Source organism: Barbus barbus (genome assembly GCF_936440315.1).
Source record: "Barbus barbus genome assembly, chromosome: 34".
In the NCBI taxonomy this organism is placed as follows: Eukaryota; Metazoa; Chordata; class Actinopteri; order Cypriniformes; family Cyprinidae; genus Barbus; species Barbus barbus.
Window position 1 is genome coordinate 15567628 of NC_136762.1, and position 130727 is coordinate 15698354.

The 130727-nt window shown below is 38.0% G+C and overlaps 5 protein-coding genes across 13 annotated transcripts; 2 read left to right on the top strand and 3 right to left on the bottom strand.

Annotated features, from left to right (window-relative positions):
- The first annotated feature begins 6270 nt into the window (after window positions 1-6270).
- On the top strand, window positions 6271-8543 carry LOC306854268 (calcineurin B homologous protein 1-like). 2 transcript variants are annotated; one of them, XM_079392142.1, is made up of 6 exons: window positions 6271-6512; window positions 6948-7069; window positions 7650-7774; window positions 8072-8133; window positions 8213-8330; window positions 8419-8543. In XM_079392142.1, exons 2-6 carry the CDS (start codon window positions 6975-6977, stop codon window positions 8439-8441), a joined length of 423 nt encoding a protein of 140 aa, XP_079248268.1. In that variant the 5' UTR covers window positions 6271-6512; window positions 6948-6974; the 3' UTR covers window positions 8442-8543. The 2 variants fall into 2 exon arrangements, with proteins under 2 accessions (XP_079248268.1, XP_079248267.1); XM_079392141.1 differs by having other exon boundaries at window positions 8213-8496.
- Window positions 8359-27711, top strand: LOC306854266 (ribonuclease T2-like). Of its 2 annotated transcripts, XM_079392138.1 has the most exons (12): window positions 8359-8614; window positions 11540-11616; window positions 19934-20005; window positions 21726-21819; window positions 22517-22574; window positions 22762-22829; window positions 22967-23024; window positions 26041-26108; window positions 26438-26551; window positions 26629-26677; window positions 26773-26847; window positions 27419-27711. In XM_079392138.1, exons 3-12 carry the CDS (start codon window positions 19996-19998, stop codon window positions 27608-27610), a joined length of 786 nt encoding a protein of 261 aa, XP_079248264.1. In that variant the 5' UTR covers window positions 8359-8614; window positions 11540-11616; window positions 19934-19995; the 3' UTR covers window positions 27611-27711. The 2 variants fall into 2 exon arrangements, with proteins under 2 accessions (XP_079248264.1, XP_079248265.1); XM_079392139.1 differs by lacking the exons at window positions 8359-8614; window positions 11540-11616; window positions 19934-20005; ... (1 more) ...; window positions 22517-22574; window positions 26041-26108 and having other exon boundaries at window positions 22584-22829.
- On the bottom strand, window positions 10756-19093 carry LOC306854269 (cytochrome c oxidase subunit 7A2, mitochondrial-like). Its single transcript, XM_079392143.1, has 4 exons — window positions 18979-19093; window positions 16101-16187; window positions 11675-11759; window positions 10756-11573 (listed from the first exon to the last, which is right to left on the bottom strand). Exons 1-4 carry the CDS (start codon window positions 18991-18993, stop codon window positions 11515-11517), a joined length of 246 nt encoding a protein of 81 aa, XP_079248269.1. The 5' UTR covers window positions 18994-19093; the 3' UTR covers window positions 10756-11514.
- On the bottom strand, window positions 27652-69710 carry LOC306854265 (transcription elongation factor SPT5). 7 transcript variants are annotated; one of them, XM_079392133.1, is made up of 32 exons: window positions 69644-69710; window positions 69104-69421; window positions 68961-69005; window positions 53952-54077; window positions 47122-47243; window positions 46858-47014; window positions 46551-46616; window positions 44924-44993; window positions 44771-44839; window positions 44561-44626; window positions 44432-44462; window positions 44279-44347; window positions 43758-44009; window positions 43505-43594; window positions 42883-42953; window positions 42697-42802; window positions 42512-42605; window positions 42268-42404; window positions 41886-42041; window positions 41651-41797; window positions 40643-40789; window positions 40435-40560; window positions 40264-40348; window positions 39907-40011; window positions 39582-39684; window positions 37526-37653; window positions 37341-37446; window positions 37106-37264; window positions 36859-37027; window positions 33803-34006; window positions 33470-33565; window positions 27652-28461 (listed from the first exon to the last, which is right to left on the bottom strand). In XM_079392133.1, exons 5-32 carry the CDS (start codon window positions 47200-47202, stop codon window positions 28321-28323), a joined length of 3231 nt encoding a protein of 1076 aa, XP_079248259.1. In that variant the 5' UTR covers window positions 47203-47243; window positions 53952-54077; window positions 68961-69005; window positions 69104-69421; window positions 69644-69710; the 3' UTR covers window positions 27652-28320. The 7 variants fall into 7 exon arrangements, with proteins under 7 accessions (XP_079248259.1, XP_079248263.1, XP_079248257.1 ...); XM_079392137.1 differs by having other exon boundaries at window positions 45541-46616; XM_079392131.1 differs by lacking the exons at window positions 53952-54077; window positions 68961-69005; window positions 69104-69421; window positions 69644-69710 and adding an exon at window positions 47703-47783.
- Window positions 69711-74436: 4726 nt separating this feature from the next.
- On the bottom strand, window positions 74437-121123 carry LOC306854507 (pleckstrin homology domain-containing family G member 2-like). The gene is made up of 19 exons (XM_079392601.1): window positions 120600-121123; window positions 107891-107968; window positions 103553-103959; window positions 89994-90094; window positions 85252-85318; window positions 84073-84119; window positions 82781-82931; window positions 82454-82585; window positions 82166-82348; window positions 81936-82028; window positions 81737-81823; window positions 81564-81597; window positions 81377-81469; window positions 81187-81285; window positions 80908-80952; window positions 80245-80487; window positions 78519-80043; window positions 77364-78426; window positions 74437-77224 (listed from the first exon to the last, which is right to left on the bottom strand). The coding sequence occupies exons 2-16, from the start codon at window positions 107937-107939 to the stop codon at window positions 80477-80479; spliced, it is 1599 nt and encodes a 532-aa protein (XP_079248727.1). The 5' UTR covers window positions 107940-107968; window positions 120600-121123; the 3' UTR covers window positions 74437-77224; window positions 77364-78426; window positions 78519-80043; window positions 80245-80476.
- Window positions 121124-130727: the final 9604 nt, after the last annotated feature.

Sequence of the window (130727 nt, forward strand, 5' to 3'; positions counted from 1 at the left end):
CAACAGGTTCACCTTCTACACCTGAAATTCCCTTTAAGAGCAGCATAGAATAGATTGGATCTAATTCTAAAAGTACCATCACATTTAGAGGTTTTTATTGTGTTGCTTGGAATATCCCAAGAAAACAAAAACATTTGTTCAAAACAAGAGACTTTTGACCATCATTTCTGCATTCCAACAAACAAGGGTCAAAGTGTACCCACCATAAAAACCAGAACAAAATTAGTCTGATAGACAGGAAATACTTTCCCTGTTGGCCTGGTGTCTTTAACATGCTTAACATGCTTTTCACATCCTTTTGGGTTGATAATTCACTAAAATGGGAATCTTGAGAGTTGATAGGCACACGTTTTCTTACTTTCCTTTCTCTGTATTTATTGTGTATTTATCATCTACCATATATAACGATAATGACCTTTGTGGTGTAAACTCAAAAGGAAGACATGTTTAGCATCTATCAATCATCCAAACTGGTTTCATTTCCATGCTCTGTGGTAAAAACAGAAAGAGGTGTGGGTTACAGGAATCAAACTGAATGGAAAGAACAGAAGAGTTTTCACCAGGTAAACTGCTGAAGGCTTTCCCTTCATTCCAAACAATGGCTGATTCTTTGTGAAGTTAGATGGAAGGTTTCATTTCATGTGTTGTGGGCTGCAGCAGGTCTGAGTTCATCAAGGCCATTGTGAGTTAATGTAAGGATCTGCTTTCATGAGACAAATCCTAATGAGTCACACACTGAGTGAGTTATTTACTATGTTTGAATGACTCACATGTCTGCTAAAAGGTAAATAATGTAATGCCGTTGAATGTTTGACAGTTTAAGGACTGAGGCATCTTGAAAAAAAGTTGGGGTTAAATAATACTTTGTGTTCAGTAATACCTTGTTTTCCTAACTACAGTATGCAAGTATTTTTAATCATACACAATAACTATTTTTCTACCAACTGTTAAACCAGCCAAATATCACAGTGGTACACATTAGTAGTTAAAGTCCACAGGAATTTGTATAAACAATATTCCTTTATTTGTGCAAAACACATTTGACAATTGCCATAGTTGCCACATTTGACCATAATTGCTGCATACATATAAAGGTTTAAAAATCCAATTTAATATTATAAATAATTATTATTATTTAGAATTATAAACAAATTTAAAAGAGGAAAATAGAGACAAATAAAAAAATAAAAATAAAATAATAATAATTACATTTTCATGCCTACATTTGGGATATATGTATTACATTTTTTTTTTTTTTTTGTAAATACAATAATATGAGGATATACACTGAACAAAAAGGCTAGTTAAGTTCAAACAGTTACAAGAAATGGCGAATTAAGAATTAAACATGATATTTTGAGGTAAAAAAAATTAAAATAGTATTTTCTTGTAAAATGTACTTTTTTTTACAGTATAGAAGAGAAAGCACATAATATTTAATGACCTGGGATTTAATCAATGATTTATATCTGCCCATATTTTCCCAAATTCATGAGACATATTCCTAGGACTTTCCTGTTATTATAATGACTCTTTGCATGACAAAAAGCAAGCGTTTGACGAACCATTTCAAATTCAAAACAGTTAGTGATGTGGTGCGTCAGGATTAATGTTAACAAAGTATGTTAGTTTGAGGGCATTGCTTTTCTTTCAGATATATATCTGGAACAAACAGTCGCTGAGCAATGCAGACATCCTGGAAGCACTGTGTAGGTGTTACCATCATTTTGTAAGAATACAAGTTTGGTGTATATAGTATATGGCACAAGAGTTGAGTATAAAATACATGGATTTCAAAGGAATGTACAGATTGATTTTTCATTAATGCCATTAAATTAATATGTTTGTGATGAGTAAATGTGGAGTGAGTTTGCAAATATAAAGATGACAAAAGACAAATACATATACAGAGTGAGTCAGAGTGGTCAGATGAGGTCTTAATGTGGGAATTTCCAGAGGTGGACTCTTCTGCTCCCCAATGGTTTGTGCTTTGAGAATAAACAGCAAACATGAAGAAATCGGTAACAATTATTTACACGTTTTACAACTTAATTCTTAAGGTGATAAAGACAATAACAGATACAACGTAAAAATAATTTGTAAATAAAGATTACTGAAGTAGGTTTCACAAGAAAACAATAAAAAATACTATTTCTCTTTCTGCTTCAAAACTTCACACAATTCAATGTGTTACTTGCTGTTTCTTTGAAACCATTCATAAAAATTACAAGCAGTTTCTGAGTTATAATAGTTTATGCAACACATTTCGACTATACATTGTCAAGGTGACAGGAATATAGATTTACATGCATGTACAGAACAATCTAAAACATGTTTTACACATGAATAACGTATTCTTTCAGTACCTGCATCAGTTGTCTATGATTAAGGTGTGGATTTATTATAAAAGTGCTTTTCTTTGTCTCTTTTTATATCCTTTTTTTTTTTTTTTGGTCTCTTTTTATATCATGAGGAAACTTATTTGAAATGTGGCATAAAATGCCAATGGATCATTGAGCAAATTATCTCAGTAGGTATGAAGAATTAAAGCACACTGCATTCAGACAATTTGGGTTGTGCAAAGTGTGTACACCTGTGAACCCCGAAGGAGGCAGCAGCGAGACGGTTTTATGCCATGTTTTGTGTCTTTCCTTTTGAAACTGTTGTCTTTGAATTTCCCCACAGGCTTTTTCTTTGTAGGAATGTGCAACCATTTATAGTCATGCTTTTCTCGATTACACCACAGAACAATGACATTGACTTGGGAAACCATGACTGTTGCACTGTTAGTAACAATCTGCTGATTATGGTAAGCGTGAATAGATGCCGTAAGTAATTACACTTAAAGATCTTTGGGTACATGCCAGTGAGTCTCAAGGTGCTTTACCTTTTTTTTTTTTTTTGGTTTGTGACATCATAGACGTTTCCCTGTCCAGCCTGTGTGTTTACAAGCCACTTGGCAATCGACCAACCTTTAATTTTACACATTTAATTCATATGATTTAAACACAGGACTTTTAATAAACCATCAACCATAATGGTTTACAAGAATGTTTTAACTTGTTTTCAAGGACTGTTTTGTCATTATAACTATGTTAACTTGCAAATATACTGAAAATATGATGTGCAAATGGAGTATATGCATGTGTCCTCATCGTGAAAATATGCAAAAACATCATGAAATTCCCCACATCTCCATGCAGCGTAATATCCCAAGCACAAACTGGTCAGTTGACATTTTATTGGCATGCTGTCTATCTCGACATGTGAACTTGAAATTAATTTTTAGTGTAAGATCCCCAGGACTTTTGCTTCAGCCATCTGCTACTGATGCAGTTGGAACGCAACATGAAATGTCATTGTTTGGTATCTTTTATTTTTGTATCATTGAGATACTATTATAGTTTTTATTCATAGTTTAAATGAGGTTTTGTGTGTGTTTTTATCATTTTTAAATGTCTATATAGTTTTTATTAATTTTTATTTTTATTTTTAGATTTAATTTATATAATTTATGTAGTATTTATTATATGCATTATGCATTTATATGTATATGTAATGTAGAGAAATTATGTAATTTACAGTTATCTTTGTACATCAAGTCAAGCTAAAAGAAAAAGAGAGATTTTTTTCTTGGTAGCTAACTGTGATTAAATAAGTTTTTATTTTAAATGTTGTATTATATTTCAGTTTTTTTTTTTCAAGTTTATGGGTTTAGTTTAATAACTCTGTTAAATTCCTATTAGAAAAAATTCCAGCAGACAGTTAAAGTATGTGTATTTAAAGGGGATTAAATGAGGTCTCTAATCACATATAACTGGTGATAATAATAGCTTCCAACGGGAATGTATTCTTAATTAAGCCCACCAAGGATGAATGGTATGTTCAGTTCACAGACAACTTCACAATTTTAAAACTGCATTTTACCTGATGCAAGGCAATAAAGACCTTTTAATAGAACATATAAGGAGTGGACAAATGTAATAAAATTAATGGCTTTTAAATGAATAAAGTTACATTGCAGCAGAACAAAGATCAAATAAAAATGCATTGTGAACATTTCAGAGCCATAGCAACTTTAAATGTGTTCTTTTAAGACCTCACAACTAGCCTTGTTTTTTCAAAAACCATGTCAAAGCTCATTATTAAGCATGCAACGAAAAGCATGCCAAGAGATATAAAAATGTCTCTCTCATTCTGAGATTGCTATAAAGTATTAGTAAATAGATTGCTTCAAAAAACTTTCGTCAGGGCAAAGCTTCTCTATAGTATTTGAATTTGAGGACATAATTGTGTGCATTACTGCCAGAATTTCTTTCTTTCTTTTTCTTTCAGATCAGACCCCAGATATATTTCTAGTTCATGAGACATGAGGAAAGCTGCAAAGCCTGTGTAATCAAGACAAACACGTTACATTTTTTAAACATCCTGACCTACCTGGAAGTGAATATATTTCTAGGCTTGTGTTACAGTAACCAGCACAAAATGTGTTAAATATCTGAGGCTATGGATGATTTGATTTGCCAAATACCATAGTTCTTTGCCAATTTTTTTCAGAGGTGTCAGAGTTTCCTGTCCACACATGCCATTCCTTCAAAGCATGTACGTGGAGATTTTAGAAGCATGTGAATCTGGCAAGTTAAATAGTTAAATAGTACACTGTAAAAAAAATCCGTAAAATTTACGGTAAAAAAACTGGCAGCTGTGGTTACCAGAATTCTACGGTAAAAAATACGGTAGCAACGTTTTAGGTTTTACGGTTTTAACTTAAATTTACAGTTAAATACCGTAATTTCTTTAACTGATATAATCTTAATATACCAATCTATTAAAGTAATGAAATCTGTTTTGTTCCTTTGAAATACACTGATATCCACCAAATGCAGGTGATGATGAGAGTCACATGATGAGCCAAAGCACATTACAAGCAACTTTTAAACAATAGAATATACAGAAGGTGCACAGTTTCATTCACACAAGCACTAAACACCATCATGGTGAGACTCATTAAACTGAAATATGCTATAAACATTCATTTAACAACATTAGATGTAACATACAACCCTAATAAACATAACCGATAAGAAAAAACTAAGAAGAAACATAGTTATTTCAAAGAAAAAAACGTCAAATTCAAACAGAATTTGAAATGGAATGCAGGGAATTCTGGGAACGTCAGTTTACGGTAAATTTTACAGGAACTTTCCGTTAACCATGTAACAGGTTTTTACCGTAGCATTTTCACAGTTTTTTACCGTTAAAATCACGATCATTTTTACAGTGTAGGCCTATTTTAGTTACTATTTTGATACTTTTATCTACCAGCAAGTGATTTTTAATTTAGTATTTCAAAAAGATTAGATGATTTTTGGATTTCCCCCAGCAATTTGCTTTTAAAGTAACTACTCAGCAACAGACCCCAAGCTCTAAAACCAGCAGTCACACTTTAAAGTCGTGACGTATTGTCAAGTATGGTGACCCATACTCGAAATTGGTGCTCTGCGTTTAACCCATCCAAGTGCACACACACAGCAGTGAGTAGTGAACAAATGCACACACACACACACACACACACCGTGAACACACACCTGGAGCAGTGGGCAGCCATGCTGCGGCGCCCGGGGAGCAATTGGGGGTTCGGTGCCTTGCTCAAGGGCACCTCAGTCGTGGTATTGAGGGTGGAGAGAGCGCTGTACATTCACTCCCCCCACCTACAATCCCTGCCGGCCGGGGACTCGAACCCGCAACCTTTCGATTACGAGTCCGACTCTCTAACCTAATTAGGCCACGACTTCCCCAAATGTCCCTTTCCTATGTCAGAGTTGCTTCAATAAGATAAATAGCATTTCATTTTATGCTGCACGTCATCACGTTGTATCCGAAATAGCGCAAACGGATATTAAACACTCATTTATGTAGACACATTTAGCTGTTTATTACGTTTTTTAGTTTTATTTTTAAGAGTTTTTGTTCTTCGTGTGCCCAAATTCAGTTGAATGATTTAGTTCTGAAACACAGATTAATCTAAAATTAATTTTCTTGCCTATAAAACTGTACAAAATTATCTTGCCTGATAAAACATATTCATGCAATCACGTGATACATACATTTCCAGTTCGTTTTATTTTTAACAATTGGAAATTAGTCCATTACGGCTCATTACAAGTAGGACGTTCGAAGTGATTCAGTTCAATTCATAAATGAATCATTCACCCGCTCAGACGGAGTCATTAAAAAAGATTCGACTCAAAAGAATCAGATTTCATTCGTGTAGTGGGCGGTGTAAGCTGTGGAAACAAAACGTGTATTATTCAACACAAGAAAAAGCAACGGCCTATGCGAACATTTATCAGCGTTTAAAATCAGATTTCATATTTTTTTTTGCTCCCAGGTTTTCTGGATATGGGCTAAATGTTTGAAAGCTGTCGATATATAACTGTATAAAATGGGTTCGACGAACTCCACCCTATTAAAAATCCCAAACGTCGAGGTGTTGATGCAAGAGACGGGCTGTGAGTGACATTGTGTTTTGTTACTGGCTTGTTGTTGTTGTCGCGATTGAACGAGTAAACAACGATATAGAATAACATTTTCTCGCACATTTGTTGCCGTTTTTACTTGTAACTCTCAGGCGTATGGTCACTAAGATAAAAGTATCGAGTACAAATTCGGTTTGCATGAACTAAAACTGTCCTAGATTGACAGTGAAAGGTGTTGTTTCGTTTGTGAGAATTTACTTTCCAGTTACAAACCAATGTTACTCAAATTTATTGCACAAAAAAATGTACATGTTGAAGAATTTAAAAATAAAAATGCACTAATTAATTTAAATGAAGCTGGTTGCAGAGGAGAATTGATTATGGTCCACTTGAACTCGTTTGTTGAGTCATGATTCTGCAGGGCTTCAGTGAAACATTTTCATTATTAATGTGATTTCTCCTTTCCAGTCTCGCCTGCCCACATTATTCACCTCCATGATCGCTTCAAAGCTCTGGATAAAGAAGGACGAGGTCATCTCTGGTGAGACTGATGTCTTATCCATGATGAGAGCGATGTATTTTGTAATTACGTAAGTATTAACCCATGCATCTTGTCTCATTCTCATAGTCCCCAGGATTTTGGAGCCATAAAGGAGTTGGCAATGAACCCCATAGGAGACAGAATAATAGGTGCCTTCTCCCCAGGGCAATGAATCTTGCTTGGCATGAGCTACAAACTTTAGGAGAGTGAAAATAATTGATGTTCAGTAATTGAAGTCTTGAATATTGGATTCTAACATAAAACTCTTTAGCAAGTCCTGAACAGTCTGTTTAATGTTTTTCTATGCCAATATATATATATATATATATATATATATATATATATATATATATATATATATATATATATATATATATATATATATATATATATATATATATATATATAGATAACCTCACCCCTAAATGACTCATAAAAACTACAATGGTGGTTAGCCGATTCGCATTTAGGTCAAACACTCTTTCCAGTCTAAGTTAGTGGTTTTTGACAATTATAAGCTGCACAATGATCAGGAAATTACATTTCTCAAAAAGGTCTTTCTCGGTAACCAAAATCAAAAACAACCAACCATTGTGTCTTGACGTCATAAATAATAATGTTAATCTCAGGAAGGAAACGGTGGACTTCCACACTTTTGTGAAAATCCTGGCTCATTTCCGGCCCGTTGACAAGGACCGACCCAAAGAGCCCAATTCTCCTGAACCCACCAATAGCAGGAGCAACAAACTCAAATGTATGTTTGCTTTTGCTTTTACTCTGTAGATAGACTGTAGACTGTAGATAAACCACATCCAGTCAGTAATAGAATGGGCGATGTTACTTTAGTGATAATTTACATTCAGACAGCCATTATCACAGAATAAAGGACACCCTGAAAGGGTTTATTTCATGATAATGACCTACTGACTGAACAATATCCTGCATATTATACTGCTATTCGCCAAATAAATAAATAAATGGGCATGAGATATTGATTTGAGTTGAAATTACCTTGTTCCTTTAAATCTCGCCTGGTTCTTCATTCCTGTAGTTGCATTTCAGTTGTATGACCAAGACAAGGATGGCAAGATTTCCAGAGATGAGCTTTTAAAGGTCACTTTCTTCTTCATTCATGTTTTCAGCTGTTTTCTCACACGCTGAATAAGACTGACAGCAGGCTGATCACTGACAGGTTCTCCGGGCCATGCTGGGGATGCAGGTGACAGAGGAGCAGCTGGAGAGCATAGCAGACCGTACTATACAGGAAGCAGATCTAGACCGTGATGACGCAATATCTTTTGATGAGTTCTGTAAGGTATCACCTAAAATTCTGCATTCATGATGTTTGATAAAAGCACGTTATAATGTTGATGGAATATGACTGCTAACCTGTTTTAGTCTCTGGAGAAGGTCAACATTGACCACAAGATGAGCATTCGCTTCTTGCGCTAGACTAGAGCATCATGGGAAAGCTGATACACCAACCTTATACGCCTCTATCTCCAAGCCTCAGAAAATGGAAGGGATGTCCGAAATGCCAAGGACAGTATGATGGGATCAATGTTTGTCTGTCTAACAGGAATTTAATACACTGGTAATGTCTGCATAACTGCACATTATATAAACTGCATAAATAATATAAAGTTTACCAAAGTAGTGTTGGGTCAGGAAGATTTTTATTCAGCCAGGATGCCTTAAATTAATCTAAACTGACAGCAAAGACAATAATTATGTTACAAAAGATTTGTGTTTCAAATGAATTGAACCTTCTTTTCAGCAAAGAATAATGAAAGCTGTCATTAATGAATTAATGATTATTATTATTGCTGATAATAATAAGAAATGATTCTTGAGTATCATATCTGCATTTTAGAATGAATTATGAAGGATCATGTGACACTGAAAATGGCTGCTGAAAATTTGGCTATCACAGGAATTTTAAAATGTATTCAAATGAAAACAGTTATTTTAAATTATAATATTTCACATTATTACTGTTTTAGTTTTAATTAAAGAAATGCATCCTCGTTGAACAGAAGATATTAAAATCTTGCCGACCCATGTAGATTTTTGCATTCTGTTTCTTGATAATGAATGAATTTTACTGAATTGATTGGTTAATTTTGTATATAATTATAATTAGCTGGAAAGAGGTTGTAATAATGTTCAGAATGCAAAGTGTTGAATTGTCATATGTCACCATGCAGGTGCATCTCAAAAAATTAGAATATCGTGAAAAAGTAAATTTTTTCATTGTAACTTATTTCAAAAAGTGAAACTTTCATATATTATGGATTCATTACATGTAAAGTAAAACATTTCATAAGTTTTTTGTTTTAATTTTGATGATTAGAGCTTACAGCTCATGAAAGTCAAAAATCAGTATCAAAATATTAGAATATTTACATTTGAGTTTCAATTAATGACCATCCCTACAGTAGAAATTCTGGGTATCTCTTGTTCTTTGAAACCACAATAATGGGGAAGACTGCTGACTTGGCAATGATCCAGAAGACGAACATTGACGCCCTGAACAAAGAGGGTAAGTCACAGAGGGTCATTACTGAAAGGTGTGGCTGTTTACAGAGTGCTCTATCAAAGCATATTAAATGCAAAGTTGACTGGAAGAATTTGGGTAAGAAAAGGTGCACAAGCAACAGGGATGACTGCAAGCTTGAGAATACTGTCAAGCAAAGCTGATTCAAACACTTGTGAGAGCTTCACAAGGAGTGGACTGAAGCGCATCAAGAGTCACCACGCTCAGACGTCTTCAGGAAAAGAGCTACCAAGCCACTTCTGAACCAGAGACAACGTCAGAAGCATCTTACCTGGGCTGTGGAGAAAAAGAACTGGACTGTTGCTCAGTGGTCCAACGTCCTCTTTTCAGATAAAAGTAAATTTTGCATTTCAATTGGAAATCAACGTCTGGAGGAAGACTGGAGAGGCACAGAACCCAAGCTGCTTGAAGTCCAGTGTGAAGTTTCTGAAGTCAGTGATGATTTGGGGTGCCGTGACGTCTGCTGGTGTTGGTCCATTGTGTTTTATCAAGTCCAGAGTCAATGCAGCCGTCTACCAGGAGATTTTCGAGCACTTTATGCTTCCATCTACTGACGAGCTTTATGGAGATGCTGATTTCCTTTTCCAGCAGGACTTTAGCACCTGGCCACACTGCCAAAACCACTTGCAAGTGGTTTGCTGACCATGATATTACAGTGCTTGATTGGCCAGCTAACATGCCTGACCTGAACCCCATATGAAATCTATGGGATATTTTCAAGATAAAAGATGAGAAACAGTCGATTCAACAATACAGACGAGCTGAAGGCTCAGTAGTGCCTCAGCAGACCCACAGGCTGATCGCTTCCATGCCATTCCTCACTGATGCTGGAGTTTGTGCTAAAGGAGCCCCGACCAAGTATTGAGTGCAGAAATGAACATACTTTAAAGAACTTTTCTGTTTTGCAAATCCTTTTTTTGATTGATCTTAGGAAATATTCTAATATTTTGAGATACTGGATTTTTGACTTTCATCAGCTGTAAGGTTTAATCATCAAAATTAAAACAAAAAAACTTGTGAAATGTTTTACTTTACATGTAATGAATCTAGACTATATGAAACTTTACATTTTTGAAATGTTACAATAAAAAAATTAACCTTTTCACAATATTTTAATTTTAATTTCTCCTAATGGTTGTTTGTTTTTTCCTCTCTGTGAAGTGTGACAATCTCAAGATAAGATTTCCCGAGTTTATTAGATGTGTACACTTTCATCTCTGTAGAGTTTGTTTTAGCATCTCAGTTGCATGATGCTTTCCTTAGATTTTTCTTAATGTATGTAAATTTATCCCGAATCCTGATAAAAACTGTTTTTTTTTCTGTCATTTACATCTAAAAAAATATTTTTTTTTCAATTCAGCAATGCTTCATGCAATTTTACCTTCAAGTGAGAAGAATGGCTATCTCACTGTACTGCACTTATGCATGCTGTACCAAAACCACTAAAAAAGGGCTTTTTTCATCTTTGTATGAAATGTAACTGACTTTTAAAAATGAAATTAAATAATTTTGCACAATAATCAAAGTATTGTTTTGGTATCTTTTTGTACCAAAGTTTTTAAAAATTGTTGGCTCAAGACCAATTCGATAAGCAGTTTTTGTTTCAGTTTGAAATGTATTAAGCAGCAAGATCACAAATCATTTTTGAATGCATTTGAGCAACCTATAAATTATGTTATGCTGTAGGCACTAGGTGGCACCAAAAGCGTATTGTTGATTCATTTCAGTCATACACTACCATTCAAAAGTTTTAAGTTAGTAAGATTTTGGATGACGTTAATACTTTTATTGAGCCAGGATGCATTAAATTGATCAAAAGTTACAGTAAAGACGTAAACAGTAAAGATTTAATGTATTCGTGTTTCATATATGTGTTTTATTGTTTAAGGTTTTTGAAATGAAATAGATTTGTACAGCATCATGCAGTTTTAAAGTTATCATGCTTTGCTTTTCGGCATACAGGCCAACAGCAACCAGTAAAAGGAAAAGCCGGTGCCTAAAGAGAGCCACAAAGAGAGAGAAGACTTCTTTTAATACTGGTATGTACATTTTATAAACCTTAATGAAAAAAAAAGATTGGCCAGAAGGGTTTAGTACCTGCTAATGTGATGGTCATGGTCAAACGGTACAGAAGGACATCAGTGGAGCCTCCTTTAATGTGGACTGGCAGACCGTTATCCTCCTGTAAGTGTAGATAAATAAAAGGAGATGTTATTCCTGCAATATATGGCCACAATGCAACATAAAATTTGTATAGTTGTATTAACTTAAAAGTTGTTTTTGTTGTGTGAAAGTAATCTTTGCAGATACAATATAATGTTTCTTCATATAAGATTCACAAAGAATAACATTATTAATAATTAATCGTTCTTTATTGATTTATTTGATTAATTAGTTTTATAATAAATAATATATATTTATAAGTTATTTATTCTAAACTAGTAATAACTTATTTATTTATTTATTTATTTAGTCATTTAGCAGACGCTTTTATCCAAAGCGACTTACAAATGAGGACATAAGAAGCAATCAAAACCAACAAAAGAGCAACAACGTGCAAGTGCTATTACAAGTCTTGGTTAGCCTAACGCAGTACAGATAATTATTATTATTATTGTTGTTATTTTTTAATAAAAAGACATAGATAAAATACAATTAGAATAGATAGTGCTAGAGTTAGAGGGTCAAGTAAAGATGGAACAGATGAGTTTTTAGCCGTTTCTTGAAGATGGGTAAGGATTCGGCTGCTCGGATCGAGTTGGGCAGGTCATTCCACCAGATGGGAACAGTTAATGAAAAAGTCCTTGAAAGTGTTTTTCTGTGTTTTTGGGATGGTACAATAATTCGTTGTTCACTTGAAGAACGCAAGCTTCTAGAGGGCACATAAGTCTGAAGTAAAGAATTTAGGTAAAGGGGTGCAGAGCCAGTGGTGGTTCTGTAGGCAAACATTAATGCCTTGAATTTAATGCGAGCAGCTATTGGTAGCCAGTGCAAATTGATGAACAGAGGCGTGACGTGCGTTCTTTTCGGCTCATTAAAGATTAATCTTGCAGCGGCATTTTGGATTAATTGTAGAGGTTTAATAGAATTGGCTGGAAGACCTGCCAAGAGAGCATTGCAATAGTCAAGTCTGGACAGAACAAGAGCCTGAACAAGGAGTTGCGTTGCATGTTCCGAGAGAAAGGGCCTGATCTTCTTAATATTATATAATGCAAATCTGCAGGACCGGGCAGTTTTAACAATGTGGTCTGAGAAATTCAGCTTATCATCAATCACAACTCCAAGGTTTCTGGCTGTTTTTGAAGGAGTTATGGTAGATGAGCCTAACTGGAAGCTGAGATTGTGATGAAGCGATGGGTTAGCTGAAATTACAAGCAGTTCTGTCTTAGCTAGGTTGAGTTGAAGGTGATGGTCCATCATCCAGCAAGAAATGTCTGATAGACACGCTGAGATGCGAGCAGCTATCGTCGGATCATCAGGATGGAATGAGAGGTAGAGTTGAGTGTCATCAGCATAGCAGTGATATGAAAAGCCATGTTTCTGAATGACAGAACCTAGTGATGCCATGTAGACAGAAAAGAGAAGTGGTCCAAGAACTGAGCCCTGAGGCACCCCAGTAGCTAGATGTTGCGACTTGGATACCTCACCTCTCCAAGATACTTTGAAGGACCTATCAGAGAGGTAAGACTCAAACCACTGGAGTGCGGTTCCTGAGAAGCCCTTTCTCAATAGGGTTGACAAGAGGATCTGATGGTTGACTGTATCAAAAGCAGCAGACAAATCTAGCAAGATGAGTAATGAAGATTTGTCAGCCGCTCTTGCAAGTCTTAGGGCTTCAACAACAGAAAGCAAGGCAGTTTCGGTCGAATGTCCACTTCTGAAGCCAGATTGGTTACTGTCCAGGAGGTTGTTCTGTGTGAGAAAGACAGAGACTTGGTTGAACACAACTCGTTCAAGTGTTTTTGCAATGAAAGGAAGAAGGGAAACCGGTCTATAGTTCCCAAAAAGAGTTGGGTTAAGAGTGGGTTTTTTAAGAAGTGGAGTTATACGAGCCTGTTTAAATGCAGAGGGAAAAATTCCAGTGTGAAGGGATGTGTTAACGATGTGAGTGAGTGCAGGTACGACTGCAGGTGAAATGGCTTGAAGGAGATGAGATGGAATAGGATCAAGCGGACAGGTAGTAGGATGACTGGAAAGGATGAGTTTAGAGACTTCTGCCTCAGAGAGTGGAGAGAAGGATGTGAACGAGTGTATGTTTGCTGGTAAGATATGTTTGATAGATTGTGGTGTGGAAAATTGTGCAGTGAGGTTTGTAATTTTATTAATGAAGAATGTGGCAAAGTCATCAGCTGTTAGAGATGATGAAGGAGGGGGAGGAGGAGGACAAAGGAGGGAGGAAAATGTTTTAAATAGCATGCGAGAGTTAGGTGAGTTGTTAATTTTGTCATGATAGTATGTCCTTTTAGCAGTGGAAACATTAGCAGAGAAGTCAGAGAGGAGTGATCGATATAAATTAAGGTCAGTAGGATTTTGTGATTTGCGCCATACCCTTTCTGCAGCCCTGAGTTTAGAACGATGTTTTTGGAGAACATCAGATAGCCAAGGGGCAGAAGGGGTACTACGGGCTGGCTTGGATGAAAAGGGGCAGAAAGTATCTAAACAAGACGTCAGAGTGGAACAGAAAGTATCAGTAGCACTGTTAGCATCAAGAGAGGATAACTGTTTATGGGGAGGAAGCGAAGATGAAACCATAGCAGATAGCCGGGAGGGTGAGAGTGAACGCAAGTTACGTCGAAAATTGACATGTGGAGGGATATGTGATGTGTCAGGAATCATGTTGAGGTTAAGAGTAAGGAGGAAGTGATCTGAGGTGTGCAGTGGAGTAACCAGCACATTATCAGTGGAGCAGTGCCGTGTGTAAATAAGGTCCAGTTGGTTCCCTGATTTGTGAGTAGCCGTAGTTAGCACTCTCTTGAGATCAAAAGACGCAAGCAGAGTGTGGAAGTCTGCAGCCTGAGGTTTATCTAGGTGGATGTTGAAGTCTCCAAGTAAGACAAAGGGAGTACCATCCTGAGGAAAGGTTGAGAGCAATAAATCTAATTCTTCCACAAAATTACCTAGTGATCCTGGAGGACGATAAACAACTACAAAATGGATTTTTAGAGGGTAGGTAATAGTAACCGAATGTGATTCAAAAGAGTTGTTGATACTCAGAGATGGTAAAGGAGTAAATGTCCAATTATTAGAGATGAGCAGACCAGTACCTCCACCTCTTCCAGTCAAACGGGGGGTGTGGGAAAAGGAGAAATTATTGGAGAGTGCTGCAGGTGTAACATTGTCCTCTGGTTTGATCCAGGTCTCTGTCAGGGCCAAGAGGTTTAACGTTGAATGACTAGTAATGGAAGTAATGAAATCAGCTTTGTTGACAGCAGACTGACAATTCCAGAGACCAATAGAAAAAGAAAATAATGTATTAGCAGACATAGGCAAAGTGCGCAGGTTGATAGGATTGCGCCGTCTACAGTGTGTGATGCGTGGTTTGCGAGTGGTAGTGATGGTAGTGATCTGGAAACACATAGTAAGAATAGGCTATATAAACTGAAACAGAAGTGAAACAAGTAGTAGGAATGATGATAATTAAAAATCGATACTTATGTCCTCTTCCGATGTCCCTGTCCGGTGGAGTCGCACGGTAGAGTCGATGGTCTTTACACTCTTCGGGCTTTACACGAGGGCTGCCGCGACCGCTGCCGCGGTATAATAACCTTTTTTTTTATACCCGTCAAACAAATCACTATTACAATTCAGCTGGACCCACTTTCCTGTTTATCACTAAAAATGGCCAAGCAAGTGCAGACACTGACAAGATATGCGATACAATACGAGACCAAACGCGATTTCAGCAACTCTCAACACAGTAAACAAAGCGTTTCCTAGCAACGGCAAATGCGCTATACACTAAGACAAGTAAATACACTTACGAACTGTTTTTAACTTCCGCTGATAGACTGCTTCTCTTAAAGATTATTTCTTTACACTGTCTTCAGCTGGCGCTTGGACCCACTTTCCTGTTTATCACTAAAAATGGCCAAGCAAGTGCAGACACTGACAAGATATGCGATACAATACGAGACCAAACGCCAAACTTATAAAGGTCGTATATATTATTTATTATACAGTGATTAGCAATTAATATGATAATATATTCTTAATTAATAATTTATTTATTTTACATGGTAACCAGTTTCGATTTCTGTTGTCTTTTTTGTACATAACTTACAACGGAAGTCAATGAGAACTGAAACTGGTTGGTTACCAGTATTTAAAATGTCTTCTTTTATGTTTCCGCAGTGGAAAGTAAGTCATACACACTGTAAAAAATTTTTTTTAAAAGTTTTAAATAAAGATTATCGAGTGAATGATCAATTATATTTAACCCCTGAAATGTGCAAATATAAATCAGAGCACAGTACACACGTCATCTAAACAGATTAATACATTTTCAGTCTGAAATTCTTCTTACCAGGAAAACCTTCTGTTTGTCAGGCACCTTGTTTTTCATTTGCCGGACCGTTGTGCTGAAAGCCCTTGAGGCTAGCCGGGGAACACTCTGAAATAACCAAAGTTTCATTCAGTGATGTTCAGTCATGTCTATTAAACATTCATTCTATAAACAAACAATTGCAAATGTGCTAAAACAGGCTAGTTCCATGCTAAAATATCTTAGCCGCATTCTAAAATGGAAGCTAAAACATGGTAGCAGCATGCTAACAAAATGCTAAAACATGCTAGAATCACATTAAAAATAGCAACAAAAAATGCAAGTGATGTGCTAAAACATGCTAGCAACATGTTTGTAGCTTCTAAAACATCTGTCGCACACATGGCTTTTACCATTAAAGGGGTCCTATTATGCTTTTTCACTTTTTGAATTTTAGCCAGTGTGTAGTGTGTATGTTTGGGCATAAAAAGATCTACAAAGTTACAAATCTCAAAGTCACTTCAAAGGGAGATATTTAGTTTTTAAACAATCCCTTTTCAAGAACTACAACGAACGGCTCGTTTGGACTACAAAGTTGTTTTCCTGTATTTGTGACATCACAAATATAAATCCCGCCTATTGAAATTCGAATGGTTGGTGGGTGGGGAGAATTGGTTGAGCACTGCAAGTGTCAAAATCGAAAGCGTGCGGGTGTTTTTATATCACTGTATTTCTGATGGAAACCGACTGTTTTCAGAAAATTATGGAAATCATTTTCATCTGACCTGTAATGTCTGATAAAGCAGCATTTGTGAGCAGAGCTCTGCTTTGTGTACAGCCTTACACAAAGTAGAGATCGAAATCTCGATTTCTACTCCAACAGTGCCTCCCGCTGGCAGAGAATTAATTTGCATATATATGCCGCCACAAATAGAGTAAGTCTGTGGGACTATGGTATAAATAAATTCAACTGTATAACAGTTTCACTGCAATTCATGTTATAATATTAGAATTTAAGAACAATAAACATAATACATATTACCGTTGTACTTATCTGTACATAGTCAATGCAGTTATTTTTAAGCTGTTGTTGACATCCTATCTAAAACGTGATTTATCCAAAAATAAAAACGTTGTGTATATATATATATATATATATATATATATATATATATATATATATATATATATATATATATATATATATATATATATATATATATATATATATATATATATATATAACGTTACCACTTTAATATGTCTTGCAATATCCGTTCGTGCAAAGGTTCTGCGCGATCCTCTTGTTCAGTATTCTCGGGGTCTGAATTGACATAGATATAATTTGTCTATGTGAATTGATATGGCTTGCTGCTTTGTCAAGGGGCGGGACAGTACTGAAACACCGGCTACGCTGTTCGCCAATCACAACGCACTGGGACAGCTAACCAATCACAACACATTTTGTTTTTTGGAAGGCGGACCTTCATCAAACCCGGAACTAATCGAGTCCTTTGTGCCAGGCTGGGGGAGGAGTGTCTCGCTGCAGCCCTCAAGATCCAGGGGGCTTGGTTGGATCCAGATCCAACTCCTCCCACCTTACATATACCTAAACCTACCCATCTCCACCCCCTGATCCGTAAACCCACCCATCTCCACCCCTAAACCTACCAATCTCCACCCCTAGATGTGGATCCAATCACGCCCCCTGGATCTTGTGGGCTGCAGCGATCCCTACTTGGGCTGGGGAGAAAGGTATTGTAATAATTTTAGGCTTTTTTAGGCTTTCCTGTAGCTCAAATAGTAGAGCATGGCGCTAGCAACGCCAAGGTCATGGGTTCGATTCCCAGGGAAAGCAAGAGCTGATAAAATGTAAAAACTGTAACTTGAATGCAATGTAAGTCGCTTTGGATAAAAGCGTCTGCTAAATGCATAAATGTAAATGTAATGTAAATTATGAGAAAAATAATGCCATCACCAAGCATGAGAGCATGTTTTAGTACACCCCCAAAACAAAATCAAGACTTTGTAAAAGAGCATAATAGGACCCCTTTTAAATTAATGTCAGTTTTGTTTGTATTTCTCATTAGATTAGGAAATTGAAATATCAACCTAAGTCAGGGTTAAGTATATTTTTGGGACTCACAGACCACAAATAGAAGACTAACTCCACACCTGAATATTTTGATTATCTTTGCTATATTTCAAGTAAGTTAAGTAGAAGAAAACATGTGAAAGGAATGTAACATTTTATGGTTCTGAAGGTCAACCCAGCTCATGTGGTGCAGAAATAAGTTGTGGTTTTAGCCAATTGCTGCTCACCAGCACCTGGAGCAAACCAATCAGATCGTAATACACACTGGTGGGTTGGGCTAAGAACGTCCCGCCCTTTTTACTTCACTCTCCACCAGTGTGTGTGTGTGTGTTTTCTGCATGTAGGCATGCTAAATGTGGAGAGGCTAATGGTGACATGACCTCCTCAGTGTCCATTTAACAAACAGTTGTGTCCATTTCATATTAAAAACGCATTCAACTCAAGAAATTTACAAGCAAACCTCTGACTGTTTGATTCCCTGTAGAGTACTAAAAATGATTTCTGATTAGGTTTTTTAAAACAGAGTTTCTGTATCAGATGACAGTGTTTTCTTTAGAGGTCATTTAAGGCAGTCAGTCATTCAAAACCCACAGCAGCTATCAGTGTTTCAAACTTAACAACAACCAAATTTGAAATCTGTTCACATCAAATACAAGATTACCATCTAATAACCAGCTTTCCCAAGCAATGTTTGCAGTACGATAGAGTATTGTGGCACAGTTCCTGTTTCATAAGTATTTTAGGAGTAGATTCTTCCTGATAACACATCTACAGCTGTTATATCACAGACTATGGAAGAATAAAGAAGAACAGCAGTGGATTTACCAGTAAATGCCTCATGTCCAACGCTGCTATCTGTTGAGCTTGTTGATTCTTGCCTAGTCGGGGCCCTTACAAGGACACACACACATATTGTAGAGCTTTTGAACCAGAGCCAGGCAGTCAGGAGGGGAAAGATCTCTCTGAACAGCCAAGCTCACAGCTTGTCATTTTTCAAATTTACTAAGCATATTGTAATGTTTGTCTTTGAAGCATAATACCGTAAAATGTCTTAAACTATACTTGTATTTTGTCATGAATAGAGCCTGTTCAAAGGTCACTGCTAACACCTAAAGTTAAAAATTATTTACTATCGACACAATTCATAACTGTCCCGAATTCTGACATTCTCAAGAATGTGGGTCATAGTTTCTACAACAGATAAATCTTTCTTACAATATTAACAAAGACAAATAAGCATTTAAATTAATTAGTGACAAAAATAACTTTTTTTTTAATTAAATCTGTGTTCTATAGCATTTGATTGGTTAACATCTTTCAAAGGCAATTTTAAGTGACATTTTGCTTTGTGAAGTAATATATAACACGTTATGTAACATTCCACTGTGTGCATATTTAATAAAAAACATGTTTAGTTCAAGGTAATTATTTTTTCAAAGTTGGCTAAACAATATAAAATGATTGTTTTGTTTTATTTGATTAAAAGAAATGAGCCATTTCAGCCTGTTCACCCTTAAGTGGGTTACAGAACATTGTCTTTTTTTCATATATGGAGCTAAAACTACGGCATTAAAGGGTACTGTATTATTTAAAGGGTACTGTATTATCATTAACATCTTGCATGTTACATAATTTTTCAATTGCCACAATTATTTAAGACTGCACAGGTGGTTTTCACATTCTCCCCAGTCTCTTCCTAATCATAATGCATGGCAGGATCACTTCCTTTTTCTCAGGCATGTAAATAAAGAACATTCACTATGTTTCCCTTCTGCATTAGACCCGGGGAAAGGAAACTGATGCTGACACTCTGTCACTGGAGCTCAGAACTAGAGGATCAACATGAGCTACGGTAATTATTTATATAATTCTAGTTATATATACACAGGTCCTTCTCAAAAAATTTGCATATTGTGATAAAGTTCATTATTTTCTGTAATGTACTGATAAACATTATACTTTCATATATTTTAGATTCATTACAACACAACTGAAGTAGGTCAAGCCTTTTATTGTTTTAATATTGATGATTTTGGCATACAGCTCATGAAAACCCAAAATTCCTATCTCAAAAAATTAGCATATTTCATCCGACCAATAAAAGAAAAGTGTTTTTAATACAAAAAAAAAAGTCAACCTTCAAATAATTATGTTCAGTTATGCACTCAATACTTGGTCGGGAATCCTTTTGCAGAAATGACTGCTTCAATGCGGTGTGGCATGGAGGCAATCAGCCTGTGGCACTGCTGAGGTGTTATGGAGGCCCAGGATGCTTCGATAGCGGCCTTAAGCTCATCCAGAGTGTTGGGTCTTGCGTCTCAACTTTCTCTTCACAATATCCCACAGATTCTCTATGGGGTTCAGGTCAGGAGAGTTGGCAGGCCAATTGAGCACAGTAATACCATGGTCAGTAAACCATTTACCAGTGGTTTTGGCACTGTGAGCAGGTGCTAGGTCGTGCTGAAAAATGAAATCTTCATCTCCATAAAGCTTTTCAGCAGATGGAAGCATGAAGTGCTCCAAAATCTCCTGATAGCTAGCTGCATTGACCCTGCCCTTGATAAAACACAGTGGACCAACACCAGCATCACTGACTGTGGGTACTTGACACTGGACTTCAGGCATTTCCCTCTCCCCAGTCTTCCTCCAGACTCTGGCACCTTGATTTCCGAATGACATGCAAAATTTGCTTTCATCCGAAAAAAGTACTTTAGACCACTGAGCAACAGTCCAGTGCTGCTTCTCTGTAGCCCAGGTCAGGCGCTTCTGCCGCTGTTTCTGGTTCAAAAGTGGCTTGACCTGGGGAATGCGGCACCTGTAGCCCATTTCCTGCACACACCTGTACACGGTGGCTCTGGATGTTTCTACTCCAGACTCAGTCCACTGCTTCCGCAGGTCCCCCAAGGTCTGGAATCGGTCCTTCTCCACAATCTTCCTCAGGGTCCGGTCACCTCTTCTCGTTGTGCTGCGTTTTCTGCCACACTTTTTCCTTCCCACAGACTTCCCACTGAGGTGCCTTGATACAGCACTCTGGGAACAGCCTATTCGTTCAGAAATTTCTTTCTGTGTCTTACCCTCTTGCTTGAGGGTGTCAATGATGGCCTTCTGGACAGCAGTCAGGTCGGCAGTCTTACCCATGATTGCGGTTTTGAGTAATGAACCAGGCTGGGAGTTTTTAAAAGCCTCAGGAATCTTTTGCAGGTGTTTAGAGTTAATTAGTTGATTCAGATGATTAGGTTAATAGCTCGTTTAGAGAACCTTTTCATGATATGCTAATTTTTTGAGATAGGAATTTTGGGTTTTCATGAGCTGTATGCCAAAATGATCAATATTAAAACAATAAAAGGCTTGAACTACTTCAGTTGTGTTGTAATGAATCTAAAATATATGAAAGTCTAATGTTTATCAGTACATTACAGAAAATAATGAACTTTATCACAATATGCTAATGTTTTGAGAAGGACCTGTATATATACACATTTCCAAGAGCTATATAGAACCTAATTTCTGAAGTCATACTGCAGTTGTTTTGAATTCATAGATTTTGCTTTAATTGTGCTGTGTTGTTTCAGATAAGCACATCCTCTGGGCCTGCACTGCTGCTCTGCTCACTGGTTGGGTCCTCACGTATGATAATGGAAACTGTTCTGGAGCTGTCACGAGGCAGTAAGACACAATCATTCAAATATTCTTTAATTAATAAATCACCATAAGTTATTGACTAGCAGAGACCAGCAGTATTTTATCTCAATATTTAAAGGAATAGTTCACCCCAAAATGAAAATTTGGTGAATTTATTTAATTCATTGTAACAGATTTGGGAAAATTTAGCATTACATTTTAGCATTATCACTTGCTCACCAATGAATCCTCTGCAGTGAATGGGTGCCGTCAGAATGAGAGTCCAAACAGCTGATAAAACATTACAGTAATCAGCAAGACTCCATCAATTAATATCTTGTGAAGTGAAAAGCCGCATATTTATAATAAACAAATCTATCATTTAAGACGTTTTAGCATTTTAAACTACGCTTGTGAAAAAAATACCAGTCTATAATTCACAATAAAGCTTCCTCCTTTAAAAAGTCCTTCTCCTGTTGTCCTTTCACATCAAAATCCACTGATATATTTATTTACAGCTGTTCTGTGAGAAGTGATTCAATGCTAAATTTTTCCAGACCTTTTCAGATGAAGAAACACTATTTCATTTTTGGGTGAACTATTGCTTTAAATACTGCAAATGAACACAATTAAATAGACAATAAAAGAATGTAATTAAACAGAAATGCAGGGCTGCACAGAATTTGAATAAGAGATAGGTACAGCAAATAGAAAGAAAAAGAACTGTTTTTTTCATTTTCAGCTCATGCAACTGGACTTGTATGTATCTCACTCTTCAATGGCCTGGGAGTTTCTGTATAGTATGTCTTTATATTCTAGATATTACAACAGTGCTAGTAAACTTTACACAAGACTCTATTGCAGTCTGTCTTATATGAAGCAATTGATATTGATATCAGTGCTTCATTTAAAACAAGTTGTGATCTCTGTCTTTCATATTACTTCTGCTTTACATGACCAGTCTTCTTTTTTCCTGTCCTCCCACAGGGTATTAACAACAAAACCAATTGCAAAATACCACAGACTGTTCAAAACTGGACCATCCATGGCCTATGGTGAGTAATTCAATGGCTGTTGTTCCCATTCCCGCTCATCTGAAAACTAACACTCTGTATTTTTGATTGGTCTTTCTTTTATTATTTCTAACATTATTGTTAATTTCTTTATTTTGAAATTTTCAAATGAAATTTAGGCCTATACGTACTGGGCACTGCTGTGACTGTTGGCCGATATATCATTCGCATCTTCAGGTAAAAAATCTTCATGCATCCACTGTTTGTTTGTTTGTATTGTTGTTTATGTGTTTAATATAATAGGCAACATGGCGGCGCGCACAGACGCAGCGGCTTCTCTCTCTCCTGACTGAACGGTATTTTCGTGTTTTTTGTCTTGTAAGTCGCACTGTTTTTGTGCATCTTCATCACGTCTAAGTTACCTGTCTTTAAGCGCGCATACAGTCGTGAGTTTCTGCTCGATGTCGGCAGAATCACATTTTTAGAGTTAAACTCCGCGCACGCCGAAGAGCTGCGGGACCTCGGTCTGCTCCGACAGCCTACTCCATCACCGACCCCCACTACTGCATCTCGCCCACAGCGGAGGCGCTACAAGCGGCGTGAGAGGAAGCAGAAGAGTGGTAAGCGCGGAGGTTTCCGAGCTAGGCTAGCGGCCAACCTACACAAGCCAGCTATCCCCACCATCATACTGGCGAACGTACGCTCTTTGGAAAATAAACTGGACTACATCTGACTACTTCGCTCTACTCAGAGGACTGTAAGAGACTGTTGTGTTTTTGTGTTTACGGAAACATGGCTTAACAACAGCGTACCGGACTGCGCCATACAGCTCGACCAGCTAACATGCTATCGAGCTGACAGAGCTCTCGTCGAGGGAGGTAAGATCCGCGGCGGCGGGCTTTGTGTTTACATCAATGATGCATGGTGCCGCGACGCTGTTGTGGTCTGCAAACACTGCTCACCCTTGGTGGAGTTTATGATTATTAAGTGCCGGCCGTTCTATCTACCGAGGGAATATACAGCTATACTTCTCGTTGCTGTATACATCCCTACCAGCTCCAACAACAACAACAGGAGTGAGGCACTAAATGATCTGTACCAGCACACCAGTGAGCAGCAGACAGCCCATCCAGATGCTTTTCTCATCCTGGCTGGGGATTTCAATCACGCAGACTTAAAGAGTGTGTTCACAAAAATACATCAACACACAGACTTTCCAACAAGGGGAAAAAATACTCTGGACTTTGTTTACACCACCCAGAGAGGAGCTTACAAGGCCCTCCACCTCGGAGCCTCAGAGCACATCACTGTCATGCTAATGCATGCATACAGACCGCTCGTTAAAGCCATCAAACCAATACACAAACAGATACAAGTGTGGCCGGAAGGGTCGTCAGAGGCACTTCAAGACTGTTTTGACTCCAAGAGTACTCAGAGACTGTCACTGCCTACATTACCAAGTGCATTGATGATGTAACGGTCACAAAGTCTATCGCTGTCAGGGCCAACCAGAAGCCGTGGATGACAGGGGAGGTCTACAGACTTCTGAAGGCTCGGAACGCTGCCTTTAGAGCTGGAGATGAGGAGGGCCTGAAGACAGCTAGGGCCAACCTTTCCCGCGGCATCAGAGAAACCACGAGACAGTACTCCAGGAGGATAGCCCATCGTTTCAGTGACAGCAGAGACACTCGGAGCCTGTGGCAGGGGATACAGACCATTACGGACTACAAACCCCCACCACAGACCTGTGACAGCACCATCCCCCTGCTGAATGAGCTGAATGCCTTCTTTGCTCGCTTTGAGGCACAAAACAGCACAACTGCACAGAAGACTACACCTCCTCCCGGCGTCGAGGTGATGACGCTGTCCCCGGACAGTGTGAGGAGGTCCCTCAGCAGGATCAATGCACGCAAAGCTCCGGGTCCTGACAACATTCCTGGGCGTGTACTGAGAGACTGTGCAGTGGAACTCACTGATGTCTTCACAGACATTTTCAACATCTTGCTAAATCAGGCCGTTGTCCCCACATGCTTCAAAGCTACCACCATCATTCCAGTCCCGAAGAAGTCATCTCCATCCTGCTTCAATGACTACCGTCCAATAGCACTCACTCCTATTCTTATGAAGTGCTTTGAACGGCTAGTCATGCACCACATCAAGTCTGAATGTGGAGAAGACGAAGGAGATTGTTGTTGACTTCAGGAGAGTACACACTCAGCATGCCCCTCTGATCATCAACGGTGCGACTGTGGACAGAGTGAGCAGCACCAAGTTCCTGGGTGTGCACATCACTGAGGACCTCTCCTGGACTAACAACACTGTAGCACTGGCCAAGAAAGCACAGCAGCATCTCTACTTCCTGTGCAAACTTAGAAGAGCCAGAGCCCCGGCCCCCATCATGTGCACCTTCTACAGAGGCACCATCGAGAGCATCCTGACTAGCTGCATCATTGTGTGGTATGGCGCTTGCAACGCATCCTGCCGCAAGTCACTTCAACGCATAGTGAGAGCAGCTGAGAAGATCGTTGGTGTCTCTCTCCCCTCCCTCCAGGACATTTACAGCACCCGTCTCACCCGCAAAGCCCTCCGCATTGCAGGTGATTCCACCCACCCGACACACAGCTTCTTCAGTCTGCTGCCATCAGGGAGGAGACTGCGGAGGAGCACCTGTCACTTGTGCAGAATTGGACTGATCACTACCTCATTGGATAGTCTGATAAAAAGACTGCTCTCGTCACTTTAACAGACTGATAAGCTCTTCTTGCACTACGCATATCTGCAGTTTTGTTTTATTTAACTGGTTTGCACTATCTATTCTGCCATGTGCCTTATGCCACTTTATCTCTTTTTTTTTTCTACAATGTCCTCAGACTGTTAAGCTCCTCTTGCACTATATATATACACTCTATACATATACACAGTTTTGTTTTATTTAACTGGTTTGCACTCTATCTGCCATGTGCCTTATGCCACTTTATCTATCTCTTTCTTTATTTTTCTTCAATGTCCTCCTTTGTATATCTGTATAGTTGTATGTACATATGTTTAAACTGTATTTATCTGTATTTGAACGTCTACTGTCAGTGTCTTAAATGTTAACTGTATGCACCAAGGGTCTGAGAGTAACGCAATTTCAATTCTCTGTATGTATGTGCCGTACATGTGGAAGAATTGACAATAAAGCAGACTTGACTTAATTGATTGACTGACGGATTAAAATACTAATCATAAAATGTAACATGTTTATGTTCAGGAAATTGAGCCTGAACTCACTCAGCTGTGGCCATCGTTAATAAAAGGAAAGCACTTCTTCAACTTCTGGTAAACACAAACTATGATATTTTGTGATTAAATGTCTCACCACCTGAAACATAATAATGACACATAATGACAATAACAGTTTCCATAATAAAGGTGGTCACATTTACCAAAATCCAGTCATTCCAGTAGAAATCCGCACGAACAAGGGTTTAGCGTGACTGTGAAAAAGTATACACATTGAATACTATACATAATTGACAAAAGGCACTTATGAGAAAGTGTATGAATTATACAAAACAGAATGAAAATAGAGCACTTTAAACAATGTCTGGTAGTAGCTCAGACATATTTTTCACTGCTAAGAAGCTTGATTTGATTTGGTTTGGCAGGAGGGAGGAATGGATTAAACATGGGACGTGTGCAGGCTGTGAGGAGAGCATGGGTTCACCACTTCTTTATTTCCAGGCCGCAGTCAAGCTCCGGAAACTCTTTGACATTGATAAGTGGGTGTTACTAGCACATATACCATGATATTATCTTATCATGAGCTCATCTGTTAATTTCTGCTAATTTTTTGTAGCATCTTGGAAAGCTCTGGAATCAAAACCTCATGTGATGTGTCATACAAGGTAAGTTTATTGGACTGGCTATGTATCATAATGTCTTGGATTTAATACATTTGAGAAGCAACAGTTCATCAATCTTAACATCATGTTATCTGCAGCATGACGACATACGCAGTGTTCTGACCCCGCTGCTGGGACAAAACTATGATTTGCAATGTGTCACGGACAGCAAGGTGAGAGAATTCAATGTTAAATTATATTTACTATATTCAATCAAGAATATAAAGAAATACAAGGTTTAATGGTGATCGTCAACTGAAGGATCCCGACATCCCTAAGTGTAGGCCTAAAAACACATTTGTACATTGCTTCCTGTCCAGCAGATGGCACTAGATAATAAATAATATTCATATTTTGGGAATATGAATTAGCCTTTTTTTGAATGTGATTGGCATGACACCTGCCTCTTGTGAGTTGTCTTCGTGTTAAAACAACACCACGCATGTGGTCTGATTCACAAACAATGAACAGTGACTCTCATGAGTCGGTGCTTATAATGAATAGTTCAAAAGACAAGTTATGATTCAGCTGTAAAACACTGTATAAATTTAACGTATTCTCCGAGAGGTTCTTTCTTATGGTAGCAAAAAATTGCATTATACCGGAAATATACTCAGATAAACTAGGACTGCAATATCTGTAGGCTATTAATACCCAGCTTAATAATAAATTATAAGAAATAAAGTAATTAGCCTACAATCAAATCTAAACCCAAAAGCATAAATGTTATCTCTTAATTTTTAGGGTCGTGAAGCATGGATCCAGCTGAAGATTCATCTCTTCAGGAACCAAACCCTTGGATGCCCCAAACAAGAACAAGAGCAAAAGTTTGATGGATTTTCTTGGACTAACAGCACAGGACATCCCTGTCCAAAGAACACCACCATCTTTTACGTTCCAATTAACTACGAAAATCCTCATGTACCCTGTAACTAAGAAGCTGAAGCTATACTTTCACTGCTTTCATGTTTGACTATCCTTTTCCAGTTGACGCATATGATGCATATATGTTTGAATAAAACTGTTATATAAATCCTAAAGTATTTAACCTTGGGGCATTTTTTTCCCATTAGTGAGCCGATTTAAAAAAAAAAAAATGAAATATGCAAATCACAGGGGTTAAAGGGATTTGAAAGACCTTTAATGCACTCACAATATGCACCAATTGTTAGTGACATTAAAGGTTCAGAATGAAATGGACCATGATGTGGAATAAACGTTTGTGGTGCAGAGTGGTTTTTCTCATCTGCTGAAGCTCAAATCACTCGAAAGTGAATAAAAAAATTGGAATTCCTCTTTATGGTCGATGTTCTAAACACCGACAGGCAATAAAAGGTTTAAAACGAACAGCCATCAGCTATTACATATTTCATGCAAACTCAGGATGGATGGATTGGAGGACTCATGGTTCACATTTTATTTGACATGGAATCAGTTTGCCAAAAAGTATGTTTCTCACCACAGAAGAAACAGAAAATAGACTATCCACTAAAATCTTCAAGTAAAAAAACAAACAAACAAGTATAAAAGGCCAGTTACTTCACAATGTAGATGGTGAACAGAAGAAAAAACAAAGCTCACTGAAAGTGACTAATCTGCAGCATCTGCATTCAAATAGCAAAATGTGTTTAAAAGCGTGGTGTTCTTCACAGTTCCAATTTCCCAAGAAAGCGGAGATTGAGAATCTTTAGTTGCTCATCCAGCTCCATTCTAACAATGCCGTCTTCACCATCAATACTGAGCAGGACTCCTGTGGCCTCCCTGTCCTCTCCCAGAATCACCTTCACCTGAATAACCACATTCACATTTATTCATGTTGAAGAAACATTTTCCAAATTTGTTGTTATAACACAAGTGACACATAATAACTGGGTTCTGAAGCTGGATATGGGACGTCTGAATCAGTGGGAGGAGCTGCTGGCTTATATCTATGTGATATTCTGTCTCTGCTTTTGCACCCATTCATTTCCTAAACTCCTCATAGCTCATCCATATACATGCATACAGTGCCCTCCAAAAGTATTGGAACAGTAAGGCCAATTCCTTTATTTTTGCTGTAGACTGTTAACATTTGGGTTTGACATCAAAAGATGAATATGAGATGAGAGATTAACATTTCAGCTTTTATTTACATGTATTTTCATCTGGATCTGATACACAACTTAGAAGATAGCACCTTTTGTTTGAACCCACCCATTTTTCATGTTACCAAAAGTATTGGAACATGTGACTGACAGCTGTGTTTTGTTGCCCTTGTGTGTCGTATTAATTGACAATTCGAACAATAAATAGCACTGAATGTCTGCGCTCAGTTTCAGATCCGTGCAGACTGCATTTATAGACGTGTAACCAACATGAAAACCAGAGAGGTGTCTATGGGTGAAAAACAAGCAATTGTGAATCTGAGAAGATGAAAAAAAATCAATCAAATCATTGCACAAACACTGGCAATAGCAAGTACAACCATTTGGAATCTCCTGAGGAAGAAAGAAACCACTGGTGTACTAAGTAACACCTCAAACGGGTAGATCATGGAAAACATCTGCAGTTGATGACAGAAACATTGTGACAGCTGTAAAGAAAGACCCTAAAACAACTGTTAGTGACATCAGCAACAACCTCCAGAGGGCAGGAGTGAAGTTATCACAATCTACTGTTCACAGAAGACTTCATGAACAAAAGTACAGAGGCTACACCAGAAGATTCAAACCACTCATTAGCAAGAAGAATAGGAGACAAGCCTAAAAAATTCTGGGACAAGGTTTTATGGACCAAAGTGATGGAAAGTCTAAAGTTTAGAGAAAGAAAGGATCTGCTCATGATCCCAAACATACAAGCTCATCTGAAACACATTGTACACAGGTGTACATTATAGTACACATTACACAAGTAATGTAATGGCTTTTCATCGCTTCTTCTGGGACAGGCTCATTAATCTTCATTAATGATGTAACATGATGGCAGCAGCAAAATTAACTCAGAAGTCTGCAGAAATATTTTGTCTGACAATTTACAGAAAGATGCAACCAAACTGATCGGGAGATCCTTCATCATGCAGCAAGATAATGACCCAAAACATAGTGCCAAAACAACAAAGGAGTTCATCAGGGGCAAGAAGTGGAAGGTTTTAGACTCGCCAAGTCAATCTCCACTCTTAAACCCTGTAGAGTACGCATTTTACCTGCTAAAGAAGAGGCTGGAGGGAGTAACCCCCCAAAACTGAAAGCGGTGAAAGCCTGGAAAAGCATCACAAAAGAAGAATGCAAATGTTTGGTGATGTCAGTGGGTCACAGGCTTGATGCAATTATTGAAAGCAAAGGATTTGCAACTAAATATTAAGTCTTTTTCACTTTAATCTATGTTAATTCTATCTGTTCCAATACTTTTGGTAACATGAAAAAAGGGTCGGTTCAAACAAAAGGTGCTATCTTCTAAGTTGTATATCAGATCCAGATTAATCCAGGTGATATATGAAAATAATATTCACTTTTTCATAAAAGCATGAAACTTGGTACACTTGAATAATTTGCGGCTCTAAACATTTTCAGAAATGGAGCCATAGCAAAAACACCTCGAGGTTGCCATGGCGACCATTTTACTTTCTGCAATAACCAAATTGTGTATTTTGTGTCATATTTCCTGAACCAAACATGATAACACAGAAAAGGTGATGTCTATCCCTGTTTTGATGGGCAAGGATTACAATGATACCATATACAGCAACTTAAACTGTTCAGGTGAAGAGTTAATTGTGAAATCAGCAATGTGAGAAGGAAATAACAGTATCTGATCATCACAGTATCACAGCATTTACAAAAGTCCATATTATGACAATTCATTTTTTCTTTCTTTGATAATTAACTAATATTTTATAACACATTAAAAGATTGTTTTCAAGACTACTATCATATATTTCAGAGATATATAAAAAAACATCTCAGGTAAGTGTATTTTTTCTTACCTCTCAGGCATAGTCAGGTAGGCAGTAGTATGTTTCCAATACTTTCTTGTTCACTCTCAACAACGCTCTAACATCAGTTGGGTATGGGATTAAATTAGTGTTGCTGTCACATAACGTGTTGGGTGTTCTGTTCATTACTGCAATTGTGGGAAGATCATTTCACCAACCAGGAAAGGTGAACGAAAATGCCTCTCTGTGATGTTACAACAAGGCATCAGTTACTTACAGATCTCAGGCTTCTGGAGGGGATGTAGCGTCGTAAGAGTGAGGAGGAAGCATAGGGTGCTGACCGTATGGCTGTTCTGTATGCAAACATCAATGTCTTGAACTTGATACGAGCCGCAACCGGTGCCCAATGCAGGGAGATAAAGAGAGGTGTGAAGTGGGCTCTTTTGGGCTCATGGAAGACCAGTCGTGCCGCTGCATTCTGAATCATTTGTCGAGGTTTGACTGCCCATGATGGAAGCCAGAAGAGCATTGCAATAGTCCAGCCTAGAAATGACAAGGGCATGGGCAAGAAGTTGTGCAGCATGCTCTGTTTGGAAGGGCCTGATCCTCCTGATGTTGTGCAATGCAAACCTGCAAGATCGAGCTGTCTTTACAATATGGTCATTGAAGGTCAGCTGGTCACCAAAGAATAATTTTTGATGAACCTAGCAGGATGATGAAATCATGCTGTAGAGTCGGAGTGGCGGGGAAAACGAGAAGCTCAGTCTTTGCCAGGTTGAGCTGCAGGTGATGTTTCTTCATCCATGCTGAGATGTTTGCCAGGCAGCCTGAGATCCATGCAGCTACTATTTGATTGTCTGGTTAAAATGAATGATAGAGCTGTGTGTCATCAGCATAGCAATGGTAGGAGAAACCATGTGCTTGTACAATGGGTCCCAGTGATGTAGTGTATATGGTGAAGAAGAGGGGTCCAATAACCGATCCCCGAGGAAACCCTGTGGCCAGTTGATGTTCTTTGGATAGCTCTCCTCCCCAGGAAACCCTGAAAGACCTACCTGTGAGACAGGATTCAAACCAGTGGAGTGCAGATCTGGTGATGGTAGACAGCATAATCTGATGATTCACAGTGTCAAAAGTGGCAGATAGATCCAGCAGAATAAGAATTGATGATTTGGAATCAGCTTTCACTATCTGCAGGGCTACAGTGACCGACAGCAAAGCAGTCTCAGTTGAATGGCCTTTGCTGAAACCTGATTGGTTAAAGTTCAGTTGGTCATTCTGTGAAAGAAATAATGTAACTGTGTCTATAAAGGTGTGAACCAAATGATCCATTCCATGACAATAACAGCATTCCTCTGGAATGTGTTGTAGATTGCAGGATCTCCAGCGGAAAGGTCCTAACAGTGTGGTTTCTAGCCCTTTTGCCTTCAGGTATAAAATTATATCCCACAGACAGAACTTTGGGAGAAGCTAAGATTCATACAAGGGTTAAGATTGTTTGAAGGAAGACATGCTAACATCGCTATCGGAGAACTGCTAAACAACTGCTATACAAGTGGACTGCCATCCACAGAGAATGAGGACAACAGCCCATACAGCTCCTCTATAAAGGTGCCAGTTGACCACAAAGGCTATAAATCATTACAATATGGAATTTAATGAAGTGAATGAAGTTTGTTGACAGCTGACTGACAATTACAGAGACCCACAGAAAATGACAGAGGTGCAGCAGAAGAGGTGCAGATAGGATGAAGTTTAGCAAGATTGCGTTGCCATCTGCGTGTGATGTTAGAGCATTGTTGACCATGTAACCATGGTCCCCTGAAGGGAACGAGACACTGCGTCGAAACGCTACAGTGAACGTCTAGCGTTTCGACGCAGCTCGAGTTCCTTGAAGGGAAACACACTTATTTGAGATTATATTTTTTATATCTTTGAAATAAATGATTGTATTCTTGAAAACAATCTTTTATTGTACTATTGTATAAAATATAGGTTAAGCTGGTGTGTGGTGGGCTGCACATTGGTGGTGGTTGAGGAGATTACCCCTTCCATGTAAAGCGCTTTGAGTACCCAGAAAAGCGCTATATAAATGTAACAAATTAATAATTAATTTAAATAATCTTTTGTTAAAATATTAGTTAATTACTAAAGGAAGAAAAAATTAATTGCCATAATATGGACTTTTGTAAATGCTGTGATACTGTGATGCTCAGATACTGTTATTTCCTATTTACATTGCTGATTTCACCATTAACTCTTCACCTGAACTGTGTATGTTTTTGTATATGGTATCATTGTAATCCTTGGCCATCAAAACATAGGGATAGACATCACATTTTCTGTGTTATCATGTTTGGTTCAGGAGATATGACACAACATACAAAACTTAAAAAGTAAAAAAGTTTTGTAAAAGGAAAGTAAAATGGTCGCCACGGCAAACACAAGGCGTTTTTGCGATGGCTCCATTTCTAAAAATGTTCAGGGCCCTAACTTGTAGTTTCATGCTTTTATGAAAAAGTAAACATATCACCTCAAATTTTGCACATATCACTTGGACTAGATGAAAATACCTGTAAATAAAAGCTGAAATGTTAATCTCTCATCTCATATTCATCTTTTGATGTCAAACCCAAATGTTTTCCGTCTACAGCAAATATAAAGGAATTGGCCTATATACACACACACATTCATATACATTATATATGTATAAAATGGAGAATCAAAATCATCACTTCAAGTAATAAAAATAAAATAAAAAAATAGTTTTTGCCAAAATTGTGAGATGAAGTTCAAAATACACACCTCAAGATTATTTAAGGCCTTGCATTAACAGACTTAAATCACAAAATCAATTACATTTGGTTACATAAGACCAGCAGTACCTTGTTGTTTTTAGTTGGCGTAATGGGTTCCAAGTGTTCACTTGAAATGCTAACGACCTTCTCCGTGTCTTGCAGGAAAACGGAGCACATCCCCCCCTATGTGAAAGAAGAATTTTTCCATGGATTAATCAGAGTGAAATTATGATGTCCTAACAATAACAAAAAACTAACAGGGTATGATTCATGATCAAATATAACAGGGATAAACTTAATCCACTGCCAAATCTAAAATAAGCCCCAGCATGTCAGCACTGCATTTGCAATATGTAAACTTTTGTAAAACTCACACCACAGATCCACAAAATCAGATAAAATCAAATGTACAACACTCACTGTGACACTCCGGATGACACCGGTCTGATTGATGACGCCTCCATCCAGGAATGTCTCTTTCACACGCACCATGATGTCTGTGGTGACCCAGTCATTGGAGGCCTGGTCGATGTTAGATCCGGGTGTGTGAGGGTTGTAGCCTCCCGGAGATGGAGCTCCAGGAGTCATTGGACTGTACCCTACTGGACTGGGACTCGGACTGGCCTGAAGATCACATGAAGCACAATTCAACTCAATACTGTTTGTATTACTACTGTAGCAAATTAGCTCAAAGTGAGATGAACAATTTATAACGGGTTGTTATCAATTATATATTCATCTTCAGGAATTAACTATAGCATTAATAGTACAATAAAATTATTTGTTCGTCCGCAGTACGGACAGTTTCAATCGTCTATTGACTCTAAGGAAAATAATTTCTGTGGTCACGAAAAATAATTTCCTTATTAATACATCGCTCATTAGCATGTAACAAAACCGGAACGTTAAAGTGAACTCGTTTCTGTGAGCTGCAGACACAGACAACCAAGTGTGAATACAGATGGATGTTTATTAAACTACACTACAGGGGAACACATTCAACACAGATGCCAACGCAAGGAAGGCATGGAGAGAGAGAGAACTAGGGGCACTTTCTATCCCCATTTCACAACTCACCACAAAGACTTCCTTCAGAAACCAAATATGGACAAACTCCCATACCTACTAGGAGAAAGTCCAGCAAGCTCAAACCTGGCCGCCAGGTATGTGAGGTCCTGTCACAACGAAAGAGCCTCCAGCGGGACAGAACTACCAACACACTCACTATATGCCTAGAGGCACTTCTATAAATTATTATTATTTATTATTTTATTTTTTTATTATTATTTTATTATTTATTTTTATTGTATAGTGTTATTAAAGCTTTGGCAATGTAAAGATTTCTTTCACCATGCCAATAAAGCTATTTGAATCTTGAGAGAGAGAGAGAGAGAGAAAGAGAGAGAGAGGAAGAGAGAGAGAGAGAGAGCGTAAGTAAGAGTCCCCTCCTTCAGCTGGTGCTGAGACTGACTGAGCTCACACACACAGAGATCAGCCAGCCTCAGGACACACACACACTCACACACATTCGGCCCACACACATTATAAACACAGAAAAAAACAAGTACATCACCCATTGGACAAACAGCATTAAAAACCAGCACAAACTGGAATGTTATTCGGCCCTAAATCGAGAATACACTGTTGCGATCTACCTGAGCGCCGTGAGTGATGTGAGACTCAGGAAAACACTGACGATGTACAGACTCAGTGAACACAGTCTGGCCGTAGAGACGGGCCGGCGCAGACAGACCTGGCTCTCTCGTGAGGACAGACTCTGCTCGCACTGCATCCTGGGAGTGACAGAGACGGAGCTGCACTTCCTCACAGAATGCACAAAATATAAAGCTATCAGAGACCAATACTACCCCAAAATTAATAAAATATTCCCCCAATTTAGCACATATAATCCAACTCAAAAACTCGGTTTCATTCTTGGCGAAGAAGCCAAATGTTGTAATATAGCTGCAAGATTTGTAGCATCTTGTCATCTCCTGAGAGACAGCCAGAGAGAAACAAACAGCCAATAAACACACACTCACTCACAGCACAAACACACACACACACATTACAGCTACACACATCTATATCATCTATACAATGTTCAGTTTTCTAAGTTCAGTTGTTACATGATGTCTGTAGTATAATCTTTTATTTATTATTATAATTCATTATTTTATTAACAGTTAGCATTGTTTTGTTTTTGCTATATCTAGCCATGTGTTTATGTAATAATGCTTTTATTTAGTTTCATTATTACTATTATTTTCTATAAGCTTTACTAAATTTTCTATGTTGTTTTAATGCTTTGGCAATACAGAATGTATGTTTTTGTCATGCCAATAAAGCTTTCTGAATTGAATTGAATTGAGAGAGGAAGAGAGAGAGAGAGAGAGCGAGAGAGAGGAAGAGAGAGAGAGAGAGCGAGAGAGAGAGCGAGAGCGAGAGAGAGAGAGAGAGAGAGAGAGAGAGAGAGAGAGAGAGAGAGAGTACAGAAAATAGAATTATAACACCACTGTAGTCTAAAAGTTACAGTGTTTTTTTACAGTTTTATTTCTTAGCCAATTAAAAGAAAGAGATAATTTGTTTTGGTCAACACGGCATATAGCTAAAGTTTTATATTCAGTTATGTTACAGGGGAGTAGCAATCATTTCAGAAATTATTATTATTACTACATTTGACATTTCTGAAATGATTGCTACTCCCCTGTAACATAACTGAATATAAAACTTTAGCTATATGCCGTGTTATCTTTATTTGGGCATCAAATATTTTGTGGCTCCGCGCAGATTTTATTCGGTGGGAAAGGGGCCAAAATGGCTCTTTTGACGATGAAGGTTGCAGACCCCTGCAATATGTGTTTGCACTGAAAAGATAAGAAGATTTGAATATATTTTCATCTTATTACTTCAGTTAGCCTATTTTTTTTTCCTTCAACATCAAAATGTAACTATTTTCCCTGTAGGTTTTTTGTTATAGTTTGATTCAAAGGTATTGAGATATGAATCGGTTTTATTATTATTATAATTAATAACAAAAGTCTTTTAAATTCACTTTTCTTTTGAGGCTAGTTATTTGTCACCTATGGTATCGATTTAGTATTGGTACAGAGGTATTACATTCTGGTATTGTACAAAACCACTTCCAAATGGTTTGCTGACCATGATATTACAGCTAACATGCCTGACCTGAACCCCATATGGAATCTATGGGATATTTTCAAGAGAAAGATGAGAAACAGTCGATCCAACAATCCAGACGAGCTGAAGGCTCAATAGTGCCTCAGCAGTGCCACAGGCTGATCGCTTCCATGCCTCACACCTACTTTACATGTAATGAATCTAGAATATATGCAAGTTTCACTTTTTTACAAAACAAATTAACTTTTTAACGATATTCTAATTTTTTGAGATGCACCTGCATAGTCAACGGCCTGCTTTTTTTTTTTTTTTTTTTATAGTGGCCAAAACTGTACCTGGTAGGCCATGGGTGACGGGGTGGGGTGGTAACTGGCGGGTGAGTGTGTGTTTTGGTATCCCACTGGGCTTGGGGCCACTTGATGGTAACTCTGTGGGCTGGGGCTGGGCTGGTAGGACCCTTGCGGAGAGGGAGCTGCATATGGCGAGTACTGGTCAGTGTTGTACCTATGATGCAAAAACATACTCTGTTAAAGATGTTCTCAAGCCAGAACAAACGCATCGAGCATCTGATTGAACCCTCACATGGCAGGAGTCCCAGGAGTCTGAGGGTTGTACTGAGGGTTGACCTGCGGGGAGGGCACTTCTGGGTAGCCAGGTGTCTGAGGGTTGGGTGTCCCGCCATAGCCTTGAGGAGACGGAGAGGGCTCGTCGTCATAGGCAAACTCGTATTCGTCATCAGGCCTGAAAACAGGTTGAAGTTGAGTTATGGGGGATCGTTTCATTGCATGTGCATCTTTGTCCTCGCTCTGCTTCGTACCGTGATGGTGTGTTTGGATTGCTGGGGTCCCAAGCGCCGCTCTGACCTGGCGTCCTGCTGCCATCATGCAGAGGAGTCTGGGAGCCATAGTGAGGAGTACGGTTTCCTGTGAGCAATGAAAGACGGGTTTAAAAAAACCCCCCAAAAAAACGCAAGTTTATAAGAATATTTTTGCCATTTCTTACCGTCATGGAGGGGTGTCTGGCTACCATACATGGGGGTACGTGAACCAGTTCCATAAATGGGTGTCTGGGAACCATACATCGGGGTTCGTAAATGGGTGGAAGTCCTTCCTTGTCTTTCTTTGCCACCACTGATTCAAAAAGACCAAAATGATTGAGGTGTTAAATAAATAAATTCAGAAGAACAAAAAGTTAAAAACAGTCAAGATATCAAACCTACACTACTATTCAAAGGTTTGGGGTTAGTAAGATTTATTTTTACATATTTTTATTCAGCAAAGATACAAGGAATTAGTCAAAAGTGACGAAACAGCATTTATTTAAAATTAATCTTTTGTAAAATCTTTAATTATCAATTTCTATTCAAAGAATCCGGCAAAATGAGACCGTTTCCACAAATATTAAGCAGCACACCTGTTTTCAACGTTGATAACAAATGCTTCTTGAGCAGCAAATCAGCATCAGTGAATTCTCAAAGATCATGTGACAGTGAAAACTAATGACTGCTGAAAATTCAGGTTTAGCCATCACAGGAAGAAATTATATTTGAAAATATTACAAAAAACTTTAATAATAACAATCCACACTATTACTGTATCACTGATCAAATAAATGCAGCCTTGGTGAACATAAGTGGCTTCTTTTAAAAACATCTAATAATAAAAAAAGAAGAAAAAAAAAACTTCCCTCTAGCAATCTCTGAAGTGTGTAATATGCAAATATGTTCCAGGACCAACTATCCCTGTGCTTTCAGAGAGCTGCTACTGTTGGGCTGTCATTATAGTAGTACATTATAGTAGTATATAGTATAGTATACTATAGCTTCACTATAGTAGAAGCTATTTGAAACTATTAAAAATCGTGTCTTGTTTCAACATCTAGATATTCCAGTCCGTATATATAAAAGGTTATGCAGACATCTAGTGGCTATACAGTTTAGTAATAGAGTTTTATTTTTATTATATTTTATTTTAACATGTACAAGTAAAAATAAATATAGTTTAGACACAACGTTAAAGAATTTACACCATATACATATTTTAAAATAAGCCTACATGTCGAAATATGTGAAATTCTGTGATCTTTCTTTATTTCCTTGACTGATCCGGGGTGTGGGGACTCATGTTAATTTCTAAATTTTCCAGCTCATTTTCCATTAGAAAACTTACAACTGCAGTCATGCACACCATGGAATTTTAAATCCCTAACAAACACTAAATTCTAGCTAACATGATGATTTCCATGCTAGTTGTACCTGCAAATGTTCAAATTGGTTGAATAGCCTTTGTAAAAGCAAGAGTCTTCATGAATAGCTTACACTGTACAACTGTTATTTCCAAAATAACTGAAATTTTCAGACATGAAAACGTTTTTCCAGCAGGAAGCATCGTAATTAATTTACTGCAGCAGCGTCTTTTACCGTGTTTGGGGAGAATAATTGTGTTTGACTGGTCTTATTTGCGCACGCACCAGCAGGTGGTTCATGCGAGTCAGCATGACTGTCAATAGAACCAGGAACTATGGTGAAGCAGCGCTACATATAGCTTTTTGTACAAAAAAACCTATTAATTTTAATTGAATTTTTTTTTAATCCTGATAGTATTCCCACTTTTTACAAAATGTAACTAATCTGAATACTTAGTTTTTTGATGTAACTGAAACGGATTACAATTACTAGATTTTTGTATCCTGATTACGTACACCGTTACATGTATTCCGTTACTCCCCCTATCGGTCATAGTTTACTGCACCAGTGAAATAAAAAACGTCAGAAGAACACAAACCCGTCTACAGTGTAATAAGGCAGAGCTGTCAAACAGTAGTTGGGAGACTAATAGCTAGGATTCTCACATAGAACTTTCCCACACAGGACCAGCCACTTTTATTTACATTTTCTGTGCGAGGAAGATTTGTGTGCAATGTGTTAAGGGAAGCTGAGCATACTGACTTTTACTGGCAGCTAGAAGTAATGTCCCAAAATTCGGAATGTCCCAAAAGATGGAATAAACAAATGTGGAAGAAGCAGAGAAAGTCTAAATGTTTGTGCACTATAACATACACAGTTGTAAGACGTTGCCGGTCCACAGAGATGGTCTGGCAAGTTGAGTGGAGCTCTACCCTAGCGGTTGATTCTGTGGCATCCTTCACCACTCCAATGTAGCCTGTGGAAATGTAGAAGGTGTTACGAAACCTGTGGCTTATAAGAATACAAGACATAAAGTGAACATCTGGTGGTCTCCAAGTATTTGGACACTGATGCTACACTTAACACTTTATAAAATGCAATTAAATTTATACTAAATCCAAGCAAAAAGCTTCTCACAAAGGTCACTCCAAATAATAATAATAATAATAATAATTCAATAAAAAATAATTAGTTTAACCTTTGTATGGTCCCTGGGATATACGAACAGTCTGCCCAATCAGATCATTGTCTCGTCGCCCACGGCCCCGACCCATGCCACCACCTCCACCCCTGTGCTGCTGGCCTGAAAGAAACACCAGAAAAGTTGTCGATCAAAATATATCATTTGATATTTTATATCACTGATATGATTAAAACGATCAAATGGCAACCAGACAGACCAAAACTTAAGTTATTAAGTTAAGATACTTGCAGCCAAACACACTAGTGTTTAAATGGATAATTAAATCCTCTTGCAGGGTTTGAACCTTTTGATAAATCCCAGATCTTCAAGCACTATGTTACAAAACCCTGTGAGTTACATGAAATCACTTACCACCTCCGCCGGGGTGCATTGGGCTGCTTATACGTGGACTCATAGGAGCAAAGCCTCCCACTGTAAAATTGGTCACGTCTCTGGGCTTTGAGAACAAAAGGGGACCGTTTTACAACAGGGAAGTTGGGAAATGTATTAGATTTATCCACAGATGTAGTAGAACAGACCTACCTTTGAGCCACCTGCCAGAACAAGGTGGCGTGCTTTACAGACAAACATGCCTCCGTTTTCAACCAGCTTCTTGCAGTGAAGAAAAGCAAAGCCTCTGAAGATGTGGCGAATTTCACCTTCACGGCCCTGACGGATCACATAAAGGAGAATATTAACTACCTCCATATTCTGTTAATGTCAAATTTTTTATCCTGTCTCTGGTAGTTACCGAATGAGGTCCATCAATGACTTTCACAATATCCTTGACATGGATGTTGTTTTGCTCAGAGTCAAGAGCGACAGCAAAGCGGTTGTCCTTCCGTCTATTTACTGCCTGGTGCCGTACGGTCAAAACTTTCCCGTGCATGTTCAGAACCTAAAAATAGTGAAAAGAATTCAGAGTAGACAAAGCCAGGGATTTTTTTTTTTAAAGAAATTAATACTTTTAGCAATCTAATCTAATCAGCAAGGATGAATTGCACACCAGTTTTCAACATTAATAACAATAATAATAATAATAATAATAATACAAAAAAATGTTTCTTGAGCACAAGAAAGATAGATTTCTGAAGGAACTGAAGTAATGGCTGCTGAAAATTCAGCTTTGCCATCACAGAAATAAATGCTAAAGTATATAAAAACAAAACAGTTCTTTTAAATTGCAACAATATTTTGCCATATTACCGTTTTACTTTATTTTTGATCAAAGAAATGCAGCCTAGTTGAGACTTGAGGCATAAGAGACTCGTTTCAGAGACATCTTTCCAACCCCAAACTTCCGACCAGTACTGTGTCAAAGTTAAGTGATCTGGATAAACTGCAAGAATGATTATAGAATGGGTAAAAAAACAAAAAAAAACCGCAATAAATTCATAAATATCTATTTTTTTAGTTTAAAAAATATATAGAAATGTTGATTTAAGTAAAAATGTATATATTTTGTTCATACTGAGACCAGTGAAATGTTTGGCAGCTCAAGTACAAACATGAACCACCAGCTCAACCCTTTGTGATACTGCAATCACGTTCCTGCTGATGATTGAAATGCAAGTCTAGGGGTTGTACTTGCATGACTACAATACAGCCACACTGGGGTTTTGTCAAAATACTCACAGAGTGAACCCAGTGGCCTTGAAGGGACAACGGTGAAAATTGTGTACTATTGTTGTGATGAAACATCCTTCAAGTATGTACAACTGAATTTAGCTTTAACTTGTCTCTTTCTCTTGAATTTTACCTGGAAGGTCTCTCTTTCCAGCCTAACAATGACACCTACAGTTTGGGGGTCTAATTGTACCAGCTCTCCCCACTCATGTTGGCCTCCTGCATCCACACCTGAGGCAGTCTCAGAGCACAGCTGCAGGTCCCGGGGCAAGACCTTCAACTGGAACACAAAGAGACAGAGAACACACAACATTAACTGCTGTATATTGTGCGTTTATATTACTACATAGTTTACTAGTGAAACCAACCTCATGCATGGTGAGATCAGAGAACAGAATGACAAAGTTCTCTTCCACACGGACTATGAGGCCTGTGTCACCTTCAAAACGTCCTGCGATAACCTTCACGTGGTCGCCCATACGGAAGTACTTCCTCAACTCATGAGCTGGAAACTCAAGAGGGTCCTAAACAAAGACAAGATAGTGAGGCAATAATCATGGTGTAAAAGGGACACATCATGGAGAACAGGATTTCAAGGATATTTGAACTCTCTCAAAGCTTTTCAATTCCATTTAGTGGCACAGAAATTATAAACTTCATTTTTTACCTAAACCTAATAACCACTGCCAAGAGACAATGATTTCCAATCTGGCACAGTATTGACGCAGCAACTCATGCTGATTTATTCACCTTGAGATCTTCATGCTTGGGCATGATAGTAATCTTGTTGCCATCCACACTCAGGATTTTACCCTGAAGGTTGATCAACTCTCCCTCACACACTTCCACATTATCTCCTGCCTGGAGATTGTGTTCACGCTCCTTACCTGTATTAATAAAATCTTTGTGATTAACTTTGCAAAAATGCATGCATGGAAGGATTGGTCAATACATTGGTACAAAAAAAAATGTTCCACAGTCTGGATGTATTAACCTGTTGTCTCTGTGACTACTTCAAGGTCAATCCCCTCTGGCTGGTCCTCAAACTTCTCCAGCTCCGACAGAGTGGGTTTGACCCCTTCTGTGATCTACACAAAAAGAGACACGGGTTGAACCAGTAAACAAATAAGGAACAATTAAACAGACACCAAGAACTAGAATGAGTGCGAGGGTTCTTACCACAGCTGACATGGCAAAGCTTTTGAACAGGAAGCCTTTGCGGCTGTATCGGTTGCCTTCAAATATCATGAAGTCACCATCATGGCTAACCTCCCCACCAAGTGACCTGTAGAGCAGAGCACATGCGGCTGACATGTTTCACTGGGTTTTGATTATGAGCGACTAAAAATGAGAGTGCTCCTTTACCTGATCTTTTCAGCATCAAAAAGCCTCTGAGCGGGCCTCTTAAACTTCTTTCTCTTCGCAAACCAGTCTTTCTGTACAACAAAAAACAAAGCCAGGGTCACATCACTAAAAGGTCACATGGCACATATACACTACCATCCAGGTTTAGGGTCAGTAATTTTTTTTAATGTTTTAAAAGCAGCCTTATATGATCACGAAAGCCACATTCATCCTATTAAATGTAAAGGCAGTAATTCTGTGAAACATTTTTTTACTTAAAATCACTGTTTTGCATTACTCCAGTCTTTAGCATCACATGATACTTTAGAAGTCACTCTAATATGCTAATTTAGTGCTCGGGTAACTTTTTTATTATTATGAATATAAATCCCTGCTTATTTTTTGTGTAAACTGTAAAACATTTTTTTCAGGATTTTTTGATGAATAGAAAGTTCAGCATTTATTAAAACAAATCTTCTGTAACATCTTAACTGCACTTTTGATCAGTTTAATTAATCCTTGCTGAATAAATGCAGCTATTACTTTATTGTAAAAAAAAAAAAAAAAAGTACTGACTCCAAACTTTTGAACAGCAGTGTAAATATATCATGAAAATATGTATGGTCATTATGATGTAACCTACCATACTCATCCTCGCTTTAATGCGATCTAAATCAATACGAGGAATCATTTTCAGTGAGATCGTATTCTGGCTCGGTTCAACATAGTCCACCTAAACAAGGCAAATAAATACATACATCAAATGTTTTCATGCCACAGATGTAGAGCTGTACGAATGACAAATTGAATAACGTAATTCAAAACACAATATCTAGCACCTTATTTAGGAGACGTTTTCTTTATGACCATATAGCCAAGTCTTCTGGTGTACCCACCTGGGCAATATCATCTTTATAGAGGCCTCTCTTAAGGCGAACCCAAGACTTGGGTTTAAGGTTAGTCACTTCCTTAACCACCTTCAGCACATCTGTCATCTCTTTAATGGGCACCATCTGCTGGTTCCAGAAGCCCATACGCAGGTTTCCAACACCCTCAATGGCAGACTTGACATGGGTCTGCTTGTACGCCTCCACATAGATATAACCTTTGACGTGCTCAGGGGCCACCACTGATTTGATTTGAAGCGGCTGTGAAGAGAAACAAAGCACAGCATAATGGTACCACACACCTGCAAGCAAACATTACTCACTGTACTTCCTGCATTGTAGTTTCTCTCTTCTCAGACTTTGAGAAACTTTACGCAAAGTGCCCAAGATAATGTTCATACAATGTGTCTTACATAAGGACTGAAATGGTTCAAGTCAAAAGAATTGGCACCATTACAGGTGTTAACCAACCATGTTGTAACAAAACAAACAGACCTTAAGTTAAGACAAAGGGACTGTGGAAATCCTACCGTGTCGGTGCACTGATAAGCAATGAATTTTCGCATCAAGGCAATGGCAGTTGCTCTCTCCTCTCCAATCTACAGAGAAACAGAAGAATTAAACCCTGCACATACAGCAGTCTCATCACAGCATCCAAAGGCCACATGTTAGGTAGTACTAACCTTACACTTAACGGTCCACAAATTAGGATCCCTGCAAGAGACAAATCTCTAAGCACAAGCCCAGTGGTCTTTTCAGAAATACTTCATTTAGTATGTTTAATCATCAAGAAATAATTTTTTTTTTCATACTTGACCCCAGGAAGCAACTGCTGCTGGGTGATGTCATCAGAAAGATCCTCAGAGCCGCCATAGAAACTGAAGTAAACAGCAGAACAAGAATATTTAGAGAAGCTAACGCAGCAAAACCAACATTCCTTTCATTTCAACACATGCACGTGCTGAATTGAGTCACGACTTCGTAAAAGTAGCATGCACTACAGGTGAACTCTGTTGACTTACTGCTCGCCACCTGAGGACTTAGCATATTTTCTCATGTAATACTCCCCCAGAGCTTCCTCACGTGAATCCCTAAAGAGAAAAAACAGGTATTTAACATGACTTCCATACTTCAGATTCAGCCATGTGAAAGTGTGTGCAGTGTAGCTGTCTCACCTCCAGAGATTCTGCAACCTCCTTGAACCGGAGTGATCCTCATCCAATACTACATGGTCAATGTTAGACACTAACAGATGAAAACAAAATAAACAATTATTTACAAAAAATTGTCAGTAGCTACGTTTACATGCAGTGTGATAATCCGTTAATAATTTGACTAATGGCTGATCGCTCAAGCTGAATGATCTGATTTATTTCGACCCAGTGGTGCAGATCTTAATCCATTAAATAGAAGAACAGTCAGCTAAACCTTTGATTTTTGTAAACAATTATTTCACATTATTTTTTATATATGATGTGCAATTAAATGTAATAAAATATTTTTCAAATATTTGAGGTCCAAGATTTAAAAAAAAAAAAGATGTCTTAAAAGAAGTCTCATGCTCACCAAGGCTGCATTCATTCAATCAAACATACAGTAAAACAACAATATTGTGAAACATTACTACAAATTACATTTTTTCTATATTTTGCTATTTATTTCTGTGATGCAAAGCAGAATTAGTAGTGTGCATTCAGAATCTGCAACCAGACGGTCTAAAAGCAGTGCATGTAAACACAGCTACTGAACACATGGTTGAATATCATGCACACCAAAAGATTTAAGCACATACCTTCGGCCTCTTCTGCTCAAATCCAGAGTTGAGGGAGGAAGGGAGGAACATGAGCCATATTACAAAGTCATGTGCAAACAGGATTTTCAGGCAAGGGCATAGACAGGACCAGGTAAACAGAAATAAATAGAGAAATTACCAATGATGGGCAGGCTTACACATGTGGTATATTCTAAAGATGGAAACTACGTGATAATGATGTCATGTCACTGTTAGCTGATGCAATACAATAAACACACTTGAATACTATCAAAACAAGGAATTGGGTTTTGTTTTTTTGTTCAAAGGAGCATTTTCAGGCAAATGACCATATTTGGTTCCTTTTCAGAACTCAGTCAGCCCCCTCTATACAGTCCCCTGTTCAATGGATGGTGCATTTTCAAATAACAGCCTTTATTAACTTTGAGTTTGACCTTACTCGACATATTTTGACAATGCAAAGAAAAAGTGTATCGCTAAAAATGTATTTGCCATCCATGCTCCTTGTTTAGAAATTTAAGCAAATTAGCCAAACAACTTTAAACATCACAAACAAATGTTAGAGGGGTGGAGATCATGGGTATGGATTTTAACGAATGAGAAATGACTTGAGAATCAGTTCTATTAGACAGAAAAAACAGAGCAGAGAAATCTGGAGTTGGTTTACCGTTAACTGAAGGAGGCATGCATAAGAAATAAAGAATTAATGAGCGCAAGAAATACATTCAAATAACTGGCATAATTTTATACAACATATTTAACATACAGTCTGTTGTTGGTATTTCAATGTAAAATGCCTCCTGTTCATAAAGTTATGGATATGACAAAGCACATAAACATACAACAAATACTGGTCACATAATATCAAAAGAAATCTTAACTCCATCTGCCAGAGCTTAAAGTAAGCACACAGGGGACATCATTACATATAATACAAACATTACATATATATTCACTTAAGCTATTTCTTTAAATGTAACAAACTAAACATTCAGAAACAATTTCAAATAATAATAATAATAATTTCTTACCTTTTTCTAAGATGTCTTCAGCACCATCCTCCCATGGATCTTCATCTTCATACTCATCATCAACATCTAGTCAAAGATAAAATAAAAATACACATTATAGCTTTTCAAATGACATCTATGAAATAGTCAAGTCAAGTCTGCTTTATTGTCAATTCTTCCACATGTACGGCACATACATACAGAGAATTGAAATTGCGTTACCCTCAGACCCTTGGTGTAAACAGTTAACATTAAACACGTTCAAATACAGATAATACGGTTTAAACATATGTACATAATAGATGTTGGTAATAAGGGATTTTCTAACCGGCTTCATCCAAGATGAAGCCACCATGCCGTGGTTTTTTCCTGGGCCGGTCATCATCCTCTTCCTCCTCTTCATCATACTCCTCCTCATCCAAATCTTCTCCCTCCTCCTCCTCAGCCTTGTCACTGCCAGCCACACTCCCCCGTTCCTCCTCATCCTTAAAGAAATGTGTTGAGTTTTTTTAATGAATTATTTCAGATAAAATATAGAATGTATTGTATTGACTATTCACTGAAACGTTAAAGGAGGAGCTGGTTGTCTCACCTCGTTCTCCTCCACCTCCTCAGCCTCGCTGCTCCTCTCGCTCTGATTATCAGAGAAATCACTGTCATCGCTGTCAGACATCTCTGTTTTCTTCTATCCGTATAATCCAGACGGCAACACTACTGAACAAACCACATCAAATACATGTAAAAGCTAAGAAAACCGTCTATGAACACAACAGTCCATGCTATTAGACTGAAACCAGCCATTTGACCAGACAGAAAATGAGACACGGCGAATGATGCTAAATTATAACGCGATTTGATTAAACAGCAAACTGTATTTCTTTACTTGCGTATGCATAAAACCACTTAACGTTACATGTTTAAAACTGCAGGTAAACAGCAACAGTCAATCTAGTTTGTTCCTGTTGTTTTAAGTGTTTAGGGTGATGTGCTTTGGCTAATGCTGCTAAATCCAGTCGACAAGGAATTAGCACACGAGCTAGCTAGCATACATCTTATTCCACAAATAACTCGTCGCTTAATTTTCACGGTCACATCTTGTTTATTACGAAAATATCACACCGTCAAATATGTCTTAAGCTTACCATTAAAGAGCGAGTTAAAAAGTCGTATTACCTTTAAACAGCTGTCTGGTTTCACTTCAACCAGGCAGCGAAGGCCAATGTTGTTTTCTTTCCTTAAACTTCCGTAAGCAATAAGCAGAGCTAGAGCTGCAGAGCGCCATCTAGTGAATTGGAGGACAAGCGTGTTGTTTCACACAAAGGTGTGTGTGGTGCAAGTGTTTAATAGTTGCTGATAAACTATCAGTATGTTTTTATTGCAGGGGTTTTCCACAGCAATGGCTATAAAAATAAACTACTCTCACGTTCAGCGCTATCTGTGATGCACTCTCTCTGACAAATTACAGGAAATAGTAATTTTGCTTATTGTGAAATCTCTTAAACTCATTGATAACAATACGAATAACAAGTTTCTTCAGGCCTATGATGGTATTTTCTTTCTGATTGAGGTTTTATTGTTTTTAACCCTTTCTGTTAGGCCCTATGTTATTGTATTTCTGTGTTTCCTCTTGTCCTTAGTTTTTTGCAATAAAAAAAAACGTACAGGAAATTCAGAAGATTTTTACTTCTCCATACAATTCACTCCCACATGAAAAAAAATATATATATTTATAGTAAATACTATATTGTTTTTGAACCATACTATAGTGAACACTTGTAATTTATAGTACATTTTGACTAATTGTGATGTTAATGTTCATTGCTATAAAATTGCAAAATCACATAAAACCTAAGAAATAGCCCACATTTGTTTAAAAAATGAAGAAAAATGAATCGGAAATAAGACAGCTCAGAAAAGTGTTGTCTTTTTATTGTACACCATTATAAATGCAATAAAATGTTTCAGCAGTTGGGGTTATGTAGATAAAACACTATTTTTGGAAGGAGCTCCAAAGTCAACATGCCACTAAACTACCTGAAGGCTGTCAAGATGTTCTGCAGTTGCTTTATGCAATTATGGGCGTTTTATCATACAGCTGAACTGCAGATCATCACACAAAGGCATTCAAGATCATATAAAACATACCTCAGATGATTGTCTGAAAGAGCAGCCTTAATAAAACAAGTCAAGACATTTGAAGATTTATAATCATCAAGGTAAAAACCCTACCAAAATCAAAGGGCGTTTGTCAATATTGTAAGCAGAGCAGTTATAGCAACTGGTTTTCATGAAGTGCATCAGATTATTTTTTTCTTAGCAGACTCTTTCCTTTCCAAAATTACAGAGCAGTGAGAGAGCATAACTTCATTTGCCAATATTGCAACAGTCATTAAATAGCCAACGTGTAACACTTATTATTGTCAATTTAATAACTGAACATTGCATGTAACAAAACTTCAATATTTGTTTAATGAACATGTCTTAACACATTTTATGGCCCAGGCTCATGACTTTCTTTCCTTTGACTAGTTAAATCTTCAGTTCAGGTATATTACACTATTATAATCAAGATGACAGTAATTATTTTGTTCAGTTGAATAAACTACAGCAATTCTCAAACCAACTACTTCTATTATTAGCTACACAGCTATACTTTACAGGAAAGTTAATGGTCAACAAAAAGTGGTCATGGGTTTAGATTTTTGTCAAAACAGGCTATTGTAGCAAATATTCCATAAAAGACATTTAAGAAAATATATATTAGCATGTACAGATGGATACATACTGTAGCTACTGTTGCTTAGTATATGCCATTCAGAAACTTCTCCAGAACTACTTCAGGAATCTGCTCCATGTTTTTAAAGGTTTTTTTTGTTTTTTGTTTTTCATAAAGTTCTCTAAATGTCTCTTATTCTTCTTAGGAGCACATCTTTTTTCAGCATTCATCCGTTGTAAAACACTTTGTAAGGTTCCCAAAAAAGTTTCTGCTTTTTCTTCTTGATAGAACTCACAGTCTGGACATGGCTTCATTTTGTCCTGCAACTTAATATGGTATTATATGAGGTTAGTGCAGTCTTGAAGATAAGGCATTCCAGAAACAACGTAACCCTGATTCACAAAATCATAAACAGCATTTATTCCTTGTCCTTTTTTTAGTTGTATAATACGTGCATGTGTGATTCTCATTAATACAGGTTAAATTTCATTTGACATCAACATGTTAACTTCAGAATCTATTGAACTGAATTGTATCTCTTGCGCCTCACGTAAGAAGCATTATTTTTAAGAGTTGCTTATGAAATTATTACAGGTACATCTAAAAAAAAAAATTCAATATCGTGAAAAAGTTAATTTTTTCTTGTAACATTCCAAAAAGTGAAACTTTCTTATATTTGCATGTAACTTTCTTATCATTGCATGTAAAGTAAAACATTTCAAACGTTTTTTTGTTTTAATTTTGATGATTAGAGCTTACAGCTGATGAAAGTCAAAAATCAGTATCTCAAAATATTAGAATATTTACATTTGAGTTTCAATTAATGACCATCACTACAGTATAAATTCTGGGTATCTCTTGTTCTTTGAAACCACAATAATGGGGAAGACTGCTGACTTGGCAATGATCCAGAAGATGAACATTGACGCCCTGAACAAAGAGGGTAAGTCACAGAGGGTAATTACTGAAAGGTTTGGCTGTTTACAGAGTGCTGTATCAATGCATATTAAATGCAAAGTTGACTGGAAGAATTTGGGTAAGAAAAGGTGCACAAGCAACAGGGATGACCGCAAGCTTGAGAATACTGTCAAGAAAAGCTGATTCAAACACTTGTGAGAGCTTCACAAGGAGTGGACTGAAGCTGGAGTCAGTGCATCAAGAGTCACCAGCTCAGACGTCTTCAGGAAAAGGGCTACAAAGCCACTTCTGAACCAGAGACAACGTCAGAAGTGTCTTACCTGGGCTGTGGAGAAAAAGAACTGGACTGTTGCTCAGTGGTCCAAAGTCCTCTTTTCAGATGAAAGTAAATTTTGCATTTCATTTGGAAATTAAGGTCCCAGAGTCTGGAGGAAGAGTGGAGAGGCACAGAATCCATGTTGCTTGAAGTCCAGTGTGAAGTTTCCACAGTCAGTGATGATTTGGGCTGCCATGTCATCTGCTGGTGTTGGTCCACTGTGTTTACTGAAGTCCACAGTCAACGCAGCCATCTACCAGGAAATTTTAGAGCACTTCATGCTTCCTTCTGCTGACAAGCTTTATGGAGATGCTGATTTCATTTTCCAGCGGGACTTAGCACCTGCCCACACTGCCAAAAGTACCAAAAGCTGGTTCAATGACATTTACATTTATGCATTTAGCAGACGCTTTTATCCAAAGCGACTTACATTGCATTCAAGTTACAGTTTTTACATTTTATCAGCTCTTGCTTTCCCTGGGAATCGAACCCATGACCTTGGCGTTGCTAGCACCATGCTCTACTTACTGTGCTTGATTGACCAGCAAACTCGCCTGACCTGAACCCCATAGAGAATCTATGGAACATTGTCAAGAGGAAGATGAGACACCAGACCAAAAATGCAGATGACCTGAAGGCTGCAATCAAAGCAACCTGGGCTTCAATTACATCTGAGCAGTGCCACAGGCTGATTGCCTCCATGCCACGCCGCATTGATGCAGTAATTCATGCAAAAGGAGGCCCAACCAAGTATTGAGTGCATAGAAATGAACATACTTTTCAGAAGCCTGACATTTCTGTTTAAAATATCCTTTTTTGATTGATTTTATGTAATATTCTGTAATATTCTAAGAAACTGAATTTTGGGTTTTCATTATCTGTAAGCCATAATCATCAAAATTTCAAGAAATAAAGGCTTTAAATATTTTGCTCTATGTGTAATGAATCTATATAATATATGGGTTTCACTTTCTGAAATGAGTGACAAAAAATATTGACCTTTTTCACGATATTCTAATTTTTTGACATGTACCTGTATGCTTTTAGCTTAGCAACATGCTAACATGAATCTGGAATTTAACTGAGAGCTTATGTGGAGTTTGTTGTTTTTGAGATACAAGGAGTTGCTTACTATTAACAAAGTACCACGTCAGTGTCATATAATATTAAAAGGTTTATTTCAATTAGTATGCTGACTTAGAAAGCAGCTGCCTGTGTAGATAGTATACATCAAGGCAGTTTACTAGGTTTTGGAACAGAGCCTCAATTTCAGTGTATTAGGTTGAAATTTGACATGGTGTTGTTTATTAAACAGGTGTACGTGTCTTATGACGATGGAACCACTTTCACTCACGTATCAGAGAAATGTGACGTGGTGAAATGCAAGCAGGGTGTTTTGATTTCACAATACTGAAGGGTTTAGTTTGCACACTATCCGGGTGTTCATTTGTCATTTCCCCTTTGAAGTTTGACTTGAGCAGTTCTTGCTTTTTTTTTTTTTTATTTGTTCACCCCGTCAAACTCAAACTACAGCCTTCTCAAGTGTTAATTCAGGGTCAAACTGTAACTGTTCTGGCAGCCTTTTGTCTGTCACACCTACGACGAGTCTATCTCCTACAATCAAGGCATTCACTTGATTTTCATCCTCCTGTGTCTCCAAGCCAGATGCAATACGAAATCTTTCTAAACGTTTTATCCATTTTTGCCAGTCATCCACTTTAAACATACATTTTTCTGGTGGAGAGACTTGAAAGTGATTCATGATGGTGGCGGTAACTTGTCTCGTCAACTCCTCCCGCTGTCGGAACGAAATGAAACTGAAACTAGATTAAATTCATCTTCGCTAACTCACATATGAGCTTATCGCTCACTTTTTATACTTCTGACACCATGTTCTGTTGTTTAGTAGGTACAACATTAACCTTTCACAGGATGGACGATGCGACAGCCAGCCATAACTTCCGACAACTTTTATTATCCTTCTCACAGTACCATAACACACTCAATATAGGTTTCACACATGCTATATGCATTATTTTGTTACTAAATAGACCCCAATACTACACCACCCACACTCCCGCAGAGTCGATCGCAAGCACACGCCCATGACCCTTATTTAATTAGCCTGACTGCTCCAATTATTGTCTGCTGATTTCCATACAAGAGGCTTGTTAAAATAAAATAAATACAACTCCAGTGATTCTTTAGGGTCTTCATGATGTCTGAAAAATACCTTGGTTAAAATTTCTCAATGGTCGTGTAAAACAACACCCTTTTGGTCAAAAACAGCTCTGTTCACAGTGAGCCGTTTTAGTGCATGTCTCTTTAAATGATAATGAGCTACTGCTCACCCCAACCCTCTCTTCCGTTTTTTGTGTATTTGGGGGCGTTACCAAAACGTTTTTATGTTATCAAAAACAAGACTAATCCACTGCATCCTCAGTAGCTCTGATGTCGGGAGAAAATGAAGACTCTTATGTTCACTTTTACATCCAACTGCAAAACACCCAAATTGCTTACAAGACACTGATGTCGCTACAGCTGCTCGAGCGCGGAGAAAATGACGTCAACGGTTGTGGGCGGGGCCATCAAAACAGCTTGATAATTGAGACTCTTTAGGTTTTTTGGGGATTAAAAAAAAAAGTGTGAATGGATTGTTATCATTCTAGGGTGGTTGTGTCTACACACTGCTAAGACACATTTATATGCAAACACTATGTAAAAGTGAATTTTGCTTCCGATGTCCCCTTTAAAACTACTTCAGACTTTCTTTTTTTGGCGACAGGCTTTCTCAAGCCAACTTCAAACTTTGTTTACAAACTTATACAAACTATCCTTGTTCTCTAGTCCATAGAAGTGTAATGTAAATAATTTCACGTCGTCCATTAGTAAAAACAAAAACACATGAGCAGTAAATACATTTAAAATGGTTGCCTAGCATACAAGCAGACCCAGAGGCTTTAAAAACAGACATTTGAAACACATATTTCAGTATGCACTGACATGCCTTCTTCAGTGGAACAAAATGTTTATTTCAGTTGTTAAACACGTGTGTAATGTACCACACATTATAATAATGTCTGGGTGCAGTCTAGTTCTAACAATAGATTTTCTGTCTATTTTATTTGTATTTTTAGTGTTTTTAATATTGTTCATATGTATGTGTGCGAGTCCTATGAAAACATGTTTTTAACATGACTTGTAAAGACAATTTTTCAATAACTGTTGAATAAATCAAAAGAATAGTATGTTAAACAAGTGTTACCTTAATGTTTCTTGAAAAGATCTTGTGATCCCTACAGTATTGCAGTGTAACAATGTTTTTTTTTTATTCATATATTTGAAATGTTTCCTTGTGGATCTGTCTGCATTCTTGCTAGCCTTGAAGTCATTACAAGCTAGCTGTTACAAATATTTCTGTAAATATACTATTATTGGATCATCCTAAATGTCTTACAGATATTGAACTCACCTCATATGTCAGTGTCTTGAGGATCCTTTGTAGGTGCCAAGACTGAGATTTGGCCACACTCTGGATTTCAACAAACAAAACATTCACTTCCAGTGCAAAGCACGCAAGTGTGGACTTGGAGCAGTTCTGCTAAAGGAGATTACAACAATTAATAGCCTGTAACAGCGATAAGGCTCAATGAATACACAGACATTACAGCAAAAATACATTGTTTATCTAGGTCAAAAAATAAACTGCATATATATATATATATAACAGTATATACAGTGGTGTGAAAAAGCTTTTGCTCCCCTCCTGTTTATTATAGTTTTTATTTTTTTGCTTATTTTTCACATTTGAATGATTCAGATCATCAAACAAATTTTAATATTACACAAAGATAACCCGAGTAAATACAAAATGCAGTTTTTAAATAATGATTTCATTTATTAAGGGAAAAAAGCTGTCCAAACCTGCCTGGCACTACGTGAAAAAGTAACTAAAATCTAATCTAATAACTGGTTGTGCCACCCTTTGCAGCAACAACTGCAATCAAGCGTTTGCGATAACTGGCCATGAGTCTTTCACATCTCTGTGGAGGAATTTTGGCCCTCTCTTCTTTGCAGAATTGTTTTAATTCAGCCACAGGTTTGAGCATGAAAGGACTGTTTAAGGTCATGCCACAGCATCTCAATTGGATTTAAGCCCAGACTTTGACTAGGCCACGCCAAAGCCTTCATTTTGGTTTTTTTGAGCCATTCAGAGGTGGACTTGCTGGTGTGTTTGGAATCATTGTCCTGCTGCATAACCCAAGTGCACTTGAGCTTGAGGTCACAAACTGATAGCCGGACATTCTCCTTCAGGATTTTCTGATAGAGTGCAAAATTCATGGTTCCATCAATTATGGCAAGTCATCCAGGTCCTGAAGCTACAAAGCAGCCCCAGACCACCACCATGTTTGACTGTTGGTATGATGATCTTTTTATGAAATCCTGTGTTGGTTTTATGTCAGATGTAACGAGATATGCACCTTCCAAAAAGTTAAACTTTTATCTCATCAGCCCACAGAATATTTTATTTAAAAAAATAACCCAGCGTTGGTTCAAATTGGTTCCCGCGGCGAAGGTTCAAATTTTAACAGACGACAAGTGACTGGCAGTCAGACAACAGAAGAAGCTGCGGCTGCTGTCAGTATGAGGTAACGTTAAGTAATATCGGTTTTTGATATATAACTCTTATAACATATAAAGAATCGTTAAACGCACTCTAAAATTTAATGGTTTTTTTTTTTTTTTTTTTACTAAGTTGTAGTTCCTTTTAGCCAGTGTATTGTTCTCCGGAGAATGAGCTAAATATTAAATAACGAGCTTAACAGCTGTCCCAGTTAGGTAAGTAATTTAAACAATTTCGCTAGACTTTCTGTTATTTTTTTGAGATGTATTACAGTTACCCAATGTTAATAATGTGTAACACGTTAGTAGAATGTATAACGTTAAGCCTGTATTAGGCCTACTACTAAGTATACTATACACTTAACTTAATGTTACTGAAATCACTATCTACCATTATGCCAGGTTTAAATTATTTTACAGTTAATGGAGGGTTGCAGACCTGTTTTGACTACAGTTTGTTTGGTCGCACTAGTGATTATCACATTGATATTATGGGAAAAGCAAATGCAGTGGTGTTCGTTAGAACCGTGCCGCACGGACCATTTAACTTTTCGGTACATAACGCTCAGACCAGCTTAGTCCAGAGAGAAGCGCTCAAATTCAGTGAATTCTCTGTTAGAAAAGTCTAAAAATAATCCAATTCTCCCATAAGAAAGACGTGATTGAGAAACGAAGCTTCGAATCAATTGCTTCTCAAAATGATTCACTGCTTACAAGCGTTCGTGACACAACAGGGACGCCTGCCGGTCAAAACAGGACCAGTGTCAAGTGTTTGGAAAGCTACCAGCACTAATAACATTAAAAGTGTTTTTATGGTTTATTCATATGATATTGAATATTGTTATGCATCTAATAGAACAGCATCTAATTACAGCCATTTCTCATATGAAGCTATGACAGATTTGCATGTTTTTGTTCAATGTGTTGTACTAAATGTATTTATACTTATGTTTTAGACAATGGATTCTTCCGTGAAGGAAAAACTGCAACAGTAGAATCTCCTCGGACGTCTGCTGCAGCTGATGGTGGGCTGCGTCCCAGACTCTCTCGCTCTCCCGGAACCAGTAATCTACTGCGGGGACATCAGCTGGTTCCCCCGACCAGGGGAATAGAGGAGGCCGTAATATCGGGAGACTCGATTGAAGAGGAGTTCTGCTGTCTGGAGTGCGGTGGGAAGACCTTTGAGGGGAATCGACAGAACTTTGAAAAACGATCAATGATGACAAGGATGCAAGTATTACCATCAGAAGCGGGTAGATCCTTTATGAAATCTACTCCCAGGTGTGATCACGGACAGTTAGGTGTGGGTAATGGAAGGAGTTTACCGGCTGGGAGTTGACGGGGACTCTTTGATATGGCAGAGTCAGGTTCAGCCCTGCACGAACCTTCTCATGTCCCTGGTCATATTGGGCAACCAGAAGCGATCTTTTAACAATGAGAGAGTGTTGTTGACCCCTGGGTGGCCAGTGCCCTAAGAAGTGTGCGTGGAGTGAATGAGGGGTGTACGTTGTGTCCGTGGTATGTACTGATGGTCTGGTGGGCAGCCCGGCGGAGTGGCAGGAGGAGTTGGGGAGGCGACTGGTGGAGACGTCCACTGGATCGGGCTGGAGATGAGCTCTGCGGGAATCTTCTCTGTCTGTTCCGGTGATTCTTCGGGTGCATGAATACGGGAAAGGGCATCAGCTTTGACGTTTCGTGGGCCTGCGCGATAGGAAATCTTGAAATGGAGTCGGGTGAAGAATAATGTCCATCGGGCCTGACGGGGATTGAGTCGTTTAGCATCCCGAAGATATTGTAAGTTCTTATGGTCGGTTAGTACTAGAAAGAGATGTGCTGCACCCTCCAACCAGTGCCTCCACTCCTCTAAGGATAATTTAATGGCCAGGAGTTCACGATTGCCAATGTCGTAGTTTCTCTCCGCCGGGCTGAGTTTCCAGGAGAAGGCGGCGCATGGATGGAGTTTCGGAGGAGTCCCCTGCTGCTGAGAAAGCACCGCTCCTACTCCCGTGGTTGAGGCGTTAACTTCCACAACGAAAGGGAGTTCCGGGTTGGGATGGACAAGGAGCGGTGCGCTGGTGAAAGCCTTCTTGAGAGTATGGAAATCTTCTGTGGCAGTGGGGTTTCAGGACAGAGACTTGGCCTTTCCTTTGAGGAGGTCGGTGAGTGGACTGGTGATGGTACTGTAGTTCATAATGAAGCGGCGATAGAAATTGGAGAAACCAAGGAAGCGTTGTAATTCTTTAATTGTGCTGAGGATGGGCCAGGATGTGATGGCTTCCACCTTCTCCTCGTCCATGCGAACTGAGTGTTGGTGGAAAAGACATTTTTCAGCTTTGAGGTACAACTGGAACTTCCTCAACTGCTGGAGGACCTCCGCAACGTGGTGGTGATGGTTCGGCCAGGCTCCGGGAGTAGATTAGGATGTCGTCAATATACACGATGACGAAGCGATGGAGAAACTCCTGGAGCACCTCATGCATGAAGTCTTGGAAGATCGATGGAGTGTTAACTAGTCCATACGACATTACCCTGTACTCATAGTGGCCAGTAGGGGTCACGAAGTCAGTCTTCCATTCGTCTCCCTGACGAATGCGAATGAGGTTGTACGCGCTGCGGAGGTCCAACTTGGTGAAGATGGTGGCACCGCGTAGATGTTCCAGGGCTGCCGGGATGAAGGGAAGAGGATACCGGAACTTGATAGTAATAACGTTGAGTTTTCTGTAGTCAATGCATGGGCGCAAGCCTCCATCCTTTTTTGCCACAAAGAAGAAGCTAGAAGCAGCAGGGGATGTCGATGGTATGATGTAACCCTGCTTCAAGGCCTCCTCTATGTACTCCTCCATGGCCTTCCGTTTGGGAAGTGACAGAGGATAGATCTTGCCGCGGGGCACTGACTCACCTGGAATGAGGTCGATAGCACAGTCCCATGGCCGATGTGGTGGTCTTAGGGCAGAAAACGTGGCTAAAGGGGGTATAACATGGAATTTCGACAGACTGCTTCTCGACGGGACTCTTGATGGAGGTGGAGTGGATGGGTAATGGAACAGGATCCGAAGGCAAGGGCTGAAGGAAATCCGGGAAACATCGAGAGAAGCAGCTGTCACCCCACTTTAGGACCTCTCCTGTGCTCCAAGAGAGGATGGGATTATGCTGCACCAGCCAAGGACGTCTGAGAATGATATCCACAGTGGAGCCCTCCAGAACCAGCAAATGTAGAGTTTCGACGTGAAATAGCCCTATCTGGAGTTGAATGGACCCCACACTGGTCTTGACGTAACGGCGAATGAGCGGTTTTCCAGTTATGGATTGGATCTGATAGGTGGTTTCAGTGGCCGAAGTCGGGAGTCGGAGCTGGCGGCAGAGACTTCCGGCAATGAAATTGTCCGCTGAGCCGGAGTCAAGGAGGACAGATACTGGAAGAGTAACATTAGAGGCAGTAAGTTGCTCGCATGTGGAGAGAGGATTCATTTTCCTTAGAGAGGGTTGAATAGCACTCACCATGGGCCGTGGTGGATGAAGGGGACACGCCAGGATCATGTGTGCATTAGCTCCACAGTATAAACATAGCCCTTGCCTAAGCTGTCTCTGCCGCTCAGCCGGTGATAAACGGGAGGAGTCGGTTTGCATAGGTTCTGGAGGGCTACTGTTCTCTGGCCGGCGATCGGGAGGAGTAGCAATGGCTATGGACAGGTCTGACTTACATGAAGCCATGCGATTGGAACAGCGAGTGGCAAGTTGAATGAATCGCTCGAGTCCCATGGAGTCGTCATACGCAACTAGGTGTAGTCAAACTTTAGGATCCAATCCTTGCCGGTAAGCCGTTAGGAGAGACTGCTCTTTCCAACCACTAGCAGCCGCTAGCGTCCTAAACTGGAGCGAATACTGGTTTATAGACATGGAGCCTTGTCTCAATCGGTATAGCTGCTCACAAATTGACGAATCTCCAGGGACTCGCCAAAAACTTCCTGGAAATGGGCTGTGAAGTTCATGTAAGTTTGAGCAGCAGGTCCATCTTGGTTCCAGATCGTCTCTGCCATTGAAGAGCGGGGCCTGTCAGAGAGGAGATTATGAAAGCAATTTTAGACTGTTCAGTTGAAAACATCTGTGGCTGTAACTCAATGATAAGAGAGCACTGTAGTAAGAAGCCATTGCACTCCTCCGCCGCGCCAGAGAAGGACGCTGGTCGGACCATGGGACTGGCGAATACGGTGGGTGAAGGAGAGCTGATGATGTTGACAGAAGACAGTGGAACTGGAGCGGAGGGTGCCGGTGGTGCTGGCGGGTTGAGCGACACCTGTTTTAAGGAATCCACAAGCTCCTGGAAGGGATCTTGCACGCTCATCCTGCCACTTCAGTCTTGGTCCGATCTTCTGTTATGTGAGTATAGATCTGGACACAGGAGTAAGTTTGAACAATGAATGGTTTATTGAATTGAGAGGTCAGAATTGAAGACAGGGAACTTGAGGTGAGTAATCCAACACTGAGTTTGTCCAGGGAGGTGAATACTGGGAGTAACAGGAATCCTTTGCCTTTCAGGAACTTGTGGAGCTAGAGACCAGGAGAACAGGGGGACCGGAGATCGGGAAGCACACACCTCAGCGTGGAGTTTGAAGCTGCAGATGACATGCACAACTGGAGGAAGAGAATTCAGGTAAGTAACACAGGTAAGTCACTTTACTAGTATCAGACGATAGTACCAGTAGGTTGAGTCCACTTCTCATTTACGAGATCGGACAATGGATGAAGCTTAGGTGTGTGCTTATAAACTGTGCCTGATTGATGAGGTGATGAGGGACAGGTGCAAGTGATTAGTATTCCGGAGAGGATGTGCGTTGTGACTGGCTGAGGGGAGAACCTGACCGACTTGTAACAGTAGTTTTATTAAGTAATTTTATTTAAAAAAAATACTGATCTGAATTAATATAAATAATTAACTAAACTGTTGGGTAACATTTAAACAAACTGGATTAAAATATTATAAAATATTTTTTATAATTCCATATTATAAAGTAACCCAGATGGGAAGGTGCTATACCAACCCATAGTTTGGTTATTTTTAACCCAACATTTTTTAGCAAGTGGTGACCCATACTTGGAATTTATGCTCTGCTTTAAACACATCCAAGCGCTCACACACAGTAGTGAACACACACACCGTGAACATATACCCGGAGCAGTGAGCAGCCAACGCTGCGGTGCCCGGGGAGCAGTTGGGGGTTCGGTGCCTTGCTCAAGGGTCTCACCTCAATCATGGTATTGAGGGTGGAAGAAAGCGCTGGTTATTCACTCCCCCACCTACAATCCGTTACCTTTGGGTTAAAAGTCCAACTCTATCCATTAGGACACGACTAGGTTGACGTCAGAGCTTTCTAAAAAAAAAAAAAAGTGACCCTTTATCTAAATTTTCTTAGCAGTTTATGAAAATTCATTTGTTGGATGCCCACCATCAATGAGGGGTGGGTTGCACCAACAAGGATTAAATTAAGCAAAGTTTAGAGCTAATCAAGGATTTGTTGATCTGGGTTTCATTTTAAATCTAGTTGTTGCACCACTTAATTTTAAATTTAGATGAACAAATCGGGGATTAGAATTCTAACCTGCGATTAAAACCTCCATCTACGATTAATTTTCTCCGCCATGATGGATTTGTCATGTAATTAATCAGCAACAATGTTAATATAACTTATCCTCTATCTCTGACATAAGTTGCTTTTGTCAGTAAAATAAATATAAACTTGTAAAAGGTCCGCCGTCTTTATAAAACTACGTATAGAGACCATTGATCAAGCGCCTGATCAAGCACGCAATAAAACTTTGAGGAAGTGCATAAATGGATTTCATAATCTTGGAAATATATATGTATTGCATCAATCAATGGAGTACAGCTTATGACAAAACAACCGAGATAAGAGAAAATAACTGGCATGATTCATGGAATGACTCCGCTCGTGACAGCGGCGCCCCGTCCGTTTGATCGCCGTCCAGCACGCTTGTGGAGCGGCCGCGATCCTGTCTTCTTTTCTTTGTAGTATGCCGAGATGCACCGAGATACGTGATGGATTCACATCACAGGCTCAGCAGACGCGAGTTTACTACAGGCTGACATGACCCTCACAATTTTCGGGCTCAGTGCGCTTTCATTTTCATTTTTAATTATAATAAACACCTCTGAGACCTGACGACACGCCCCCTGTTTCTGTCTTTGTTCAATCAGCCTTGGGAGGTTTATACAATAAAGTGCAGTTACAGTATATCATATACTGTAACTGTAAGCGCACTTTATTGTATTTAAACCTCCTCACCTGTAAATTTAAAGTTCATCCTTAATTGAGATTTAAATCTGAGTTTAAAATTATGGAGCAACAGGATTAAAGTTAATCTATTTTAAATCCAGGATCAAACTGACAGTTTAAATGTAAACCTGCTTATTTTAAAAACAAGGTTTAAAATTTGGTGCAACATAATTATTAGATAAACCTTGATTTAATCTAGATTTACGATTAATCCTTGTTGGTGCAACCCACCCTAGAATTTAAATCCCAAAAAGATATTCTATTCATTGATAACTTGCACCCAATCACATTATTAAATCAGGGCTCGCAAAATTTCTAAATCCCTGGTAGCCCTTCGGGCAGGTACTCTTCAGATTTTGGTAGCCCGAAAATTAATTTAACTAGCCCAAATAAAATAAAGACCATAAATGTCAATCAAAAAAAAATTCAATACACAAATATCAACGAATATCAAGGAAAGAGTTTTATTTTACTATTTACAAGGTATTTGCAGAATTCTTAAAAATCTATTTAAGGCAATTTGAAAAATAATTTCTTATACCATTTAACATTTAAAACTGTCTAAGGCCTTAAAAACTCTTCAATATAGTTGTATCAAATGTAAGGACCCGTGGGAGCAATGTTCCCTCTAATTTTTTTTCTTGCTGATCAAAACTTTTCTCTATTGGGCGGACACTTCAGGCACCTGAGCAAAAGCGTTCTTTATACCAGACCTGTACAGCATGCACACAAAAAAGTGTGTAACTTTTAACTTTAATGTGCTATTTATATTTGATTTGACCCTTGATGTAACTAAATGATGTACATTTTAGGTTACATGAGAAAACATTTTTACTGTACAATACACTGCAGTTCAAAAGTTTGGATCAATAAAGTTTTTTAAAGAAGTTTCTTATGCTCATCAAGGCTGTATCTATCTGATAACAAATACTGAATATTATTTCACAAAATAATATTGTGAAATATTATTGCAATTTAAAATAAATGTTTTCTATTTTAATATACTTTAAAATTTTATTCATTCCTGTGAAGCAAAGCAGTATTTTCAGAGTCACATGATCCTTTAGAAGTCATTCTAATATTCAGATTTTTAATCAATGTTGGAAACAGTTGTACTGCTTTATTTTATTTTTTTTTACTGTATTTTTTGGGACCTGTGATATTTAAAAAAAAATAAAAAGTTAAAAACAACAGTGTTTAGTCAAAATAGAGTCAAAAACTATTCAAAAGTTTGGGGTCAGAAATGTTTTTCTTTTTAAAGATACTTTTAAAAAACTAAATACTTTTTTAAAAAAAGTTTAAAGAAAGTTAAATAAACTTTATTCAGCAAGGATGTGTTAAATGGATAAAATTGATAGTAAAGACTTCTATTGTTAGAAAATATTTCTATTTTGAATAAATGCTGTTCTTTTAAACTTTTTATTAATCAAAGAATAAAGTAACACAGGTTCCAGAAAAATATTAAGCAGCACAACAGTTTCAACACTGATGATAAATCAGTATATTAGAATGATTTCTGAAGGATCATGGGACACTGAAGACTGGAGGAATGATGCTGAAAATTCAGCTTTGATCACAGGAATAAATGCTATTTTAAAGTATAGGTATTAAAATAGGAAACCAATATTAGAAATTGCAATAATATTCCACTATATCGCTGTTTTTTCTGTATTTTTTTTTTTTTAATGAATACAGCCTTGATGAGCAAGAGACTCAAAGTCAAAGACTCAAAAACAAGGTCAATTATTTATCAGGTTTATAATATAGCCCTAACATAATATATTATCAAAACAAACAATTTAAACTGATAGAATAGAATAGAATACAAACTGAAGCAAAGCTTAAATATAAAAAACGTGAACATGAATTCTTCTATAGCTGTCTAAACATCATTATGAAGTACAGTTTGTACAATACACTTGTGTGACTGTACGTTTCAGAGTTTTGTTACTGTTCTTTGCCCATCCTTCACTATTTCCAGCACTTAATCAAGCCACTCTTCTTTAATACATGAGGATGTTTTATTTCACGTCATTGTGTTCGCGTTGTCTCTCGTGTTGAGCGCACCGCAACCATTGAAGTATTCAGTTTCTACAGCGACTCATTTGGTGCATATCGTTCTCTTTCTATGAAACCTGTAAACCGCATTCACTGGTTCTAACTCTGTCGTGATATCAGCTCTATAGCGGTTTGCCCGAGCATTGCTATTCTTTCCCTTTTACTGCGGCATTCAATCAAATGGCTTCCCAACTCATTTTTTGTGTGCTCGAGGCACATTATTTCTTCTGCGCAGCCGCGGTGGAAGAAGAGCGTGGTCGCGCGCGCGCTCAGCTTAGAGGGAACACTGCGTGGGAGCCCTGTATTTAAGGTAGCCGGTCGGGCAGGGCAGTGACACATTTTGATAGCCCGACTGGAAAACGCAATAGCCCCGGGACGTCGGGCTAGCGATTTTGCGAGCCCTGTAAATAATGACTATACAATTTTGTCATCTGTCATGGCAAAATAACTTAAATCTGGCCTTGATGGTTTGATTGATGAGTGCCAGTCCCTAAGCCATGTTTAAAATATTACATAGCTGCTACTCTTTCGTACACTCATTAAATTATATTCAAAATATGGAGAAAAAAAACTTTCTGTGATAGGAAATATATATAGGCTATATTTATATATATTTACTGCAGCAGCAGCGGTCGTGGCAGTTGTCGTGTGAAGGCCTCCTCATGTGATGACCGAAGAGTGTAAAGACCATCGACTCTACCGTGCGACTCCACCGGGCAGAGACACCGGCAAAGGATATAAGTATCGCTTTTGATTTCTCCTCTTTTCTACTACTTGTTTCACCTTTGTTTCAGTTTTTTATAACCATTTCTTAATATGTATAATTGAGTTGTTTTTAACGTGTTTGGCAGTGTTATTTCTTAGGATTACTGATAAACTATACTGTCGAGATTTGTATTTGTTGTCTATTTTCATTTTAGTTAAATAATGTCTGAATTTATTATGTCTGTATAGGTCTTTCAAGTTTTAGTTTTATTCAATTTGAGTTATTTTCATACTTCAACAACTAAATGGAAATGAAATATATATATATACACAAACCCGATTCCAAAAAAGTTGGGACACTACAAATTGTGAATAAAAACAGAATGCAATGATGTGGAAGTTTCAAATTTCAATATTTTATTCAGAATACAACATAGATGACATATCAAATGTTTAAACTGAGAAAATGTATAATTTTAAGGGAAAAATAAGTTTATTTTAAATTTCATGGCATCAACACATCTCAAAAAAGTTGGGACAAGGCCATGTTTACCACTGTGTGGCATCCCCTCTTCTTTTTATAACAGTCTGCAAACGTCTGGGGACTGAGGAGACAAGTTGCTCAAGTTTAGGAATAGGAATGTTGTCCCATTCTTGTCTAATACAGGATTCTAGTTGCTCAACTGTCTTAGGTCTTTGTCGCATCTTCCTCTTTATGATGTGCCAAATGTTTTCTATGGGTGAAAGATCTGGACTGCAGGCTGGCCATTTCAGTACCCGGATCCTCCTTCTACGCAGCCATGATGTTGTAATTGATGCAGTATGTGGTCTGGCATTGTCATGTTGGAAAATGCAAGGTCTTCCCTGAAAGAGACAACGTCTGGATGGGAGCATATGTTGTTCTAGAACTTGGATATACCTTTCAGCATTGATGGTGCCTTTCCAGATGTGTAAGCTGCCCATGCCACACGCACTCATGCAACCCCATACCATCAGAGATGCAGGCTTCTGAACTGAGCGCTGATAACAACTTGGGTTGTCCTTGTCCTCTTTAGTCCGGATGACATGGCGTCCCAATTTTCCAAAAAGAACTTCAAATTTTGATTCGTCTGACCACAGAACAGTTTTCTACTTTGCCACAGTCCATTTTAAATAAGCCTTGGCCCAGAGAAAACGCCTGCGCTTCTGGATCGTGTTTAGATATGGCTTCTTTTTTGACCTATAGAGTTTTAGCCGGCAACGGCGAATGGCACGGTGGATTGTGTTCACCGACAATGTTTTCTGGAAGTATTCCTGAGCCCATGTTGTGATTTCCATTACAATAGCATTCCTGTATGTGATGCAGTGCCGTCTAAGGGCCCGAAGATCACGGGCATCCAGTATGGTTTTCCGGCCTTGACCCTTACGCACAGAGATTGTTCCAGATTCTCTGAATCTTTGGATGATATTATGCACTGTAGATGATAACTTCAAACTCTTTGCAATTTTTCTCTGAGAAACTCCTTTCTGATATTGCTCCACTATTTTTCGCTGCAGCATTGGGGGAATTGGTGATCCTCTTGCCATCTTGACTTCTGAGAAACACTGCTACTCTGAGAGGCTCTTTTTATACCCAATCATGTTGCCAATTGACCTAATAAGTTGCAAATTGGTTCTCCAGCTGTTCCTTATATGTACATTTAACTTTTCTGGCCTCTTATTGCTACCTGTCCCAACTTTTTTGGAATGTGTAGCTCTCATGAATTCCAAAATGAGCCAATATTTGGCATGACATTTCAAAATGTCTCACTTTCAACATTTGATATGTTATCTATATTCTATTGTGAATAAAATATAAGTTTATGAGATTTGTAAATTATTGCATTCCTTTTTTATTCGTAATTTGTACAGTGTCCCAACTTTTTTGGAATCGGGTTTGTATGTGTGTATATATATACATATATATATATATATATATATATATATATATATATATATATATATATATATATATAAAATTTATAAGTATGTCTGTGTGTGTGGTTGTACATATACATATATATAGGCTATAGTTGTTGTTTTTTTGGTGTTTGGCTTAGTGTTATGTTAGAATCATTATTATACTCTTATACCTTTTTGTTCTTTAATATTTCGAATTGTTTTTAGCTTCATTTTCTGTTTTTCATTTAAATGTTAAGTTTAGAAATTTTGTTGTATGCATTTGTCATTTTTATTTAATTTATTTTTAAAATGTGTGTAGGTAGTATTTATAAAGTTTTAGCTTTTAGTTTTGTATCTGTTTTTAGTTGTTTTAATACTACAATTGATTGCTTGTCTGTTGTCCTCATTTGTAAGTCGCTTTGGATAAAAACGTCTGCTAAATGACTAAATATATATTGTGACGAGTCGGCTGCCTCCCCCCTTATTATCATCACCACCCCGTCCCGTATTCACCGCCTTTCTCCAGGCTCCCGACAGGAGTGGGTGTGTGAGAGAGTAGGGTGCTGAAACAGCCAGGGCTGGCGGCGTGTGATGAGGCTCACCTGATGTGAATAGAGCCTCATCACCGCCGCTGTTTAAATGCCGAGCGCGCCTCTCCTCGGGAGACCGGTCTCTTCCCCGTGCATGCACGCTGGTGTCCTCGTGGGTCCAGGAAGGGAGCGTCGAGAAGGGAGACTGCCGCACCCGTGACGGCTGACGGGCCAGGATGCGGGCCGTTTAATCCCCCAGAAGTGCCGGGGGCCAAGGAGTAGGACGAAGCCGCTGGAAAGAAGCCGCCGCCACTTGCTCCCGGATCCGAGAGGGGAGTGCGTGCGGCCACCAGACCCCGCCCCTTCTGAACACTGCCCTCCTTCACGAGCCCTACAGCACGATGAGGACACCAGACCCCCTGTTTTTTTTTTTGGACACTTTTACCCCCTTTTGGACACTATATTTGATTATTTTGTTTAATAAAAACTAGTGGTGTCAAAATTAGCGCGTTAACGCATGCTATTAATTATTTTCAGATTAACGCGTTAAAAATATTTAATGCAATTAACGCAGGGGCGGGGCTAGGGTTGGCCACCCCATTCGCAACTGCTGCCTCTGTCTCTTTTTTTTCTTGCAAAGGATTGCGTTTATTTAGATGCAGAATGTCTTTATGACCACATCAAACGGGTGAAGTTTCAAACACGTGCTCTATACGTCGCCTCCACGCCAGACGCGAGTCAAACAAGCGCGTAAAAGATACTGTGCTCGTAGCGCGCACTCTTCAAATACACGCACAAAGGTGCCGGTGCGCGCTGTAGCCTATATCATTTCATATCATACAGCGAAAGAAACTACGTGCATGCAATGTCGTAGTTATGCCGTCAGTTAAGGCATGAAGTTACCAAAAAGGCGATTAAAGCTGCCTTAAACTGTGTGCATGCATGCAATAGCCTTTGTTATACAGTATATGCGTCACATTTAAGTACATGTCTCTGAAATGGTTTTAAAAACTGTCCTGAGGCACCCTAGCACTGTCTCCCTCATCTAAAATACCCAATTCAACTCATCCGCTCATTAGTTGAGACTTTCAGACCTGAAGTGAGTCAGAAAATGTAAAGAGATTTGTGAGAAAATACGATGCATGTCAGATCCCCATCACCTTCAGCAGCAGCAGCTTTTAAAGCAATAGCAGGCAAATAAGTTAATAACCAGCTGCGGTGATGTCTATTAATCCAAGAACATAAGAAAAAAAGAGGAAATCAATAACTTTTATAGTTTTAAGGGGTTCATCTATATTTAATTTAGAATTTAGTGTTTGGTAAGTATTCATTTTCTGTATATTTCTGCTGAAGGGCACAGCTAGCTAAATATGCCATTTATTATAATGGGTTCATGTGAAGATTGTTTTAAGTTCACTTAAATTAGACGTTAAGTCTAATAAATGTTAAAATTGATAGCTCTCAATTATACTGTAATGCTGAATGGCTACAGTCAATGGTTAAATATTCAGGGGGCAAAACATTTTTTTTTATAGAGACATCAGTAGTATTGATATCAGTGATGCTGGCCTTCAATCATGAAAAAGATACCATTAAAGAAATATAAAAAATATACTGTCTTTATGTTGTTTGTACAGTGTACATTTGAAGATTGTTTATTTAAAAACTTGAATGTTAGGTGGGGTTAAGCGTGATTAATCACGATTAATTTTAGAAAAATGTGTGATTAATTAGTTCATTTTTTTTAATCGATTGACAGCACTAATAAAAACCTCTCCGAGGCCTGACGCCACACCCACGGTGTCTGTCGTTTGCTCCTCCCGCCACAATATATATAGGCTATATATTGTAAATTATTTTATATTAATTTTGCCATAACACTTTGTGATAAGGGTGACATCTGTACTTTCTCACTCTGAACTGCACTGGGCTGTATGTACATAATAAAAACATATTACACCACAGTATCTACAAATGGTGCTGACGCTAATGTTAGAAGCTTTCTGAAATGCATCAGCGAATGAGTGCAAGAATGTATTCCAGTTACAACCGTGTGTAAACTAAAGGTCAAAAAAAGAATAAACAAAAGCACAAAAATCTATGAGCCCAGAATTTCAACATCACTGCCCACAGTATTATTCAGCAAACATTTAGCCTTCATATTAATGCAACTTATCAAAAGCAATTTATCTTTCCTCCAGTTACAAAGCAATTTAAATTGTTCAGTTATCCGAACGAGTAAACAATACATTATTATCAAAGGCCAGAGATTCAAACGCCCCTTCAAATTATTTTTGGCAGCATATTCAAATAGTATACTGATAACTAAAGATTGCGTGTAAAATCACATACCTCATAATCAGCTAGAGTTGGTGTGTACAGCATGCAATCCTGTTTCTGTTAGAGAGAAACCACACCTTAAACAGAAGCAGAGCAACAACAAACTAGACAAATTTTTTTTTTTAAGTAAAAATCAGTTCTAAACCATATGGTACCACATGGCTCAGCTCCCTTGTGATCCTTTTCACCGTCTCCACACTTTCTTTGCTGCATACTAATTGACACTTGATCTGCCTTGTCAACATGATCAGCAGATACAGAAATAATGAAGTAAAACGGATGGAATAGTGGAGTAAATCGGTCCTCATATCAAATATCCAGCTCTTCCTCACCAACACATCTGTCATCAGGCCTAGGAAGAGATGGGGTGCTTTGAGTGGCTACATTTCCCCCTCCCTAGGGTTTGGCTTTTTTGTTAGTAGATACAAGATATAGAGCACATGGATGAAGAAACATTCTGCCTGTAGCCTAATCTAAAAAAAATAAAAGAGGGAAGAAACAAATGCACATTAAGAGAAACAACAGGAACATGCCTTGAAAAGATGCAACAATATTTTATTTATTATTATTTACTTAGGCCAATATTGATCTAGGCTATTTCCAATTATGTTAATTTAACAGTAAAAACCTATTTCATAAATCACTGACACTAAGAGACATTTTTAAAACTGCAATAATCTGTAGCACAGACCTACCTCATCAAACATTTCTGGAGAGAATAGTTTAAGACGTCCGTAGACAGAATTTCACATTCACGCAGACGAGGTCAGTTTGTTTTCATAGGTCAGGACTCCAAGGAAAGCCACGCCTGTGTCCAAATACGTCACATACTTATTTTGAAACAGGAAAAAGCATCGATAAGAAGATAAGTCGAAATGTTTGCAAACCGCTAAAAAGAAGTTTGCTGTGTTGGTAAGTAAAAAAAAAAAAAAATCTTTGGTCTTTACGAAGACTTGAATGTGTGCGTCGTTTGTGTGCATGTGTGTAAACAACAGTTCAGCATGATTATGTGTTTTGAACTGTACACAGGCACGTTATTACTTAGAAATCACTAATAAATATGTATGCGTGTGTGTGTGTGTGTGAGTTATCCAGCAAGACAGTGAAATGAGAAATGTGGTTCCTCAACCAAGATACTGTGCAAGGGTTCTGTGATCAGTGTCATTAAACATATCATGTATTGTGGGGAGAGGTAAACACATATGTGAGAGGGATAGAGTGTGTATATGAGTATAGGTAAGAGTGTTATGTATTATAAAAAAAAGGGTTATTAAAAAAATTGCACATTCGGTTAGAGTTAATTTTATGTCATAAAAATCAGTGCACTATATATTTATTAGTGCACTGATTCTTACAACATAAAATGAATGTTGATTTAATGTGCAATTACCCCCCCCCCCCCCCCCCTCTCTCTCTCACACGCATATTTTTAATGATATACACTGATCACAGTACCCTTTCACAGTAACTTGGTTGAGCAACCACATCATTTCACTATGAATTGCTGGATAACTCTGTGTTTGTGACAAATTATTTTTGTATTATTCTGTATTAATGATCACATAATGATTGTCAATGTTTGTTTGTCGTGTTTTACAGTATTCTACGCATTTTTGGTCCTAGCATGATGCAGAGCAGTTCTGCTGGGATGAGGGGTTCCTGCTGCAGTTTCAACAGTAAAGAAAGGTATGGAGGAATGGTGGGAGCATTTTTCTAGATACTATAGTGATTGATTTTTGTGGTTTAAAATCATAAATATTCTTGTATGCAAAATGATGAGGTAAATACTATTTAATGACAAATATTTAGTGGACCAACACACATGTATTCTGTATTTTTAACAGGAGTGCCAAGAGGACATAAAGTGGAAGTTTGTAAGAGACATTGGCCCATTGTTGTGCTGGATACGGAGTCACCGTGAATTATTCTGTGGGGAGGTGGAAGGGCCTGCCTTACTCCAGATGGACAGTAAAAATCATCAAAATGCCATCAAAGACTACCTGAGGTCGAATCGGATGAAGCAAGATGTCTTTTTATTCATCTTTCAGGACCTGAAGTGGGACATTCACATTGACTCTATCGTCAAAAAGGCCTAGTAGGGGTTGTACTTCCTTCGCCAGCTGAGGAAGTTCAACCTGCCACAGGAGCTGCTGAAACAGTTCTACTCCGTCATCATTGAATCCATCCTCTGCACTTCAATAACTGTCTGGTTCAGCTCAGCTACCTCAGAAGACTACGGAGGGTAGTCCGGACTGCTGAGCGAATCATTGGTACAACCCTCCCCAGTCTCCAAGAACTGTACTTATCCAGAGTGAGCAAAAGGGCTGGCAAAATCACTCTGGACCCCTCACATCCAGCACACTCCCTCTTTGAACTGTTACCGTCTGGTTGACGCTACAGAGCACTGATTAGATTAGATTAGATTAGATTCAACTTTATTGTCACTGTGCAGAGTACAAGTACAGAGCCAATGAAATGCAGTTAGCATGTAAACAGAAGTGCAAATAACAAAGTATATAATTAAATATAAAAAATGTGTATATACATTAACTTTTATGACATATAGTGCAAGTTATGAGGTGGAGGGGGAGAGACTAGCTCAGTGCAAATGACTGTACATACAACTTAGGTTGCAAGGAAGTATAAACAGAAGGTGCATTATAAAGTGAGGTATGTAAGTAGCATATGTCAGCACTGAGCGCCAGAGCGACCAGACACAGAAACAGTTTTTTCCCTCAGGCCATATCTACCTCACAAACAGTTAAATGTTCTCCCCACTGTGCAATAAAACATGCAATACCAAACTATCCATACTTATATTTATTATACATATGTTTTTGATTTAATATATCATACATCTATCCACATTCCCTTGCATAATTTGTATATAGCACATCTGTACAATACAATATTCTGATTGTTTGAGTATCCGGAGGAGCTGGACACATTCATATCAAATTGTCTTGCTGAACAAGGCTTGAAAGTCCATGCCATGTTTCTGTGAATAATTTAACAGGGCAAGGAATCTCTCTATGTAGCTTATGTATGTATGTGTACTGCATTCCAAGAACTGTTTATCTGATCATTCAGCTGTTCATTTATGATAGTTGGAACATATATCTTCTAGAACATATATTTTTTGTAAAATATTTTTTGTCTGTTTATTCATCTTTAAATACGTGGAGGACCTGGACACACTTCATATGAAGTTTTGTTGATGAACAAGGCCTGAATATCAATGCCATGTTACTTGTTATAATCCATCAAAGCAAGCAATCTCTATTTTGCATATGTATGTGCAGCCTACTGCATATGGAGAACTGTCAATCCTGTCATTCATATGTGAACAATTGATGATAAGTGGAACAACACATCTTTAGAAATGTAAATGACAATTATAAATTATAACAATGTGTTGTGACTTTTACAATAACAATCTAATTATCCCCTTTAAATTTGATAAATCAAAAAGGTGTCTTAGGTAGTTTAAAATCGATAGTAATAAATGAGAATTTATCTCTTTACATATATGAATAACGTAAGGTGTAGAGTTTTTTTTTATTACAATTAGCCTAATTTTCTCAACTAATGCAAGCAGAGGCGTCATGCCCATTTTCAACGCAACTTCCAAAAGACAAAAAATAGCCGAATAATATTTTCTATATTTGATACAATCACACGAGCGTGATTAAATCGTTCAGCGCGTCATATCATCAGCTGCTAAATTAAAATCTGCGTTCTCTGGCTGGCGCTGAGACAGACGCGTTTTTACAGCGCTGCGCATTATAACCAATCACACACGATGCTGTTGAGCTTATGAATGCAATGACCAATCAGAGGCGTTCAGATGAGTTATAGCTGAAATGCTGCCGTTTTCTTCACTCGCTCGCTGACTGAATACTGGAGAATTCTCTCGTTAGAAACAATAACGTGCAGATGTGTGTATGAATCTGTAAGTAATATATTCATTTCACAGTGTAAACAGCTTCAGTGATTTTAATGGGAGTTTTTGAGAGTGCTTGATTGTGCATAAATATGCATTAAATAATGCTTAAGTAGCCCAATGCACAGGTAATCATGAGTTAATCATAAACTCATGAAGAACTAAGTTAAACCATAGGCCTATTAATGATTACTTCATCAGCAACTAATGAACATTTGATTCAAAGATTAAGTAATCAATAAATTGTTATCAGTTAAATGTGTTGTAGCTATAAATTACCTAATGACTAAATGTTTTTATCCAATGAAGTAAATTCATATGTTAATTACCACATTGGGTCGAAGCCATGCCTTTAAACTTGCAGTTGTCTGCTTTAATTATTAGCTAATGATTTGCTAAGGTATCATTATGTTATGACTTTACTTGTTGAGGCACATAACTATATTAACTAATTGTTAAGTAATATGTCATTGTGGTTATAGATTTTCAATTAGTCATGTGACTCAACAACTAAAGTACATCGATTTAGTTCGAGTTCACGGGTGGGAAGTCACGGGTTTGACTGCCGTTCCAGTGCAATTTCACGGGGAGGTTGGAAAAACACGGGTTACGCAGCATTAGTCAACACTAAAATAAGACATTCATCCACACTCAGTTTCAGTGGTGTAGATGGTCAGGAGTGTGCTTTTTTTACTTTTCCCTTTTCAAATCTCATATCGCATCGGAAAGGCATTAATTTTCAATAAAAATGAAGGGAATTTGAAAATAAATGTATGGGGTAGGGTTAGGGTAGGTGTAGGGAGGGCTTTATTGTCCCAATAAGGTGGCATCCATTTATTCATTTGAATTAAAACTATAATTTACACTCAATACGTTATTATTGACTACTGTTTTATAATACACTACAATACTGAGGTGCCACTATTTGCAATAAGTAGTATAAATACCAACACACTCTCCACCCTCAATACCACGACTGAGGTGAGACCCTTGAGTAAGGCACTGAACCCCCAACTGCTCCCTGGGCACCGCAGCATTGGCTGCCCACTGCTCCGGGTGTGTGTTCACTACTGTGTGTACACTTGGATGGGTTAAATGCAGAGCACAAATTCCGAGTATGGGTCACCATACTTGTCCACACACCACTTCCCTTTCCCCTTTCCCTTCCTTTCCCATATAGTTAAAAAATACTGCTCTTTTCACTGGGTGTAAATAGCATCTATCACTATTTACACCATGCAAATAGCCACTGCCTTATTTATTTGTCTGTAAATGCAGTTCTCGGATTTTTCAGTTTAACATTGGGCTATGAACTACTTTTTACCTAGCATTTACAAAAATGTGACATTGATTCTTCTAGCCCTATGCTTTTTCCCTCCTTTTAGACATACCCATTCAAAATCTACCATGATATCACAGCAAAATACAATTTTTTTAAACTAAAAATAAAGTTGTGGTAATAATGGCTCAATTACACTATGCAAGGTTTTATTTAGGTACAAATAACAGAACACATTTTCCATACAGTGTGAATTTTTTTTTTTTGACAGTAAGTACAGAGCAGGTGTGAACATCCATTTTCTTTGCACCATTTCTAGCAGGCATGGTTTGGAGCATAAAGGCCTTAGGTAAACAAATCTGAGATATATGTTTAATTGGCTTAAGCATTCATTGATTGTGACAATCTCCTTTAGAAATCAACAATGTATTACATTAAAAATACACTAAAAATTAAAAAATGAAGAGTCCATTTGATCAGCATTACCTTGTCTTAGTCTACACCAGAATACTTTTCTTGGGTGTGATGGAATGCTTTTTCATTGTGTACAGCAAACATTTTCATCAAGGCAAAATATTAGATCAGATGTTTTGATGTTTGTATTAACAACAATCAAAGCAGCGATTCATGTTCCCTTATTTTCAAATGTATTATTAACCAAATCCATATAGAACACTGGCAAAAAAAAATATTTTAACATACACGAGTATGTTTTGTCTGAAACACACTATTTTCCAGACACGTCTGGACCACATTCATGAAAAATGTGCAAAACAAAGAAACAAGAGTTAAGTGCCAGAAAACAACTACTTCATAAATAAGTTCTTTATATATCACAGCCAACTGAAAGCCCTTAATGACACAGGCTTTAGTTCTATTACATATAATACATTTGCATATGACAGAGTCTTAAAAGCAATAAAATAATTACTGGCAAATATAGCAAAGCAGTCTTTTACTAATGTTTTACTGGTATCCTGGCCAGGAAGTAGGGTTGAAGGTTAAAAAACAAATAAAATCACTGACCATAGCATCAACTGGCTGACACCTGTATTTTATAGTCCATGATTTTTTTTGTCTGTGTAGAGTGGACCTGGATCTCTAAGCTGACTCCTCTGTTACATGCTTAAGTGCCAGATAAAGTGTCTTTGAAGAACGAGACATACCAGACCCCAGGAGCACACCACTCAAAGCCTTTTGCAGTTCTGCATTGAGAAGTTGCAGCTATTGATGCTGACCCTTCTCCTGCTCTGGCTGTCTGCTACAGGGGACAATGTCTGAGTCAGGCTGACTTGTGCATTGCTAAAAGATGCTATCCTCCCACTCCCAGCAATCTGCAAGTTGACAGTGGTGGCATAACTGGTTTTTAATGTTGTTTTGGACCCTTGATTAGGAATACTTTCTTCGGTTGGGCACTGAATGGGACTCTCTCTCAAATGTGGGTCAGCTGGAGCGACATAGGGACAGATCAGGGTGCTCCGACAAGTCGATTCTGCAACCTCTATGTCATCTTGCTCTGTCTCGGTGCAGGACAAAGCATCAGTTTCAGTTTTGGGCTCTGTGTTGTATTTAGTCAACATATCATGTACATCTGGCCAGGCGATGCTTGTGAAATGTTTTCCGCTATGACTGGTCCTTTCAGTTGTTACCGGTGAAAGAGGGCCAGGGCTGATAGAAGATGGGCTGCCACTGTATGAACCCCCATGAGAACTTGTTAACCCCAATTCTGAACCCACTGACCATCGTCCACTTTCTGCCCAAGACCTGCATTCGTGTCTAGTTGGACTGGGTGGTCTATCTCCAAGAGCAACAAAGGGCAAACTGGCTCCTCGTAGCCTCCTCTGGCTCTGAGAGTTGGTTGCTGAACATGAAGACATCCCCATTGGGGTAGGAGAGATGATTCTGGTGCCTCTTTGTGTAGAGATTGTTTCCACTTTTGTTGGAGAAGATGCATTTGTTAATGAGGGATTCCTTGGCTGTGGATTAGCAAAGCCCCATACACTTGCAGGAATGCCAATAGGGGGTGGAGAGGTGATTCTGGGGCTCTCACAAGGAGATAAAGAACAAGCTGATGTTGATCTTGAGATCTCCAAAGAAAGAGGGGTGAAAAATCCACCTTGCCTGGGGGCTCTGGGATTTGGTGGCTTTGTTACCAGATGACTGGAGTGGATTGGAGCAGGTGGAGGGGAGCACATTCGGGTGACTGGAGATGGGCAAATAGAAGGGGACTGTACACGGGAGCTAGGCTCAGAGGACGGAAAGGGACGAGCGACCCTATTGTGCAAGGTTGTTCTTTGAGGATCATGGAAATGAGGGAGTCCACCCATATTTGAGTGTGGTGCTTTTTTATGGTTAGTGGCCCACCCGTTATTACTTAAGCTGTTGTTATTGTTATTATTACCATTTAAACTGGTGTAAGTAGGCTGTTCAAGAGCAGCAGAGTTTAGGCTGTTAGCAGATGGAGCTGAATGGAGGCTAACTGGAGGTGCAGGGGATATTGAGCGTTGACTACGGTAAGGAGGAGGGGTCTGAACTGTTGCTGGACTAGATCGAAGACTGTTCGATCTGAATGGGGATGGACAAGACCTTAGGGGTTGACTTCCTACCCCGGTGCTGGATGTACTTCTAAAACCTGACTCCGCACTTGATTCTAAGGTGATGGGTTTGGGTGATGGTGACCTTAGCCTTACAGAAGATGTGGGCAGAGAAGAGGAGCTTACAGATGGGGAAGCAGTCTGAAGATGTGCACCTCTCTTGGCCATGGTTTGGGAAATTGTCTGACTGATACAAGAGGCAGCAAGAGACTTTGTAAGAGCTGAGGCCGTTGAGGACAGTCTGAAGTTCTGGGCACTTCTAATTGGAGAGGGTGATCGCATTCGGAGGTTTGGGCTAAAGGCAGATGGTGGTTTTGCATCTAATGGACGTTCACAATCAAAAGGAATGTTTGAAGGCTTATCATTAGGATCCTGGGGAAAAGATTGTCTATGAGTAGAAAGGCCAGAAGTTGATGTATCCTGAATCTGTTCCTCAGTCCGCAATGATATATGTGGCACTCTAAAAGGCAAGATAAGACAGATTAAAATTAAATCAAATACTTACACTGCTGTAATATAGACTACAATGTCATAACTTAAATATAAATTGGATACACCCTATTACTACAGCTTGGTTTGTGACATGCTTAGCAGACTACCTCTGAGCGGCTGGAGATGATGGATTCCAATTGGTGAAGGGACTTCTCTTTCCTGTGGCAGAGGGTAGATTGGAAGGTCTTTGGCTAGTAAACCTTAGAAGCTCATCCAAAGGAGATCCGCCTACAGGGGGTGTACAGGGTGGGCTCAAAGTCTTTGAATTATTACTTAGGTCTTCTTTGGGTTTAACATCCAGTGGACTACTCTTGCCGCATGAACCAAGCAGAGGCATCAATTGTGTAGGGCTTGTTGTAACCTCCTGGGCTAAAGGGTATGAAAGCTCTGATCCTTCAGAGATAACTACAGTGTTTAGAACACAGGTTGCTGGCTGTAATGGGGGACATGCACCAACTTCGCTAACAGAGGACACTACAGGTGTTATTTCCTCCATGCTAGTGGTTTTAATATCAGCACGGTACTGCATGGAACTCAAATGCCCTGTATGTATTTCATCTTGTTTATCATCTATGGACAATATGCTTTCACAGTGGTGTACACTTAAGCCCCTTTTTTCCTCTACACTGTGAGTCTCTTCTTCTAAATGTTTAATGATTACTGGGTCAATAAAAAGTTCACTACTCTGACCAGAATTGCTCACAAAAGCAGGGTTCTCCTCTTGGAATATCAGTCTTTCTTCAGTCCTATTTATTGCAGTGGATTTCTCCACAGCATATGAATGGTTCTCCTGAATGGACTGTAGTACATTGTCAGCATGCTCATCCAATGGAAATCCGGCTAGTTTGGATGGCACTTCTGGCTCAGCTTGGACTTGAGTTCCAGCACAAGTTGACAAGGATTGATCTCCTTCATGTACTTTAGACTCACATTTTTCTAAGGAGCTTTCTCTATCAGATACCTGTGATTCCATAACAGTTGTTAATATTTGAACTGAAGTAGCAGAGGATTCAGCCGATGAAAAATACAGTGAATTAGATCCATTTGTTGAGATCTCATCTGGGGGCCCAATGAGATTACAATAATTTTCTTGGTGATATGTCGTAGACAGCTTCTCCCTTAAAATGATGTGACCAAAAGGTTCAGTAGGTGTTGATACTGAAGATTCTTCTGCAACAAAACAACAGGCAACATGTTAAAATAATGAGTAGAATAACATCACACAATATCATAATTTAATTATATATGGATTATGAACTCACCCGTGGGCTGATTTATGATCCTTATATCCCCCTGGTGTAGCTGTACTTGCCGAGACTTGGATGAAGTGCTCCGTTTTCCCTCCACTGACCATGCTCCCCTACACACTCGTGCTTTCTTCTGGTGTAGTGGTACTTTCATGCTGCTTGCTTTCGCTGTGTACATGCGTGCAAGCATTTGCACTTTATTAAGAATCTTTTCTGAGTTTTCTACCAAGCATTGATTGACTGGTCCACCCTCAAAAAATCCTAAATCTGGTACCTCTTCCATTCCTTCATAAAGGGTACCGCTACACGTAACCACCTTGCCATGACGAGACCATCGGCCAACTTTAATCTGGCTGGGAAGGCTATCCAGGTTTCCATTAGAGGACATCATAGCTCTTGTTCTACTTCCATACTGAAGAGATGTCTCCGCTGTCTCTTTCGTCTGCAGATTAGATATGTCGGAAGTGTCTGGATCGCATTGTGAATGATCACGTTTATGCTGCACCTGGGTTGTTGTGCAATTCAGGAATGCCTTGTTTTCCTTAGAAGCATCTATATCTTCACCACAGCTCTTTTCCTTTGGGAAAGGGACTTTCAGAGAGTCTTGGCCAGTTCTTTCTTTCTCCTTCCAGAGTTCCATACAGGGACTGAACTCACAAATGTCTTCATCCTTTTTATCTGCAGTCTTGTTGTTTAATAATTCTTTTTGTTCTTGGATAACATCTGAATGTGAAAGAGGAATGGCTGTATCAGCAGACTCCTCGTGGTTGAAATTCTGGTCAACTTGGTCTAATGTTAGAAGTAATGAAGATGCTGCATGAGTTTCAACACAGTCTGAGAGGCTACTCTCAGACTCAAGTAGACTGTCTTGGTGAACACAAACATTAAATCGAGACACCGAATCCTTCACTAATCCAGCAGGAATATGAGAGAAGCTGTTTCTTCGGGCTGTCTGACCTTCCTCGACACCTGCCTCTGCAGCCTCATAATAGCTGCGTATCTTCTCAATTATTTGCTTGTCACTTTTGGTTAGTTTTTGCTCAGGTTCTGCTTTGGGGACAAGAGAGCTGTCTGTTGCTTTTAATGTAGTAGCAATGTGAGCACAAGCTGACTTAGCCACACATGTTGTGTCATCAATGGTTTTGTCGAAATTATCAGATAGATGAGGTTCTTCACTTTTACTGACAGAGTCCTCAGTGTCTTTTTCCCCCTTTTCATCTGTGGCCTTCAACATTTCTGGATTGGATGATTCACTATGACTGGGCTCTGGTAATGTCAACTCTCCTGATTGATTCACTTCTTTGGAGGTGTGCAATTGTGATGATGCTTTCTCAAGCTCCTCTGGTGGAGCAACATTTGCTTCACAGGATGGATGGCTGTCCTCTTTTTTGTCTGAGACATCTACCAGCGTTTCTTCTGGTTCTGATCTTTCGGTATCATTGGTCTGATGTTTATTTTCATCCACCTCAGCTACTAGTGGTTTGGATTCATCTAACTGTTGTGGCTCTGATGGCTGGAGTTCCGGGGACTCTGGAGTCAACTGGCACAGTGGAAAGCAAAATGTTTTGTAAAATGTCATTTTCTTATAACTACAATCTTACATTAACAAATTACCAGCATTATTACTACAAAGTCACTAATGTCAATGTGTATACCAATAGCAATAAAGCATTGAGTTGAGTTACTACAGCAATTATTGTCTTGGCATATTGTTTTAGGTGTCAAAATGTGCTATATGTACCACTTCAGATGTTAACTCTGCCATGCCTTGTCGAGCACGGCTCTCATTAATGAACTGCATGATTTCCTCAGTAATGGACAGTGTTGGTGGTGGAGGGAGTGGGGTCATGTCATCCTCGTCCTGACATAAAGCCAGATCATCACGGCCAGATTCAACTTCAATGACAGAGGATGCCAGAGTGCTGGTACTGCCTGATGAGCCCATGCTATCAGCCTGTGGGCACAACTCCCCTTCACTGCCAGCCTGAAAACCCATTAAATGGCCAGAAGCATAGATATACAAAAAATTAAATAATGATAAACATTTTATCACAGCTGTGATTCCAAAAGTATAAAGAAAACCTATTGTTACATGATTGCATTATGTTGCAAAAATTATATAATTAAGATTGTACGATATGTACTATTTAATGGAAGAAAATGAAATTCTGTCGCACCTTCAAAGAACCTGGATTCCATGAGCAGTGAGGCCATGGCAGATCAGAAAGAGAAAAATAGACAAAAATTATTTTACTTTTTTCTTTTTTCATAGACTCTTCCATCCTTAAAATCTATATCTTATTTCATATTATGTTTACTTTTCACATTCACTTTCAAAGCAATATCACTGATCAAAGAACAACAAGATAGCATAATTATAGAAAGTAAAATAACTAAAGTCTACACTCACCACTTTGCTGGAAAGCAGCTTTGATATCTTTGGCAGGTGCTTGAGGCATATAAAGATTAGATTTTAGACTTTAAACTTTACAAACCTTATTTTCCATATTTTTCAGAGTACAAAAGTACAAGAATTTTAATTTGGTGCCAGCATCAATATAACTTAACACTAAATAAATAATAACTTAACATATAAAATAAATGCATTATGCAGCTGTGTATATAACTCAAAATAGTTTTAGAACTTAAGAACTTAATTTTATGCCTTTAAAAATATATTCACCAGACTGTCTCCTTCCACGCTTGTAAGGCAGGTTACCCTCGAGGAGGAGCGGAAGGCATTTCTTGGCTTTCTCAGGGGTGTAGATGAACTCTGGTGGCTCTGTCAAGAGTTATGAAGTTCACTTTTATGAATATTTGAAATAGAGTGGTTTGGCATTTTAAGGTATTCCAATGAACACTACATGCCAGACCTGATTGCCTTCTTCCTCTGTGGTAGTTATGAACATCATCCAGTCGTGGAGAAGGCATTGGTTTTCTTATTGGCTCCTGATAAAACTGTGGGGCTAAGTATGGTACAAAACATGAATAATACACAGCCAGTCACACTCATTCCCTCAAACAACAGTTGAAAATGACAAGAATGCAAAGAATACTTACACTGACAGAAGTTGTCACCAAGAACCTGCCTTGCCTGGAAAACATGTTATAAATAGATATTTAGCGCCCTGGTGTCCATCTGTAAACTATGTATAACTGAACTCAAAATGTTGGTCAATTTTGACTGTACATTATCCTTGACACGATGCATTGTTTGACATAAAAACTCTTACTTTTTGGGGTAAGGATGCAGGATGGTTTTCCACTATCATCCTTTTGAGGTAATGTAGCCACAGCCGCTTCTCCTCCTGGTTTTTAGCCTACAGAGAAGTATAGTAAGGTTTTTAGCTTTTCATTACTATCATTTTTTGACTATCACAAAATGTTCCAGTAATGAAGTTATCTGTCCGATGTGCATTTGAAATATTTTACCTGAACAATGTGTTGCTGTTTTGGGATTGTTTGGTCGGACACTTTAAAACAGAGGGGATCCTTCATGTTTTCCACTAAGAGCAGATTACAGCACTTGAATGATGAGAGAGAAAGAAAAAAACTTGAGTTTTGCATATCATAAATACTTTGTAAAATGCTACACTTATACTGCAGATATATAGTAGATTTAGAACTGAAATCTGATCACAAATGAAATGATGATGACTTACAAAGATGTGAGTGCTGTATATGAAATGATCCAGCCTCTTCTTGGCAATGAGAAGCATTTTATCAAAAAGAAAGAATGCTCTTTCCTTTTTCACACGCTGAACCCGGAAGGAGCCTTCAAGTACCAGCTCTCCAAAACCACTGAGATCAGGCCCAGTCCAGTTCAGCAACAAGCTCTCAATCTCCTATAAAAAGAAGTAACATTTGCATTTGCAAAATAAGTAATTGCAGAGTTACTGAATACTTGATTCTGTGAAAAGTCATAGGGAGCATTTGATGACAGGGATTACCTGCAGTCTGACTGCATGTTCCTGTTTCCTCTTCATGTCATTGATGTACCAGGCAACTGCTGTCATTGTTATAATGGCATCTTCCACCACCTCATACCCAGGATCACTTTTATCAAAGTGTTTGGATAGTTCCTACCACAAGGGGGTGACAACAGATCAGCTGTACAGTCTTGACAAGCGTTACACGTCTGTTTTAAAGTTTACTAGCATGGCCCCATTAGCCCCTGCTAGCAGATACCATAGCTACACCATCTTCCAGCAAAAGACATATAATTTTGAAAGAAAAAGAAAAACAGGATCAGATTTAAAGCATTGTACTCCACTGACCTGCAGCAGGAGGTGGTATTTAAGAATCCTTTGCACCGGTTTCAGCAGGTAAGTCTCCAGAGGCAATGAGTGACACAGAGTGGCCTGCCTTTCCTGGAAGAAGCGCACCAGGCTCTCGTTCTTCATGCAGTCCCGCAGGACAGTTACTGAGCTGGATGGAGGCAGGGAGGAAGACGTTTAAGCAGGGTGGTCTACTGGGAGACTCATCAGTTTGGCAGCTTCGCCTGACAGCACTTTATCATATCCTAAGGCCTGCAGTAATGCATTCAGCTGATGGCTGTGTAAATCTACAAATGTACTTACAAAATTCTTGGACTTCTCAAATACAGTCTCTGAATATTAAATACAACTGATTTCTTCCATTTTCAAACAGTGTTTTTTTTCACCACCATTAGATGCATATATAATGAGTACTTTTAAGAATCGGAGTAACTGCAGAGCTATTTGCATTAATATGTAACAGCTAATTCTCTAAAGATGGATCAGAATCAGTTCTAGCAGAACATCTGCCGCTGCTGCTGTACCAGAGGCCCATGGGAATACTAAGAGAGGGGCTGAAAACTATTTCCAAGTAGTCATCACCCAAGCATGTTTGCCTCTGATATGTCTAATTTTTCTACTAGACATATAGCTAACACTGACTAATTAAAACCACATGACATTCATCAAAAATATCTTACATGATTATACATCACTGTGGTTGACATCTACATCACATGATTATAATTATGCTTTCCACAAAAATGCCACATACTTTTATCATTATGTAACAGAACTTTCAGGGATACATGCGGGGCAATTAAGGTTCTTAACTATATCGGCAGTTCAAAATGCTATATATACAGTTAAAATAAGTTTAAAAAAAAATACATTTAATCATTTGTTTTGTGTCTCTTATGCTTAACAAGCTTGTATTTATTTGATTAAAATGAAGTAAAAACAGTAATACTGTGAAATATTATTGCATTTGTATTTGAATATATTTCAAAATGTCATTTATTCCTGTCATGGCCACACTGAATTTTCAGCTTCGTTACTTCAGTCTTCAGTCTTCAGTGTTAGATGATTCTTCAGAAATCATTCTAATAGGCTGATTTGGTGCCCAAGAAATAAAAGCTATGATAGATTTTGTTTTCAGAAATACATTTTAAATGTCTTTACTATCATTTTTGTTGAAACTTTTTTGAATAAAAGTATTTATTTATTCAACACACACAAAAATCTAACCAACCCAAACCTTTGAATGGTACTTTAATAATAATATCAGAGGAATAGAAATATTCTTCACTTACTTGGGGTAATTCATGCAATATATGGTGTAAATGTCAAAAGCTTCACTCTAAAAAAAGAAAATCATAAATTACTGTTACAATATTGACTTAAAAGATAATGCTTTCATTCTATGAACAAAAGTGCACTACTAACTATGGGCATTAAAAATATACAGAGAGTTCAGAGTTATGAAACCAGACAAAAAATATAACACAAATAAAAATGGCACAATCTAGACTGGCATTCACTTGGCAGTATGTTGGAGATTTTTCCACTAAATGTTTGTGTACCAAAAACAGAAGCAGTACCAAAACAAGCTAATCAAGTGAACCCCATCATCTGCTTTGGCAATGACCAGATATGGGCAGCTCAGCAGATGCAGAGTTACAGTCACTGACCTACAGCTGTACGAGCATGTAAACACATCTAATACGTTGTGCTCTATTTGGAGCCTGATATCTGGTCTAGAGGCACTGCTTGATTTGGAACAAGTTTTCATTTTTTTGATGTTGCAGAGATTAAGGGGGAAAAAACTTGACTTTGAGACTCTGCAACATTAGAGAAGGTTCAATTGAGCTAAACCCTCAAAATAACCCACCAGTAATAGCTTAATCAAATGTACTCTTTGTTTCCTAGGTCAGCGCTAATTGATCCTAACAACGGCCGTTTCAGCAGGAGGTAAACATTGGGTCTTGGTGCTTGAGATAGAGACATAGCCTCAGGCGATTTAAAGGTAAAGAATGATTTCCTTATTCCAAACCATGAAACAAATCTTTGCACAAAGAGCCATGAGCACATTCGACCTCTCTAGCACTCCAAACAATGATGTCCTTGTCTGGTTCCCATCCCAGCCTGGTCTGCTCATTGTTGTGTCATTGTGGTGTGGAGACAAAAACGCCAAAAGTGTCTGCAAATGCACTTAGCTGACGTGTGCATGTGTTAAAAGTTCAACGCTGTTTGCTGATATGTTTAGGTTTCGTTTCACAGAGTCCATCTGTTTTTCTGGCCCAAACATATCTGTGTGCTTCTGTCATATTGCCAAGTGAGGGCCCCAAGATTACAAAAGAACAAAACTGGATTTTCCTTAGACAACACTTCTAGAATGACGTGCATTAAAACACAAACTCCTTGTCTTGAGATATGTGCATTGTGTGGAAGGAATGGGAAGAAATGTATATTTTACTAAGTCATGTGCTTACCCTCTCCACAAAGCACTCTGCTATGGCTGCCGCATGTGGACTACGTTCCAGATCTTCTAAAAGCTCACTGTAAAAAACAAGGATCGAGTCAGTTCTGGTGCATGACACGTATTCCTGCTCACATATTCTCACAAATGCATTTGCAAGCTGACAAATACATCAAGTGGCATATGAAGACCAGTTTTCTGACATGAGACTTGGACTATGTCTTTGTCTAAATGATGTTATTCCCTTTCTGAGGAAACATCTGGGACTGGAGTTTCAAGAGGACACTCTTGACTGGAACAGGCGCCAACTCTGGCCAGCGTTTCCAAACAGCATTCATTTCTTTTTTATCATTTAGACCAAACCATTGCTTAAATGCACACAGATGGGATACTTCTCATTTTGGCTCGATTTCCTCCAAACATACCCCAATATCCCCACAGTCAAAATTGAAAACCTTTCTGCAGTGCATTCTGCTAGTGGGGAAATGTCTCATTTCAGGTAGTAAATCAATGGAAAACATCAATTTTGAATTATATTGGCTAGTAACAGTGTCTGGAATGCAATAAAGGAAGTTTGGGCTTGGTTTAGTGAAACAATCTCTATTGTACCTCAAACACGAGATGGAATCAAATGGATTTTCCCTCAGTGTTATGCAGTTTGATATGAACTTTTGTGGCTAGTGGGACTTTTTCGACCGAGGATGAGTGGTTTGACATTCCCTGACTGTGTTTTGAAGAAAGGGTTGAACGAAAGCGATATGACGGCTCGACCAGGCATGCCGTATTTCATTCAGTCCATTAGTGAAACTCCAACTGATGTTCCCTAGAGGCCCCCAAACCGCCAGGCTGGTCAGTCTCGAGGGAAACCCTCCTTCTATATCGTGAAAGAAAACGTGACACTCTCTAAACACTATGGACTTTACTTTATGTGGCTGAGGGGAAAAGTTCGGAAGGAAACCGCAGCACTCCAGCCTTCATCATCCTCTCTTCCCTCTGAAGACGAAATTCATTTAGTGGCTGACCTTTGTGGTAGGGGGACTTCACTGTGGTTATAAAGGAAACTGAATTGAGTTCACGCATGCTTTCTTGGATTGTCCAAAGAGCTTTGTGTTCAAGGTGCCTGTAGGGATGGGATGTTCCCGAGCGATGACTTGATTGTCTTGAAAGGTGTGGCATAGTAACAACACATAGTTCCATAATTTGGAATTGTAAAACAATAAAGACATTACTGTCGATTCAAAGCCACAAGTATCTGCTTTCTAGTCCGAACTGTAGATAAGTTGGATTCAATTAGATTCTGGCAAATCTTGTGAGGTTTTGGCCCCTTCTCTCAAATCCCAGGAAAGTGTTGGCGGACCAACAGTTTGAGACTTGAAATATGTGTGTTGCATGCATGCTAAATACTTTCCCAGGTTCGTCTTTGCCAGATACAGTACATACAAAAGCGTTTGTGGTATTACTTGAGGTAAAATGAGAAATGTAAGATATTAAGACACCAGATTGGTTCTTTGACCATGTCAGAATTGGCTACTAAGACATGTAGTAACACCAAACAACAAACTACAATAAAAACCTGCAAAAAAATGAATAAGTCCAACTTAATTATTTTAGGAGTTATGACAAAAACAGGGAGTTACCTGCAAGAGGCCCTGAATATAAAAATGCAATTCCCTTTGTCCCATTCAGTCTTCACCCTTTCTGTTTTTTGGACTCCACTCATAAGTTGTCGTCTTGTCTCGATTCATACTCTCCTCCTCGTCTCATCCCTTTCTTTTGTCCTACTCCCACCATTCATCTATTAACATGGTGTGTATAACTCAAACAGAAGTTCGCTACATTACGGTTCCTTTCATCTAGCTCGTATTTCCCACAGCTGTCAAGCCTTTTTATTTCATCCTATGGTGGGGGAAATGCACACAGTCATTCTTCTTTTTTATGCAATATACAAATCCTCAGGACAAATCTACACTCATTATTTCTCTCAAACGAGATCAAAGCAGACAGTGAGACAGTGGGGAGACACGAGGACAGTGAGATGGTGTGCTTTAGGGAAAAACAGATTTGTCTTTATTAAGAAATAAACATTGAGCGTTCGCAGTGGTAAGGTGTATTTGAATCTAAGACAGGCCATGACCCCGTATGAGCACACAAAGGGGGTAAAGGTTGTTGCTATCTCACTTAATGGAGGAAATCTGTCTGGGCCATTGAGAGACACATTTGGACACATTATAAATGTGTTTACAGTCATTTTGATCAATTTTATGTGTCCTTGCTGAATAAAAGTATTTTCTTCAAAAAAAACAACAACAAAAAAAAACAGCTCAAAAAGCTTTGATCCCCAAAGTTTTGAAATTGTATATTTATTATGTATTTAGAATGACTTTAAAAAAGGTCTATTCTAATGAGTCACTCTGGACAATGTGCCATGTAGCTGACCCTGAAGTTTTAACACCCATTTAAGGCCATCAGAATGGGAAAAAAACCCATAAGGGTGCGATTACAAATGCTAAAATAACAATAAGGACTAGTAATAAGGTTTTAAAAGAACAATTGCAAAACACAAGAATGAGTCAGCAGTGGAATGTTTTCATCACTGCAAAATAGAGACTTTAGGAGATTCCCAAGCCAGCAAAAACAGCCTGTTCTGTTGCACTCGCTGCAAAAGACAAATTTACAATGCTTCACTATAACTGGACAGATGTCTGTGGGAACAAAATAAGTCCTGTCTGCTGTCCTAGGATGCACTGCTCGCTTGGCTGCACCCTCACTCTCTGACAGGTCATGTGTGGCTCGTTCACCACAGGGGCCTGAGCTCTACCTTGGAGCCCGGCTGCTTTGGCTAAGAGGAAAATGGCATCTGTATGTGTCCTAAAGCTCTGACCGGTGCCAAGAAAGTAGACTCAACAGAATCAAGTCTGAATACAGGGGCTACATTCCACAGCAATGAGCAGAGGGCTTTTAAGAGTAAGAACAGACAAAGAGAGAGCCTTTGTGTGTTTAAACTATAAGAAAGAGGGAAAAAACAAGGTCAGTCATTCATTTTATATAGTCTTAACAACTACAGAGGCACGACAGCTGATTTAAGGGGGTTGTTCACTCAGAAATGAAAATTCTGTCATCATTTACTCACCATCATTGTCGTTCCAAACCCACATGCTGTTATTCTTTCTCTGAACACAATCAAAGAAATATTGAATAATTTCCAACTCCCTGTTTTTCATAAACATAAAGCTTTTTGGGATGAACAGACCAAATTTCAGCCATTATTCATTCTGAGTTAAATGAATAATTTGATTTCATTTTAGAGTGACTTAAATTTCAGTCTATTAATCATGTAAATATAGCATGTGGCTTCAGAAGAATTGGAATATATACACTACTATTCAAAGGTTTGAGATTTTTATAAAAAAAAAGAATACTTTAATTCAACTGGGACACATTTATTTGATCATAAGTGACAGTAAAGATATTATATATAAACGTTGCTGTTCTTTTGAACTTTCTAATCCTTCTCATTAAAAAAAAAAAATAATTATCACGTTTCCAAAATATTAAGCAGAAAAACTGTTTTCAACACTGATAATAATAAGAAATGTTTCTTAAGCAACAAATCAACATATCAGGATTATTTCTGATCACGTGATACTGAATAATGGAATAATGATGCTGAAATTTCAGCTTTGCTATCACAGAAATAAATTACATTTTAAAATATATTCAAATAGAAAACAGTTATTTTAAATTGCGATAATATTTCACAATTTTACTGCTTTTACTGTAATTTTGATCAAATAATTGCAGCCTTAAGTATAAGACACTTTAAACACATACAAAAAATGATCCATTTAGAGACAAATAAATGAATTTACCGACCCCAAACTTTTTTAAAAAGTAGTGTAGTCATACAGTATGGACTGCTTATAGTGCTTTTTTGTCATTTTTTGGAGCTTGACAGCCTGTGAATGCTACAAACTGTAAATTATGAAAGATAATTTATTTATAAGTGAACTATCCTTTTAAGAATGGTATTACTAAAAACTAATAACTCATTCTAATCATTACATGCCAATATAATCTCAAGCAGAGGCCAAAAGCAGCTGTGATGGGAAGAAAACTCCTGCCATTTTATTAAAGGACGTTTTATTAAATAAGGTCATGAGGACACCCAAGAGTTTTTAAGATTTTCTGTTTTCAGCACAGCCAAGATCATTTCCCACAAGAGCTGGCAGTAAGGCGCCATGTTCAATTTCGAAACTGCCTAATGTCATTAGAGGGATGATGTGGAGTGGAGGTGAACCAAGAAAGAAAATTATGTAAAAACAGGATGTATGTGTGGCAAGTAGCAGCGACCCACCAATACACCTCCGGGCTAAACCATGCGTACGAGTCTGAAATAAACACAGAGTGTCATTTGCAATAAACAGTGTGAAACAGACACATAACAAGACTGACTAAATTGTTCGGTGGACCATGCATGAACTCACAGTGTAATAAACCATATGCTGCACGTCTTTTAAAAAGAGCTTAAGTTATGACGACGGCTGAGAAAACGTCTCCTGAAGAGCATTCCAGATCAACTACAGCAGTCCAGGGACAGTCTGCTGGAGTGCATTAGAAATGGTGTATACTCGCTCTTGGCAGACATCTGCACAGTGTCCCTCATGGTAGGACAGACCAGGACCCAAGCCAGTCATTGTGTTCGAGACAAATTCAACTGCTGCCACCCAGACAGACATCAAGAATGAAGACACCCACCTGTTAAACTCATAGATGTCCTCGATGTTGCAGAAGAGGGTGCTGACCTCCTCAGGTTTGAGAGGCAAGTCGCCACAGTCAATAATGCAGCCAAGATAGTCCTGAGAGAGAGAAAGCAAGAAGATTGAGTATGGATGACCTCACAGAAATCATACTAGGGATTTTCACACTTGAATTTGCTTTGCTTGTTAGTGATTCAGAAAACTCCTGTGAGACCTGTGAAATTGGTGAAGTACCTCTATTCCATTCCATTTTCCCATTGCAAACACGGAGTTGATTCATAACTCATGGGCTAAAAAGAGACTATAAATGGTTCCGACACAGCAGGACGTGACTCTCACCTCTGAATGATCTCTCTCGACACTAAGAATCGCTGTAATGTAATTACCATGGACGCCATACTTGAGCCCCTCAATGATCTTCAGAGTAAACATACAAAGCGGTGCAGGAAAGCAAAGCATGCAGCTAATACAGTGGTTAAAAGAAGCCCCTCTAACAATATTTATCTTTTCTCTCTCTGCTCTTTCACCTCTGACCTCGAAAAAAGTCATAAGCTGGTCTCATGAGAAAACGGTCTCATCATCATGCCACGCAAAATACTGGCAGGTTTAGGCTGTCTGCTGAGGAACAGAGAATCGGGGTCACCAACTTTCTCAGTTTTGAAGTGGTTGGTTAACACGGAGTTAAAGGGAAGCAGTTCCACTGGGTTAAGTTTAAGGAAGATCTGGGTCACAGTGAGAAATGTAGGATGGAAGTGAAAAGGGCCAATATAAAACATCAAAATAATTATGGTTTCAACAGTTTAGCCAAAAGACATAAATGATATTCATGTTAACATGATTTTACAGTAGCAAACTGACATTTTCTGCATTACGCTATTGTTCACAAGAATCGTTCATATAAAAATACAAAAGAATATTAAGCTTAATAACCATACATTTTTGAACAGTAGTGTAACTTTACACAAAAAAATGTATTAAGTGATTTTATCTAGTAAATATCATCGCAGTAAAAAAATACAGTAAAAAATGTGACACTGAAGACTAAAGTAATTGCTGTCAGGTTTGAAATAAATTACATTTTAAAATATATTGAAAATGAGAATAGTTATATAATACATTTCACAATATTACTTATTTTTACAGTTTTTTTTGTCAAATAAATGCAGCCTTTGTGAGCATAAGAGACTTCTTGTATAAAAACCTTACCGATCCCACAATTTTTAATGGTAATTATCCAATTTTGCAACTTAAAATAACTGCAAAAATTACAATAACAACTTACAGCTCAAATAATACATACTTTTTTTACTTTACTTTACTTTTAGTCATTTAGCAGACGCTTCTATCCAAAGCGACTTACAAATAAGAAAAAGTAACTAAAACTAAAAGTCAAAACTCTGTAAATACTATATACACATTTAATAAAGAAATTAAATAAAATTGACAAATGCATACAGCAACATTTCAATACTGAACATTTAAATGAAAACAAAGAACAAAATAAGCTAAAAACAATTCAAAATATTAAAACAACAAAAGGTATGAATATAATAATGCTTCTAACATAACACTAAGCTAAACACCAAAAACAACTACATGTGTATGTACAGCCACACACATATACATATATATAAAAATAAATTCAATATATATATTATTTCATATCCATATAGTATGAAGTACTAAAATAACTCAAATTAAATAAAACTAAAACTGAATAAACAACCTATACAGACATCAACACTGAGCCAAACACACATGTTTTAAAACAACAACAACAACTTACTTAAACATAGTAAGAAATGGTTATAAAAACTGAAACAAAAGTGAAACAAGTAGTAGGAAAGAGGAGAAATAAAAAGCGATACTTATATCCTTTGCCGGTGTCTCTGCCCGGTGGAGTCGCACGGTAGAGTCGATGGTCTTTACACTCTTCGGTCATCACACGAGGAGGGCTTTACATGACGGCCGCGACCGCAGCTGCGGTATAATAACCTATTTTATACCTATCTAACAAATCACTATTTGAATTCAGCTGAACCCACTTTCCTGTTTATCATAAAAAATGGCCAAGCAAGTGCAGACACTGACAAGATACGTAATACAGTATGAGACCAAACGCGATTTCAGCAAGTCTCAACAAAGTCTCAACATACATTTTACAATGAAAGTGCTTTTATAAAATGCTTCACATTTTTGCTTTTAAATCCTCAAAAAGGGGCTGCATTTACATCCGCTGCAAATGCGTCGTCATTTTATTTAAGGGGTCATATGATGCGATTTCAAGTTTTCCGTTCTCTTTGGATTGTTACAAACTGTTTGTGCATAGATAAGATCCCTAAAGTTGCAAAGACTAAACTCTCAAACCCAAAGAGATATTCTTTATAAAAGTTAAGACTCGACCATGCCCTCCTAAAATGGCTCATTCAAACACGCCCCCACATGTCTACGTCACTGTGGGGGAAGATTTGCATAACACCGCACAAATGTATACGCAAAGAAAGACGGCGGAAATATTATTCTCGCTGTAGTATTGTTGCTGTAGTTTCATTGTGAAAACGAAAGTACTTTGTTTGGCCTTCCAAATGAGTACACAACTAGAAATCAGTGGTTAAGTTGTATTTACAACACTGTTCCAGAACAGGTTTCCTGAACCTGGGAGGAGAGTAGCTTACAATGCTGGCTTGCACAAAGGCTGTTTCTATAGAGTGGGGCAATTCCAACTTTGCAAGGACAGTCTGGCCCTTCAGACTCACAGCCTGTAAGTGCGTTTGCTTATTTAAAGAATTTGCTACTTACTATTCAAACGTGATTTTTGAGCAGTGTAGAGTAGCGTTTGCTGTTTGTCGTTTCTCCGATCACAAATGCAGACATGGTAATGTTTACGCGGCACGATATGCAATGCAACGCATAAAAAGACAGTATAAGTCTTTATAATTAGTAATTATGTCCCCACTGGATGCAACAAATGCCTCGTTTGTAATGGTTTTTATTGTTTTAGTCTCGTCATGCCGGGACACGGCATCGCATTATGGTAAGAGGCGTAACATTTCTGCCACACGCTTGAAGTATTCGGCCTATCACAACGCACTGGATAGCTGGCCAATCAGAGCACACCTTGCTTTTCGGAACGATGAGCTTTGTAAAAATCGGCGCGTTTCAGAAAGGCGGGGCAATGAGGAGTAATGTACAGTATGTGGAAAATAATGTTTTATTTACATTTATTAATAATGTGTTTAACCACATAAACACATTGCATTACACCAAATGCACAAAATAGTGTTTTTTTTAGCAACATCATATGACCTCTTTAAAAGAAAATAAGAGTCTACAAGTCTACATTGTTTTTTGTGATAATCAACATTGTGCCACAATATCCATTGAGTTTAACATACTTAACCCAGAATATTTCTTTAAAAAAGATCTATAAAATATCTTAATAATTAGCTATCATTTATACTAAACCAACAACCTTAGGTAGTGAGATTTCCAGGTTGAAGTGGTTTTCCAACACTATAATCAGAATAATGCTGCCGTTATGAAGATACGTTCTTGCCTTAATGAGGATAATGCATTTTGCATTAAATTAGAAAGTTAATCATATTTTGCAGCCTATTTTGTGTCCAACAGATGCCAAAAACCAAAATAGAGCAGAGGCAAATGGTCTCAGGAGTGGCCTGGTTCCTGGCTGTTGGGCTTGCAGAGTTAAACAGCGCTATCTATCAAGTCCGTTTATCAGTGCCTGGCCTCATTAACCCTTAATGACCAAGCCCTGGGACCAAAACCAACAAACCAACATAGACAAACAAATTCCACCAGACAGCAATGGACTAAAGTATGGGAAAGTGCCATGAAAGGCATTTACAATCTCCTGAGAGATACTACGGGCACTGGAGCCAACAAAAGAAGGCCACCAGGCAAAACAAACTAAAAAAAAAAATTCAATACATAGGTACAACTAAACAAACTATATGAGTCCTGTAAGACAGCGGTCTGGCTTTATAAGGGGCTCTTTTAGTCACCCTCCAGCTTTCCCTGTGCCTCTGCATTCCTGGACTATAAAACGTGGGGTCTTTTTTCCTCTTCTGTTTGTTTCCAGAGCCACAAGGGCATCTGGGAAGGCAAACATGCTGAGGTGGGGGCAAAATGAGCCAGAAAATAAGTGGCTGGCGTATTCAGCACCTTTGCAAGGCAGGGGGAACACGGACACTGTAATTACGGTGATTTACACTCAGCCATAGACCGGAGAGAATTCCCCTGAACATACGGCGCTCATGAGAGTGACACATGGCAAAACTGGAGCGCTAGATGAAGAGATGAGTGATGACACAGCTACTCGGGGAAGAGTGAAAATCCAGGAGGTGAGGGGAAATCTGAGGATTACACTGTGAGTTATGAAAGCAGAGTGTGCGAGACAAGCGGGACCAGCCACAGACAAAGGAACCATAAGTTATGTGCACATTTTCTTGGCAGATGCTGTCTGACCCAAATGACTTACTAGAGCATACACGAAGTGTGTTATGACAGCCATTCTGGCAAAAAGAAAAACATAAATGTTCACATATGAGATATGGACCAGAACGAGAGAAAACACGAAGAGAAGAGAAGAGAAGAGAAGAGAAGAGAAGAGAAGAGAAGAGAAGAGAAGAGAAGAGAAGAGAAGAGAAGAGAAGAGAAGAGAAGAGAAGAGAAGAGAAGAGAAGAGGAGAAAAAGACGGATAGACAGCTAGACTAAAAAAGACAGACAGACAGACAGACAGACAGACAGACAGACAGACAGACAGATAGACAGATAGATAGATAGATAGATAGATCGATAGATAGAGAGAGATAGATGAAGGGCAGAAAAAAGAATGGAAAAATATAAAGAAAGAAAAGAAAAAACGGACAATCGCACAGGAAGACAGACAAAGAAACAGAAAAGATAATAAAAGACGGAAAAAAAAGAGACTGACAGATGAAAAGGGAAAAAAGACAGACAAACAGACTGATGAACAAAGAAAGAAAGAAAGAAAGAAAGAAAGAAAGAAAGAAAGAAAGAAAGAAAGAAAAAGAAAGAAAGAAAGAAAGAAAAAGTTATCCATGAGAGGAAATTTGGAAAGGTGGCAGACAGAAAGAGAGAGAGAGAGCGATTGTAACAGAAATTAAACACTCTCAGAGTCTTTGTCTGAGAAACTAGGTCAGTTTGGAGTTTGGAACAGGAGTCGGTCCCTCTCTCTCGTGAGCAGCCCCTCTCCATCTCTGCTTGTGCCCCAGAATGGGGGCTACAGCCAAGCACCCCTCTTCCCCCAATTTCCTGTCCTATTTGGCTGAAATGCAGCTGAAACAAAAAGGGGAGTCTCTCAGTCTTGCTCCCCTAAACGCTCCCCACATCAACACACACACACTGGAGCTGAACCCACCGCACCTGAATGTCACCAAACAACACTTCACAAACTAATAATAACCCACACAAACACCAGGCAAAACAGTCACCCATAGCAAAGCCGAGCACTGTGAGCTCACACGCTCATCTCGTTTCCAGCTAGCTTGACATCATTCTTTGTTGTTACGCTTTCTATCAAAACCAGACGGCTCTTACTAATAGAAGCTGAGCCCGGCTCGGTATGACTCCAATCAGACACCATCCACACATATCCCAGAGTCAGCACTATGTCCCCGAAACCATCCACCACTCAGCCTCCATTTTGAGACCACAGATTGATAAAACAGCAGCATTCCTCGGCATGATCCATGTCTTTCAACAACCAATTTATGGCTACTTGATCTGAAGGCATCTTTTCATAAAGCAGCATAAGCTTGCATGCCTTCTCTTTTTATTGGCTTATGAAAAGCTCGCCTTCAAATAAACCATCAGCAAAAGGGAAAAGGAGTAACATTTCAGGCATTCCCCAACCTCCGGCCTATGTGCCCATGAGCCTCTGCAATCAATCAGTCACAGACACAAAGGATAACACACACATACTATACAGTACATAAACGCACACCTGTTAGCTGGCACTGGCAATATTCCCATGAGTTCAAAGGCTGTTCACAATGACCCTGTCACTCATGACAGACCACTTTCACTTCTCTCTCCAGGCCAAGGCAACAGCACCAATCAAGCTAAATCTGTAGAGTGTGTCGTTTTAATCCAGGTTTTAAAAAAAATAAAAATTGATGCCAAGGACCCCAAAATATGACAAGATTTGGGATGATGAGATTGGTTATATATCACATTTATAGTTACAAATTTATTAAATAATGTTAAATAATGTCTTTTATATAGTTATTTAATATTTACATTATATTAACTTGACACATTTATGCATATCTTGTTTATTTAATTTGAATTATTTATTTATTTTGTTTGCTATTAATGTTAGATGCATAAACATTTAAGAAAAGAAACTGATTTTTTTATTTATAATAAGTGTTGTCAGTAGTATGCAACTGCAAATTATTCTTAGAATTTGGATCCTTAGAAAGCATATACCTATAACTCAAACAGAAATAATACACATATAAAAAAAGTGATAATAAATAGTTAATTAACACGTTGATGTTCTAAAAAATACATTACCTTTAAAAGGTTTGGCATCTGTACGATTGTTTTTGTTTTTGAATGTTTTCTTTTGTTTAACAAGGCTAAATTGATTGGATCAAACATATAGGAAAGCAGCAATACTGCAAATTATTATAAACATTTTAAATAACTTTTTTTTTTTCTATTTAATATATTTAAAAATGTATATTCTTATGATGGCAAAGCTGAATTTTCAGTAGCCATTGCTCCAGTCTTCAGGGTCACATCTTTCAGAAATCATAATGCTGATTTGGTGTCCAAGAAATATTTATTATTATCATCAATGTTTAAAACAGACATGCTGCTTAATATTTTTGTGGAAGCCACCATACATTTTGTCAGGATTCTTTGGTTTTTCTTAGACATTTAAAGAGAGCAGCATATATTTGCTATAGAAATCTCACTTTTGATCAATTTAATGGATCCTTGCTAAATAAATATATATAAATAAAAATTTAATTGGCCCCAAATTTGAGAAAAAGGAAATGCAAATAAACGGCAACTAGTACTAATAAAATCGCTGCCCATGTGAACAGGGCATAACATGTCTTGGACTGGTGCGCGTCCATGACCCCCGTTGGAGGTCACAGTGGAGGTCTGATCTTCCAGCAACCTGTGCATGGAAATATGATGAATGTGTTGAAAAGCATCCACAAAGAGACTCTTATATTTACAGCACGCTCTGATTTGTGTGTGCGTGCATTTGAAATGCTGAGCAACAGCCTTCTTATTGTTCCGGATCAGAGCTGTGCATGCGAAAGGCAGCACAGAGATGCGTTTGAAGTGACAGTCTGAATTTATTGCAGCTTTCATCCAGTGCCATGACCTCCTTTGCTCCACCTGAATGTGTGATGAATGGCACAAGAGAATCTCACAATGATCACATTTTAAATCGCCGCTGGCACAGGGAAAGGGCTCGGCTTTCTCTGCTGTCTGTTATATGAGTACTGGATTACATACAGGGTGGGCGGCGGGCGAAGAGATATGATGGTAGAAATGCTGATCTGGATGAGCTTCTGTGACTGAGCAATCCTAGAGCTCAAAAGAATGCAGCACCACCTGGGTGGCTTTGGACCAGCAAAAATAATAGTATTCATTCCTCAGTCATTCCGAGTCTTCTTTTTTTTAAAGGGCACCTATTATGCAAAATTCACTTTTACATGTTGTTTAACATAAATGTTTGTTGTCTGTGTGTACACAACCACCCGATATTGATAAAAATCCACCTGCTTCTTTTTTAAAAATCCCCATAAATCATAAACAGTGTAAAATGTAGGGGTGTAACGGTACACAAACATGACGGTTCGGTACGTATGTTCAGTATGGTTTCGGTACAGCAGGAGGACAAAAACTAAACATAAATTTTTTTTAATTTTTAATTAAAAAATGGTTTACTGAACAAATAGCTTTTTCTTTAAATAAATTCAATTAATAAAAATTTTCTTAGGGATAAAAAATCTACCTCAGTTTCTGCTCTAAACTATAGGGAGCCCTTTCACATTACTATAAGGTTACAATTAACAATAGAACCCAAACTTAAATTCAATTACTATTTATTTTTTAATATAATAATCAACACTCAAATTAAACAATTGTATGCAAACATGTAAATAGTTTTTAAATTAACTTATATTCAAATTATGCGATTTCTATTTTTTGTTGAAATATAATAATTTACAAAGTGGCTGTCATAACTTATCTGTCATAACTGTTATCAAACAGTGTTGCATTACTGCAGGCGCCCTCTTTTGGATTGGGGGTGAATTGCCTGTATTCGTTGTATGGCCTCATGCACCGAACCGAGATGCCCGTACCGTGACGGTTCGGTACGAATACATGTATCGTGCCACCCCTAATAGGAACCCATCCAAATAGTGCCCATCTGTTTTTAATGTAGCTAATGTTGGCCGCTTCTTGTCATCTACACACTCATTAAAGGGGTCATCGGATGCCCATTTTCCACAAGTTGATATGACTCTTTAGGGTCTTAATGAAAAGTCTATAACATACTTTGGTTAAAATTTCTCATTAGTAGTGTAAAAAAACACCTTTTTTCCCCTGTCAAAATCAGCTATGTTTTCAGCAAGCCGTTTTTTAGTCCATGTTGCTTTAAATGCTAATGAGCTCTGCTGACCCCACCCCTCTGTTCCATCGGATGATGAGCAGACTGTAAACTCCTGCCGCAAAACTGGCTAATTAGCACATTATTAGGAAAGACGATTTGCAAAGATTCATAAAAAAAACCCTTATACTCACTTCTTCTGTAGATGAAGCTGAATCATGAATGATTCGCGCGAACATAGACATATTTAAGCAGATCGGGAGGTGCATTCCCTTCGAAATGAAAGTAACCTTAATCCTCTGCATCTTCAGTGGCTCAAATGTCGGCAGTTAATGACATCTGCTGTGTTCATTATTACGTCCAACAACAAAACACCTCAATCGCTTAATCGGAGACATCTTGTCTTCCCCTGCACCGGAGTCGACACAATGGCAGACTGATGACAGCTCACTCAGGGCGGGTTTAAGGTAAGATGGCCTTGTCAATTAACTATCGTGGGAGCGGCCTGTACAGAACTATGTCATTCTGAGAGGAATCTCAGAACAGCCTGATTTGAGAAAGGGGATTTTAAAATAGGGATTAAAAAAAAAAACACTGGGTGGATTTTTATCATTATAGGATGGATGTGTACACACACTTCCAACACACATTTACTTGTAAAGTGAATTCTGCATCCGATGACCCCTTTAAACTTTGAGGAGTGAGGCACTGACAAATGATGGCCATTGCGACATAGTAAAGTGTTGGAGCCATGTGCTTTTTAAAAACATTTTAATAAGTTTAACATTAAATTATTAGATCGGAATATACGCTAATTTGGCTAGAAACACTGCTGATCAGAAATGCAAAGCATCCAGGAGTGTTCAGGAAAAACGTCTACTGATACTGTATATTACGCTGTTGTCACTTAATACACATATCTAATATAAACATTTGATGTTGGAGCGAAGTTTATGCAAGTAAAGATCCTAATAGTGCTTATGATGCTTTTTTGTCTATATTAATCGAAAAATACGAAAAACATTCTTTGTTTAAGAAGACTGTAATGAAGCAAAAAAATTAGGATAAACCATGGATTACTAAGGGAATAGAGAAAGCATGTAAAAAGAAAAATGCATTATATAGGAAATTTATAGCAACTAGAACTATACAAGCGGAAAATAAATACAAGGTATATAAAAATAAATTAAGTATTATAAGATTTAGTAAAAAGGACTATTATAATAAGTAATTAGACAAGCATAAGAATAATATACAAACAACATGGAAAGTACTTAATAGTATAATTAAAAAGAATACCGGGAAAGTTGATTACCCAAATTATTTTGTTAACGATGATAAATTAAGTATAAATAAAATGAATGAAATTGTCAATGAATTTAATGAGTATTTTGTAAATATTGGGAGCAATTTAGCAAAAGTGATCGTGGAGCAAAGAACTGGGGATAGGATAGAGGAAATGAATATTTCCAGTAATGATTATTCAATGTTTATAAGGGCAGTTGACGAAAAGGAAATACTCGACATTGTTAACAACTGTAAGAATAAATATTCCACTGATTGTAATGATATTGACATGTCATTAATAAAAAGTATTATAGAACATATAGTAAAACCATTTACACACATTTGTAATCAGTCCTTTTTAACAGGAATATTCCCTACTAATATGAAAACAGTTAAAGTTATTCCTATTTTTAAAAATGGAGATCGTCACTGTTTTTCAAACTACAGACCAATTTCTTTTCTTTCCCAGTTCTCAAATTTTAGAGAAAATATTTGTGCGTAGGCTTGATAATTTTATAGATAAACACAAATTATTGAGTGATCATCAGTATGGTTTTAGAACAAACAGGTCGACCTCAATGGCTGTGATGGAACTGGTGGAAGAGATTTCTTCTTCAATGGATAATAATGAATATACTGTGGGGTGTTCCTAGATTTAAAAAAAGCTTTTGACACTATCGATTATGGATTATTAATGATGAAACTGGAGAGATATTGTATAAGAGGGAAAGCTTTGCTTGGATAAAAAGTTCTCGATAACAGATATCAGTTTGTACAAATTAATAATGTTAAATCAGATTTAATGAAAGTTACTTGTGGTGTGCCTCAAGGTTCGGTGCTAGGCCCTAAGTTGTTTGTACTGTACATAAATTATATTTGTAAAGTGTCTAAAGTATTAAAAAAGGTTTTGTTTGCTGATGATTCTAATTTATATTGTTCTGGGAAAAGTTTGGAACAGCTTCTGAATACAGTGGAAATCGAACTGATGGTTTTCAAAAAATGGTTTGATGATAACAGACTTTCACTGAATTTAAGTAAAACAAAGTTTATAATATTTAGTAACCGACAAAGTAACAAAGTGAAACTAACGATTAATAATGAGGAAATAGAAAGAGTGTACGAAATTTAATTTTTGGGTGTTATAATTGATCATAAATTATGTTGGAAATCACATATTAATCATGTAAAAACAAAAATGTCTAAATCCATTGCAATATTAAATAGAATAAAACATATTTTGAATGAAAAAACTTTATATATATTGTATTGTGCGCTCATAGTTCCATACATTACTTATTGTGTGGAGGTGTGGGGTCACACATATAAACTTAACAACTTAAATTCAATAAGTAACAAAAGAAAGCTATTAGGATTGTTAAAAAGGTTGACTATTACGAACCAACAAATAAATTGTTTATTAATTTACATGCATTAAAATTTCTCAATTTAGTTGATCTATATACTTTACAGTTAATGTACAAAGTTTATAATAATTTACTTCCAAATTGTATTCAGAGGTTGTTCAAAATAAGAGAAAGTCAGTATAATTTAAGAGGATTGCATATGTTCAAAAAAGTAAGGACAAGAACTAATGCAAAAAGTAGGTGTTTATCTGTTAAAGGGGTAAATCTATGGAATAAATGTGATAAGGAACTAAAAGCATGTTATTCACTTTGCTTATTTAAGTTATACTTATTATTTCAAGTTAGTATTATTTTATATACTTATTTTGTATGTTATATAATATTTTGTTATATTGTATATATATTTTGTGTTATTTAACTTAGTGAAAAGTGTCGCCCATTCAGTTAATTATGTATAAAGGGTAGGCATAATAAGCAAGGCTTCTGCCTACTCCTTTTTCGGTAACAAAGTATTTTATTTATTTTGTGAAAATTTGTTTGTGAGGACCGGAATAAAATTATTATTGATTGAAAAAAAAACATTTCATGTGTTTCCTAGCTGTTTTTCTTCACAGACATAACCGACTGTTTTTGTAACTTGTGTGTTTTGAACAAACTTGTGTGTAACAATTTAAGCGCAATAAGACATGAAAGAGAACAGTTTAGTACTCACATGCCATGTGACAGCCGCTTTTTGTGCGCATGCTTTGGATGTGTGCGTTCAGAAAACCCTATATCAGAAAATCAACCTAATATGGCTCTAAAACACATGATTTCAGCGTGTTAGACATGATAATCAAAACCAAACAGATGTTTTTTTTGCAGAGTGTCCAAGGTACGAGCTGTAAAGGCACAGCGCTATTCTGGAAAAGGGGGCGGGGAGCAGCAGCTCATTTGCATTTAAAAAGACATGCACAAAAACAGCATGTTTCTGATTCCTAGAATTAAACAGGCATTTTCTAAATTATATAATAAATGATCTATGGGGTATTTTGAACTGAAACTTCACAGACATATTCTGGGGACACCTGAGACTTGTATTACATATTGTAAAAAGGGGCATAATAGGTGCCCTTTAAAGTCATCTAATTTAAGTTTAACATTCATATTTATAAAAAAAAAATCACTTAAGACATTAGAATTGGGGTTATGTGGTTGCTAGGGTGTTTTAAGTGGTTTCTAGGAAGTTGCTAGTTGTTTTGGCAGGTCTCTATGGTGTTGCTAGCTGTTCACTCGGGTGTTTTGAGTGGTTTCTAAGCTGTTGCTAGGTTGTTCTTGCTAACTGTTCGCTGTGGTTCTTTTTGATGGTTTCTAGGCTATTACTAGGTGCTCGCTAGGTTGTGCTGTTCTGGGTTGTTTCTACGATGTTGATAGTAGCTGCTTACAATTGTGTTTTAGGTGATTTCTAGACTGTTGCTAGATGTATGCTGGGTTGTTCTGGGTAGTTTCTTGGGTGTTGCTATAGGAGTTGTTCGCTTGGGTGTTTCTAGACTGTTTCTAGATGCTTGCTAAGTTGTTTTGGGTGGTTTCTATGGTGTTTCTAGCTGTTCGTTTTGGTGTTTCTGGTGGTTTCTAGGCTGTTGCTTGGTGCTTGCTAGGTTGTGTTGTTCTGGGTGGTTGAGTGGTTTCTACGGTGTTGCTAGCTGTTTGTTGTGGTGTTTTGGATGGTTTCTAGACTGTTGCTAGGGGGTGCTAAGGTGTCCTGGGTGTTGCTAAAGTAGCTGTTCACTCAGGATTTTTGGGTGGTTTCTAAGCTGTTGCTAGGTTGTTCGGGCTGACTTCTAAGGTTTTGCTACCTGTACCTGTGGTGCTTTTTGATGGTTTCTAGGCTACTAAAAGGTGCTCGCTAGGTTGTGTTGTTCTGGGTTGTTTCTAGGATGTTGATACAGTAGCTGTTTACAGTTGTGTTTTGGGGGGTTTCTAGGCTGTTTTTGGTGTACTGAGTGGTTTTTACTGGGTTGCTTTCGAGGTTCTAGGGTTACCTGGATGGTTAAGTCAAAAGTGCCCACCTTGCTTCAAGATATTTCAAAAGTTTATTTTGTGTTCCACAGAAAAAAAGAAATGCATATGTGTTTTAAAACAATATTAGAAAGACTAAATGATGACAGAATTTAAATTATTTTTGGTAAACTATCCCTTCAAGGTTAGAAGTATAAAAAAAAAACATTAGCTCAGCGTTGTTTTTGTGTTATAGTACGAAACATTGTAGGAACAGAGATCAGCATGTGTCTGGTCCTTACCTCCACAATGCTCTTGAGGTCCCTCACGTAGGCCTGCTCAGTCTCCACTATCTCCAGCGCCACCCTCTCCAGACGAGTGAGTTTGTGCAGCGGTGTTGTGGAGGTGGGGAGGGGACCGGCTCCCGTCAGCAGGGAGAGAGGGGTGAGGTCCAGGCTGATGTCGGAGCCATTGCGCTTTGGCCCGGGGTATGCCGGCACGGCTCCGTAGGGGAGCGATGAGGAGGAAGAGGAAGAGTGTCCATCCAGCAGCGAGGCGGATGAGGCAGAGGAGCTGAGACTGGCACCGCGGTCACTGTCGGAGCACACCGTGTTAACGGAGGTGCAGCTCCCACGGGATGCGCCCCCCGAGGAGGCCATACGGCTCACTATCCCACTCAGCGAGGACACAGAGGAGGGGCGCTTGGCAGCTGCAGCAGAGAGAAACAGAAACATTTTTGTGTTAAGATACTAGTGATCACTGCATAATACAGCACTTTCGGTTATTGAATGAAAAAAAAATTAAGACATTATTAAGAACTATTATGCAAGATCACAAATGAGAACTTATTCATATCTCAATTGCTTCTCCAAGACAAGAGCAAATGTTGACTTTGGCTTAAATCTCCTGCTTCTTGAAGCCCCCAGTAAACTCGCATGCATTCCAGAAGAGATCTCAACAGTGTCTCAAAACTGTGCTCAGCATACCAAAGTCTGCATGCAAAAATCAAAGATTTTAATACTTATTATTAATTTCTTATTATCAATAAAACTTATTTCTCAAATACTTTTTTTTTTCCTTTTTGGGTTTCCTTATTTTGGTTATGTTATGTTATATGACGAATCTATGATTTAATTATAAATATATATAGATATAGATATATACATTTTTATATATATATCTATATAGTTTTTTTTAAATATTACTTGAAAGGTTTTAGTTTTTAATATATTATTATATAAATATAAATTATTATATAAATATATATTTTTATTATTATTATTTTTTTTTTTTATACAAGGTAAGGTACAAACAAACAGTCGAGTACAAAGACAAACTCTAAGTGCTTACAAAATGTTTCTTGCAAATATTTTTCTGCCTGCCTCAAAGGTGTGACTTTGCAAATCTACATCACACTAAGCTTGTAGCAAACCCACAGAAGCTGTCGATCTAACGGTGCAGTGCACGCCCTGTATAGACAGGAAACAAAAATCACAACTTCCTGACTGCAATTTGCTGGACGATTAAACCTGAAAACACAGAAGTCATTCAATCAGCCATGCCCTCAGACGACCAGAACATCTAAAACAAAACAGTAACATTCTGCCTGAAGAGCCGTATCAAAACTGAACACAACAGTCTGGTCGTCAAGGCAAGTGAACACAGGCCGGTACAGAGCGCTGTGAGGATTGCCATTGTTTAATGCTGAATGCTGGGTTGTGCTTATCACAATGGTGGCCCAGTTACAGAGCACAAGCCGGCAGAGACTAACAATCCTCCATTTCCTCTGACCTAGCAGGCAGGGCGACGCAGTCAACTGTTACTCTCTATGCTCCCTTCCTCGCCAAGTCTGCCTATCACCCATCAAGCATTCCAGCTGACCGTTAGCTGGAGCTGCTTGCAGCCTTTTCTCCGGTTCATACAAGATTTGAAGGCACTTCGGTAATATTGACTGCCTGAATTTGATTTAAACGCCCTCATAAAGTACATGAAGGCATGTGTTTATCTTCTGCTGGCCCCAGTCCAAGATCAGCACCACTATGGCGGCAGTCGCACATGAAAAAATCTGATTGTAAAATCCTCCATGGCCAGACATACATCACCAATATGACCATCTTTTGCTTTTCGTTTGATGCCTATCTCAAGATCTCAAATACTGGGTGCAAAAGCATTCAAAAGAACGTTCAAAGTGCAGCATAAATTCAGCCAGACAGATGCACGAAGTGTGACAATGTAAACCCAGTGCATCCTCTGGAACAAAAGCAAACAGACAGCGTTCTCCGTCACTACTTGGGCATGAAGTCAGAAGCTTTCATGTGGCATGGAAGAACCATCAGCAGGGGAGTTCTTCACCCAAAACCTCATCCCTATGGATTTCGTTATCCCCAACATTAAGTTGAGCCTCCAAGCACAAATTAGAGTGGATAAATCGGTCAGGATGTCCAACAAAACCTAACCATCTCTAGATAAGACTGATGACCATGTGCGTGAGCCAACACACATATACTGTTCTTCATAATTATATGATTCTTAATGGAAAATGGAATGACTTGATGAATTGTGCAGCTGTTTTAGAAATCTGAAATAATACATTAGAGCTAATTTCCCATATTTTCATAATGACATCGATCCACTTATGTAAATAATAATGTAAAAAAACACCTTAATTTGATCTTTGTGTCCGTAATTGCGATAAATTATTAGTCAGTGATACGTACTTATTATGAGTTCCAGTAATTGTGGTATTTTCATCATAAATCTTCAACACACTGTTCAACTCTTTTATTTAGCCATTCATACTCCAATAAAGAGGCTAACAAGGCTCACCTAACAGAGAATCAGGCCTGTTATATCGATCATAGCTGTCTGTGGAGATTGTTTGGCCAGACGAGTGAAAGCCAAGAGAAAGAGATCACATACCTGATCCGCAAAGCACTGCAGCATCAGCTGGAATGACCACCAATGTGGTTAGCTGTGAATTAAGTCTTCTCACCGTAGTTTAGTTAGTACTCATAACTAATTCGAAGCAAATGGCTACCACCATCTACCAAATGGCAAAAGGTATCCAAATGAATCTTATTCCACCTGAAACTGAAAGGACCTTTTCAGTAATAAAGCAAACAGGAACCACACACCATATCTAACGTGCAAAAAAATGTGAGTTGGGCTTGTTGCACACTTCTCTCTCAGATTTCCTGTCTAGGTGTGTATTAGCGTACAGACCGCAAAACCATAGAGCTGCCAAACTCTTCAGTCCTTCCCGGAAAATACTGAAGAGCATTTATGTGTTCGACAAACAAGACAATACAAGGAACCACTGAATTAGGGTGAATTAGGTTTGCATTAGAGTGAATAAAACAAATTATAATAATTTCACCAGAAATTAAGGTTTTTTTTTTAAGAAAATGAAATCTGGAAGAGGAAATTGTGTCACAACACAAATTTGATCCTAAAACTTGTAAACTGAAAATGTTATTTTATTTTATTTTGTTTTTATTTTTTTGTATTATTATATTTTATTTTTTATTATTTTATTTTGTTTTTATTTTTTAGTTCCTTAATAACACCCTCCTCCTCCAGATAAAGGCATACTTTTTATTGGGAAAACAACAGAAATCAGCATCCAAAAAAACACCAAGTTAGTACAGTTATACCCTATTTTCTCGCCATAGTGTAGAGTTAGAATTAATAACGTTTAAGTGCCTGAACTTCTGAATATTTCTGAAAGTCTGGTATGCCTATTTATAGAAATATATTCTTAAATTCCAACACAGACATTCAAAAGAGTTCAAAATGTACTGCAAAACAGGCATGACTAACAAAATAACAGTACAGGATGGAGCTGAGCTCAAGCAGTGAATGTTTATCTGTATCTGCGTATATGAGTGCTCATCCATCTGTTGAGATACTTCCTGTATGCCGTGCCAGTCTGCACCTGACGGCTCCGTCACAGGAAGTGGTGAAACCAGATATAAGCGATTCCCTCCAAAGGTTCTCAGAGCTCAATACATGCCAGCCGAGGTCTGGACGACATCATTTGGGTCAAATGCCTAAAGATGTTTGTATTATGACATTTTTATGTGAAAATGGTCACATATATTGTTAAGGTATATGTATTGCTCTTTTGTGATGTTATGCATAGTATATTGACAGCAACTTGACATATTCCAGATTCTATGTGACATTAAAATTTCTTTCTAAACATAAATGTGCCTCTTGGTCTCTATTGCATGATCAGAGCTATTTCAATCACGAATTGTTTAGAGAGCCCAATCCAAAGAGAGGTGACCAACCCTAAACAATTGTGATTGTCAGCACATTTCCAGCAGTCTTGTTCAGTTTGTTTGAATTGATAATGTAAGCAACCATTCTTTGTAAAGTAGGATAGGCTGATGTCCAAAACTATCAAGAGGGAGACCACCCGTCTAAATCTGAACCTGATAACTGTTAGCATTTCATTCCTGATAGACACTCTTCTCTTTGGGCATGCTTGATGGCTTATCTCCATTGAAAATTGTGCAATATTTCAGAAAAGATATCTTTCGTCATTTTCCCAGGCTCTTGTTTATGGTTTTGAACTCAGCCACAACTTACAGTAGAGAAGTTAACAAAGGAACTTCAAAATCTGAGTGGCATCTGACCTTGGTTGCTGTTTTTTTTATGGCTGTCGCGGCCCGCTCCCTCAGGCATGGTGTGATTATATCACAGGAAGTTGAAACCTGCAAAACAAATGCAAAGTGTTAGACAACAATACAGTTTCAGCTCATCTAGAAGTATTGTTACATGACAAATGTAATCAAAAACGTGTAATAAAAAATAATGGCAGTAAAATAACACTGTCACTGAGCAGCAAGAATGTCCACTTGGAAAATAAAATAATAAAAAATATCATAAAAAAATTAAATGAAATTAAATAACTGGTAAACACTGTCGCCTCATAGCAAGAAGGTCTATTTGTAAAATATCATAAAATAAAGGAATAATAATAATAATAATAATAAGATAAAATTAAATAAAACAAAACAGTTAATTGGATAGCTGTCACTTTGTGGAAAGAATGTCTGCTTGGAAACATTAAATAAAATATAAAAAATAAAATAAAATAAAATAAAAAATAATAAAAAGCTCAGAGAGTAATACCTAACAGCAATGTCTGATAAAAAAAGAAAGAAAGAAAATGTAAGTGACAGAACATTATAACCACTCAACAAATGTAGTGTATACTCCCATTAGTTTAGACTGAGAAAAACTACAGCAAACCAGCTCTTTCTTTATCAGTGCGAAAGTGCCTTCCGCTTCTTTCACGAAAAGAGGAAGACAATAAAAAAAACTAGAGGGAAAAAAGGTCTGAGCCAAAGCAATTAAAGAGCTGAAACTCAATAGAAGCTGTCTGAGAAAGAGTGGGGGTGCAGCTCGCAGCCTTGCTTCGAAGGGTTTCGTCTCGCACTTTCTTTCTCTCTCTTACAAAAGAAGAGAAAATTAAACGTATGTAATGGTTGGCACAGACACAAAAATCTGCAGCTCTCTTTCCCAAATGTTGAGCATGTGTCCTGTCAGCGCAATTGGTGCTGGAACTTCAGGAAAGGGGAACAATTGGAATAGACAGGGCTCCTCTATGATGTGTTAATGTTTATCATATCCCGACAAGCCGTCTCCCATGTCACCTGCCCCGGCCTTCACTCCGCAGGCTCCCCGCTGCCCGTCACTCAGAGGACAACACCAGCAGGAGAGCTCAACATCTGAGGGACAGCTTGAACTATACAGCCACCCTCCATAACTAAGAAAGAGACAGAAAAAGTTCACAGCATAGGGGAGAAGTTCTCCATACTCGTTCTGCTCTGATGTCTTACAATAAAATTGACACTGCTCTTTTTCTGCACTTTGATTTAAGAATTCAAATAAAGAGCTTCCTATCTAAAACAGGGGTTCTCGCTTAAAGGGATAGTTCACCCTCATGTCGTTCAAAACCCGTAAGACCTTTGTTCATCTGTTCAACACAAATTATGATATTTTTTATTAAATCCTAGAGATTTCTGACCCTCCATATACAGCAACGCAACTGGCACGTTGGAAGGACATCGTTAAAATAGTCCATGTGACATCAGTGCTTCAACCGTAATGTTATGAAGCTACGAGAATATTTTTGTGAAAACAAAAATAAAAACTTTATTCAACAATTTCTTCTCTTCAGTGCCAGTCTTTGACGCACATTCACAAGAGTACTGACACAGAATAAATGAAATTGTTGAATAAAGTACTTATTTTTGTTTTCTATTCTTTATAAAATTACGGTTGAAGCACTGATGTCACATGGACTATTTAAATTATGTCCTTACTAGCTTTCTGGGCCTTGATACTGTCTATGCAGTATCAGAAAGCTCTCAGATTTAATAAAAAATATCTTAATTTGTGTTCCGAAGATGAACGAAGGTCTTACGGGTTTGAAACGACATGAGGGTGAGTAATTAATGACAGAATTTCATTTTTGGGTGAAATATCCCTTTAAGGCCCAGAAGGCAAGTGGCCAAACTGTAACAAATGATTAATCGCAAATAAAATAAAATTTATAATAAATAGACATTTTCTTTCGAAATAAGTTTAAGTTCAAAATAAAATAAAACAAATCCTTAAAACAAGACAGAAATATATAAAGAAAAGAAAATACAACAAAATACGATTAACATTAAAACCAGTCTTTTTAAATTATACAAATGAATTCAGGCATCACAACATTGATATGTACAGTATGATTACATGATACTCAACAACTGTAAACCAAATACAGTGGTGTGAAAAAGTGTTGGCCCCCTTCCTGATTTTTAAGTTTTTTGCATGTTTGTCACACTTTAATGTTTCAGATCATCAAACAAATGTAAATATTAATCAAAGATAACACAACATAAGCAGTTTTTGAATGAAGTTTTTTATTATGAAGGGAAAACAAAATCCAAATCCACCTGGCCCTGTGTGAAAAAGTGCTTGCCCCCTAAACCTAATAACTGGTTGGGCCACCCTTAGCAGCAACAACTGCTATCAAGCGTTGCCATAACTTGCAATGAGTCTGTTACAGCGCTGTGGAGGAATTTTGGCCCACTCATCTTGGCAGAATTGTTGTAATTCAGCCACATTGGAGGGTTTTCGACCATGAATCGCCTTTTTAAGGTCATGCCACAGCATCTCAATAGGATTCAGGTCAGGACTTTGACTAGGCCACTCCAAAGTCTTCATTTTGTTTTTCTTCAGCCATTCAGAGGTGGATTTGCTTGTGTGTTTTGGATCATTGTCCTGCTGCAGAACCCAAGTTCGCTTCAGCTTGAGGTCACGAACAGATGGCCAGATATTGTCCTTCAGGATTTTTTGGTAGACAGCTGAATTCATGGTTCCATTTATCACAGCAAGTCTTCCAGGTCCTGAAGCAGCAAAACAGCCCCAGACCATCACACTACCACCACCATATTTTACTGTTGGTATGATGTTCTTTTTCTGAAATGCTGTGTTACTTTTACACCAGATGTAATGGGACACACACCTTCCAAAAAGTTCAACTTTTGTCTCGTCAGTCCACAGAGTATTTTCCCAAAAGTCTTGGGGATCATCAAGATGTTTTCTGGCAAAACTGAGACGAGCCTTTATGTTCTTTTTGCTCAGCAGCGGTTTTCGTCTTGGAACTCTGCCATGCAGGCCATTTTTGCCCAGTCTCTTTCTTATGGTGGAGTCATGAACACTGACCTTAACTGAGGCAAGTGAGGCCTGCAGTTCTTTAGATGTTGCTGTGGGGTCTTTTGTGACCTCTTGGATGAGTCGTTGCTGCGCTCTTGGGGTAATTTTGGTCAGCCGGCCACTCCTGGGAAGGTTCACCACTGTTCCATGTTTTCGCCATTTGTGGATAATGGTTCTCACTGTGGTTCGCTGGAGTCCCAAAGCTTTAGAAATGGCTTTATAACCTTTTCCAGACTGATAGATCTCAATTACTTGTATTGGGGGGGGGGGGGCACTTTTTCACACAGGGCCATGTGGGTTTGGATTTTGTTTTCCCTTCATAAAAAAAAACCTTTATTTAAAAACTGCATGTTGTGTTTACTTGTGTTATCTTTGATTAATATTTAAATTTGTTTGATGATCTGGAACATTAAAGTGTGACAAACATGCAAAAAAATAAAAAATCAGGAAGGGGGCCAACACTTTTTCACACCACTGTATATTGTGTGAATGAAATGATGCTTAAAATAAAAATGAAAAAATTGAAAAAATGCTATAAAGAAAATCTTTCTAAATAAGTTAAAGATAAAATAAAATCATAAATCAATTAAAAGCAATTATTTTAAATGCTATAAGGGAAATCAGGCATCACAACATTAAAATGTACAGTGTGCAAATATTTCAAAAATAATAATAATAAAAAAATCTAGGCATTCAGTGAAGTAAAAAGTACAGTGTGATTACATTGTTGATTCAACAACGTAATCATACTCAACAATTGATGATTACATTGTTACATTTGAATATCCAATATCGAATGATACAGGTAAATTAACAAAAATCTGCAAAATTGTCTTATAACTGATATGATACAGATATATTGTGCATCCCTAACCATTCTATGGCTAGTTGCATTTTATCATTCACATTAAACATCGTTTTGTCCCTCCTGTCAGAATAGACATGCAACCAGATTTTGGGCCACGACCCACTAATCGACAATCGCTGATCTAAAGTTTTAGTGCGTGATATAGCTCCTGTTATTTAGGCAGCTCTGTTTGTGTCCATACTTCAGTTGCAGCGAAACGCTCCAAGCCAAGCATAATGATCTGTTTTGGATGTCTCGTAACCAGACTAAATTAAAAATTATCCTGGCACTTTTCCATGCACTGTCCTTCAGAGTGTTTCTCACCGCAGTCCCCCGGGTCCTTTAGGGCCCATTTCCAGCTCTGCCTCATTAAAGGCATCTCACTTCCTGTAACTACGAGAATGAAGGTTGTAGAACACTACAAGCCTTTGCGGTTAAAACCCCATGTACTTTCTTGGCTCCAGAGCTTGTTTGCTGTGAAATTCCCGAATTCCAGAAATGGAATTGTGGTAAAAATTAACTCGCTTTCCGACAACAGATTCTAATAGCGAATAAATGTTTCTGTCGGCGAGGTTGGGGGGACAGCAAGTATTTTTGAGGCTGAGTGGATGAGAGCCAACATCTGGTTAGCCAGCGCAGAGGTTAGAATGAGGTTAGCGAGACTCTACTCTCCCTAATGCAGAGCAGCCAGTCTCCATACGTCTTCCAAACACCCTGACATGCACCTCAAGCAAAATTGCAACTTTGTTATAATGAAAATGTCGAGCGGGAGGCCTTTTTCCACCCTGTAATTTTCATTACAGTTGCATCTCTTGTGGCATCATTCCAGGTGCATCTGTACGGTCCACAGTCTGACAGTCATAGAGACAAAACTACCCGCTGACAGAGTCCTATTACATGAGAGCACAGCTGGACAGCTGTGTGCCTGTTCTTGCCTGCACATGAGTGTGTTTTGGGGAGTTTTCTTTTGCATGTCTAAAGGGTAGAAGAGCTGAATGACAATTATATGTTAGAGTGAAGAAGTTCACTGTTTCTTATATTGTAATATAAAAGAGTCAGTCACTGACATAACATTGCAGAACCCTTAAATATAAAAGTTCCAAAATGGGCAGATAAGCCATAGAACAGGGATTCCTAAATGCAGGGGGTTCATATGGAAGATTGTTTTTGCAATTTTTCATCTAACAATTCAGATGTTTTTGAGTATAAACTTTCTTGTGAAATTGTGAAAGAAAAAGAAAAAAATAAGTTTATATCTCACAATTCTGACTTTTTTCTTGCAATTTTCTTAGAATTGCAAAAAAAAAGAGCGTTGGAATTGCGAGCTATAAACTCAGAATTGCAAGAAAAAGAAAGACAGAAATTAAGAAATTCTTATTTTTTTATTTCATGGCAGGAAAAAAAATTGCGAGATGTAAACTCATAATTAAAAAAAAATCTGAATTGTGAGACAAAAGGCCTCAATTTAAAAAAAATTATTCCGTGATGAAAAAATAATGAAGTGCTAATATTTAGTTAAATCAAATGTCACATTAAAATAAACAAATGGGGCTGCACAATTAATAGTAATAAACCTGAAATTGCGATACATCATGCGATTTAATTTAAGAAGCATATAGTCTGTTGCACTGCATGTTTCAGAGTGAAGAGTGTCACTGTGTTCATTTACACGTGCCGCTTATAATAAACAGTTTTCAGAGCAATGCGGTTCATAGTAAATGCTGCTTCTCACGAATTACATCTCTGCAAGTTTACCATGCATTTGGGAATGCAGTTTGCACACGGTTCACTTTATATAACCACATAAACACTGGTATAATTGCCAACATTCAGAAAGTTTACAGCATTTTACCACTATTCTGCCAAAATAAAAACCAAGTCGTTTTTTGGCCAAGTTGTGCAGCCCTTTAAACAAATTAAAAGACTTACTGAAAAATATTAAATATTTTATATTTACAGTACTTGCATGTCCCATGACCATCACAGAACCGTGGACATGCAAATGTGTCATACTTAAAATATTAGCTTAAAATCTCATGGGGTATTTTACATTCAAGTATGTGTAAATACGGGTGACCACCCCAACCGCGCATTATCCATTGTGTTTGTGAAGTCTTTGTTGTCTAACAAAAATCTAAAAAGATTTTATATTCAAGTAAATATACGGGATTCAGCTGACAAAAAAGTTTGGGAACCCATGCCATAGAAGAAATATTTTAGGTTCCCCAGAAAACAGTTCTTAAAAGATTACATTTTCTTAGCATAAAGAACTTAATAATGTTAAGAACCTTTTTCCACCGTAAAGAACCTTATGTGCAAGGAAAGGTTTCATGGTAGTTAAAGTTTTTTTTTGGACCCACAGATACCAACAAAGAACTTTTATTCACTGAACAGTTTCTTGAACATGTCTTATTCATTTTCTTCATAGTTATTTTGCAACCAAAAACACAAAGCAGAAGCAAAGCTTCTGGTTTTAACTAAAGTATAAAAAAGCATTAAAAACTATTACTTTTGACACTGAACTGTAAAGAATTATCAACAGATGAATTCATATTGCAAACAGAGCCCACTACTGTAAACACACTCACACCCAATGCAACGTCCATCTATCTAAAACTGGCCAACACACATAAACAGAGGTGCATGTGAGTGTGTGGAGGGGTGAAGATGTGTTTTGATGTTCAACAGCTGACCTGTTCACAAAGTGAGGTCAATGCTGATGCACCCAAACACATAAATAAACAGAAGCGTGACTATTGTCAGTCCTGGCCTTGCTGCTCTATTGTATTTCGCAGATAGTTTTGAATGTTATTGTTTCTTTTCCAGCTGACCTTCACATTTCCCTCTGGAGCCGGACCACAGCACTGCCATCCACCCCTCCGACATGTCTGCCCACCGCCAGCACCACATTTTTTTTTGGCCTTTTCCTTGTTCGGTTAGACAAAGACTTCACAAACACAATGGATAATGCACGGTTGGGGTGGTCACCCGTATTTACATATACGCTGGTGAGGAAATGCAGTGGGCATGAAAGCGAAGGGACAGTGAGGAGGGAGGGGCACTAATGCAGGCCACGCTGTATGTGGTCCTCAATCACAGGAGAGCCTTTGTTCAATATCGTATCTTCTAGACAATATTAAGTGGGGGTTGTAAAATATGGTAATGACACAACTATTACAAATAGCTAGTTACATAAATAAGTGATTTTAAGACCAAGCATTTGCCAATTGGTCACATCAGGAGTGGATTCTGGACAAAGCCAAAACACAGCAACTACAAATTTTGTCAAAATTAAGTTATGGGTTGAATCATGTCTATGATCTATGACAGATGGTTCAGCTACACTCAGATTTAGAGATACATAGGGTGAAATTGATATTCAAACAATCCATTATTGAATTAAACAATTAATTTAAAGGGGTCATCGGATGCAAAATTCACATTTACATGTTGTTTGAACATAAATGTGTGTTGGCAGTGTGTGTACACATCCACCCTATAATGATAAAAATCCACCCAGTGGTTTTTATTTAATTCCTAAAAATAATATCCCCTTTTTCAAATCAAGCCGTTCTCAGCTTCTTTTCTGTGTGACATCACACAGACCAAGGCCCCTCCCACAATTGTTGATTGACACTGCCGTCTTACCTTAGACCTGCCCTGAGTGAGCTGTGAACAGCCCGACCACCACTGTTTCGACGCCGGAGCAGGGACATAGACAAGAATGTCTCCATAGTGATTGAGGTGCTCTGTTGTTGGATGTAGTAATGAATATAGCAGTCGTCATTTACTCCTGACATCTGAGCCGCTGAAGACGCAGTGAATTACTTTTGCTTATGAAGGGAATGCACCTCCCGATCTGCCTAAATGCGTCTATGTTCGCACGAATCATTCGTGATCCAGCTTCACCAACTGATGAAGTGAGTGTAAGAGTTTTTTATGAATCTTTGCAAATCGCCTTTCCTAATAATGCGCTAGTGAGCAAGTTTCAGGGCTAAATGCGGCTTAAGTAAATAGTACTGCTTGTCACCCCACAGAAGATAGCAGAGCTCATTATCATTTAAATGAACATGCAATAAAACAGCTTTCTATGAACAGAGCTGTTTTTGACAGGATAAAAAGGCTGTTATAGACTTGTTATAGACAAACCATGTTATAGACTTTTCAGTAAGACCCTAAAGAATCATATCAACTTGTGGAAAATGGGCATCCAATGACCCCTTTAAAAAGGACCATAAAGCCATTTTCGGCACTTTCAATGTTGTCATAATCACTGTGTTTTGCATTTGTAGGCAACAAAAAGTAATTTAAATAATAAAATTAATTATTTGAAAAATTTGCTTTTTTCCCAAGATTTTTTTTATTTAATTCTACCAATGAGACTTTTTCTTATCTTGATATCAATAATGTAGTATCAACCTAATATTTGAATTTCTTCCCACTACCCAAAACAAATGTTTAAAATTAATTTTTAATACATAACTTCAAATGTGCAACAAGTCTATTAAAGTCCTTGCACATAAAACACAGAAGTAGTAGAAGCAATGTCTGCCTCTTAGCCGATCAGTTACAACTAGTAAAAATGTTATAGTACAACTAGTAACAAGTAGTCAAAAAAAGGTAAAATTAATATTCACCAGCAAAGCTGATTAGGTTTATAATGGGTCCCTTCAATTTTTTTTCAGATTGTTCCCACTGAGCTCAATGTTCAACACATTTCATGCACAAATTTTGAAGCTTTGGGAAATTGGCCTACATTTTTAAATGACCCATTAGCGCACAGTAAAACAGCTGTGCATCAGTAATGCAGTCCATGGTGAGATCATATAAATTTGGCCATCATCAACTGGCCAGCGAGAGCAGAGCTTTCCCTGCCATTCACACGACGAAACGAGGCCAGTGACCTCACAATGACTATTAGAAAGCAGTTTACATATTTCAAAAGACCAATTTTCATGGTTTTTCAGAAATATGTCATGATCGCACAGAAAGGCAATCATTCCCCAGAGAACATACAGTGAGGGGAAAGAGTTTTGGCCGAGAGGGCTGAAACATCCAAGTTCCTGAGGCTCAATAAAAGTGTCATCGGGTGTAGTGAAGAGTGGGGCTATAAAAAAGGGCCTGTAGCCCTGAGTTCTTGCCTGCTCCACCAGGGAAATTCGCTTTGTCTTAGTGTATGTAACTAATTATAGAAGGAAAGCTGTGCTGTAAATGGTGTCTATAAAATAATAAGTGTCTGTCCATAAAGTTCAAGGTGACAAACTTGCATGCAGCCCCATCAATTTATCAACAGTGGGAAAAGGGGGGCTAATGGACCTTTTAGTAGCCAGGAAAGGGAACCGCTATGTTATTCATAGTGTATGGGAAGCCTGGGAAGTTAAACAGTTATATATTAAAAACAGGAATGTTTCTAGTGATCAACGATAAGAGATTAAAAAAAAAAAGACAAATGGATAATGATCCAGGCAGGGCAAAGTGTAGACAGAAGGAATGACGCAGAAAAGTCGTGATCTTTGACCTGTATGAAGTAACGCAGCAGAGGTGCAGACAGAATCCTGGGGTGATCAAGAGTCATAGAGAAGTATAGGACGGTGGGAACGAATTACTCATGGAGGACGCATCCAAGTAGGGCAGAGAGACAGTGCGGTTTTGAGTCACCAGGCAGAGGACGGCATTCACAGCTGTGCGTTTGCACACACCTGCACTTAGAAACCCTCTCAAACGCACCCGCTCCGTCACCACTGCAAACACAAGACTCCTTGAGATGGACGGAGTCAGCAAACTCCACCGTTAGAAAGCTCATCCCCTCCCAAACCCATCAAGTCTCTGAACCACTTCCAGCTCTTTTCTCCTCCACCAGTGTCGGAAATGCCGCTGTTTGAGGGAGATGGTGTAAAGTCAGCCTCTTGGCTGCTGAGGGACTGCTCTTGCATTCATTCTGGGGGCTTCGGAGGTCAGAGTTGGGGGTGGGGGTGGGGGGGATTCCGTCTGTGTTTGCATTACTACAACCATCAAATACTCGACATCTGCTGGGCAGATGCTCTTATCTGGGAATATTTGAGAACATTTGCATTCGAGATGAAAATTAAACCTCATTTGCCATGGGTTCCCTTGAGATTTTCCTATGGGTTTTTAATTCATGAGTAAAAAGGGGCTGTGGGAAATAAATTGGTGATACTTCGCTCTTCAACGTTAATTAGACACACCCATACACCAATTTTGATGCAGTTGTTTATTTTTAAAAACATATGTTTGTAATAAGTAACTAAATAACTAAAGTAACTAAGTAACTTACTAATAAGAATGTTTGGGGTGTGAGTGTGTGTGGTTTACGTTGTACATCAAAATGTCCAAGAATCACTAAATTATGTTTACTGCTTATTTTGCTAATACTTATTTTTCTTTTCACACTACAAGCATTCTTGTAGCTTCATAAAATTAAGGTTGAACCACATAAAATGTGTCACATGGACTATTTTAATGATGTCCTTACTACCTTTCTGGGCCTTGAATGTGTCAATTGCGTTGCTGTCTATGCAGGGTCTGTAAACTCTCGGATTTCATCAAAAAAATTCATAATCTGTGTTCTGAAGAAGAACAAAGGTTTTACGGGTTTGGAACAACATGAGGGTGAGTAATTAATGACAGAATTTACATTTTTGGGTGAACTATCCCTTTAATAATTTAAAAATCCTTTTTCAAAACCTTTAGTGTAATGTAAATGTTCTATGGATGTTAAAGGTATATCATGGAACCATGAATGCCAAGAAGAAACTTAAAATTAAGCATTAAAGCAACAAAAATACTGGCAGTATGAAAGACGATTCACAGAATTCGAGCTGCGCTTTACACCTCAGATGCAGGTTGTACCGCATCTCTCCATAAGGGACACGGAGCATGGAGCTGGGAAGCTCATCAGCCCAAATTCTTGTAACTGGGGTGCACTGGGAGGAAATGGGGATTTGGCGTATTCCCTTCGAGGTCATAGGAGGAGGGGGTTTGTCTCCTAAATTCATGGTAAACTAAGCAGCAGGCCGGCATTAGCAAGACAGTTTTCCAAGTGAATAAGTGGATGGTGAAAAGGGGATGTTGGTTTTCAAAGCAAACAGAGCTTTGCATGTTAACCTTCACATTCAAAAGGTCCAAACATCCAGAGGGAGGGTTTGGCTGACTTCCTGCCTCTCGGTTCAGATTCCATGACCAATCCTGAAGCCTATTCTTCTCTTTGATATGATGAAAATGACCAAACAATACCCTTTTCCCCCCTAAAGACCCAAATGGGCGATATTTAAGATATTGTTTTGCCCTGAGATAAGCTGCAATTTTCAAAATAACATAATAAGCTGGAAAAACAATGAAGTGTCATTTGTGGAGTTTTCAGAGCTCAAATCCATGCGTGTTGACATTTTTAAAGAGAATTTAGACCTTGAAGTCAGTCAAGAATGCATGTGTCTTGTGTGTTTGAAAGGAAATTAAACATGACCCCACTGATCTACTGACAGACAAATGACAGACAAACTGTGTGGTGTGTGTTTATATCATAAAGCACATCAGCATGAACTCACAAAACAACAGCATTATAATGAAATTCAGAATAGCTGGGATGCATTACATATGTTTTTGTCTGATCAATCACATGATTTCATTGATCCAAATAGAAGCCAAATTTCTTTTTGAATTGAAAATGACATATTTTGGGGTTAATGCAGGCAATATTTGCGCATACAGATTCCCACTTGTAACAACTGACATCTTTTCAATGAGTTTGTATTCCCGGCTGAACTAATGAGTGAGTAAATTGAGACCAGACGGGATTTGTTGGGAAGTTTTATTTGTCCATTCCAAATAGTCAGCATTCCAGCTGCTAAAGAAAATAGTGTTTGAGCAAGAGGGGGGCTGTAAGAGAGGTTGAGAAAGCCTGGACTTTAAATGTCTGACAAAAGATCTGATGCTGAAAGCAATCCCATGTTGAAGGGTTTTCCAGTGCTGCCTATGAGCTAAGACTGAGGTAATACACATATCTTAAGAAATGAGTCTATACTCTTAAACCATCTATCAAATCAACCTAAGGTGGTTAACCGGTCTGGTTTGATGGTTTTAGATGCATTTTGGGCACTTGCCAGGCTGGAAAACAATCTTAAACCAACCTAAACCAGCAACAAAGTGTACATTAGAACCCTGCTGGGAAAATCACCTTAATCCAGCCCAAACTGGATTGCTGGTCTTTGCCCGTTTAAGATGGTTTTATCTGATTTGGTCTCAGAATCAAGTGTTTTTAGCTGGCTTTGTTGATTTAATCAGATAAAAGTGCTAAAAATCCGATCTTAGGTTGATTTAAGCCATTTTTTCATGCAGGCTACAGTGAAATAAAAGAACACTGCATCTTTTATGAAAACATAATTAGAGATTGTGTGACATTAATCTGGAGGGAGTAAACAAATCTAAAGAAGTATTACTAGACAAAAGGAGGATTTGTTGTAGCTACTAAACAAGAATAAGTTTACTGGTTCAAGATATGATGATGATGATGATGATGATGATGATGACACACGTCTTGACTTGCACACATATGAATACACCATTACTGTGTGTTATATCAATCTCTTTGCTTAATTAACTAATTAATCAATTTACGTGCCAGTTGTTAGACGCTAAGAAATATTATTTTAAAACTAGTATAAAGTGTTAATGCGGTATAATCTATCTTTAGGATGGTTCTGAAATAAACTATATTTTCCTTAAATCACATTGAAAAGTATGACAAGCTGTAACACATAGCCTACCTTTACAGCTGTGCTGATCGGAGACATCAAAAGTAACGCAGCCAATGTACGTACTCCGTTTCCAATCCTAATATCCCACTTTGATGAAAAGGATCAATGGTTTTCCCAGCTCGAGCGCATCAGTGAGTATTCCTGCTTGCTTTGACTAAACAGCGCGTCTGGAGGCTTGGCTTCCAGTATTGTACTGTACTAAGCAACGCTGGATGTTCCAGTGTTCAGCTTCCAACTTTCTTGAGAGTCTCGCCGCCTCGCCGCTGAGTATGAGATGTCATCCTCACTGGATCCACTGTCCCATATATGAGTAACAGACGCGCCTCACTCACTACAGACGCTGAAAGAGCCGCTAGCGTCAAAAACTCAACATTAGGAAAGGAACATATTCCTTTTGGTTTCATCCACACTCACACTACATTTAGACTGAGTAGGAAACGTATTCATTATGTAAGAAAACGCTAGTGGAGAACTGAGAAAGAGTGAAGTGAGTTTGGAGGCTGCATGTGCCTTGAAAGTAAGTGCGCGCGAGTGAGAGAGGAGTATTGACTTGTCCCCCGTGGACACGGACTCCTTGAACTTCCTGTCAGCTTTAACTCCTTTACTGCTGCTGCCCTCATTCATCACTTTGCTTAAGGGAATATGATCAGTCACCCCAAAAGAGTACAGTTACGACGGATGAGTGCAGAGATCAGCAAAGCTCCGTTTAGGAGGGCTTCTCTGTGAGCATTATCAACTAAAGCTATTAAATCGCGTTAAATTAGCCGGAGAGGTAATGAAGTTGTTTTAAAGCACAGATGTCAAATGTTGTGTTTGCATTTTTTGTTTACGTTATAGAGACCCCAATACTATAGGGGAGACCGGGGCTAGTTGTCACACTTTTTAGCCTACTCAATGCATATTTCTTAGGTTTATTTAGAGACATACCGAATGTCTCTAAATTAAATATAAGTATTGTTTTCCTGGAATACAAATGTAGAACATTTAACATTTGTATTTATTTATTTATTTTTAGCCTATCAATTTTATCTCCCCATTTTACATGTTTTCACACTGGGGTTGTCACATGAAAAACCATATACAACATTAAATAAAAAATTTGTGCTGGGTAATGATTAATCGTGATTAATCGCATCCAAAATAAAAGTTTTTGTTTATATAATATATGTGTGTGTACTGTGTATATTCAGTATGTAGCTATAAAGACACACACATACAGTATATATTTTGAAAATATTTACATGTATATGTTCATAATAATATGATTCATATTATATATAAATATATTTAATATATAAACACAACATATTTTTCTTAAATATATACATGCATGTGTGTGTATTTATATATACATTATAAACATACAAAGTACACACACATATATTATGTACACAAAAACTTTTATTTTGTATGTGATTAATCGTTGCCCAGCACTAATAAAAATAAAACAACTTATAGTATTAAACAGTCAAAAGTACACAAGATAACATAGAAATATATCAAACCATTGTTTTGAATGAAATGTCAACCTTTAAAACACGTGACAACTTGCCTCATTAAAAATGTGACTCTTGTCCTGAGAAGACAGCTCAAATTTCAGTTAAAATTTCCCTTCCTTTTATAGTATATTGGTGTGGTTTCTCATAAAATGACAAAGCTTGTATAGCCAGATGTCATCAAAATAACTTCCTTGAAACTGAAATGACTCCAACACGTCATGTATTCTGCTTGAATAGTCAAGCTGTTACATTTATGAGGAATACTCAGACATGTCAGTGCAAGTAATGTCTTAAATCATCACCATAACAGTTTGTCATGCGTCTCTGAGATCACCTCACCCTTTAATCAAGCAAATATTTAGGAGGAAACTAGACTGAGACTAAAACATGTATTGAGAACAAAAATGGGCTTCTGCAGTTTGTTTAGAAGCATTTATCCAATATACCCAAAGCATGTCATTTTTTAAGAAATCCTTTTCAAACAATCTAGTAGTTACTGCACTACAATGTTATCAGCTGCAATAAAAGGAATGATTAGACAATGAAACGGCCCTTGCATCTCCTTAATGAAATTTCATTCAGTTGAATTGATAAGATAACCACAAAAACACAAACTGACTCATTGAATTTGTAAGGAAGGTAAACTGCGCAGAAAATATTTACAAAAGTGAAGACTGAAAGGAGTAGATGGAGAACCAAGACATTCCAAGATTACATTTTACTTTTAGACAAACAAACTGTTGTATCTGAAGAGCTTCAAGGTGCATGACCTTCCACATGGGTTTATTTTGCGCAGATAAGGAAAAATGCCATGAGCATTGTTTGAATGAGGCTTGTTTAACACATTGTTTGGAATTCTTGTCTTCAGTTATAGTTTAATTGTCTCGGTGTAAACAGGCTGAGCAATAACAGAAGAATGTCATTGTTGAGATGTAGTGAATTACTCCCAGTCATAGGCAGAGACACCATTACTGAGGAAGATTCGCAACTATCCAGTCTATTATCTAAAACAGGACACTGTGTATTCCATCCATATGCAAGTAATCTAATAGTGATGAAAAGTACATAGTCACAAGAGCTGTATCACAGTAACTATAAGGTTTTGAATCCAAAAGTCCAATTGCATAAAATAATGTTTTCTTTAGCAGTGTTTGTCTGTGTTGGTTTCCAAAAACATGTTTACAACTGTCTTAAATGATGACAATCTTGTGATTTCTACTTCTTAAAGAACAGTAAAATAATATCATATTGTTGTAATTAGGAACACAATAAAATCGCATGGCATATGATAAGGCCAGACTGAACTTTGTGCTCACAGAACTAATTTATTTTTCAGAAATTTCAGGTTGGGTTTTTATAAGTCACCTTTTCCATTTTTGCAGTTGTACTTCTCATAACTGTGTACATTTTGCTCAAAACCAATTATATGCGTTAATAATGTTGTAGCAGATGCCTTATATATTTAAAAAATGATATTTTTCTTAAATCAGCGGCTTCCCATTGTGACATCCTATCAAGCTACAGGGGCATGTTGTCACCAAAGGTCACACATCCATGTGTTAGATTACCTGTATTTTATTTAATTATTATAATTTTTAATTTGTTTTGGTAAAATAATGTTCAATATGTTGTATAGTCTAGGTACAGTTCATAAAAATGAATATTTTGTCATCATTTTCTCCCCCCTCATGTTTCAAATCTGTATAACTCTGTGTTTGGAGAACATTGATTCATATTGTATGGAGAAAAAAAACCCTAAAACATTTCTTAAAATATCTTTTGTGTTCCACAGAAAAAGGAAAGTCTAATTTATGTATTTATACAGAAATGTAGCCAGAAAAGTAAAAAATATGACTATTAGCCTCAGTATCCCCTATACACTTTACCTTATATAATTTCTTAAAGGATAATGGTTTCAACCAGGTCCCATGTCAAAGGTCCGCTAAGGCCACCAGGGAACTCTATTCTAAAACAGGAAACTAAAAACCGAAGGTGTTTTTGAGAGAAAGCATGAAAAACCTTTGATAAATAAACAGCAGATGCACTAAAGGAATTCAGCATTTCAGCAGAAGTCACTGGCTGAATGCCAAACAGTAGTTTTATAATATAGCTTCCCCGACTCTGAAGATGGCCTAAACAGCGATGCAATGCTCTACTTGGGGTTGTTAGATATATTTCACAGGCCTCCAACACGGAGAGATTAAATGCCAGGAAGCTGTTCCCATCTGTCTCCTCTGCATTCTTGGATTGAAAATAACACAGACCTAAATTCAAGAGACAGTCACCATCATCGGAAAAAACATCAGGTTGGATGGTGAAAGCGCAGGGAGTCGCTATCTAATGATCCAGTGTGTTAGTGTGCAAGATCCAGGCGTAAAGGGGCGAAAAAGCTCACAGCTGAAAGCATTTTACTAAAGAAAGCCCATAGATTAGGCTGCGCTCCCATCCAAAGCCACACACATCCCAATGACCTAGATATAAAAAACAGATATTGGGCCCTTTTTCTCTACCCGCATTGCATGGAGAGGAGCTAAGTGGGGGAGCGTGACTAGAAAACACAGGCTCATATTTCCCTAATTTTAGCAGCCTGGTCACTGGCTCTGACCTGGAGCTGTTGATTAGCCTGAGACGCCATTAAACCACAATGACTGGCAACAGTCACTTAGCGCCTGCTTTCAGCAGGTTACCACTACACCACACCTCAGCATGAGCATTTAATGACCTAAATTTGACTAATCACTGTCTTGCACGTGTGTTCATGGGAAACAATCTGAAAGTCACCAGGTAGTCAGTGATGGCAAAGTTGGCAGGGATCACAGTCACCTTTAAGCATGAGTCAATTGGAGCTTGGTGGGGTTGCCACAAAGAAGCTGCAGGCTTGCACAAATGATCCATGATTCATATATACACAGTGGGAGGGTGAATGGGAGGGCACATGCTTTCAGAGCTGTCGGCGAAGGCCAATTATAGGCCTCTCTAGGTTGAAACAGGAGGTTTTAAGCATTAGAAAATGTATGTAATTTGTTTCACTCATGTTTGTCATTTGTAGAACGGCGGAGCAACAACAAACCCATAACAGAACCTGTTAATCCGTGGCGTTATGGAAGGTATGCTGTACAAATTGAAGTCATTGCTCTTCTAATGACATGTGGAAGCCTGTCTGCCTCATAGTATAAAAAATAAAAAAGCTAATTAAAAGTCGCAGTTAAGATATAAGGAAGTACAAGGAATAAAGTAATTTAAGTGACGTTTGTGAGATATAAAGTGACGATCATGAGATATAAAGCTGAAAAATAAAGTTACAGTTGAGATAGTCACAGTTTTTAAATATAAAGCCATAAGTAATAACTGATAAAGTCACAACTGTTAGATATAAAGTAACAGTTGTGAGATATAAAGTCACAATTCTGAGAAATAAAGTTGCAAATGTAAGAAATAGTTGCAATTATACATTACAATGTTACAACAGTTGTGAAATATTACAGTTTTTTTCAACTGCTTACATACAAAATCTTTACAATTTCTGAAACCTGACACTTAAACACCAGAACCACACACCAGATCTGCAAAACCATACACTAATTCTCAGCCTTTGACTCAGTTTTCCATTTAATCTTTTTTTTTTTTTGCAAAACACAACATAATTCTCTATGTAACACACTAAAATCTAACAGGAATTAATATAATTACAAAGGTTTTCGCAAACGTTTGCTTTTGAGATGTGTTTGTGATATTTTGAATGCAGTGCTTCATTTTGCAAGAGATGTGAGGCATTTTGCATTTTGTGTGTGCAATTCTTGGATTTGTGTGTAAAGTTTTGAAAAAATGAGGCAAAGTTTTGAAAATGTAAGCAGTTGAAAAAAACTGTCTGTCACAATTCTGAGAAATTGTTGCAGTTATGAAATATGTCACAATTGAGAGATATAAAGACACAGCTGTGAGACAAAGTTATAATTGTGTGAAATAGTTAATAGTAATTATGAATTATAAGATAACAATTGAGAGATATAGCTACAACTGTAAGACATAAAGTAACAGTTGTGAGATATAAAGTCACATTTCTGAAAAATAAAGTTGCAATTGTGAGAAATAGTTGCAATTATACAATATAATGTCACAACCCTGTTGAAAAAAACAGCATATGCTGGTTAAGTATTTTTTGAAGCATGGTTGCTGGTTTAAACGGGTCCTTAGTTGGTCATGTGCTGGTCCTAAGCAACTAGCTCCTGCTCAGGACCAGCTTAGGACCAGTCCATGACCAGCTTAAACCAGCTCAGACCAGCAGCCATGCTTCAAAACATACCTAACCATAACTGTTTTTTTCAACAGGGATATGTGAGATATGAAGTCAGACACTGAGAGATATAAAGTCATAGTTGTGAAACAAAGTTGCAATTGTGTAAAATTGTTGTAATTATGAAATATTTTACAATTGTGAGATATAGCTACAACTGTAAGACATAAAGTAACATTTGTGAGATATAAAGTTGCAGTTGTGCGATATAAAGCTGCAATTTATAAGAAATGAAGTCACAAATATTAGATAAATTGAGAAATGATCACAAATGTGAGAAATAGTTGCAATTGTGAAATATAATGTCACAGCTGTTAGAAATAAAGTCGCAAATGTGAGACAATGTTGCAGTTGTGAGATGTTGCAATTAAGTATAAGTATAAACTCACAACTTTCACTGAGGTAGAAACAGGCTTCTGTATGATTATTGCAGCTATACTTCTTTTTATTTTCAACTTCTGAATTATAACATCACTTAGACAAAGTTTATATTTCTTATTTTTTATTCATGTGACAGTTGCATGTTGAGATGACTCAACTTTCAGTTTGAATCTCATCATATTGTTTCCACAACAAATCAAGTAAGTGAATCAAAGATTAGTAGTCTTAACTGGGTTTACAGCTTTCAGACTACTTTATTAAATGTGGCAGTTTAAGTTCAAATCAAATACACTAGATGACTAAAAAATGACTTTGTTTTCATGAATAATTTGACCAAACTGAGGATTATGCCATTTGATTGTCTAGGGGAAATACAAACCAAAGACTTATTTTTGTACATGTATGGTTGTCCAGATACCTCCACAAAAAAACCCATTGTGAAGCATAAAACAGCACTCCTCATTCATTTCACTGTATAAGTATCACCTTCAAAACAAGATATAATTTGCTTTGTGGCGTCTGCCAAGTGAAGACACGTAATTTTATTGTTTCTGAGGGGACAGGTCAACAGAAATGAAGTGATGTTCAGCTGAACTGCAAACCATTGAACCCAAGACTATTGCTTTCAGTCACAAAATGACCCACAGGAAATGGCTGGAGCCTTTGGTGAAAGTAAACAGAGGGCCTGCATCCTGTCTCTGTCCATCTCTGAACTGGACGTGAGAGCAATGTTCTGTCTGTGGCTCCGGTTTTGATCGCTATATACCACAAGTCTCTGTGAAATGCAGGCGACGGCTCCACACCTGTTACTGAGGCAAACGGGAACAGGGAGGTGCTGCGTGGCTTGCAATCTGTTCCCACAGCTGGTGGCAGTAACATTGTTTGAGTCCCTTCATTTTCCGTCCTTGTAAATAGATGCCTGAAATGTTTAAGCATTTAAGGGCAAAGCACATTTTTTACCAACTAAGCAGCACGCCTGGACATTATTAAAACAGTTTGTATAGAGGGATATTCTGGGTTAAGTTAAGCTCAACTGGTAGAATTTGGGGTGTAATAGTCATTACCAAAAAAATAATAATATGAAATAAAAAATAAAATAAATATGTGCACCTCTTTTAAAAGGTGGTCACATTGAAGCACTTAAGCCCAAAGTTTTTTTACGCGTACACTAGGGTATGCATACAGTGTGCATAATGTAAATTTAATCATCAGCATAGTACAAGGTGTCACAGATCGGCCGGGCTCCAGTACCAACCCATCACCTGAGTTTTAAGTCACGCCACCTGCACCTCAGCACCCAATCAATCCCGCACTACTTAAGCACACACCCCACTCCAGTTCATTGTCCGATCTCGAACTTACGAAGTGGACTCTCACAGCTCCTCGCTGTTACTCACCTGATACCTACCGGCTAAACAGACTTACCTTCAGTTCCTCTCCTTCGTTGATCCTCCGAGCCTCCTTCGTCTGTCCTCCTCCTGCAATCAGCCTCGATTGTCTCCATTGCCATCCTGGGGTGTGTGCCGCCTCCCGTCTTCCACGAGTTCCTGGCAAGATACACCAAGCCTCAGTATATCCTTTCAACTACCTGTTCAGTATCAAGTTTCTACTCACCTGCCTCTGCCATAACCACTCTGCTGAATCAATAAACACCTGCTATATTCACTATTCTCTGTGTCCTGACCACTTCTGTTACACACGGGTACTGTATGCAGCCAGATTTTTCTTATATGCACTATGCACCTTGTTTGTATGTTTTGCACTAATTTGTTTGTCCACAAGGTGGCAACACTGAGTCGGCATATTGTTGCAGTTAAAAAAAGAAACTGATGAGATGAAACCACAACAAACTACCGAAAGATGGCAAAAATAACAGACGCCAGCACTGATAAGCATTTAGGTGAGATGGTCAAGAGATCCGAGATCCACTTAAAAGAGTACAAAGGCATTTTCATTGCTCATAACTTCTGGAGTAAAATAGCGTGGACACTGGACAGAATAACATTTTGCATGTGGCCTGCACCTGATTTTATGCATGCTATCAAATGCTAAACATTGTTTTCATAAAATACTTTGGATTTACATAGAAGTGAATTTGGCCAATTTTTGAAGCATTAGAAAAATGTGAAGCTTGTAATTTTATAAAACCACTTACATTAAAAGGATGGTTCACCCAAAAAATGAAAATTGGGTCATTAATTACTCACCCTCATGTCATTCCGAACCCATAAGACCTTCGTTCATCTTCGGAGAACAAATTAACATATTTTTGATGAAATCCGAAACGCGTTGTGGTACTCTCGTGAACCCGCATCAAAGACTGACATGGAAGAGAAGAAATTGTTGAATAAACTCATTATTTTTGTTTTCCTTGCGCATAAAAACTATTCTTGTGGCTTCATAAAATTAAGGTTCAACCACTGATGTCACATGGACTATTTTAACGATGTCCTTCCTACGTTTGACATGGTAGTTGCATTGCTGTCTATGGAGGGTCAGAAAGTTCTCGGATTTCATCAAAAATATCTTAATTTGTGAGATCTGACCCCATTTACTTCCATTGTAAATGCTTCACTGTAACCCAGATGTTTGCTTTAAAAACTAAGTTAATAAGAGGATGGACATGTGGAAATTAATCCTACATTACACCACAAATGCTGTCAACCAAAGTTGATTTGCAGTGAACCTGGATTATTGCTTTAAAAACATTTAGCCCAAAGTTCAAAAGGATACACCAGGCATCTTTGGTGGGCTCTAATGTTTCACTTCTCCTATTTGTCCACCCATCATCCTGAAAGCCTTGTTTTGTAAGGGCAGCTGTGGGGAAGGCTACAGTATGGCCACCCAGAGCTACAAGACCTTTGCCAATTATCTTCTGTGTTGTTCAATCCAGATCTCCACCCTCAAGATGTTCATCCATAAGCAGACATTTCCACAGCCTACTCTTTACCAGACTTGACTCAAGTAGCTATTTTTGGTGTCTGATATGCTGCCCACTAAAAAGCCTGATCCTTTGTAAATTAGATGACTCTACATCCGAAATATTCTCAGAAAAGAATTTTCAGTGAATGATGTCATATCCTCTAACAAGTAATTAAGCTGTACAGGAAGACTCTGGGAGAGAATATCTAACTGTATGAGAACTATGTTTTGATTGTTTGGCAGGCAACAGTTTTCTTTCGAAGAGTTTCTTACAGAGTACATCATCATTTGGATCCAGATCTTGAAAACGAAAACATAACAGAAATGTACACTCACTTTCTCTCACTCGACATTAAAATTTAAGCAGAGTGGAAAGTGAAAGTTTTTATGTTTTATGTTTCTTTAACATTTCTTTTCAGCTCATTGCTGAGCATGTCATCCACCGCCATCTTGGAAACAACGTCAAATGGCACTTCTGTGATACCCACGTACTATAAAATAGTTAAATACATCCAGAGCTGTGTAGATTACTCACAAATTGTAGTCTGTTACTGATTCAAAATTACATGACAAAAATTGTAGTCAGTAACATAATCCATTACATTACACATTTTAGGCAATATAATCAGACTACTTTTTGATTACTTGTAGATTACTTTTGACCTAACTCATTTATCACATTGATTTAAATAGGACGATATTGCAATTGATCTAAAAATTCAAATAGTAAAATAATATATTAAACATTACATTACATCAAGGCTTCGCAAAAAAAAATAATAATAAAAAAAATTTATATATATATATATATATGTGTATAAAAATATAAATAAAACTGGGGTTTGTGAGTTTAATGAAAAGCTAATAAATCATTAAAAATTTCAAATTAAAATAAATAATTGTAAAACAACATAAAGCAAAATTAAACACTTACTAAAAAAATGAAATAGTTTATTCATTTAAGTTGCATGTCATGTGACCATTAACCAATATCAATAACGCACTCTATCTTTGCTTTATTTACAATTTCAAAAATCATTT

Excerpts from the sequence above, each read along its gene's own strand:
- LOC306854268 (XM_079392141.1), top strand. The coding sequence starts at position 6,975 with ATGATCGCTTCAAAGCTCTGGATAAAGAAGGACGAGGTCATCTCTGGT. Across the intron at positions 7,070-7,649 it reads GCGATGTATTTTGTAATTAC|GAAGGAAACGGTGGACTTCC; the intron begins GTAAGTATTAAC and ends TGTTAATCTCAG. Across the intron at positions 7,775-8,071 it reads CAGGAGCAACAAACTCAAAT|TTGCATTTCAGTTGTATGAC; the intron begins GTATGTTTGCTT and ends TCATTCCTGTAG.
- LOC306854269 (XM_079392143.1), bottom strand. Across the intron at positions 11,760-16,100 it reads ACAAACAGAAGGTTTTCCTG|GAGGATAACGGTCTGCCAGT; the intron begins GTAAGAAGAATT and ends CTACACTTACAG. Across the intron at positions 11,574-11,674 it reads CATGACCATCACATTAGCAG|GCACCGGCTTTTCCTTTTAC; the intron begins GTACTAAACCCT and ends GGCTCTCTTTAG.
- LOC306854266 (XM_079392138.1), top strand. Across the intron at positions 23,025-26,040 it reads TATATCATTCGCATCTTCAG|GAAATTGAGCCTGAACTCAC; the intron begins GTAAAAAATCTT and ends GTTTATGTTCAG. Across the intron at positions 26,552-26,628 it reads AAACTCTTTGACATTGATAA|CATCTTGGAAAGCTCTGGAA; the intron begins GTGGGTGTTACT and ends AATTTTTTGTAG.
- LOC306854265 (XM_079392133.1), bottom strand. The coding sequence starts at position 47,202 with ATGTCTGACAGCGATGACAGTGATTTCTCTGATAATCAGAGCGAGAGG. Across the intron at positions 44,348-44,431 it reads TGTGGACCGTTAAGTGTAAG|ATTGGAGAGGAGAGAGCAAC; the intron begins GTTAGTACTACC and ends GTTTCTCTGTAG. Across the intron at positions 28,462-33,469 it reads CGCCAACTAAAAACAACAAG|GTGAAGGTGATTCTGGGAGA; the intron begins GTACTGCTGGTC and ends GTGGTTATTCAG.
- LOC306854507 (XM_079392601.1), bottom strand. The coding sequence starts at position 107,939 with ATGCCTGAGGGAGCGGGCCGCGACAGCCATAAAAAAAACAGCAACCAA. Across the intron at positions 82,932-84,072 it reads TATTGCATGAATTACCCCAA|CTCAGTAACTGTCCTGCGGG; the intron begins GTAAGTGAAGAA and ends GCCTCCATCCAG. Across the intron at positions 81,598-81,736 it reads CTGCATCCTTACCCCAAAAA|GCAAGGCAGGTTCTTGGTGA; the intron begins GTAAGAGTTTTT and ends CATGTTTTCCAG.